Here is a 128,323-nt window from a genome sequence, read left to right as displayed (position 1 = left end):
TCAGGCTTGAAGGGCCGAATGGCCTACTCCTGCTCCTATTTTCTGTGTTTCTATGAGACTGAAAGAGCCCCTAAAGAGTTGCAGTGGTGATCTGCCCAAGCGCAGGGTCTTCTGGACATTTCTCCATGCCTCTCAATCATGCACTTACCTTGCAGTTACATGTAAGAGTCTCCAGTTTTCAACTATTTCAATGAGCAATATGATTAGGGAAAAGAATAGACGAAGGATGGTTTCCTGTTGCCTTCTTCATTTGTACCTACAGGAAACACAAATCCTCTTCCCCAAAAGATCTACCGCCTGTAAGCAGCCGCTGCCCCTCTAGGTTCTCGCTCTTCTGCATCACCACCAAAAATTCGCTGGTTCATGGCTTGTCACCCATGGCTTGTCACCCTGGAATCCTTACCTGGGCCTGAGATGACCACCTTCTGAGATCTCTACCCTACTTAAAGAATTGCAGGGCCCTAATATCTAAAAAGCTTATTCCTTGAATAAATGCAAGTATTAGCTTTCTTCATGAAATCTTAAAATGATTTGGAAACTCTAGAACCGTTGAAAATTAATCTCAACCATGCTTTGAATCTCAGCTCAGCTGCCATACACGTGGTTTTAGTTCCTAGGCCTCATTTATATCTGCAAGATTAGACTCCCACCCAAACTGGACAGGAATCATTGCCTAGCCGGCATGGGGAATAAGACTTTGGGTAGCATAGGTCACCACCAAGGACCTACAGGAATGGTCCCTCACATAAAATAAGCTCATTGGAAAGCTCAACTGGGGGAATCCCCATTAGGGGGATAGGGGTGGGTGGTGCTGGAGACCGGGGGAGGGGGAGAAACTGGCCGAGGTGGCCCAAGGTTTCCTTGTGGGTCCCAGAAACAGCATCCTGCTCCTCCTGGTCCATGAAGAAACCAAGAAAAAAAACAAAAAAAACTTACTTTGTGGGGAACTTCAGGCTCCAGCTGATGAAAAAACAAAAACAGAATTACCTGGAAAAACTCAGCAGGTCTGGCAGCATCGGTGGAGAAGAAAAGAGTTGACGTTTCGAGTCCACATGACCCTTCAACAGAACTGAGTGTAGTTAGGAGAGGGGTGAAATATAAGCTGATTTAAGGTGGGGGGCGGGGGGAGAGAAGTTGAGGGTGGGGTGGTTGTAGGGACAAGCAAGCAGTGATAGGAGCAGATAATCAAAAGATGTCACAGACAAAAGGATCAAAGAGGTGTTGAAGGTGGTGATATTATCTAAGAAAAGTGCTAATTAAGAATGGATGGCAGGACACTCAAGGTACAGCTCTAGTGGAGGTGTCAGCTGTGGCTCAGTTCATAGCACCCTCGCCTTTGAGTCAGAGGGTTGTGGGTTCATGTCCCACTCCCGGGAAAAAAAAAAGTCAAGAACTGTGAATGTACTCGAAAGAGTTACAGCTCTAGTAGGGGTGGGGTGGAAAGACTGACAAGGTATTAGTTGTAGATTTAAAAATAATGGAAATAGGCCCCAGCTGATGATCCTGGCAGGTTTGGCCTTAAAAGGAAGCCAATCCTCCACCATTCAAACTTCAGGTTAAAATGACAGATCAGGCCCCAGTTACATTATTGGTGCCCAACCTGAATATTTAAAGAGGATGATTTGAGGTAACTGCTCTTGCCATCTGCAATTTAAAATCAGAGTCAGCCAGATCAGGATAGGAAAGAAGAGGGTGTGTCCCTCATTTCATTTTAACAGCCCTTACATCCATCTACCTTCCACCAGGTGGGGGGAGTTAAAACCAAGGCAACCTACTCCCCTCTTCTTGCTAATTAAGAAAGTAGCCATGCAGAGGATAGCACAGTAACAGAGACCTCGAAAGTCATGCCCAAAGGAATAACATATTATATTTAATTCTAACTTTTCAGAAAGTGACCAAGCAGGGAGCAAACATCATACTGCAGTCCTGCTTGGAAGCGGAAATGGTGGTGGTCAGAGGCAGTAATTCAAGGCTTAAACCAGGAGAAAATATAACTAAATAGGCTCCAGGGTTGGCTTGCTAATTTCATCTGTTTTGATTGACACAATTCTAATACATCAATTTAATCCGCGTGTTCAGAAGAGTGCTCTCAGTTTTTAAATCATCTGGTTAGGTCAAAGAACATGGTTGTTAATGAGAATGCAATACATTTTACAACTAAAGATGATGACATTGTTTTAAAATTATTTCCTGGAAATTACTTTTTACTAATGTAGTGCTCGGAGCACTTTATGAGCCACATTAAAAGGAACTAGTTATTGACTGATCCTGCCTCTGAGTATTGCCTCCAGCATCCAAAACAGTTTGGGAGCATATCATTCATTATTTATTGCTGGTTTGTCATTCAAATCATATAATACAGTATATTAGCAGCTTACAGCAGACTGCTTTAATGTGCACGTGCCTTATGTACTAAGCCTTGCCTTTCACAATTCAAAACAGATGTTGCCATCACCTTAAATTCTATATTTTACCCATAGGGTTTCATTTCGGGTGCCTGTACAAAACTAATTGGATAAATGTTGTGTTCTTGCCTTGTATATTTTTGCTTCCTGAAAGATGTAATTTGTTGATTTTTACTTTAGATTCATCTCCATGGTAATTATTTGTCTCCTAGAATATCTTTTGGTGACAAGTGCTCTACTGATAGAAAGTGACCTACCTTTTAATTGCAAGGCAGTAGCCTTTCATTGCACTTTAAAATTTAAATTTGTTTTGATTCAAGTAAATTAATGAGGAAAACGTATTTTAGTAACTCATTAACAACAATATGTATTTCTCAAAATTCTTACATTGCTGATTAGAAGTATACTTAAGGAACACAAGGTGACAAAATATGCCATGAAAATCTGAAAACTTATTTACTTGATTAGGATCTTTCGTAAGCTTCAATTGAAGATTGGATTACAAATTATAACCCAAATGATAATAGGACAGAGAATGTAGAGAAAATTCATAAGAAAATCACATGGAAAAACAAATATTTATTCACAAAACAGAAAATGCTGGAAACACTCAGGCAGGTACGTGGAGAGAGAAGCAAATTGAATGGATTGGATTGGGAGGGAAAGAGAGGTCGGGACTGATTCTGAGTCCTGAACCCACCCGCTAGGGAAACACTAACCTGTGATTTTCCCCGGAGGAGCCAATTAACGGCAAGGAAACCAATTAAGGATGGCAGACAGGGTCTTGAAGCTAATCAGAGACCTTCCGGCTTGAAATGAGCAACAGGCTATAATGCAAGGTGAGTAAGAGAGAGGATGTTTCAACATGGAAGTGCCCCCTCCCCAACCTTTTAAATTGAAAAATAGATTCAGCAGCCTGGGCCAGGTAGGGGGTTTCCTCTACAGGGCAGCCTATGGCTATTCCTGCAACCAGGCAAGGAGGGCCTCTAGGCCTGCCTAGAATGATGTACCCCTGGCCTGCTGCCAAGTGCCCACTTCCAGGCACCTAAATTGGCTCCCACCACCTGCACAAACATGAAGGCTGAGTGGAAAATTCCAGTCAGCCTCCTTTAATTGGCCTCAATAAGGCTATTAATGAATCTGGTTGGCTACCTGCCCTGTGCTGATTAGTAGCCCTGCTGCCACCTGTTTCCATCTCTGCAAAAATGGCCAGGAGGCAGTGGAAACTCTTTCGAGTTATCAACAGTCACAGATTGCAACTCTTTCGAGTACAATCACAGTTCTTGGTTTCCGGGAGTGGGACATGAACCCACAACCCTCTGATTCAAAGGCGAGGGTGCTATGAACTGAGCCACAGCTGACACCTCCCAGGAGGCAGTGGAATGAGCCGTCAAACTGGCACATTGGCAATTGTGGCTATTTTTAGCTCTCACCTACCTCCATTTTGGCCCCAGTGGGGCCCAAAAATCCAACCCAATGTTTCAGGTTGATGACAATTTCATCAGAACTGGGAAAGTCTTAAAACTTTTAAGTAAGTACAGAACCAGGTTATGGGTGGGGCAGATCAAGATTTCAGATTTCCAGGCATCCATGCAATTTGAATTCCATCTCACTTAAAATGTAGAATCAATAAGCTTAATTTAGTTGAATGATACAATATCAGTGTATATATGGATCCTTGAACAACCAGATTCCATCTTTCTATTTTAAATACTGACTGGATCATTCCTAAAAAAACAAAGGATGCACTATGTAGCTTAGAATATTCCTGTTTCTTACTTTAAAATGTTTTGGGGAATGTAATTCAAATTTAAAAAATTGTTCCAAATGAAGTACATACTGTTTTCATGTTGTCTGTAAGTCAGCATCAACATTAAGCTATTTCTGCTGAGCAATTTCTGGAAGTGATAGCAATTCTAATCTTGCCGTGCACTACGGGTGCCCTGGGATTTATGCCTGCCCACTGTGACTTTTGGCTACGATGTACAGCCAATTTCCTGCCTGTATAGAAATGCGAGAAAAGCAGATTGTTACAAATATCATCACTGTCTGAATTATGTGATAACAGGAATACTACTCTAACATCTTTTTCAGCTTTAATTTATATACCAGAGATATTTGGGCTATATCCTTGTGTCCCAATATATTTGGAATGCCTTAGCAGTTTTTTCTATAGAATTGTACTTTCAGCAACTTTATTTTTGCTCCCTTAGATGCATGAATGTGCACTTTATTATGATGCAAATTCATTTTGCTGACCCACAATGACAGGTTTTTAAAGGCACGAAATAAGCTGCAGCTTATTAAACATGCATATGTTCTTTGTTATCTGGAACTGGCCATTAAGTACTCATGCAATATATTTTATTTAAAAAAGGGAAATACGTAAATTACTTTAAGTTCTGATTCAGCTTTACTTAACTTTTAGAAAACACGATACATTTAAACATGTAAAAGAACTGTACCCTCATATTATTTGCAAAGATTTGTTTACTTACTTCAGTATATTATAAAAATGTCCCTGGGAAGATCTCAACAAATGTATTTCCAGATCCCTTAACTGGAGAAATACATCACCACTCTCCCCACTAACCTCTTCATCCCACAGAAAACTGTATAGGCTCAAAGTCACTGTGAGCAACAAAACAGGAGGTCTATTTGTATCTTATAAAAGAACCCGGATACAAAGATCAATTATTTATATGCGCAAATGGGAATGGACAATATTGAACTTGATAAAGGTACAGTGCTTATTGGGAGATAAAACAAAGAAAAAGAGGATTGAAATGTTAAAATTCCACTTCAAGCAAAGTACATTTTCAGAGGATAAAGTAATTGGCAATATCAATGCTCTATCTCTTGGGACAGAAGTGATTCAGTAATAACAAGTTAAACTTACTCTCAACATTGTACAGTGATCTTGAGTGACAGACAGCTCTGGAACTCAATTGCTCAACCATCTGGATGGGAACCATTAACTTTAATGGATTCCCTACTAGGCACTGTGTTGTCTCCTAGGCTAAGTGATTAGTTAATTTTCATCATGCCCCTTTAATGTCTTGTACTTGTTCAAAAACCTTTTCAAGGTATGTAAGATAATTCCCATTCCATCCTTCTGAAGCAAAATTCTCTATATTGGGCAATTAACTGATCTCTCCACAGTGGGGCTGATTTTCTACTCTGAAGCTTGTGTGCAAAGATCATACAGACCAACTGGCTAAGAATGATTATTTGTCTGAAATAGAAGAAGGGAACTTTTAAAAGAGAAAGATTTTCTCATGGTGGCTGGTGTTTCCGACAGCAATAAAATCATATAAAAAAACAGTGCAGTATAAACATTCAATGAATTTATAAAATCCCTGCCAGACCTTGTCAAAATTGGCCTCATCATAAAAATTGCTTACCTTTGCAGGTCAACCTGCAGAATCAAGGGGCTGGAAAAGCTTGGACTGAGAATCTCCATCATGCTCGATGCTGATTGCCAGTGCTAACCCTGCTGAAGGAAACCGGGTCGGTGGAATGGTCACTACATTTAAATAGGGGCAATTGGTTTCTACATCATCCAGTACATCTTGGGTATGTACCTTCCACAGGTTACTGCAAAGTGGGTCCTTACTGCTGGGAGCAGGGAACAGGAACAAATGTCCTTCATGTTCAACTAACTACTCAAGGTTAGGGTGGAAAATGACATGGGAGGGGATATGATGCCACTTTGCATTATTTAAAGGTCTGCCTCTTAGAAAACAAACAATTTTAAAGTCTTGCAGAGTTACTTGATACAACTAACATAAAACTGACATGAAGTATGTCATTAAAGCCATCATTCTTGAATAGGTTTGTAGGAAAAGGGATGAATTGCTGGCACACTAGCCTGCACTAGAAAAAAACATGAGGAGTAACCTTTGATAGGAGTTTAGGATAGGTTCTCATGAACTATCCAATCAGGGTGATAAATAAAATATTGTTGGTCTGTGTTGAGATCTAGCAATCTGTTCATTCTATAGATGGAAACTAATATTAGTAGCTACCAGCAATGCAAATTTCCAAGAAATAGATGAGGCTGCATGCAGAAAGTGGTGACTGTGAAAGGGAAATACATTAATTTTGGTAGAGAATAGAATTAAATTCAAATTTCAGAGAAGCCTTTGTAAACCAGTGTGCCAACAAGTGATTAACCAAAGGTCCCTGAATTGAAATGGCCACACTATGAATCCAACTCTGAACATATTCTGAAAGTAACATAATGAACCAGATTTTGCTCTCAGTGGAGGACAGATGGTGTAAGCTGTTGATTACATTTGCACTGGAACCGATTATAAATTAGAGGACCAAAAAGAGTGGACCCTCTACAGGGAATCTGGGACCTGTGTGAACAGGACGAACGACTCTATATCTCCTTAACAAATCAATTTGAAGAATCATGAATGAGCAGCACAGAGTCTGAACCAGGAAGTGTAAGCTAGAATATTTAATTCAATGCTGAATCATGTCTGGGAGTTGAAATAAAGAGAGGGAAATAAAGATGGGATTAAGAGGGAGATAAAAAACAGAGACAGAATAAAAGATTTAAAAAATAAAACTTGTTCCTTTTTAAAGATCTCCAACAATAATTAAAATCTGAAGGATTGGCCAGAATTTTGACCTTGATGGGCGGGCTGGCCCCACCAGCTCGGTGGCGGGCAGGCAGCTGAACTCCGCCGCCGAAACAGGGCCGGCCACCATTTTACGTGGGTGGGCCAATTAAGGCCCGCCCAGTGGCCTGCCTAACAGGAAGCGCTATGCGCTTCCTGTGCGGAGTGGGGGAGGGATTCCCCATCTGTCAAAGTGCGTTCTTTCATGCATGCGTGTGAAAGAGCACACTGCTCCGTGAGACTAAGTGCTGTCTCAGGGAGAGTGCTGAATGTTTAAAAAACTTTAAAAATAGAGAAAGAAAAACATTATTAACGTGTCCCCCACATGTGACACTGTCACACGAGATGGGACATGTTGATAAATATGAGTGAAACTTTAATAAACTTTTTAAAAACTGAGATGAAACCTCATCCCGCCAATGGATGAGGTTTTATCTTTTTTCAGAAGCCCGCTGGGGCTCCTGGCCTGCCTGCCAGCCTTAAGGTTGGATGGGCAGGTCTTTCAATGAGCTTAATGATCTTGTCAATGGCCTCAATTGGGGGTTGGGGGTTCCTCCCGACGTCATCCCGCGTCATTTTCCCGTCAGCGAGCAGGCCCCACCCCCAAATCGCCAACGGGAAAATTCTGGCCATTGAGTCTCCACATTTGCAGATGTTAATTTTCAGAGCCAGAGAGGTTATTGGGCAATAATTAAGACTTCTAATGCAGTAAGAGTATAGAGAGGACAACCCCTAATTTTTTCTGGCAAAGTTAGCAGATACCTATCATGTAAATACAGCAATGCTATGCCTTTCCTTGTGTATCAGTATCGAGTCTTGCAGTAAGATACTGCAATAGTGAAGATTGTGAACGAACAGAGCATTGAGAACATTGATTTCCACATTTAACTGCGCACAAGTTGTCACGAGAGTTGCTGTCCCATTTACACTTCAATAACAGTGGATGCAGTTAGCCTCATTCTATTTCTGTGAGCAATCAAGATGGAATCAGGTAGTCTAAATTAAAAGAGTAAATACAAGAAGCTGCTAGAATTTGAAAATAATAAGAGAAAAACCTGGTGCAGACCATTTCCAACACAAAAGTTGGCCTGCATTTTTCTGTTTTTCAGATGCTGACAGTTCTCCCTGTGTGTTTTTAATTGTAAGGTAGGTGCTTTTCTTAATAATAGAACCAAAAATACCTTAATCACATCTCTCTGACTTGAGCATTATTCAGGGGATGATGCATGTAGTGTACAATCCGGGTCTGAATTCTCCAATCACGGGGCGCAGTGCTGGCACTGAGTCTGAATTCTCCAATCACGGGGCGCAGTGCTGGCACTGAGTCTGAATTCTCCAATCACGGGGCGCAGTGCTGGCACTGAGTCTGAATTCTCCAATCACGGGGCACAGTGCTGACACTGAGTCTGAATTCTCCAATCACGGGGCGCAGTGCTGACACTGAGTCTGAATTCTCACGATGGCAGACTACAAGTCCCAGAATGCACTGGGGGACCGGTAGCGAGCACGTGGTTCAGGTGCTGAAGGGGTTTGTCCTGAATCAACATGGCGGCTGGATCGGGATCCATTGCACTGGCTGAGAAGTTGCAGGGTCTCAATGGGCTCTTTGCTATTCACAAAAAGAAAGGCCCCACTTCAGCAGATGTGCTGAACCTCCTGAAAACGAAGCTTTTAAAAGGTACATGCGTTTTATAACTTTTGTTTGCGTAATGAAGCATCATTGCGAAAGCACAATTAAGAGTCTTGAATAATTTCTGTCATAACTTGTATTTCATATTAGTGTCTAGAAGAAAATTTCCTGGAAGTCCAGCAAGGGGTGAAATCCATATTACGAAGTGGGGAGTGGAACAAATGTGCAATTCATGTTGTTCCATTCTAGGAGTTGGCATGGCTGGGTATTTGCCCTGTTTGTCATCTCCTGGTAAGTCAGTAGTAATTTAAATATTTCCTGCTCCATTTTTTAAAAGCGTGGTTTGCTTTCGTGGGGAGTTTTTTTTGAATAGGCTCAGTTCATATATATTTGAAAACTGTTACAGAACTGGTGTAGGGGATGCTGCAGCTTAGCTTGACTGTGGGGCATTGTTGAGTTTCTGAACTTTTCATTATTTTATCTTTGGTACGCTAGATTTGTAAGCTACTGGTAGTAAATATACGATGTAATACTGTGACGCTGAGCCATGCAAATTGGGAAGATTCCAGATTGGACCCTGGTCAGCTGGTTCACCTGATTCCAAATTAGCAGTAGGTTTCAAACCTTTGGCTAAAATTGGCCAAATTTTTGATCACCACAGTAACCTCGATTTTAATAAAATCTAAATGACAGCATGGCGGCAGATGCAGACAAGTGCAAGGTTTTGTACCTTGCGAGGAAATAAGAGTGTCTTCTATGCAATATGAAGGATTGTGGAGTTGGATCATAAGATCATAACTTAAAAAGAAATAGGAGCAAGATTAGGCCATTCGGCCCCTTGAGCCTGCAATTCAGAGAAGGTTCACTAGACTCATTCCTGGGTCTTATGAAGAAAGCTTGAACAAGTTGGGCCTATACCCATTGTAGTTTAGGAAAATGAGAGGTGACCTTATTGAAATAGGTAAGATCCTGAGGGAGACCCTCTCAGTCTCAATTTCTGGTGATAGACTGTCCACCAATATTCATTACAAGCCTACCGACTCCCACAGCTACCTCGACTACAGCTCCTCACACCCCGCTTCCTGTAAGGACTCCATCCCATTCCCTTAGTTCCTTCGCCTCCATCGCATCTGTTCTGATGATGCCACTTTCAAAAACAGTTCCTCTAACATGTCTTCCTTCTTCCTTAACCGAGATTTTCCACCAGCGGTGGTTGACAGGGCCCTCGACCATGCCCGGCCCATCTCCCGCGCATCCGCCCTCACACCTTCCTCTTCCTCCCAGAACCATGATAGGGTCCCCCTTGTCCTCACTTATCACCTCACCAGCCTCCGCGTTCAAAGGATCATCCTCCGCCATTTCCGCCAACTCCAGCATGATGCCACCACCAAACACATCTTCCCTTAACCCCCCAGCGGCTTTCTGCAGGGATCGTTCCCTCCGGGCTACTCTGGTCCACTCCTTCATCACCCCCTACATCTCAACCCCCTCCCACGGCACCTTCCCATGCAACCGCAGAAGGTGCAACACCTGACCTTTACTTCCCCCCTCCTCACCGTCCAAGGGCCCAAACACTCCTTTCAAGTGAAGTAGTGCTTCACTTGCACTTCCCTCAATTTAGTCTACTGCATTCGCTGCTCCCAATGCGGTCTCCTCTACTTTGGAGAGACCAAACGCAGACTGGGTGACCGCATTGCGGAACACCTTCGGTCTGTTGCAAGCATGACTCAGACCTCCCTGTCGCTTGCCATTTCAACGCACCACCCTGCTCTCATGCCCACATATCCGTCCTTGGCCTGCTGCAGTGTTCCAGTGAAGCTCAACGCAAACTGGAGGAACAGCACCTCATCTTCCGACTAAGTACTTTACAACCTTCCCAACTTAATATCGAGTTCAACAATTTCAGATCATGAACTCTCTCCTCCATCCCCACCCCCTTTCCGATCCCCCTTTTTCCAATAATTTATAATTTTTTTACAACTATATATATATTTTTTTCTTTTCCCTCCTATTTTAAAATTTATTTTGATTGATTGTTTCATCCACCTTTTAGCCCATTTCAATTCCTTCCCCCCACCCCACCTGCACTAGGGCCATCTGCCACTACCTTGCTTCCCTTAATGTCCCCATTAGCACATCCTTTAGGTAATATCACCACCGTCAACACCCCTTTGTCCTTTTGTATATGACATCTTTGGCAATCTCTTCTTGGCCTCCATCTATCACTGGCCCCCTATTGAGCTCTCCTGTCCCACCCCCTTCTACCAGCTTATATTTCATCTCATTTCTATATGTCTTAGTTCTGATGAAGGGTCATACGGACTCGAAACGTCAACTGTATTCCTCTCCGCAGATGCTGTCAGACCTGCTGAGTTTTTCCAGGTATTTTTGTTTTTGTTCAAGACTCTGAGGGGACTTGAGAGGGTGGATACTGGAAGAATGTTTCCCCTTGTGGGAGGAGACTAGAACTAGGGGACACAGTTTAAAAATAAAAGCCTTCCCTTTTAAGACTGAGATGAGAATTTTTTGAGGGTTGGCAGTCTTTGGCATTCTCTTCCCCTGAAAGCAGTGGAGACTGGGTCAATTTATTCAAGGCTGTGTTGGATACATTTTTGAAAGGCAGGGTAGTTGAGGGTTATGGGTGGCAGACAGGAAAGTGGAGTTGAGACCACAACCAGATCAGCCATGATCTTATCGAATGGTGGTGGAACAGGGTCGAAAGGCTAAATGACTTAATCCTGCCCCAAAGTCCTATGTTCCTGCTCCGTCATTCAATAAGATCGTGGCTGATCTAATTGTGGCCTTATCCCTGTTGCATTCCACTAGTTACAATTTTCCAAGTTGAAAATGACCCCTTTCTCCTGACTGTTTCCTGTTAGTTAGCCAATCCTCCATCCACACTAATATATCACCCCCACACCATGAGCTCATATCTTGTGCAGTAACCTTTTATGTGGCACCTTATTGAATGTATTTTGGAAATCCAAATACATTACATCTACTGGTTCCCCTATATCGATTCGCTTGATACATCCTCAAAGAACTGTTAATAAATTTACAATATGCGATTTCCCTTTCACGAAACCATGATGACTCTGCCTGATATTATTTTCTAAATGACCTGCTGCTACCTCAATAACAGATTGCATCATTTTTCCATGATTAGACATAGGTAGGGACAAGGCCAAGGAGGCATTTGAACGCAGATGAGTATTTTAAATTCAAGGCAGTTTATGCTTATTTTGGTTCAGAGCTAACGCTCTGCTTGATTCAGAAAGCGAAGAACTCAGACTTATAATTCTCTTCATGACTAAGAGACATCAAATGTTTCGCAGTCAGTGTAGTACATTTGAAGTGCAGTAAGTGCGCACAGCATAGTCCCACAAAGAGCAATGAACTATATGATTAGGTCATTTTTTAATGATGCAGATTAAACAGATTTGGAAGAAAAGCAGGGGAGCTATGTTCTGGCTAGTTTTTAAAATCCATTTATGGGATGTGGGCATTGCTGGCTAGGCCAGCATTTATTGCCCATCACTAATTGCCCCTGAGAAAGTGGTGGTGTGCTGCCGCCTTGAACTGCTGCATTCTGTTGTGTAGATACACCCACAATGAGGTTAGGGAGTGAGTTCCAGGATTTTGACCCAGTGACAGTGAAGGAACGGCGATATATTTCCAAGTCAGGATGGTGAGTGACTTGGAGGGGAACTTCCAGGTGGTGGTGTTCCCATCTATCTGCTGCCCTTTTCCTTCCAGATGGTAATGGTCGTGGATTTGGAAGGTGCTGCCTAAGGAGCCTTGGTGACTGCTGCCACTCTACATAGGTGGTGGAGGGAGTGAACGTTTGTGGATGTGGTGCCAATCATGCGGGCTGCTTTGTCCTGGATGGTGTCAAGCTTCTTGAGTGTTGTGGGAGCTACGTTCATCTGGGCAAGTGGAGAGTATTCCATCACACTCCTGATTTGTGCCTTGTAGATGATGGACAGGCTTTGGGGAGTCAGGAGGTGAGCTCCTTGCCACAACGGTTCCTAGCCTCTGACCTGCTCTTGTAGCCACAGTCTTAATGGTAACCCCAGGATGTTGATAGTGGGTCATTCAGCGATAGTAATGCCATTGAATGTCAAGGGGCAATGGTTATATTTTCTCTTATGGAAGATGGTGATTGCGTGGCATGAATGTTGCTTGCCATTTGTCAGCCCAAGCCTGGATATTTTCGAGGCCTTGCTGCATTTAGACATGGACTGCTTCAGTATCTGAGGAGTCACGAATGGTGCTGAAGATTGCATAATCTTCAGCGAACATTCCCACTTTTGACCTTATGGTGGAAGGTCATTGAAGCAGCTAAAGATTGTTGGGCCCAGGACACTACCCTGAGGAGCTCCTACAGTGATGTCCTGGAGCTGAGATACTTGACCTCCAACAACCACAACCACCTTCCTTTGTGCTAGGTATGACTCCAAACAGCGGAGAGTTTTCCCCCTGATTCCCATTGACTCCGGTTTTGCTAGGGCTCCTTGATGTCAAGGGCAGACACTCTCACCTCACCTCTAGAATTTGGCTCTTTTGCCATGTTTGAACCAAGGCTGCAATGAGGCCAGGAGCTGAGTGGCCCTGGCAGAACCCAAACTGAGCATCAGTGAACAGGTTATTGCTAAGCAAGTGCTGCTAGATAGCACAGTTGATGACCCCTTCCATTACTTTACTGATGATGGAGAGTAGACTGATGGGTTGGTAATTGGCCAGTTTGAATTTGTCCGCCTTTTGTGAACAGGACATACCCGGGAAGTTTTCCATATTGCTGGGTGGATGCCAGTGTTGTAGCTGTACTAGAACAGTTTGACTAGGGGCATGGCAAGTTCTGGAGCACAAGTTTGCAGTACACTTGTTTCATGGTCGTCATTAGATTTTTAATTCCAGATTTTTATTGAATTCAAAATCCACCATCTGGCCCCCTGAGCATTACACTGGGTCTCTGGATTACCAGTCCAACGACAGTACCATTACACCATCGCCTCCCCAAGCATTTATCTTTCAAGCACCATGACTAAAGACAGGTTATCCTGTCACTTATCTCTGCTAGTCTTGGAACCTCGCTAGATGCAAATAGGTTGCTACATTTCTCTATGTTGTCTCTGTTCATTGGCTGCGAAGTGCTTTGGGACATTGTGAAAGGTGCTAGATAACATACGAACTAGGAGCAGGGGTAGACCACTCAGCCCTTCAAGCCTGCTCCACCATTCAACGAGATCATGGCTGATCTGATTGTAACCTCCCACCTACCCCTGATAACCTTTCACCCTCTTATTAATCAATAATCTATCTAGCTCTGTTTAAAAATATTCAAAAACCCTGCATCCAATGCCTTTTGAGGAAGAGAGGCCCAAAGACACATGACCTTCAAAAAAATTTCTCCTCATCTCTGTCTTAAATGAACACCACCTTATTTTTAAACTGTGACCCCTAGTTCTGGATTCTCCCACAAGAGGAAACATCCTCTCCACATCTACTCCGTCAAGACCCCACAGGATCTTAAAGGTTTCAATCAAGTCACCTCTTACACTTCTAAACTCCAGTGGATACAAGCTTAACCTGTCCAACCTTTCCTCCGAAGACAACCTGCCCATTCCTGCTATTCGCCTAGTAAATTTCCCCTGAACCTGCTAACGTATTTATCTCTTTCCTTAAATAAGGAGACAATACTGTACGCAGTACTCCAGTTGTGGCCTCACCAGTGCCTTGTACAACTGAGGCATTACCTCCCTACTTTTGTATTCAATTCCCCTTGCAATAAATGATAACATCATATTAGCTTTCCGAATTACTTGCTGTGCCTGCATACTAGCCTTTTGTGATTCATGCACTGGAACTCCGAGATCCCTCTGAATCTCAGAGCTGTGCAGTCTCTCACCATTCAGATTAAATGCTTTTTTATTCTTCCTGCCAAAGTGGGCAATTTCACATTTGCCCACATTATACTCCCATTTGCCAGATCTTTGCTCACTCACTTAACCTATCTATGTCACTTTATAGCCTCTTTACATCCTACCTATCTTAGTGCTGTCAGCACCTGTCCCTTCATCCAAGTCATTTATATACATTGTAAAAAGTTGAGGCCCTAGTACTGATCCCTGTGGCACACCACTTGTTACATCCTACCAACCAGAAAAAGACCCTGTTAGCTAGCTAATCTTCTCTCCATGCAAACATATTACCCCCTACACCATCAACTTTTATTTTCTACAGTAACCTTTGATGTGGCACTTTATCAAATGCCTTCTGGAAATCTAAGTACAGTACATTCACCAGTTCTCCTTTATCCACAGCACATGTGACTCCTTCAAAGAAGTCCAATAAATTGGTTAAACATGGTTTCCCTTTCACAAAACCACGTTTAGTCTGCCTGATTGCCTTAAACTTTTCTAAGTGCCCTGCAATGACATCTTTAATAAAAGCTTCTAACATTTTCCCTACGTCAGATGTTAAGCTAACTGGCCCCTAGTTTCCTGTTTTCTGTCTCCCTCCCTTTTTGAATAAAGCAGTTCTATTTGCTATTTTCCAATCTAATGGAACCTTCCCCGAATCTAGGGAATTTTGGAAAATTAAAACCAATACATCAACTATTTCACTAGCCACTTTTCAAGACCCTAGAATGAAGTCCATCAGGACCTGGGGATTTGTCAGCCCGCAGCTTCAACAATATGCTCAATACCACTTCCCTGGTGATTGTAATTTTCCACAGTTCTTCCCTCCCTTCCATTTCCTGGTTTACAGCTATTTCTGGGATGTTACTTGTATCCTCTTTAGTGAAAACCGATGCAAAATACATGATCATATCAACTGCCATCTCCTTACTTTCCATTATTAATTCCCCAGATTTAATTTCTATAGAACCAATACTCACTTTAACTCTTTTCTTATTTAAATCTCTATAGAAACTCTTACTATCCATCTTTATATTTCCAGCTAGCTGTCTCATATACTCTAATTTTTCCCTCTTAATTAATCTTTTTGCCATTCTTTGATGTTCACATTATTCTGCCCAACCTTCTGACCTGCCACCCATCTTTGTGCAATTATGTGTTTTCTTTAAGTTTAACAGTCTTTAACTTTTTTAGTTAACCCTGGATGGTGGGTCCCCCCTTGGAAGTTTTCTTTCTCATTGGAATGTATCTATTCTGTGTATTCTGAAACATCCCTTTAAAAGTCTGCCATTGCATCTCTATGGACCTTTCCCTTAACCTCATTTGCTAGTTGGCTCTGCTTTCATGCCCTCATAATTTCCCTTATTTAAGTTTAAAATACTCGTCCTGGACCCGCTCTTTTCTCCCTCAAACTGAATGTAAAATTCAATCATATTATGTTTGCTGCTACCTAGGGGTGCCTTCACAATGAGGTTATCAATTAATCCCATCTCATTGCACAGTACCAGGTCTGGTATAGCCTGCTCTCTGGTTGGCTCCAACCTTCTATAAACTCCTTATCTCAGCTCCCTTTGCCCATCTGATTTTTTCAATCTATCTGTAGATTAAAATCCCCCATAATTATCACTGTACCTTTCTGACAAGCTTCCATTATCTTTCATATTTATTCGTTCATGGGATGTGGGCGTCACTGGCGAGGCCAGCATTTATTGTCCATTCCTAATTGCCCTTGTTCAGAGGGCATTTAAGAGTCAACCACGTTGCTGTGGGCCTGGAGTCACATGTAGGCCAGACTAGGCAAGGATGACAGATTTCCTTCCCTAAACGACATTAGTGAACCAGGTGGGTTTTCACAACAATCGGCAATAATTTTGTGGTCATCATCAGACTTTTAATTCCAGATTTTTATTGAATTTAAATTTCACCATCAGCCATGGTGGGATTCAAACATGGATTCCCAGAGCATTACCCTGGGTCTCTGGAACACTAGTCCAGTGACATACCACTTTGCCACAGCCTCCCCCTGCCATCATGTCTCTTCCTTTATACTCTGCTCTACCGTGTAGTTACAATTAGGGGGCCTATACACCACTCCCCCAAGTGACTTTTTTGCCTTTATTGTTTCCCATCTCAAGCAAAACTGCTTCTACATTCTGGTTTCTCTAATGCACGAATACCATCATTAACTTATCACCAATAAGTGCACTTTTTTATCTTTAACATACACAAATACCATATAAGCTGGAGGGTAGAAATGCAAAAAAAAGTACATTGCCCTGATGAGATTGTTCCTTGAATATTAAGCTAGCTTTGGTATTCCAAGACAAAATAAACTGTTGTATCATTGGGGGATTATTTCTGGGTTGAATTATGTAGGAATTGGAGAACTTGGAGCTCTTGTTGCTTGAAAGGATGTGATGAAGAGGGGACTGTAAGGAGGATAAAATATTATTTGCCATAGAAAAATTAAATCTGGAGTATTAGAAATAAGTTAAAGCACAGAAACGAGGGAGGTTTGACTGGTGAAAGGACAATTTAGGGCAGATGTCAAGAAGAACTTGGTGATTGACACTTGAAATGTTAAGCTAGTGAAGCTGAAACCCTTAGATTCATTCAATTTTCAGTTAGATGATGTGATAGGAGAGCTACTTGTTTCCTGTATTGATTGAACTATAAAGGGTTGAAAGGCCTCCTATGTCTGTATTTTGTGGAAGTGCATTATGTGGATGTCAGCAAGGCAAGATCAAACTTGGCCCTGATAGACTCTCAATTGGCTTTTTTAACATTAGCATTGCTGCTATTGTATCTAAAGGATTGGAAGCCATAGTGAATGTGAAGCTATTGCTGGGATCATAATTGCAAGAACCTGCTCTCTGATTTCAAAGTTAAATAGTCACATCTTGGTCTGGAAATGGAATGACTCTTCCTATTAAACACAGACTACCCTTAACACTTTAATGTTGGTAAGTGTCATTCCACCTTATTCCAATCCTGACCTTTTCTGGCGCATCTAGTATGGATTGAAGTGATTGTGATTTCATCAGACAATACAATAGAATGTAGGAATGGTATGTAGGTCATGATTGTTTTAAAAAAAAGCTGTTTGTCTGTGTAGTGCTTAAAGGTCTCATGTTTATATTTGGCCTCACTGTTTCTTGGGTAGATGTCATCAAAAGTAATGCATTTACTAAGGACCTTGTAAACTATAGAGTCCCAGCTGCATCTGGAAAAAACAAAAGCTGGCTAAGCACTGATGATCAAGACGAGCAGAATTGACAATCAACAGACAAACTCTGTGCTCAGCACTGAACATAGCGCATCACGTATAAAATAGGAGTACCTTTGGCTGCCAGGGCCACTCAGCTCCTGACCTCATTACAGCCTTGGTTCGAACATGGACAAAAGAACTGAACTCCAGAGGTGAGGTGAGAGTAACTGCCCTTGACAACAAGGCAGTTGTGGTATCAAGGAGCCCTAGCAAAACTGGAGTCAGAGGGAATCAGGGAAAACTTACTGCTGGCTGGAGTCATACTGAGCACAAAGGAAAAGATGGTTGCGGCTGTTGGAACTCAATCATCTCAGTTACAGGACATCATGGCAGGAGCTCCTCCGGGTAGTGTTCTAGGCCCAACCAACTTCAGCTGCTTCGTCAATGACCTTCCTTCCATCATAAGGTCAGAAGTGGGGATGTTCGCTGATGATTGCACAATGTTCAGCACCATTCGCGACTCCTCAGATACAGAAGTAGTCCATGGCCAAATGCAGCAAGACCTGGAAAATATTCCAGCTTGGGTTGGCAAGTAACATTCGTGCCACAAAAGTGCCAGGCAATGACCATCTCCAACAAGAGAGAACCTAACCATCAACATTCAATGGCATTACCATCACTGAACCCCCACTATCAACATTCTGGGGGTTACCACTGACCAAAAACTGAACTGGACTAGCCGTATAAATACTGTGGCTACAAGAGCGGGTCAGAGGCAGGAATCCTGCAGCGGGTAACTCGCCTCCTGACTCCCTAAAGCCTGTCCACCATCTACAAGACACAAGTCAGGAGTGTGTCCTGACTCTCCACTTACCCGGATGAGTGCAGCTCCAACACTCTAAGCTTGACACCATCCAGGCCAAAGCAATCCGTTTGATTGGCACCCTGTCCACCGCCTTCAACATTCACACCCTCCACCACTGATGCAAGACAGCAGCAGTGTGTAACCATCTACAAGATGTGCTGCAGGATCTCGCCAAGGCTCCTTAGGCAGCACCATCCAAACCCACAACCACTACCATCTAGAAGGGCAAGGACAGCAGATAGACGGGAACACCACCACCTGGAAGTTCTCCAAGCCACTCACCATCTTGACTTGGAAATATATTGCCATTCCTTCACTGTTGCTGGGTCAAACTACTGGAACTCCCTGACAGCACTGTGGGTGTACCTACACCACATGGACTGCAGCGGTTCAAGAAGGCAGCTCACCACCACCTTCTCAAGGGCAATTAGTGATGGGCAATGAATGCTGGCCTAGGCAGCGACACCCACATCCCATGAATGAATAATTAAAAAAAAAAAATCCACCTCCGCTTTATAATGTTTACAACACTTCAATTACAAATGTTCAGTTTCCTGGCTTGGTAATTGCAACCGATTCATCTTTGAGTGAGCAAATAATTATAATTGGAAAGGTTAGTACTGTTGTGGAATGGAATTTTTCAAAGCCCAAATTTAATTGCCAGTAATGCCTGCCCTCAATTAAGTTTTTATACTCATTCAGTAATGGAATATTATAGCCTGATTGAGAACAATGACTTGAATTGAATGGCATCTTTTAAATGAAAGACACCCCAAGGAACTTTACAGAGGTGTGATCAGACTGAACTAGGTGTAAAAAGACAAGAGATTTGGTGACTGAAATCTTATTTTTGGGTGGGTTTTAAGAGGGTGACAAGAGAGCTGGTACAGAGGTAGAGCTGGGTATTGTCTGCATACAAATGGAACCTAATCTCATATCTTCAGTTTGTGTGACTAAGAAGCAGCAAGTAGGCAAGGAAGAAGAGGGAGGCCTGGGACAGATTTTTGGGAGATTCTGGAGATCAGTATGTAGGTGCAGGAAGAAGAAGCCATTACTGCTGATGCAATGGCTATGATTGAATAGGTTGAGTGGAATCAAGTGAGGGAACCTTGACTGAGCTGGACAACTGATGCAGGGTGTTGGAGAGAGATCGTGATAGTTGACAGTGTCAAAGGCTCAGAGAGGATAAACAAGTATTCCGCACCAGTGGAGTCATACCTAGCACAAAGGAAGATGGTTGTGGTTGTTGGAGGTTAACATCTCAGCCCCAACGTCGCTGCAGTAGTTTTTCAAGGTAGTGTCCTAGGCCCAACCATCTTCAGCTGCTTCATCAATGACCACCTCTCCAACATATGGTCAGAAGTGGGGATGTTTGCTGATGATTGCACAGTGCAGAGCCATTTGTAATTGCTCAGGTAATGAAGCAGTCCTGGACAACATTCAGGCTTTCGCTGATAAGTGGCAAATAACATTCCCACTACGCAAGCCCCAGGCAATGACCAGCTCCAAGATGCACTGCAGCAACTTGCCAAGGCTCCTTGACAGCACCTTCCAATCCTGTGATTTCTACCACCTAGAAGAACAAGGGCAGCACATGCATGGGAACACCACCACCTGCAAGCCCCTCTCCAAGTCGCACAACACCCTGACTGGAAATATATCACTGTTCCTGCACTGTTGCTTGGTCAAAATTCTGGAACCCTCTCCCTTCCTAAAAGCACTCTAGATGTACCTAGACCCCATGGACCGCAACAGTTCAAGGAGGCCACCACCAGCAATTTCTGAATAGGTCTAGGCAATCACAGATGATAATGTCATTTGTAACTTTGGCCAAGCTCATTTTGGCACTCAGGCTGGAGTGATTCAGACATGGAGTCGAAGGAAAGATGGGCAGATAATGGAGGTAACAACTTGTTCAATCTATTTGGGAAGGAAAAGGAGGTTGGAGATGGGGCAGTAATTTTGCAAAGGCAGGGGGAGTCTAGGGTTTTTTTAGGAAGGGTAGTAATAGTGATGATTTTGAAAGCAAAAGGGTTGTTGTTATCTGTAGAGAGGAATCCATTTATAAAGTCAGCTAACAAGGAAGAAAGGAAGGGGAGCAAAGTGATCTATTTTATGTAAATACAATTATGCAGTGTTTTACAAATCGAGATGAGAGATTTTGAGGGCATATGGGAAGATGGCACAGAAACTAGAGAAAGGCATCGATTCAGTGCTAGATTAGGGAGAGCCTTGGAGGAGGTTTGGCTTGTGGTTGGCAAGGGGGAGGAAAGAATGGGAAGCAGCAGAGGCTGCTGAGTGGGTGATCTCAATTTTAGTGATAAAGAAGTCCATGAACATCTCACAGTTGGTGAGGGTGACTGGGGACATGGGAAAGGGATTTAATGAGATGCTTAGCTATGGAATAAAGAAGCTGGGTGTTATATTTTCTCTCCAGTGTGATTGGCAAGAGAGAACAAGGCCCTGTTCTTGATGTGATCCAGCTAGATCTGATGATAAATGGCTAAACTAGTTGCTGACCAAATAAGCAGGCTGGGGAGAACCCATGCCCTCTCCATCACCAAGACCATTTTTTTTTCAATGCTCATTCTTGGTGTTGAGATGATGATGGTAGACTATCTTCGAACATGCAGTCATGCATTAGTGACACCACGTAAATTCCAACAGGTGGAACAAAGCGCGTTTTAAAAGATTTACAAAAAGCCTTAAAACGCAACTGTATCATGATGTGTAGTCTCTCATTTTAATTGTCCTGCTCAAACAGAGGCTGGCATCAAACAACATCCAATGAAAAGAAAAAAACAAGTTCTGAAGCTGGGACACGGAGGAACCCTTGATAGTGCAGCATCAGGAGTGCTTGGTAAGAAGTGGGGAGAAAAGGTACTTTGTAGCAATGGATAAACATTAGCTGTTTATTTGATTTCTTGGGCGCTGTTTGTTGTCACCCTCCACTGTCTTATTTCTTTTCCATCTTCGTAACAAGACACACATTACAAATTAGGAATTACAGTAATTTGTAGCTAATGTGTGCTTGCTTTGCTCATCAGCATTTTAATTTGGTGAAATGCTGGTGATGGCAGCAGAATGCCAGCTCATTGTACAACCAGATGATGACTCCTGTTGCTGATAGATATGGGGAAATGAAAAGCTGCTGAAGTTTAAAGCATTTTGTTACTTTTGACATTTCAGATATAAAAGTGACTGAGAAAGCCTTTAGGAGCATTGGGTTGAAGTGGGCAGGCAATTATTCATGTGCCACTTGTATGACTGATTTTGAATCTACTGAATAGATAATAGGCTGGACCACTTCAGTAGATGACATTCAACTGAAATTAAGAGAAAATATTCATCCAGTCTCCACCTAACTAGTCATATTTGTACTCATTGTTTTCTATTTCTAAGTTCAAATATTTGGCCTATATTTATTATAAAGACTTGGATAATGTCATCCTCCTTTTTCCTTTATTAAAAAACAAAAGTTCACTCCTGAGACCTTTTTCATGCCGTCGAGCCAATGATCCCCTTTAACTTCAGTTGGCCGTATGCAGCCAGCTTGTTGCATTGCATAGTCCCCTTCAGATTAACACACGTACACACCTTGGAGGGCCTGTTTGTTCCCTGTGTGGTACATTCCCAGTTGCTGCATACCTGAAAGGGAATGCTGCTTCAGCCCTAAATTCCAGAATCATCCTTGTCAAACTTGTTTCAATTCTGACACAGCAACGTCTTTTTAAAGGTTGGTCCCAAAATATAATGCTTAGCTTTACCTCAGAGTTTAAATTTCAGATTTCAGAATTTTCTGTTTCTTGCTTTTTTACCTTGTTGCGAGCATTGGAGCAATAATATATTTCCTTTGATTATTCCCAGAGCTGCACAGAGGAGTCCAGATGAGGTCTGACCAATGAGTTATGTAGCAACAATACAACCTCTTTTGATTATATTTTATCATTCTGTTACAGCAGCTGAGCCCTGTACTGATAGCTTCATAGATTTTCTGCATTATGGCTCTAAGACCTGTTTCTTGATCAATGTGCTGCCCCACACTCCCAATCTTTCTTGTTTTCATTGCTGATTTGCTGTAATTCCTTTTATCTTCACATTTTAAAATAATTACTGTTTTCCTTTGTTCTTTGACTTCAGTGGTTGGCATTGGCAAAGGGACCAAAATGCTCAGTGGAATGTTGTCCTGCTCCAAGGTAAGTGTTATTGTTTAACAAGGAGATTATTCCTAACAGCACTGTGGGCATATCTACACCACGTGGACTGCAGCGTTTCAAGAAGGCGGCTCACCACCAGCTTCTCAAGGGCAGTTCGGGATGGGCAACAAATTCTGGCCTTGCCAGTGACGCCCACATCCTGTCAAAGAATAAAAAATAAAAAACAATTACGTTTTTTACATTTTTGATTAAAATGCTTCTTTAGACAATGGAACTTTGAGTCACAGAAGAAAAAAATGTGAATTTTTTTCAAAATATATTTTGAGTGGTTTAACTCGTTTACCTTTTTATTTTCTTCATCAGCAGATTCTTCTGACTGTTCATTATGGTTGATTTGAATTTCATAAGTCCTTGCTAGTTCCTCAGTTTTCATCGCTTTTCATTTATACCTTATCTGAGATTTGATTTGCTGCTGTTTGATTTGAATCATTCAGCCAAATGTGATGGAAAACTGTTATAAACCGACAGGAAGTGTGGTGTAGATGAAAGATATTTATTGTATTAATTGTTGATCTCCTTTGGCATTGTTAATTGTCCATCTCTATTAACCTTACCAATTGCCTTTGTTTTACTTCTCTTGTACTTTTTTCTTCCTTGGGTGCTGTGGTGATATGGGGAGGAAGCCATCAGTGATGCAAGCCAAATTTTCACAATGGTGTCTACAAGGTGCTAGTCTTGGGAAGGATTCAGTGGGGTGGTAGGTACTGTGTTGGGGGGTTGGAATGCCAATTCTTGTTTATAGGATTGCTTTTGTAGTGAGGGTTGCAGGATGACTTTTAAGCCAAATAATGCATGTGGTCAGATTGTCTTACTGTCATTTCAACCATTGCCTCATTGGAATACTTGCGTGTTCTCTTAATGCTGCCTACCCCTTCGAATCTTGTCAGTTTCCCTCCATGGAACTTTAAATTCATTATGCCCCTCAACTCATCCAGTAATTCTGTGCCCTGTGTTTATCCATTCTCCCACCTGCATCCCCCCACATCCTTGAGTCTTTTTCTATTGTCTGATTAACAATTTGCAGTAGATAACAGCCCTTTACTCCCAATATTTCTTCTCATCATTCTTTTCCCTATTCTCCCCTTTGTCCATTTCTTCATTGTTTGCCATCCTATACATCATGCATACTTAAATTAAGTTCTATTCTCCCCTCCTCCCTCAATCCCTGCTTCGGCCTGTGATATCCTTGCCTTACTCCCCTTTCACTCTCAAACCTTTCCTACATTTCACCTTTTTCACTTCTTTCCATCTGGCTTTCCCCATTCACCCCACTATACCAAACAGAGTAGGTGCATGGTGACACAAAATGCAACAGTGGCATGAGTATGGTAGCAGAGTAGTTAAATTACTGGACTAGTAATCCAGAGACATGAGTTAAAATCCCACCACAGCAGCTGGGGAGTTTGAATTTGTTTAACTAAATAAATCTGGATTTAAAAAGCTAGTGGCAGTAATGATAACCGTGAAGCTACCAGAGGATGCCCCAGGCACCTGCATCATCATTCCTGGCTATATCCTGCTGACAGAACAGACCCACCAAAGGTAAAGGCCCTGACAGTCTTCAACATTGACTCCAAACCCTGCATAGTGTAGTCTTGTTGTATCCCATCAAACATGAGCAAGGAAACTTCCTCTGATTACTGCCTACTGCCTCTTTCAGCTGGTTAATCAGTATTCCACCATGTCGAACACCACTTGGAATAAGCACTGAGAGTGGTAAGGTAATAGAATGTACTCTGGGTAGGAACTTTAATGTCTTATTATCACAAGTGGCTCAATAGCACTACTGTTGACCAAATCAGCCTAATCCCAAAGGACATAGCTGTCAGGCTAGGCCTGTGACAGGTGGTGAGAGAACCAACGTGAAGGACAAACCTCCTTGCCTTTGTCCTCCCCTATCCATCTGTCACAGAAGCATCTGTTAATAATGGTGTAAGAGTGACTACAGCACAGCTGGACTTAATCGCCTTGTCTTCACACCGAGGATACCCCTCCATTATGTTGTGTGGTAATACTATCGTGATTAATGGATAGATTCAGATCTAAATGCTCAAAACTGGGCATCCATGAGGCCCTGTGTGCCATCAGCCAAAGAATTGTATTCGAGCGCAATGTGTAACCTCATGGCCAGCAGGTTCTGCACTCTACCATTACCATCAAGCCAAGGGCCCAAACCTGTTTGAACAAGGAGTGTAGAAGAGCAGCACTCAGCATATCCAAAAATTAGACAGCAACCTAGTGAAGCTAGGACTCCATGTATGTCAAACAGCAAAGGACAGGGGCAATAGGTGCATGGGAGCACCACTGAATTAAACAAAAAAAAAAGGTTCAGGCTGGCAACTAGGAGGTGTAATGCTAGGATCAGTAAACAGTAGGCCCTGGTAGCAAAATGTAAATTAACTCAGTGTCAAGTAGGTATATTTGTATTCTACACCAATGTAATGCTACAGGGGCATAGCACACTGAGCAGCAACATTTTTTAAATGTCTAGGGGCGTTGGCCAGTTTCTGAATATCTTTGATACAGTCATTATAACAAGTCAGAACTCTTATTACTTTAATGTTGGCAAAGTCGTTGTCTCCTGTTGTATTTTGTACAAGACAGAAAACAGCTTACATGCTGGTTAATTGCCAAGGCCATTAGAGTGAATACACTGTTAGCTAGACATTAATGCCAGTGCACCATGATGTTAATCCTTCGAGTGCTGCCAGCAAAACAAATCAATTATGACAGTACCTGCCGTCCTGGGCCATCAATGAATTGTCTCAAACTAGTAAAGTGCCTGACATCCATTGAAACACAAATCATTTTAATAACATAAGTCAATCCTTTTAATGGTGCATGAGTTGTGATGTCTCTGGTTTAGAGGCAGGCTTTTCAACCAGTCGAGTCGCAGAATTTATTGTGTCTCTCCACTCTGGAATGAGAAAATGTATAGAAGTGTTGAAACAATGGACAAGTTTAATCTTTAAGGGAGACTATGCAAATGTTAAAAATTAAAATTAAAATCATGAAAATGGGAAAAGAAAATAGTGAAAAAGAAGAGCGACGGAGTGAAAAAGAGTTTTTAAAATTTGTTTGAAATGTTAATTTTAGCACCGGATGTTTTAGTAGCCTTAATGTAAAATTAGGATTTTTTTTTGAGTGTCACATTGCAAGAGCTAAATTCTCTGCATAAAATTCATAAAAGCAAAATTCTGTGAAGCTATTAATAGCCTTGCCTTTCTTGTGTCCTGCAAGAATAATTTGTTTCATTACGACTACTTGAAAGTGGAGATTTTCATCTCTTTAGCCTTGAATTAATATAAATCCAGCCTCCTGAGGCCAAAGTACAACCTAGTCTACTACACAACCTAGTTATACGTTCCATGCTATCTTTTGTAAATCGACAGAATTGCCTTCAGCATTAGTCACCCCAAAATTGTCTGTCATCAAGCACTTCATTCTTAATGGTGAGGTTGTACTGACATATTTCTTCCCAAAGCACTAAAGAAATAATACCCAACCAGGTTTGTATCAATATAAGTGATAATGCCACACAAAGATCAACTTGCAGTAATTTTGCTTTTCATCAGCTACAGTATAACCATAGCCACTGTACAGTTTACTCTTTACCATATCCATTTTAATTTTGGAAACTCCATACTACAAAAGTATGTTTTTCTCTGAACCTCTTTTGGAACACCCTCTGCTTTAGACCAATGCAACAGTCCTTGCCAATAAATTGTGATATGCTTGTGAGCATTGTGGGTGCTACCATGCTGCTCATCCTCTCGGTCCACCCCACATCTTAACAGTTAAGACCATCTGTATAACTATACTTCCTGCATGGACTTGTGGGTATATGGTGCGGATAGTAGTTTTATTCATAAATATGAAAGCATGGAATTCCTGTACATGAGATGGGAAATTTATGTCACCGTTAAAGTAGGGGTGGTTGTCTTGTATGTAGTTTCAGGTAGTAGCGAACTTTGTACAGAAAGTATCCCTCTGGTAACCTTTTCAGCTATACATGCTTTGAGGCGGGGTGCATAGTGGGGGGGGGATAGGAAACATCCCTGAGGAAACATCATCTTGTCATTGTACCGGGTGTTTGTGGTTCAGGCATGCTGCGGTTGCCTCCTATTCACTGCACTGAGACAGTCAGCAACTGCAACCCTTAAAGCATTGTCTAATCTATCTTATGTGTTTCCTTTTGTTGTAATGCAAGCATACCTGATAGACAAGGAAAGACCTGGAGCAGTCCACCTTGTACAGAATACTCATCCACTAGATTAATAGATATGTATCGTTTCACTGTCTGCAGCAATGGTCCCCCACCCTTTCCACTACACCTGTCTCCTGCTGCACGTTGCAGCATGTGAAATTTAATTTTCCATTGCTGGAAGGAGTGCGGTGATTGATAGGGCAGCTCCCTGGATTGGGGAGGGAGGAAGCTTTGAATCACCTGTTAGGAGAAGCCCTTTCTTCAATCATTGAAAGCTTTGAGGACAGTGGAGGAAAAAAGAAATTGCCATCAGCATTGCAAGAATTGGGCTGAAGGGTTGGGGGAGGGGGGCCATGGGCGGTGTATCTTGTATGAAAATATACGCAGTATCTGTACTCTGAAAATTTCAGCAAAATAACAGTCATTCAGATTACAGCATGCATCAAGATGGCATAATATTGGGAAATATAATCTCTAAGGAATTAATCTTAAATGTATAGTATAGCTGTTAGGTTTTTTTTGATGCATTACAGAAATTCTATACTTGAAGGGTTAACGTGTTTTGTAATTTTTGGATGGTTTTTTAAAAAACTGCTGCAAACCTTTGCTGTAAGGTCAAAACTTGAGACACAAAGACCAACATTTATTCAGCTGCCAGCTACTGTATCTTGGTTTTGTGCTGATATAATCAATGTCATTCCATACTTCATTTTAAATTGAACCCTTGTCTGTAGACGGGGTTAGAGGACAAACGTATCAAACCATTATTAATCTTTGCTGTTGGCATTGCCTGTCCTTAAATCAATCTGATAGTTGTCTCAGCGTTAACCACTGAACCATGATAAAAGACTGCAATTGAGGGAGTGTCCTGTTAAGGAAAGCAATGGGAAAAAGAACATAAATGGGCTTCACTGCCTCAGTATGGGATTTGATGCCTGGTGTGTGTTGATGTTGAGAAATAATGAAGCAGTATTAGAGCCACTACAATGTGTCACAGTGACCTCGAACTTGGCAGGCACAAAGAGAGGAGAACTGGAAAGTGCATATTGTGGATGGCTTTTGAAAGCCATTTTGACCACACCACCACCACCGCCACTGTGCGTTTGAATTTTAATTTCTATGTAAGCTTAGTTTGCGAAAAGGCTAGTAGGTGATGCTGCAGCATACTGGAGGAGAAGATAGACATTTAAACTTAGCTCTCTTAAGAGTATAAGTTGACCAAAAGAAAATAGAATTATCACCGTTAGATGATTATCACTTAAATTTCATACCAAGACCCTGAGAATTTTCTCCCCCTCCCACAAGTTCTGCATTTTCAGTGCTAAAATTTGGTGCTGGTTTTGTTTTTCATATTTAGGCCAACATTTTGAATGATTTATGCAGCTAGACTTCTGATATTTTTCTCCCCTCCCCCCCAAACCCCTTGTCTCAGAATTCAGCTATAAATTGCAAGGAATGCTTTGCAAGAGTTACTCGGGGTAATGCCATAGGTCCAAGCATCTTCAGCTGCTTAAAAATGATCTTCCCTGCAACATAAGGTCAGAAATGGGGTTTTTTGGTGATTACATAATATTCCGTACCATTCACAATGACTATGAAACTGAAGCAGTGCGAGCTCATACGCAGCAGGGCCTAGACAACATTCAGGCTTGGGCAGATAAGTGACAAGTAACATTAGTGCCACACAAGTACCAGGCAATGACCATCTCCAATGTGATAGAATCTAACTGCTTCCCCTTGATGTTCAACAAGTACCATCGCTGAATTTCCCACCATCAACATCCTGGGGGGGTGGGGGTTACCATTGACCAGCAATCTAATTAAACTAGCCATATAAATACTGTGGCTACAAGAGCAGGTCAGAAGCTGGGAATTCTGAGGCAAGTAACTCACCATCCCCCAAATCTTGTCCACTGTCTATAAGGCACAATTCAGGAGTGTAATGAAATATTTTCCACTTGCCTGGTTGAGTGCAGCTCGAACAACATTCATGAAGCTTGAAAAGCTGAATGGCCTGCTCCTAAGTCTTTGTTGAGACTCTTATTTTAGAAAAATACTACTCTTCTGCCCACAGGAAACATAACAGCCAATATGCACACAAGACCTGGAAACCAGCAAATCACGAGTCCTGCTTAAACACTTGTGCTTGATTCAAAGATCGCAAAGCCAGTGAGTACCAGAACAACAACACCCTTGTGTGAGCAATGAAACATGCTATGCAGGTACTGATGGCATGTGTTAAAATAATTTAACAGGATTTTTAAAATTCTATTTAAATGTCCATTGATTTTTTAAAAAAAATCATTGTTCGCACATATACCTTTTAATCACAGAGCGGCATATAGTTGATGTCTTGACCTGCATCACATTGTCTATATGCAGCAAGTGTTTCACAGAATTGCAGGCTCACATCATTTTTAAGACCTACACAATGATAAACCAGAAAGCTGAATTGACTACAGATCTGCAAAGCAATTATTTAGAGACACCAGTAACAATCTTCTTCTAATTTTCACAGAGAGATCCTACTTTCAAAAGAAATTCACATAAGAGAACTTTGTACACAACTGAAAATGATGTGGGTGCAAAGTATGGGATCATCATCTAAGATTGGTGTTAAAATGAATTACTGGGCTTGAAATAACTTTACTACCCATTTAACTACAGCAAGCCTGGTAAGGCCTGTAGCAAACAGTAAGCATCCAGATTGAGCACTGATCATCAATTCCACACTGACAAATTCCAAAATATACTTATGAAGGAATGGAGCTCTAAATATAGAGCATTGAGGTGCACCTGCTAGGAAGATAGTGAGACTATATCATAAGAGTTAAGTGCAAGGCTCAATGGCCTGAATAAAATTCCAAAGCTAATAGGTTTTAATGCATCAGTACTTGAAGTTAAATTAAGCAGTATGTACTTTTGAACACTACTGGTGGTGAACACAAACAAATTCAAATGCATTAAAAATGGTAGCTACCCAAGGATACTGCTTTGATATTGTATTTTTTTTCCATTTCACCTCCTTGTGATGTCTGTTTTGAACTGTATTTGATAGAATTTGGAACTCCAACATTAGGTAACTAAGAATGAATCATTTCCAGGCAGTCATGGATTTTTTTTAAAAAATTACTCGATGTTCAGCAACCTGACAGGCTGGCATCAAGCAATTTTGAAAAACAAATTTCGAACTTTGCAGTGTGTTCACAACATTTTAATAGAAATAAAATTGGTTGTTTAATCTATTATATATATGTATAATATATTTATTATATATTTTATATTTATATATTTTATATTTATTATATATTTTATATTTATTATATATATTTTTATATATATATATATATATATAGTGTGTGTTAACTTCAAAAACAATTTATTGGCTAAAGTACATATTTAGATGTTCTGTGGCCAAGATGAATATTGGAAATCCAAGTTTTCTTTGCCTTTTTCCTAATCTCTGGGAAAGAATTTTTGTGCCTCTAATGATCCAAATGAAGTTAAGAATATACAAATTGACTATGCCTTGGGAATCTGCCATATCCATGGAAACTGATGCTTATATTTCTTTAAAGCAACTTTATTTCTGGTTACCCTGATTGCTCAATGCTGACGCAGGATGTCTGATCTTTGAAAATTTTCATTGTACAATGGAAATACTTTGATATAAAATATAATAAATTATTAAAAATTGTACAGGTGCTGGAAAAAATGACTGCTATTCATTTTAAGGAATTGAAAATGAATTCCTTTAGCTTCACGATAGCATACTTTTTCTCTCAATCTGTTGTGATGTAGTTTTTTGCCTGGCTTTTGAATGATTTCTTGAACCTGCTTAAGCTATATCTTTCAATCTGGACGCCAATATACAGTGCACAAAACCATGTTGTCTCCTTATACAGTAGGTTGAAACTCTTATTTTAGAAAAAAACTACTCTTCTGCCTACCATTCTGATGCATGAATTAGGTATTAAAAGTTGAATTCCAAATGAATATGTTTATTGAAGAAAATTGCAAGTCCTTTCTTTGTGGTGGGGTTATATTTTTGTCATACATTTTTGAGGAAATCATAGGTTTATCATGTAAAACAAGTGCCAGAAGTAAGGGAATTCAGAGTAAAAATACACAGATGTATTTTGTGATAGCTTTGGTTTGTTATATTTTTAAAAAGCTGTATGTTTGAATGGCGTTGTTCTCAGGATGGTCTGCGCTTTGTGTTTGTGGGTTTGTCCTGAGGTTGACTGCTGTGAGGGTTGCAGATAATGGGGAGTGCAGTTAATGTATTGTACAGCTGTCATTGTGTTCCAGGCTTTATGAAAGTGAATGGAGGAGATGCTGCCGTATGTTGAGAAGGTGGAGTGTGAGGGGTGAGAGTGTGTCATCTGACTTTGATTTTTTTAATTGTGACATAATAAATTCAATTCTTTTATTTTAGATTTCTGATCAGTACATTTTAGAAAGCAATTTATGATGAAGGAGATCTGCTTAGCGGTCGGATGAACTAGTTATGAATGAATTGGGTGATGTTTAAGTATTAAGAGGAGATAGAATTAAAGAGGAGGTAGATAGACTTTTGAAATATCGGAGAATTGAGGGCTATGAGGAGCTGGCATGAAGGAAGAGTGGAGGCCTGGGGCAGATCAGCCATGATCTTGTTGAATGAGGGGCCGAATGGCCTACTCCTGTTTCTTATGTTCTTAATTCTTCCCCCTCCACTGCCTTCCTTGCTCAGTGCATTTGTTGAGGGCTATAAATTGCATGGCTCTACTGACTGTAGGTATCAACTTTGAATGCTGAGCCTAATTACAGTTCATTTAAAATTGTATTTCTAATAACTACTGCATCTTGCAGTCAAATTACTGGGAAAATGATCTGTTTAGATAGCATGATGAGTGAACTAAGGGGGAAAAGATATTTATCCGTTTGGAGCGTGACAGGTACGAATATGGCACAGTTGTAGAATTCTGATCCTTGAAGAAATATGGTTGATACAGCTCAAATTTTCAGACTGAGTTTTTCCTTAATTTCAGTTAAAACTTCATGAACTCAATTGTAATTAACTGACTGTTTTTTCAGGTCAAAAACAACCAAGTTTGTAACCACATAACTATGATTTTATCAGCAAAAGATCTTCAGAAAGAACATGTGACAAGCAAATGATTGCTTACACCTGCCTTTACAAAGTATAATGCCAACAGTAGCTCATGTCCATCCTTATATGTATCCTCAGTGCATCCCACAGAACTTGCTCATTTATATATATTGATGAGGTTCGTATTTCAGGATTTTTTAAATAGTTCTTTCTACTTTAGAATTTATTAAAATATTGACAATTGCATATTTGAAAAATTGGCACTGACATCCTATACCAAGCATAGTTTAGGGCATTGGATGGCATGCTTTCTGTTATTACTACAAAAGCAGCTTGGTGTGGCACACTGGTCAGGTACACCAAAACCACACTTAGTGCTGAATTCAGAGTTTACTGCAACTTGATTCTTATCTCAGATTTGCCTCTTTTGTTTTCTTCTATACAGGTTCAGTGTTGTATCTCTACAAGTGGTTTTTTCCTAATGTCATCTGACCCTAGCAAGCTGCTCTCAATATTCTAAAATGACATCACAGTTTAAGTTCTTTTCAGTAAACTGTTTTCTTTTGGGACTATTTGCTCTCACCACTCTTCAGAACTTGTCCAAACTACCTCAACTAAAAATTAATCAGCAGTTCCTGTATCCATGACAAGTGAGAAGGAGCCAGTATCTATCTCACTGTTTGGAAACTTGTTTTTCCAATCCAATGTTCATAATGACATCGAGGTTGTAAAGGTGAGGCATTTTCAAGACTTTGTGATATCAGTAAAGACAGTACAAGTCTTTCAGCTGCAGTGAAGTAGTGGGACCATTGCCTCATGCTTCAAACTTGATCTTGATCTTCGGTTCTTGTTTAGCCACCTATTCACTTCTTCATATCGTCAGAAGCTGAACAGCTTTCCTCCGTTTGGAGGCACTTCTTTATCCAGGATGCATTTGATGGGGTGCTACCCTGTTACCCTGCTAAACTGAAAGGTATTTTGTCCCTACAATAAACAGTGTGAATAGGGTGCTGAATGCAACATTGACATTCGATTTCATTGACAGGGCTGGATGTAGGTGAAGTATTAGCTTATCGAGCTCTAGTAGCCTGTCAAGTAGTGCAGATGTACTAGCAAGAAGTCTAATTTTTTTTTAAGTTCTACGGACGGTAGCGCTCTATAAAAGTACACTACCTATTTTGGAAGTGGCTGGTCTTGGAGTTGAGTAAGTAATAAATTGCTTAAGTGTGCCATAATGATTTGAAATAGCATCATAAATGTTAGAAGTAAATATTATACTTAAAGGAAGCACGTACTATATGCAAGCCATTTGTTAAGAGCTGTGTTATATCAATTGCTTGTGCCAGCAGTGTATTCGTGTAGTTGTACTGCTCTATTTATTTTGTATATAATGATGCCTCAATTATTTTATTGGGTACAATGTGTTGATTTATTCATGTACTGCTTCACAGAATGGTAGGTTCTGGATGTGCTGAGTCACTTCTCTCTCCCAGCAAGTTTCTATACTCTGGGAGAGAGAGGAGGCTGTTGGGAGCAGATGTGCTATTTAACTGTGCATCATTTAGCATTTAACTCACTGGGGCATTAGGAAGGCCCCCTGGGTAAAGATGCCAAACTTGCCCAATTTGTGACGTGACATGAAAGGAATGTTGAACTTAATGCCAAATCAGCTCCAGAAAGAGAAAGAGGGATAAAGATTGAGTTGAGAGAAATAAAACAAAGAAAATAGTTTTTTAGTAAAACCTTTTCTTCAATAATTAAAAACTGCATACGTGTAAAAGTTAATTTTCAGTAGCAGAGGTTGTTAGCCAGTAATTAAAAGGGTATGCACACTGGAATGGACAGACCCTATTTTTTTCTGCCATGTATGGTCTGTTTTTGAGGTAAATATAGGAACTTCATGGCATTCAATTACTTGAATGGCCCTCAGATGGCAAGATGTTTTCGGGAAACTTTTGGTGGAGCAGGCATCTCAGACAGCAATGTCCAGATATCCATGTTTAACTGGGCATGTGTAACCTTTGAAATTGGTGTCCGATTTGTGTACAAGTAATAGCCTCACCATTATTTTTGCTTTAAAATCCAACTCAATAAAACCAGTGAACCTGCTGTGGTATTGTTCATTCTGAGTCTGAGGATACTGTTTCCAGGGGATATGCTGCATTGGAAGTGGGGTGGTCACTTGAGGAGAAATTTTTGAGATGTGCTTACAATGTTGAAGCATAGGTCTTTTGATTTGTTCCTAGAAAATAACCCAGTATTGTTTTCTTCACTGCTGCAGGTAGGTAAATAGATTTATTTCCCTTTCCTTACTAGTTCCATGGATATGCAGATTTATCATGCTGTAGTTGCGTAAGCAATTCCTTACTTTGGTTTCTGTCATTTTATCTCTTGAATAGATATTATTTAACTTTTTCCTCATCACAGTCCTAATAATTGCATTTTCTCATACACTGCCAATCATTTTCTATTTCGAGGGAGGATTGGATAGTGGAGGGATTACATCACACAACCCTGGAATGTTTTGTGAATGGCTAGCTTTTCTGTCAATGTCGGGAGGCAATGACGTAGTGGTATTGTCGCTGGACTAGTAATCCAGAGACCCGGGAATGCTCTGGGAACCCGGGTTCGAATCCATGGCAGATGGTGGAATTTGAATTCGATTAAAAGCCTAATGATGGCCATGAAACCATTGTCGATTGTTGTAAAAACTCATCTGGTTCACTAATGTCCATTTAGGCAAGGAAATCTGTTATCCTTACCTGGTCTGGCCTACATGTGACTTCAGACCCACAGCAATGTGGTTGACTCTTAAATGCCCTCTGAAATGGTTTAGCAAGCCACTAAGTTGTAACAAACTGCAACAAAGTCTCAAAAAAGGAAGGAAACCAGACGGACCACCATAGCACCGAAAACAACGACAGCAAACTCAGCCCTGTTGACCCTGCAAAGACCTCCTGATTAACATCTGGGGGCTAGTGCCAAAATTGGAAGAGCTGTCTCATAGAATAGTCAAGCAACAGTGACATAGTCATTCTCACAGAATCATATTTTGCAGATAATGTTCCAGACACCCATCACCACCCCTGGGTATGTCCTGTCCACCGGCACAGTGGTATACAGTCAGGAGGGAGTTGCCCTGAGAGTCCTCAACTTCGACTCCAGACCCCATGAAGTCTTATGGCATCAGGTCAAACATGGGCAAGGAAGTCTCCTGCTGATTACCACGTACTGCCCTCCCTCAGCTGATGAATCAGTGCTCCTCCACGTTGAACACCTCTTGGAGGAAGCACTGAGGGTGGCAAGGGTGCAGAATGTGCTCTGAGTGGGGGACTTCTATCAGCAAGAGTGCCTGGCCCAGCCAGCGAAGCCCACATCCCCATGAATGAATTAAAAAAAAATAAAAGCCCTGGTATGCAATGCTCCCCACTTCATCTCACTCCAAAATATGGTAGCTTCCATTGTACCCAGCAGGTGTGTAACTTAAAGTTGAATTCTAAAGCAAAAATTCAGTTGCTCAGTCTGCTGCTTACCTGTTCCTCATTGGTACTTGCCAACTGAGTTGCTTTTGCTCTATGTAAGTCTGGTCAGTGCACTGCTTGGTCATTTTAGAGATGAATCCTCATTTTAGCCAATCGTAACTTAGGCTCTATTTTGAATTTTAATCCATTTCACCAACCTGACTAGTTGCTATTCTTGGTTTACCTAAAATTCAGAATGCATTTAATAATGTACAAATCTTACTAGTCTGGGTCTAATCAGGGGTTGAACATAGAATACAGCTGTGATTTTGTAACTGCAGGGTTGCTAGAACATTGCTGCTGGAGGTTTTTTTTATGTCTAGACAACTACACATGTAACTATGAAAGGAAGTTCACATTTATTGACTACTAAAGAGTGCCTTTGCTCCCATTCTCCCTCTGCATCCAACATAGTTGATTTGTTTTGGGCAAGAGTGAATATTTATTGTAGCAATCATATATTACTGTATTAATTCCTCCAGGGAAATTGGATCTTGATTTCTGCACTGGGTTAGGAAGGAATCAGTGACCTGTGGAAATGAGATATGCTGATGTGGCTGAGCAGTAAAAGCCTTTTACAGCTTTGACATATCAACTGTTATCTTTTCATGTTAAGTAAAAAATTATATCATATATACTCTTGTTCATTAACTTCTTTCTTCAAGTCACCTCTAAGTAATAAAAGTGAATTCTTGTTCAGGTTTTCTAATCAAATTCTTTTAATATACAGGCTTGCTGGCTTACGACACCAAATTTCTGCTGAGTTCCAGCAGTCTTATCTGTTTTAAGACAGAGCTCGATTAGAAAATCTCCTATGAGGCAGACTGGTGGCTAATAGAGGCACATTGTCTTTTCCTGTGTGGGACCTAGGTTTAAATCTGGTACCACATTTACATAATGCAATGCAATGTTAAACCTAGGCCATTACATTGTGTTTCTCTAGAGTCAGGCTTCCTAAATTTATGTAGGAAATGTTATTTCTAATAGTAATTGAGGTTAATGAATAAAGCAAGATATGACCAAAATGTTTGTCAAAAATATTTTCAAGATTTTGACTGGTTTTGTGCTATGAACTTCATATATAGGGAGACAACACAATTTCAAAACTTGTGAACTGTGTACAGTTGGAGAACATTTCTGTTTCCCAACTTATAAGTAAATAAATCTGTTCCTCCTTTTTTCCCCTGCTATCTGCATACTGCTGAACACCAATTAAGAAAATTAGGATATTGCACTATATATTTTCTAAGCTGGAAAATATATTACATGAAATAAATATTCAAAGATGGTTTAAACATCTGTGTGCCTTTTGATTAAAATTGCACGTTCTTATTTTGTGCCTGTTCTCCCTTTAATTGTCTGCTTCCCAATACACTCACCCACCACCTGTTCTCTGCATGGATTATGATACGTGACTGGGAGGGCTGCATATTCTGCTAATTTTTGTTTTGGCACAGCCACAGGTGATTAGTGCAATAACGCAGTTAAAATATTTTGTGGTATTTCATCTTGCCTTTCTCCGGTAGCATTGTTAAATTCCTTGTTATTAGTGCTGGGGTGGAATTTCTGTTTGCTAGTCTGCTAAGGCCCTGACTCTTCCCAAATCCTGGGGCCAGTCATTTGTGCAGTTGAGGCTCGGGGGTGGGTGGAGAACAGTGCCTGCTCCATTTACTATGTTATGGAGTTGTCCATGCTGGAAATATTTCCTCACTATACCTTGGCTCTTGTTTTTCTAGCCAAAGGGGTTTAAGAAAATATTTAAAATAGCAAATTTTAGAAATTGCATCTTTCCTAATGGCAATCAAATGCTGTTTGAAAACTGGCATTTTCTGCAAATTGGGCCCCATATCGGACGTGATTTTTTCTTAATGCATAACACTCATATACTTAGTGCGGAGGCCGTCGGAGACAGAATTGGCAAGATTACCTCTTAGGACAATCTTTATGGAGTGGGGTGGCTGCAAGAAGCATCCGTACACACATCAGATAAGGTTTGCCAATAGGCTATTTAATAAAGAGGGAACAAACACCCCTCATAACACGGGCCAGCCCCAAATAGTTTTCTTGCTTTGCCCAGTGGTAGTTCGGAACCCCTGCAGATAATGCTGTTTTGTCTGTTTTCCTGAGTAAATCGGATTTTCAAAATCTGCCACAGTATTGTAAATACACTAACTCACAATTTGATCTTTTTGGATCCCTGACATGCCCGGTGACAACTTTGCATGTTTTTAAGCCTTTTGGGGATTCCAGCAACCACTAAGGTTATTTTGTGGAATGACTATTCTTGTTATCTTTATTACTAGCTCAGATTTCTTGTGCATCTAATATTGAAAAGTGAACTGTAATGACTGTTTGATGGCAGAAGAACTTTTTGCTGATGCCAAATTTGTTTTTTTTTGCAGTAGCCTAATAACTTATCCAGAAATCATCCATGTAAGTGAAACACATTAAGGCTGTTATCCATCTGTTACTCATGCATATAGCCTCAGCGAAAGATAATCAGTAAGCAACTAAATTGAGTAGGAAATGTAAAACTGGCTTATTAGCTTTATTTTCTATTTACAATACCATATAGGTTGATTTACAAATTGCCTAGAAGAAGCTTTGAAAGACCTAAATCCAACATCTTGCATTTAATAGTTTGTACATTTTAGACACATTAAACATGAAGAATTTCTTAGCTACTGTTTTAGATTTGAACTGATTTGATCAATAGATTTTATCTGACCTTTTTTGTTTCGTAAGCTTGACTGGCCCATTGCAGTATGCTATACTGGGTTACAGGAGTTCATAGATGTCTACTAATTTTTTAGCAGATTTGTCCTATTTATAAAACTACTTGTTCAGGAAGTACATTAAGAATTGTTTGTGTTAGCCACCACACCACATAGCATGAATATTCAGTATATATTTTAGCAATTAGAAGTGTGAATAATATAGATGTAAGAAGATTATTTAATCTGAATTGTGATTCAGAACTAGAAAGCACAAGTACAACAATGACTAGATTCAATTGAAATAACGATGAGAAGAGGTTTTTCTTCCTCTCCTCCCCATAGAGTAGGTGAGTATGTTGGAATAAATTAGTTAAAGATATAGATTTAATATTGATTTTATCATACAAGAATTGGATAAACTAACAAGGGTAATTAGGGATGGGCAGTAAATACTGACCTTGCCACAGTCATACCCACAACCCATGAATGAACTAAAAGAACAAATTTAAACACACCGTAAGCTTGAAGATTTATAATGAAGAGCAGGTGCTCTGCAGAACAAAATGGTATAGATTTCCAAATTGCCACCTGGCATACAAATGGCATTGTGGGTCAACCATCCTTCTTTATCATAACTAGCTGATTTCCTATCCCAAGCACTTGGGTGCAGCTGACAGGATAGATGAATCTTGATTGGGATGTGACCAGTCAGAGCTGAATAGTGTGGTTTGTAAAATTGGATTTTATAAAAGAGAGGAAATTATACTTCAGTTGAACCGAGCTTTGGCCAGGTCCCATCTGGAGTACTGCTTTCAGTTCTGGCACTGTACCTCAGGAAGGATATTTTGGCTGCGGAGGGGCTGCAGTGTAGATTCGCCAAGCTTAGAGAACTAAATTAAGAGGACTGATTATATAAATTTGTTTTCCTTTGTGTGCAGAAGATTGAGGGATAATCTGATCAAAGGGCTTAAAATGTTAAAAGGCTACAATGGGTTAGATACAAAGAAACTAGTTCCTCAGTTGGGGTTCGGGGGAGAGAAATCAACTTCGAGGGAACATGATCTTAAAATGAGAAATAAACCTTTCAGGCGAAAAATTAGGACTCACCTTTTTCACGTGTAGAAGTCATTTCGAATCCTCTCTGCAAAAAGGCTGTGGTTGCTGGGACAGCCGGATTGATAATTTCTGTTGGGTAAGGATATTGAGGTATATGGAGAAAAGGAGGGCAAATGGAGTTGAAATATGAAGCCTGATCTAATTGAACGGTAGAACAGGCTCAAGGGGCTGAATTGCCTACTTCTGTTCCTAGATTAACTTTTACTGCACTCCCAATAGCCTATTAGGTTATGACTCTCCCTCTTCCTTTCCTCCCTTGCCATGAGAGGATATATCAACTAAATGGGAGATGCTATAGTTGCTCAATTAAATTATTGCAGAGATTGATCAGGTCTAGTTGCGACCAAGCCTCGACCAGCTGAGAAAACAACTTCAAGGGCTTTTTCCTCAGTTAAACGCGACTGAGCATTTATTTTGATTCAGTGTATTTGGTGATATCCAGAAGTAGAAGATAACGAATGAGTAATATATTTTGGTTCAAACGTTGTTAAAATGGACAAAAAAGTTAACGTAATAAAAATAGCGGATCCAGGAAAAACAGGGCAATCAAAAATTATTTATAAACTGTAGTTTTGCAATAGGGGTAGTAGCTTCTGAAACTTGGGTAGCTTATCGCTATTATGCCTTGTGAATTGTGAAAGAACTTTTTTAATAAAGAATGTGTTACTGGGAGCTAGTAATTTCCCAGAACCTGCTGGCAGTCCAGTTGTTAACACAGATGTTGTCTGATTCAAGTTTCAATTTTAGACACGTTGTCTTTCGCAAGCGATTTAATAGTTTTCTGTCCTATCATGGATTTGACCTAATCTGTGAGGAAAGTGGGTTTAATGAACCCTTAAGCTATTTAGAATATATATTTATATAATAAGAACATAGGATATGGAATAAAGGAATCTGCAGTTAGCTGGAAGTAATATTTCATTTGATACCATGATGACTAAAGTGGTGAACTGAACTTTTTTTCAAGCATTTGTCTAGCACGAAGCTCTTGGCATAGAGTTGTTGGACTAGTTTCCAAGAGTCCAAAACTTCTAGTCATCACCTGCCTATCACGTTATACTATGGGTGGAATCGTCCCAGATTTCCACTAAGTGCGGTAGCGGGCGTGTAAAATGCCATTTTACCTGCTGGCCACGATGAAGGGTTTTCATGCTGCATCATCCGAAACCCGCCACATTGCTTGTGCATTCCCAGGAAACATACCGATTCCATGGCGAGCGGGCTCTCATTCATTCGCCATCCCTTCACCTTGCCGCTTCAGCACACCAGGCACTATATTTAAAGCACAGCCATGCGCACACTTCTCAGTGCTTCCAGCCCAAAACTGTTGCAGGGAAGATGTCCACGAAAGGCGAAAAGACTGCAGCCCCTAGGTTTAGCGATGCATCACTGGAAATGCCTTTTGAATGCCTTGGAGGCCTGCTATGATGTCCTCTACCCCTGCTCTGGCTGCAGAATGGGCAGCGGCGTGACCAACCAATGCAGCTGTGGTCAGCGGCAATGCCCTTCAAAAGACGGCAAGCACCCAGTGCCACATGAGTTTGAATGAACTGGGTTCCGCCAGGGTAAGTCACTCTTCTCTCACTCTCAACTCGCACACACTCAAACCCATCACACATTCACAGGGATCTCACTTGCTGCCATTTCAAGGGGCACGCTCTCATACACACCTTCATTGTCCTCATCCCGCCCATGGGACCACGCACCACCCACAAATGCCAGGCATACTTATCACCTGATAAAAACAAAAAGCTAAAAGCTACTGCGGATGCTGGAAATCCAAAACAAAAACAGAATTACCTGGAAAAACTCAGCAAGTCTGGCAGCATCGGCGGAGAAGAAATCAGTTAACGTTTCGAGCCTTCATGGCCCTTCGGCAGAACTGATGTTCTGTGGTGGGGTCATGGTCCAGGGAGAGGTAGGAGGAAATGTCTGCGAGTTGACGCTCAGCCTCCGCGAGGTAGAGGTCAATGCGCCAGACAACAACAGTACCACCCTTGTCAGCGGGTTTGATGACAATGTTGGGGTTGGACCTGAGAGAACGGAGTGCAGTGAGTTCAGAGAGAGACAGATTAGAATGGGTGAGAGGAGCAGAGAAATTGAGACGGCTAATGTCACGCCGACAGTTCTCAATGAAAAGATCAAGAGAAGGTAAGAATCCAGAGGGAGGGGTCCAAGTGGAGGGAGAATATTGGAGGTGGGTAAAAGGATCCGTTGAACGGGGAGAGGACTCCTGCCCAAAGAAGTGAGCACGGAGACGAAGACGGCGGAAGAAGAGTTCAGCATCATGCCGAGCCCGAAATTCATTGAGATGAGGGCGTAAGGGTATGAAACTAAGTCCTTTGCTGAGCACTGAACGTTCAGCATCAGAGAGGGGAAGGTCAGGGGGTATAGTGAATACGCGGCTGGGGCTGGGATTGGAAGATGGGGTGAGGACGGAGGGACAAGCAGGGGTGGAGGGTCCCAGATGGGTGTTGGAGTCGATGAGTTGTTGGAGCTTGCGTTCCTTACCACTTGAGAGAAAGAGAAAAAGTTTCTTGTTAAGGCGACGGATGAGGCGAAGAATAAAATGAAACTGGGGGCACGCGCAGCTTTGAAAAAGGGTGCGGCGGTGCTGCTGGAGGGAGAGGTCGAGTGTGTTCATATGGCGGCGCATGGCACTGAGTGTGGATCTCAGAATGCGACGGGAACAGCAGTCCGAGAAACGTTTTATGTCCCGGAGATACCTGTAATCCTGGGTGGGTTCGAAACAAGAGGGATGGAATTTCAGTTGAAATCCACGTGGGGTGAGTCGGAGACGGAGACAGTCACTGAGAAAGGAAATATGGCTGTGAAAGCGGGTTTTAGTAAACACCTTGTCAAACACCAGGAGAGAAATGGAAAGCAATGAAGGTGAGCAGGGCAGAAGAGACAGTCGGAAATCCTGTCGGAGGACAGAACCATACTTCTTCAAAGAGGGCATTTTTTGAAGAGAGGTGGCAGTCAATCAAACACAAAGATAAAAACAAAAAGCTAAAAGCTACTGCGGATGCTGGAAATCCAAAACAAAAACAGAATTACCTGGAAAAACTCAGCAAGTCTGGCAGCATCGGCGGAGAAGAAATCAGTTAACGTTTCGAGCCTTCATGGTACTTATCATCTGGTCTGGTAGGTGTCCTGCTTACACTCTCTTATCTCTTTTCATGCAGGACAACTGGCACACAACAACAGGGAGAAGCCGCAAACTGGTGGAGGAATGCCTGAAATCAAGGCCCTCACGGACTTTGAAAATGGAGCCATCCAGCTGGCCGGCGAGGATCTGGACCAGTCCTATGCTGACGGTGAGGTCTGCGGTGCTCTACCAAATGAGGGTCCAGCAGTGCAACACTCATCAGACAACCATTCGGTGTGTGATATGTTCTGTTTTACAGGCCACTGCCATGCACTAATTATCTCCACTTGTTTCCTGACGGAGTCTGCAACCCAGGACCTCCAATCAAGCCCCGAAGAAACCTCTAGAGAGCAACCTAAAGGCGCCCTCTTTGAAGGCCCGTCTCAGCACTCACCCACACCCTCCATCAGCGCAGAGACGTATGCCTCAGCAGAACCTAGCTTTAGAATAGCCTTGGGATCACAATCTGGCGAGCACATTGCACTGTCTGATCCACAGCAGGCAGTGGCAGGGCCAGGTGGTCGACACTCGGAGGACTGCTGGAGGCCAGAAATTTGCTGAGTTCGAGTCAGATGACAAGCCTCTGGACTTCGTCATGTCACGGTTGCTGGAGCTGCAAGGGCAAGCTTGGGAACATCAGGAAGGGATGTCCGCTGCACTCCTCAGATTGCGATGGAGGAGTCCGTCCACCTTCAGTCTGAGGTGATAGCACCGGCATACCAATACACCAAGGTCAACACTGGTAGAATGGCAGCCTCCATAGAGACCTTGGTCCAGGATGTCACTGCTGCGTGGGCTCAACTCCATCGCTGATGCCATCTTTGGCCTCCAACAGTGTGTAGACGAGAGGGGTAGCTTTATTTCACTCCAGCTACCCCTTGTCCTCAAAGAGTCAGCCTGGGGCCACCCATTCGGGTGACTCCGGGAGTGTCCGGCCCATCCAAATTCCCTCTTCCCGTGACCTCAGCAGCTCTAGCTCCACAAGCCGAGGAGGGTTCCACTGCCACACAGCAGGACCCCAAAAGCAGGCCAGGGCCCTCCAGGCCTTGGCCCTCTGGAGGGCGCAAAGGTAATCACAGACAGGGCACATCAGTTAGCAGGCTGCTTCCACCTCTGCTGTAGATGCCCAGGGAGCACCAAGACATAGCGGCAGGGTTAGGAAAGTTAAGAAACATAGAAACTAGGAACAGGAGTAGGCAATTTGGTCCTTTGAGCCTGCTCCGCCATTCATTATGATCATGGCTGATCATCCAACTCAATAGCCTGCTCCCGCTTTCTCCCCATTCCCTTTAGTCCCTTTCGCCCCAAGAGCTATATCTAACTCTTTCTTGAAAACATACAATGTTTTGGTCTCAACTACTTTCTGTGGTAACAAATTCCACAGGCTCATCACTCTCTGGGTGAAGAAGTTTCTCCTTATCTCAGTCCTAAATGGTCACCACATATCCTCAAACTGTGACCCCTGGTTCTGGACTCCCCTCATCGGGAACATCCTTCCTGCATCTACCCTGTCTAGTCCTGTTAGAATTTTATAGGTTTCAATGAGATCCCCCCCAACATTCTTCTGAACTCCAGCGAATATAATCCTAATCGACTCAATCTCTCCTTATATGTCAGTCCCGCCATCCCGGGAATTAGCCGGGTAAACCTTCGCTGCACTCCCTCTACAGCAAGTACATCCTTCCTCAGTTAAGGAGACCAAAATTGCACACAATATTCCAGGTGTGGTCTCACCAAGTCCATGTACAAGTGCAGCAAGACATCCCTGTTCCTGTACTCGAATCCTCTGGCATTGAAGGCCAACATACCATTTGCCTTCTTTACCACCTGCTGCACCTGCATGCTTACCTTCAGCGACTGGTGTATGAGGACGCCCAGGTCTCGTTGCACATTCTCCTATCTCATTTTATAGCCATTCAGATAATAATCTGCCCTCTGGTTTTGCTACCAAAATGAATAACCTCACATTTATCCACATTATACTGCATCTGCTATGCATTTGCCCACTCACTCAGCTTGTCCAAATCACACTGAAGCATCTCTGCATCCTCCTCACAGCTCACCCTCCCACCCAGCTTTGTGTCATCTGCAAATTTGGAGATATTACATTTAGTTCACTCGTCTAAATCATTAATATATATTGTGAATAACTGGGGTCCCAGCACCAATCCCTGCGGTACCCCACTAATCACTGCCTGTCATTTGGAAAAAGACCCGTTTATTCCTATTCTTTGTTTCCTGTCTGCCAACCAGTTTTCTAGCCATCTCAATACACTACCCCCAATCCCATGCGCTTTAATTTTACATGCCAATCTCTTATGTAGGACTTTGTCACAAGCCTTCTGAAAGTCCAAATAAACCACATCCACTGGCTCCCCCTCATCAACTCTACTAGTTACATCCTGGAAACTCTTGAGTCAAAACAATTAAACTAAATTAACAAAATCAGGGACAAAATAAGAGCAGCCCCTTAAAGGGAAACTGCAAGAACAGAAGACAAAATGCAAAGGAAACTTACCAACACCAAATCAAAATGTGATTAAAAGGGCCGACAAAGCACCCCAGTCCCCGCGGTGCCCACTGAGCATGGAAGGCCTTGATAGTGCTGACGGACACCGTGTGCTCCCTCTCCAGGGACACCCGGCCGCGAACATAGCCGCAGAAGAGGGACAGACAGTCGGGTCAAACGACCCCCTCGATTGCCCGCTGTCTGGACCTGTTAATGGCTAACTTGGCCAGGCCTAGGAGCAGGTTCATGAGGAGGTCCTCCTCCCTCCCGGCCCCCCTCTGCACCAGGTGCCCGTAGATCAGGAGCGTGGGACCGAAGTGCAAATGAGACAACAGTAAAAAGTTTTTCAAGAAACTGAAAGGGGGGGTGCAGCCTACAACAATTAACATGTACATGGTCCACGGACTGCACAAGGCCGCAAAAGACGCAGGTATCTCGGGAGTCCGTGAGCTGACACAACTTATGGTTATATGGGATTACTGTGTGCAACACCCTCCACCCCAGGTCCCTGATGGAAAGTAGGAGGACACCCCTGTCAGGGTCCCCTCTGGGGATCTCCACTGCCAGATGGCAACAAGGCACGCCAGGGTGTGTCTGGGTGGCGGGCAAAGAGGTGAAGGGTGCAGCAGCAGCCCATACAGGAAACCCCTCTGCACGATGCAAAAGGCCATGGAGGGCACTTCCGTGAGGCGACTCGGATGGCGGTGCTCTGGCTCCTGAGGGAGGTGTCAGGGCTTGGGGCCAATGTGGAATCCCGTCCGAACAGGGGTATGCTTCGACAGTAGACCACTGTGAACCTGCGCCACCTCAAGACCCAGAATGACATCGAAGCTGAGCACGACCATTTTAAGGTCTTGAATGGCATTGGCTGTGAGCCGGATATCCACGGATGTGCGAAGCGCCAACTCCTGTGGAGGAATTCAGCTCACTCCTCTGTCACCCAGCATGTTCTCGATCCTGGTCACCCCGGCAGCCACAGCCCTCCTCTCCACCAACCACTGAAAAGGGCGGAGGAGCAGATTCCTAAGCATCGGATCTCTGATGACAGCTGCTACTCCTGACGGTGGAGAGCTGGTTCGCAAGGCAACCAAGTTCCAGACTTTGATCAGGTCCTGGTAAAAGATGGGCAACGCCTGCAAGGAGCCATGAAGGCCCCTCCGGTCTACAAACAGGAGCTGCACGTCACAATTCAGGCCGTGCACCTGCGGAAGAAATACGTTGCCAGGGCACACCATCTCAGAGGGGACTTGATGTAAAGGTATCGCTGCAGGGCCTGAAGGCGGAAATTCGCCACCTGGGTGCGTTGGCACACCGGCGCCTGACTGCCCTCCCTAAGCGGGAGACTCAGAACCTCAGCAGTGACCCAGTGCAGCCTTTTGTCCCAGAAGAAGTCGACGAGCATTCTTTGGATTTTTGTGACAAAGTCTGGGGCATAGGGTCCAAGTGATCAGCTGGTACCACAACCTGGCAGCAATCAGCTGGTTTATGACCAGAAGTCATCCCTGGTAAGACAGCACTTGGAGCAGCCCTGCCTAGCACAGCAGGCGAGTGGTGACTTTGGCCTCCAGCTCCTGCCAGTTCGCCGGCTAGGATTCCTCAGCCAGGCAGAGGTGTACCCCCCAGTTAGAATAGGCTGGTCCTTCTCCAGATGAAAGGCCTGAGCTCCTTGGGTAGGGGATCCATCTGCCACTGTCCAACCAGGAGTCCAGAACACTTGTCCCGTTAATCCTGGCAGAAGACGTGACAGAGTAGACCTCCTGGCACTCGCTTATCCTCCACAGGTCAGCCGGGTCGGTGAACATGAGCGTGAGCAAAGTACCCCCCCTCCCCCCCCCCCCCAGGTGCACAGTAAGGAGCAGCAACCGGCCTGGCACTGATTCCTTGACCCCCAAGATCTCCGGCTGAAAATGTGGGGCCGACAAGATAGGCACCCCCCAGAATTGGAGGCTAGGTGACTCATGTAGACCCCTCTCGCCATTCCAGGAGCCACGTAGCTTTGTCACCTGGAACAGAATGGGTTTCCTGCAGGAAGTACAATGCATACTTCCCGTACCTGAGGACTCAGAAGTTTTGGAACCTGTGCTGTGCGTCCCTGCTGCCGTTGATGTTGAGATTAGCTGTGGTACTCTTCATTGTCAGAAGTATGTGCTACCATTACCATGCCTAGTATAAGAAGGAGAGGACTATTTTAATCCTCCCTCTCCTTCAGGAGCCCAACGAGAAACACGTGGACCCTCCTCTTAGCGTTCTGGTCTAGCCCAGGGGCCTTGAGGGCTTCATGGGCAGACCAGAACATGAGGAAAAGAATGCCACTGCTCCAGGGCCAACTGGACCCTGTCTCGGCGACCGCGATTACTTGCTAGAAAATGCTAGAGCTCCTGTAAAGGGATGAGGGGAGAATCGGTAAGGGGCACCATTGGATCCATCACCTCACCCAACAACGACTCTTAAGTTATCCCCGGTGCTCACCAACAAACCCTGTTCTCCTCCAGGTCCACCCTCTTTACTAGGGCCACCGGCTCTTGTGCGCCTCACCTCCACTGGACCTGGGGACCCGAGTGGGGATGACACCAGCCCAAGCTGGTGTTTTCAGGGGTCTGGGGATCAGGGCTGTTCTGGGGGGCCACCTCCATGCCTCCTCATGGCACAGGGCCTACCCCCCCCCCCCCCATCTATTCTGGCCTCCACTGTGTCTCCATGACAGGAGCATTATCTCAGAGGGTATGCACGCTGACATAAGCCAGACTGGAGTCAAACGTTCACAGATACAATGTGAGCATCCATGGGGTGTCCTCACTGCATGCCGTCATCCTCCACAAATCTAACAGTTATGAGGGCCTCCTGAGCGTGCCTGCCTCGTCTGGCCAAAGCGAGGGCCTCATCCCTATCCACTGCATTCGAGGACCTCCTCACCCTCATCTCCATTCGCATCCTCCTCATCCAAGGACATCTCCAGCTCCTCTGCCTCCTCCTCAGCCAGCTCCTCTCCCCATTGCAGTGCCAGGTAAGGGGCGCAGCAGGCGACAACAATGCGTGGCACCCTCTGTGGACTGCATTATAGGACTCCGCCAGACTGGTCCAAGCACCAGAACCTCATTTTCAACATCCTGATGATCTGCTCCACCAAGTTGCAAGTTGCAGCATGAACCTTTCATGATCATTATACCTTTGCTCTGCTGCAGTCCGAGGCCACTGCAAGGGTGTCATCAGCCACGTCCTCTGCTGGTAGCCCTTGTCACCGAGGAGCCAACCTCTGCAGCCTTTCTGGACCCTGGAAGACGACGGTGACTAAGAATGTAGGAGTCATGCACACTCCCTGGAAGCAGTGTGCAGACGTGCAGGAAGAGTTCCTGGTGGTCGCACACCAGCTGCCACTGAACGAATGGAATCCTTGCAGTTGACATTGTTGACCCAATGTTGTGTCGGATGCCTGAGTGCCACGTGAGTGCTGTTGATGGTACCCTGTAACCTGTAGGAAACACGAGATCTGGGCTAATCCAATCGCTCTTTCATCCTGGCTGTCCTGGTCCTGGGCAAAATGCACGAAGTTGTGTGCCCTTGCAAAGATGGCATCCGTGACTTCATGGATGTATTAGTGGGTGGAGGCTTGAGATACCCCACAGAGGTCACATGTGGAGCCCTGAAAGGAGCCACTGGCATAGAAATTGAACACCATCGTCTCTTTCACGGCCACTGGCAGCAGATTTCCTCCATGTCCACATGGCGCCAAATCCTGCAGCAGATGGGAAATGTGACCGACCAATTCCCTAGACATACGCAGTCCAAGGCGACAATGGTTCTCGGTCATCTGCAGGAATTAAAGGCGGTGTTTATAGACCCTGGGTGTTGCTAAGCACCGATCAGTGACAGCTCGCTGTGGCTTTTCGGCGGCGTATGCAGGAGCCCCAGCCACCCCTTCTTGCTGAGGGTGCTGCTCCTCCCTCTGCGTAGTCAGGCACCTCAGTCGCTCTCCCCTCTATTGCCTGCACTGGCATACAACTAGTTCACCAAGCTCCATGATCCTGATGTTGTACTCCTGCAGGATGAAAGGGAAAGACACACAGGTTAGCATGGATGTACTAAGAACCTGTCCTGGTTAAGTGTGAAGGCCCCTTCATGCATCACAGTGTGTGCTGGCTGCCACATGGATGGCCAGAGGTTAGTGCGCTGCATGGTTGCCTGAAACCCCACTCCACCCGACCGGTGGCAGCTTTGCCCATTGCACTGCATGCTGTGCTATCAGCTCGGGTGCAGGCATTCTCCTAACCTGTGCTGCAAGGCAGCAATTTTAGCTTGGAACCATCAGGGAGACTGGTCCAAATTAGGATGCTGACATTGCAAGGGGCTGTGAGCGCCTCCACCAGTGACTGTTCCAAGGCCAGCTTTAGCAACATGCGCGGTTGTCCAACTGTTCTGCAGTCCACTAAAACGCTCATTACTTTGCAGCCTGTGCTTGAGGGGTGAGAAACTCTGCAGAACTTGATAGCACTTGATGCCTCTGCATTGCTTGAGTGGGCAGATAAGCTAGAAGCCCGACTCCAATCATATCAATGCAGCTGCACCTGAACTGCCTCAGTTGCAGAGGAATTATCACTTAATATAAGGTGTCCGTAACGCTGTTTCCTTCGCCCACCCTGTCCCCCACTCCAAATGATTGTGTGCTATTTGAACAGCTCTGTCTGTAGCTTGTTGCTTTTGGTATTTAGTGTGTTGGTAACCCAATTTGTAGCTTCTGTAATTTCAACTCGTGCCTAGTGCATTTCCTGGCATGCCCTTCTATGCTTCATGTTAAACCGGAGCTGGCCCCCTGGCTTGATCATGGAGTGAGAGATGTGTTGGCCCATGTGATTATAGATTATGGTATTTACTTCTACTACTGATGCCTGTAGCTCTTCATGGATGCCCATTTTTTGACTGTCAGATCTGTCTTTACTCTGTCCCAAATAGCACTTGTGCAATAGTACATAATAGAGATAAAAACAAAAAGCTAAAAGCTACTGCGGATGCTGGAAATCCAAATAATAGATAATAGATATTGTCCTCCCTCTAGAGATGTCTTTATCTTCGCAATGACTGTGTAGTGGTATCATCTACCAGCATTATTGTGGAAAGGCATGTTTACAATGGGTAGTTTGGTAAGGACAAGGTCAAGTAGGTTATTTCCTTGCAATGTTTGCTTTGTCACCCGACAGTCAAAGCTTAACACATGTCTTTCAAGTCTTCACAAGCTTGGTCACTCATTAATATACCATATGAGAGGTCTGACATGGTTAAGAATATAAGCAGGAGTAGGTCGTGCAGCCCCTCAAGCTTGCTTAATTATAGAATCATAAAATGTCTGCAGCACTGAAAGATGTCTTTCTGCCCTTTGTGACCATGCCAGTTCCCTGCAGGAGCAACCCGGCTAGTCCCACTCCCCTGTGGTGCTGCGAATTTTTTCTTTTCAGATAATTATCCATTTCCCTGAAAGCTGTGATTGAATCTGCCTCGACCACGCTCTCAAGCATTCCAGATCCTAACCACTCTCTGCATCTAAAAAAAATAAAGTTTTTCCTTAAGTCGCTTTTGGTTCTGTTGCCATTCACCTTATATCGGTGTCCTTTGCTTCTCCACCCTTCCACCAATGGGAGCTATTTCGCTCTATCTACTCTGCCCAGACCTCTCATGAGCTTGAACATCAACAACTTCATAAGCCCTCTCAACCTCCTCTAAGGAGAACAGCCCCAGCTTCTCCAATCTATCCATGTAACTGAAGTCCCTCATCCCTGGAACCATTTTTGTGAATCTTTTCGATGCCCTCTCCAGCGCCTTCACATTCTTCCTAATGTGTGGTACACAGAATTTGGACATACTACTGCAGCGGAGGGTGAACTAGTGTTTTATAAAGGTTCCCCCGGCATCCTTGCTTTTATGCTCTATTCATAAAGCCCAGAATCCCGTATACTTTACTAATCACTTTCTCAACCTGCCCAACTGCCTTCAATAATTTGTGACATATGCTCCCATATACCTCTGCTTCCGCACCCCTTTTAGAACTTGCCCTTTATATTGCCTCCTCTTCTTCCTATCGCTTCACATTTTGCTGCATTAAATTTCATCATTTTTTAAAATAATGCTAAATGGTTCAACAAGGACCTTGGGTGACAATTGAAATACTTCAGCTGGCATTGATATATACAACAGGTATTGTGGCAGCCCAGTGCCATAGAACATTGGAAGTCTGTGCACCACCTAATTCCGGGTGAGTGAGGCTGGTGATAGGATAGGTCACCTGCTCACCATTTGGTTGAGATGACTTTTAAAATTCAAAATGAAACTAGATAGAAAAGCAGGTGAAAAAGAAAGCAGTAGCCTTGGATTTATTTGCCATGTCAAATGTTTTGTTTTTGCTTAAATATTTGGGATTTGAAATGCATTATGAATGTGACCCTAGGCCACATTTTATTGCTGGGCGCTTAACTTCTCAAATTCTATAGGCGCAATAAGGCTCCAAACCAAAAGCACAAGGAGGCAATCAGATATATTTTGCACTGCTGCCGGTCACAATATTGTATTTCTTAAAGCTGAATATTGTATTCTTAGCTGTTGATAACATCCATGACCTCTTTTTCGTAAATAGTGTAGTTTTTATGGCTATCTACCATTAGCAATAAAGTGTAATAAAAGTTTATTGGACCTTTGACATGTACTTATAGTTCTAGTTCCACATCTTAATTTTGACAATTACTGAAGGCTTTAAGTTCTGCTCTGTTATTGTAACATTGTACTTTGAATTATGCTGCAGGATGAGATTAGTGGAGTGATAATTGGCCATAACTGCACAGTGATAATATTATAATTTTCAATTTATTTTTGGGCGTTGTGATTTGAAAACTTTAATTAGACTTTATGATTCATTTCACTTTGCAGACTGATCATTCTTCAGTGTTTGAATTTCATAGTTTTAGTTTGTGTGCCAAGATACTCATAACAGAAGTGTATGAATATAGGTCACTACATTGATTCTGTGGTAGGAGTATTTCAACAAATTATGCCCTGGGAAAGGAAGATATGAGTAAACTGGTAACTTTGTAACAATACAATAGCATTCTGCTTCTAACTTTCATTAGACCTTTGATTTATTAATATAGGATAATGAGCAATTTTTGGTATATCAATTTGACCCTCCATGGGCAATCACTGGCAGAGTGTATTAGTATGCTGTATGACTGCTGGAGCAGTGGTTTGACTCCAGCCTTCACTAACATATGGCCTTGCAGGTGGCTTGCTGCCAGTTGCTTGCCTGTCAGGCACAGCATCTTCCAAGGAGGTAGAAGCCAGGCTAATAGCTGAGAAAATTTACAGGGATTCACCTTGAACCACATTTCAAGCCTTACTAGCTTTGCTGAAAACTAGGGGAAAAAGCTCATGGATGTCCATTTGCCCTCAATTAAGTCCAGGATATAGCGTCCAGGAGGCCATGAAGAAATTAATAATTGCATGTTATTGCTGAAAAAAAGACTTGCTTTCAAAGCTTTGTGTCTTGTACTCATCAGGACAATCGTCACTTAACAAATTGGCAAATTATGTTTTTAAATTTTTTTTTCCTTGTGCACTTTTAATATGGTTATCATTCAGCACACCATAGAAACTGTTAATTTTTTTTTTCATTTTATCATACTATAAATTAAGACCCAGTGTTTGGAATCACTGAATCAGATTCATTCTCATTTCAATTTTGTGTAATTTGTCTTTTTTGGCTATGTTTGAGAAATCAGCTGGTAGTTTAAGCTGGACGAGGCGAGAGATAATCAGTGTCAAATTCAAGCAAGTCACACTCACAATCTAATTCTGTTAATGTTCTCATTCACCATCTCCCTACTAATTGTCTCAGACCACATGTGAGCAACAAATGGTCTTTTTTAAATTAAAGACACACCATAAAGAAGAATGGGTGGTGAAAATGTTTCGGTCTGGAACAATATCTACCAACACCACAATTTCATGGAAATGAAAAAAGTGGTTTACCTTGAACGTGAGCTCTGGGTTATATCTGCAATGCAATCCTGTAGAATTTAGCTGTCCCAATTTATTTTCAGAAATATACAACAGTTGGGGAACTTGGAAAGGCCACAGACACACTTGATGCTTTAGGGATGGTGACAGAAGAACAATCATATGGTAAGAAAGCTTCAGCAATCTAAATTGTTTTAGTAATTATTTTCCAGATGAATTTTCTACTGAATATGATTACCTGTGTTTTTTAAACTTTATAATGTGATAGGTTTGATAAGTAATATATTCGGGGGTGCATTGGCTGCAATGTTTAAAATATTAAATCTTGGCTCAGGGTCAGTGCACTCACTTCTGAGACAGATGGTTGTGGGTTCAAGTTCCACTTCATTTGAGCAGAGCAATTAACCTAGGCTGACACTTTAGTGCTACAAAGTGAGTACTATCTTGCTGTTAAACTGAAGCCCCATTTGCCTGTTCAAGTGAACATAAAAGCTCTCATGCCACTTTTTTTCAAAGAAATAGGAAATTTTCCTCAACTAACACTGCCAAAACAGATTTATTGATCATTCATCTCATTGCTGTTTGTGGGACATTGTTCATTTGTCTACACAAGAAGTAGTGACTGTGAAGATCTGTTTCCAACCACAGGTTACAAAACATTTGTTAGATCTCGGAACATCAAAATTGTTTCATACGCAAGTGTCTCCAGCTGACCTCCAATCCTCACCTACTTCAGAGCAAAGGCAAACACAAGCTGACAACTATAAATAGAAGTGCTAGGCTGATTCTGTTCGGATTGAGCTAGTCAACAATTCCCTGTACTTAAGTTGAACTTCTGCACCACCCCGTTTTGCTGTAGGCATGTTTCCTTGTGTTGGCTCTGCTTTGCAGTGAATTTAGCTGCAATCTCCAGAGAGATCTTTTCCTGAGGAGGGTACAGAGAATGTATGGAATAGAGGAAATAATGTAGTTTTGCACCTGAAATCATTAAATTCTAAGAATACTTAAATTAGTTTGAATACCATTTTTTGATTCATATGTCATCAAAGATCAAGAATCTAATTTGACTAGTCCTGTGCCAGTGTTTTTCTTTCTCTCCTTCCCATCCCTGAAAGTGACAGATTGTATGGCTTTATGGGTTCTGTGGGTGTTGGGTACCCTCTGGTACCTCATACTTTTCATGTGTGAGCTAAATCAAGTGAGTACTGACAGGTAATTCTAACTCGAAGCCTCTCTGTGCCCTCACTTGACTTCATTACAACTGTACATGTATATAAGGAGGATCAACCTTTGTTGTTTGCCCCTGGGCAAGATGGGGGAGGATGATGGGCTTATATGTTGAGGCAAATTGTGAATCTTTATTGCCATCCTGGCTGAAATACAGTAACTTTGTACTGACTCTTATTCGAGATTGCAACCTTCCTGTTTTTGTGTGACTCAGTTCCACATTACTTATTAGGCAGAAATTTCCATGGAGTCTACTCAATTTCCTGTTGTAACTTTGGCAAAAACCTTGAGAAACAATGCTAAATGGTGGCAGAGAGGGGAACCCCTGTGGAAATTCCATCTTGTTTTCTTTAGCAACTGAGTAATTTTGGAAGTTGTCTCAAATCATTTTTAATTGAACCATTTTAAGACAGTATTTTGTGACTGTGGAATTGATTTTTGTTATTTTGGGCATGCAGGATCATTGTTGAGCAACCCTGGACCAGCTAATTTATGTGCCCAAAGCAGACTGATGCTTTTATTGCTGTGCCCCAATAATCATAGAACCGTAGAATAGTACAGGAGGGGGTCATTTGGCCCATCAAGTATGTGCCTTCTCATTTGAAGAGAAATGCAGTTTGTCTCTCTGTACCAAGCGTTCCTCATATCTCTGCAGCTGTTTTCTTCAAGTATTTATCCAATTCCCTTTGTAAAGCCACTATTGAATCTTTAACCACCAGCACCCTATTAGGCAGTGCATTCAAAATCTTCACCACTCAAGTTCAAAAAAAGTTGCTCCTCATCACCTCTGGTTCTTTTGCCAATTACTGTAGATCTGTGCCATCTGGTTATCGACTCTTCAGCCATTGGAAACAGCTGCTCTATTCACTCTACATAAACTCTTCACGATTTTAAACATCTCTATCAAATCTCCTCTTTGGCTTATCTACTTGAAGGACAACAACCTCAGCTTTCCAGTTTATCCACACAACTAATCCCTCGTCCTGGGGCTGAACATTATCATTTCCTGGCTTTTGTACTCCCTCTCTCTAAGAAGCCCAGGATACCAATTGCTTTGTTTGCCTGTCCTGCCACCTTCAGAGTTCTGTGCACGAGCATCCTCAGGCTTGTCTTTTTGAATCCCTTTAAAATGTTACCATTTAGCACGTATTGTCTTTGTCGTTCTTGCCAAAATGTATCATTTCGTACTTTGTTACGTTGGATTTCATCTGTCATGTGTCAACCCATTCCACCAGCTTTTCTATGTCTTCATGAAGTCTACGAAAGGATTTCTCAGTGCCAACTGTGGCTTAGCCAAAACTTTCCCAATGGAATTTTCTCTAGGCTCAGAATAGTCCTCCTTGCTCTTTCAAAGTGAAATTTATGGAATTGTGCCAAGTAGGAACAGAGCCTTATCTACCCAGATTCATTTCAACTAAATAACAGAAGAAAGATAAAAGGTTACTAATCACATCAGTAAAGTGAGATTCCAAGCCAGAGACGAGAGCACAGTATGCTAATCCATTACAACCTACTAAAGATTTGGTGGGTGGTTGGGGGGGTGGGGAATGGCAAGAGATAGGAGAAAAGAAAGGAAGGTTTTTATATATGTTGGAATACAGCATCCAAGGATCATTTGTATTATTCAAAGCATCTTGCAACAGTGATACCATCTTGACTATTTTGAATCAAAACAGTCTTTGAAATAATACTTTTCCCCTCCCTTTTGGCATGAAGGCAAGAGCTTGAGTGTTTTATTTTGCTATTAACTAGATCACATAACAAAGGATGATCTGGAAAGTGCTCTGAAGAAATTTGCTGGAAACATTATGCAGACTCCTCCATTGTAAGTTAATACTTATGCGTTTTTGGCAATATGAAACTGATGGGAGCAATTACTATGGATATTTTGCATTGCTGAACCAGCCACTTGCTACTTTGATAAATTAAAGAAACGTTTACATAAGAAACAGTCTTTAATTGTTCAACTTATTATGAAGTTAAATCCCCTGCTTCAGTCAGAATCATAGGTCTGAATTTTACCTATCCCCAGTGGTGGGAAAGGTGGGAGTGGGTGCTGGTAAAATAGCAGGGAGCCACGTCAGGATGGCTCCCTGATGACCTCACCAACAGGGAAGTTTCCCAGTGGCTGATACGTGCAATGGCTACCTACTTCACAGAGGCAGCAGACAAATCACATGATTAAGGCCTACGCGGGGCCATTACGTAGGGCTGCCAGCATTTGTTGATGGCTGAGCAGCTTCCTGCTGCATGGGCAGGCCATCAGCTTCATAGAGGTGGCCCCCCTGCAGCAGCTTGGGGGTTGTGGGGGGTGGTGATATACCAATTAAGAGACCACCTCCAGTAATATCATCGAGCTAGTCCAGCTGCCTGAAGTGCGGGCACAAGACCTTCATTTGGTCTTGCATCAGGGCCCCAAATCATAGAATAGCCTCATTCTATGCTATAACCTTTTGGCCAGTCATGTCCTTGCCTCCTCTCTGCAGGAGCAGCTCAGCTAGCTCCATTCCCCTGCCCTTTCCCTATAGCCCTGCAAATCTTTTCTCTTCTGGTGCTTATCCATTCCAGTTTTGAAAACCATGTTTGTATTTGCCACCACACACGATCAGTTCATTTCCAGATCATAACCAATCATAAAAGCATAACTAGAGTTCACCCAGCAATCCAATTGGGAATTCAGAAGGAACTTCTTTTCACAAAGAGTGGCAAGAATGTGGAACTCGCTACCAGAGGGAATGGTTGAAGCGAATTGTATAGATGTATTTAACAGAAACCTAGACAAGCATATGAGGGAGTAGAATAGAGGGTTACGGTGATAGATTTAGATGAAAAAAGATGGGAGGAAGCTCGAGTGAACCATAAACACCAGCATGGGCTGGTTGGGCCAAATGGCCTGTTTCATGCTATATTTCGAATGTAGACTTAAAAAAAAGAATTTTCCTCATGCCACCTCTAGTTCTTTTGCCAATCACCTTAAATTAGTGACTCCTGATTTTGCAACAATTCCACCAAGGGGAGCAGTTTCCCTATCTACTCGAGACCCATCATGAACACCTCTATCAAATCTCCTCTCAAGCTACTCTCAGGCAAACAGCTCCTCCAGTCCGTCCATGTAATTGAAGTCCCTTACTCTTGGAACAATTCTCAATAATCTGTATCTTCTCTAAAGCCTTCACATTCTTCCTAAATTGTGATGCTCAGAATTGGATGTAATAAATACTCCAGTTGAGGCTAAACCAGTCTTTTATAAAGGTTCATCATAACTCCCCTGCTTTCATATTCTAAGCTTCTGTTTATAAAGCCCTCGATTCTGTATGCCTTTTTAGTCACTTTCTCAACCTCCCCTGCCACCTTCAATGATTTGTGCACATGAACCCTAAGATCCACCCGCTCACAAACTCCCTTTAGAATTGTACCCTATATTTTATATTGCCTTTCTGTTCTCTCTACCAAAATGTGTCACTTCTCACTTCTTGAATTTTAATCTACGAGATGTCCATCCAAACCACCACCAGTCTGACTACGTCTTCTTGAAGTCTCCATCTACCTCAGTTCACAATACAATACTTGCAAGTTTGATGTAATCTGAAAGTTCTAAAATTGTGTCCTGTATACCCAAGTCTAGGTCATTAATATGTATCAAGAAAAGCAGTGTTTCTAGTACTGACCGTGGGATCAGTGTACTTGTATGCTTTCCTCCGATCTGAAAAGCAAATGTTGCTCAGCCAACTTTGTATCCACACAGCCACTATCCCTTTCATTCCATGGGCTTCAGCTTTGCTGGCAAGCCTGTTAAGGGACACTTTATCAAACACCTTTTAGAAGTCCATGTACACCACGTCACCCGCATTACCCTAACCAACCCTTTCTGTTACCTCGCTGATGGCCTATAGAGTATACCCAGCTGTGTAATGGTACCTCTATTATTTCTTAACTCAAACCAAATAGATTTGGTACTTGACCCCTCCAGGGAATCCATCCTCTCTCTACAGCACTGTAACATTCTTAATCAATGCTGCCACCCCACCTCCTCCCTTTCCTTCCTCTGGCCAACTTTAGTGAGGAGAATTAGGAAAAACATGCTTGTTCCTTACTTTTCCCCACAAATAGTATGTGCACCATTAGGATTATTTTGGAACGCTCAATTATTAGTTAGCACATCACAAAGTTTAAGTGATTAGATTATATTTATTAATTTTTCAGCCTGGACATCACACATCAACAGCATTGATCATATTGACTGATGTCTGACATGAACATGGCTAATACAAAAAAGGTCAAAACATGACCACAAACTCCCACAACATAATTTTTCTTTTGAAAAGCTGATGCATAAAATCGTGACAAGGTAGCTATTTTCTCTTGGAACTATAAGCAACCGCTTGAACTTCTGTCATATTATTGCTGGCTTGTAATCACTCCTGAATGACCATTATTCTTCAACAAAATGCAAAGGCTATGAGCCCTGGCAATATTCCGGCAATAGTATTGAAGACTTGTGCTCCAGAACTTGCCGCGCCCCTAGCCAAGCTGTTCCAGTACAGCTACAACAGTGGCATCTACCCGGCTATGTGGAAAATTGCCCAGGTATGCCCTGTACACAAAAAGCAGGACAGATCCAACCCCCCAGCCAGTTACAGCCCCATCAGTCCATTCTCGATCATCAGAAAGTAATGGAAGGGGTCATCAATAGTGCTGTCAAACAGCACTTGCATAGCAATAACCTGCTCACTGACGCCCAGTTTGGGTTCCGACAGGGCCATTCAGCCCCTGACCTCAATGCAGCCTTGGTTCAAACCAAGCTGAACTCCAGAGATGATGTGAGAGTGACTGCCTTTGACATCAAGGCCTCATTTGACCGAGTGTGGCATTAAGGAGCCCCAGCAAAACTGAAATCATTGGGAATCGGAGGGAAAACTCTCAGCTGGTTGGAGTCTCCCTAGCACAAAGGAAGATGGTTGTGGTTATTGGAGGTCAGTCATCTCAGCTCCAGGACATCACTGCAGGAGTTCCTCAGGGTCATGCCCTCAGCACAACCATTTCAGCTACTTCATCAATGACTTTCCTTCCATCATAAGGTCAGAAGTAGGGATGTTCGCTGATGATTGCACAATGTTCAGCACCATTCACGACGACTCAGATACTGAAGCAGTCCATGTCCAAATGCAGCAAGACCTGGACAATATCCAGGCTTTGGCTGACAAGTGGCAAGTAACATTAATGCCACACAAGGGTCAGGCAATGACCATCTCCAACAAGAGAGAATCCAACCATCATTCTTTGATGCTCAATGGCATTACCATCACTGAATCCCCCACTATCAACATCCTGGGGGTTACCATTGACCAAAAACGGAACTGGACTAGCCATATAAATACTGTGGCTACAAGAGCGGGTCAGAGGCTAGGAATCGTGCGCGGAGTAACTCACCTCCTGACTTCCCAAAGCCTTCTACAAGGCACAAGTCAGGAGTGTGATGGAATACTCTGTACTTGCCTGGATGAGTGCAGCTCCCACAACACTCAAGAAGCTTGACACCGTCCAGGACAAAGCAGCCTGCTTGATTGGCACCACATCCACAAACATTCACTTCCTCCACCACTGATGCACAGTAGCAGCAGTGTGTACCATCAACAAGATGTACTGCAGGAATTCACCAAGGCTCCTTCAACAGCACCTTCCAAACTCACGACCACTGCCATCTAGAAAGGCAAGGGTAGTCGATAGATGTGGAACACCACCACCTGGAAGTTCCCCTCCAAGTAACTGACCATCCTAACTTGTTGGGTCAAAATCCTGGAATTCCCTTCATAACAGCACCATGTGTCTACCTACGCCACATGGACTGCAGCAGTTCAAGAAGGCAGCTCACCACCACCTTCTCAAGGGCAACTAGGGATGGGCAATGAATGCTGGCCCAGCCAGCGAAGCCCACATCCAGTGAATGAATTTTTAAAAAAAAACATAATTTGTGCTAGCTACCAAGTTCTGTAACTTATTTTAAAAAGCTTTTTTCCTCAAATAAGATCAATTAATCTTGCATCATTGGTTATTCTTTGTGTATCTCTAAATTACAAAGCTAAAAGCTGTAATTTAGGCTCTGGATTTTGTAATTGGTATTCGAAATTCTTTAACTAAATTACAACTTTTGCAAATCCAGATTATTTGTACCTAAAGTTTCTTCCACAGATATCTGATATTCATTAAGCAACTGCTATGCAACTGTGGCTTTGTCTTATACCAATTGCATTTAGTTTGACTAAAATAATGTTTCTTTCAAAAAGCAGACTTTCTACATTTAATTATCCTACATTGAAAAAGTGTATAAAGGTAAATGTTCAATCACCTTTTTAAAAGTACTTCCAAATTACTTCAGGAAACTTGCACTTAATAATGATTGGAAATCCGCAGGTAGAGTCCTGCTTGAACGGTGTCTCAAAGCTGTACTTCAGAGACTTTGATTGTCTGGCTGCTGGCTGCATGTCAGTTCTCTTGGCAGTAGAAGCAAGGAAGCTGTGGATCTAACTTGCTGTGAAAGTTGCAGGGTTTTTTTATATACGTTTCTTTTCAACAACTGGCTGTTAATGAATTTTTTTTTTTACAACCTATTGGAATCACAAGGGTACCTTTACATTTGGCCTTTTTTATTACATGAAAATGTTGTTTAATAATTGTTTTAAAATTCTTGCTTTCAGATATTCTGCTTTGAAGCAAAATGGGCAACGGCTTTCCTGTTTGGTGAAGAAAGGAAAAGCTGTAGAAGCTAAACCTGCCAGGCCTGTTGTGGTTTTCAGTCTTTCTGTACAGGATTACAATCCTCCTCTCTTTACTTTAAGTAAGCAAAGTCACTCGTTCTGTTACTTCAAGGAGATGCATTACAAGCTCAGTACTTAGTTCATTATTAAAAAGAAAGTTTCACTAATGGAGATAAAGAGAAGAGGTGAATTCAGTTAAACGTAGAAATTGTAGCTGCTGGTTTACTCGCCTTCAAGAATTGGAAGGCAGCAGGAGTTGTACCTTTTTTTTCAGAAGCGTACCAAGTGCAATGGCAATGAGATTCGAATTTGCATATTATTAGTAGGAATATAAATTTGTAAATGCTGTGGCAGTAGAGACCAGCTGCTTTTTTGTTTCTTAACTGCTTGCTACACTTGCAAATTTTGTGATTTCTGCAAATTTTGAAATTGTGCCCTGTACTCCCCAAGTCCAAGTTATCAATACATATCAGAACCTGCAGTGGTCCTTGTATTAAATCTCAGGTGCTACTGTATACCTTCTGTCAGTCTGAAAAACAGCCATTCACCACAAATTTCTGTTTTCTATCCATTCATCAACTTTGAATCCATGTTGCTTCTGTCCGTTTTATCTCATAGTATTTGATTTTGTTAATAAGCCTAATATGTTACTTTATCAAATGCCTTTGGACGCCTGCACATACATCAGCTGCACCGCTCTCATCCACCTTCTGTTACCTTATCAAAAAAACTCAAATTAAGTTGGTCAAACACAATTAACCCTTAATATATCCACTCTGGCTCTCCTGTATTAGTCCACATTTGTTCAAGTTGTTGTTATTCTACCAGATAATTGTTTCTATGTTTCCCACCACTGAGATTAAATTGACAGCCCTGGAATTGCTATGTCTATCTTTCTCTTTTTCTTTGAACAAGGGGCTAACATTTTCAATCATCCAATCCTTTGGCACCATTCCTGTCTCTAAGGTGGATTGGAAGATCATGGCCAGTACCTCTGCAATTTCTACTCTTGATTCCCTTAGCAACTTAGAGGATGTATCCTATCTGGAGCAAGTGACTTGACCATTTTAAGCACTGCCAACCTTTTTATATTCTTTCCCAGTACCCCACAAACCTTCCAGTTTACCATTGCCATGGCAAAGACCTCTTTCTTGGTAACCACTGATTCACTAAGTATTTATTTAGTACCTTAGCCATTCATTCTGCACCACCAATGGTTCTCCAGTATGGTCCCTACTTGGCCTCACAGGTCATCTAGCAACCATTAGTGTTAATATGTCCAGTGAAGACTTTTGGATTCCCTTTACGTTAGGTGCCAATCTTTTCCTGTACCTTCTCTTTACCTTCCTTTTCTCTCTTCACTACTCCGTACTTTATATTCAGCATGATCTCCCCTTGTATTATCAAGGTGACATTTGTCACACCCCCTTTTTCTGCTTCATCCTACTCTCCAACTCCTTCCTCCAGGGAACCCTGGCTTTGGCTGCCCTCTCTTTTCCCCTTGTAAGCATCTACTGGAACTGTCTCCTCTGTAAGGGCCACCCATTATTTCATTACATTGCCGCCTGCCAGTTTTTGACTCCAGTTTACCTAGGCCAGATCCCCCCTCAATCTACTGAAATGAATCCTCCTCCAATTATTTATTTTTTTTATTTTACTGGTCCTTGTCCTTCTCCATAACTAATCTAAACCTTACGATACTATGATCACTAATCCAGAGATTTCCAACTGTGACCTTCTCCAATTGACCTATTTCATTCCCCAGGGCTGGATCCATCAATGTCTCCATCTTCATTGGCCTGGAAACATACTAATCAAGGAAATTCCTCTGAACAAACTTCAGAAATTCTTCCCCTTCTCTGCCCTTAACATAATCACTTTTCCATTCAATATAGGGGCAGTTGAAGTCTTCAATTATCATAACTCTATCGTTCTTTCACCTCTAAGATTTCTTTGCAAATCTGCTCCTCTAACTCCTTCCACTCTTTTGCTTATAAAATGCACCAAGGATAAAAACTCTTTTTATTGTTTCTGAATTCCAACTAAATAGATTGTCTTTGATCTCTTGATTTTCTTTGCCTTTTCAGTAGTGTAATATTTTTCCTAATCAGAACTGCTGCCCCTCCTTTTTCCTACCCTTTGTTTCCTGATTACCTTGTGCCTGGAAAATTAAGCATTAAATGCTCCCCTTTTTTGAGCCAAGCCTCAGTCATTGACACTACATCCTATTCCTTTCCTATTGCACCTGCAGCTCAACCTTATTCGCCACACTTTGTGCATTTACATATCTGCACTCCATACCTAACTTGGATCTCTTTTGGTATTTTGTGTGATTGCACTGAATTCTGTATTTTTTTTCTGTCATTCATGGTATGTGGCGTCGCTGGCTAGGCCAGCATTTATTGCCCACCCCTAATTGCCGTTGAGAAGGTGGTGGTGAGCTGCCTTCTTGAGAAGCTGCAGTCCATGTGGTGTAGGTACACACATGGTGCTGTTAGGGAGGGAGTTCCAGGACTTCAACCTTGAAGGAACCGATATGTTTGCAGGTCAGGATGGTGAGTGGCTTGGAGGGGAATTTCCAGGTGGTGGTGTTCCCATCTGTCTGCTGTCCTTGTCCCTCTGGATGACAGTGGTCATGGGTTTGGAATGCTGTCTAAGGAGGCTTGGTGAGTTCCTGCAGTGCATCTTGTAGATGGTATAAGCTGCTGTCACTATGTGTCAGTGGTGGGGTGGTAGAGGGAGTTAAGTTTTTGTGGATGGGGTGCCAATCAAGCAAGTTGCTTTGTCCTGAATGGTGTCCAGCTTCTTTAGTGTTGTTGGAGCTGCACTCATCCAGGCAAGTGGGGAGTATTCCATCACACTCCTGACTCGCGCCTTGTAGATGGTGGAAGGTTTTGGGAAGTCAGGAGGTGAGTTACTCCTCACACGATTCCTAGCCTCTGACCTGCTCTTGTAGCAACAGTATTTATAGCAAGCCCAGTTCAGTTTCTGTTCAATGGTAACCCCGAAGATGTTGATAGTGGTGGATTCAGCGGTGGTAATGCCGTTGAATGCCAAGGGGCAATGGTTAGATTCTCTCTTGTTGGGGATGGTCTTTACCCGCCACTTTTGTGACTTGCCACTTGTCAGCCCAAGCCTGGATATTGTCGAGGCCTTGCTGCATTTGGACATGGACTGCTTCAGTATCAGTATCTGAGGAGTCATGCACAGTACTCGATATTGTGCAATCATCACTTCTGACCTTATGATGGAAGGAAGATCATTGATGAAACAGTTCAAGATGGTTGGGCCAAGGACAATACCCTGAGGAACTCCTGTAATGATGTCTTGGAGCTGAGATGACTGACCTCCAACAACCACAACCATCTTCCTTTGTGCTAGGTATGACTCCAGTTTTGCTAGGGCTCCTTGATGCCACACTTGGCCATCACTCTCGTCTCGCCTCTGGAGTTCAGCCCTTTGGCCTGTGTTTGATCCAAGGCTGTAATGAGGTCAGGAGCTGAGTGATTCTAGCAAAACCCAAACTGAGTGTCAGTGAGCAGGTTATTGCTAAGCAAGTGCCGCTTGATAGCACTGTTGATGACCCTTTCCATAACTTTACTGATGATGGAGGGTAGACTGATGGTAATTGGCTGGGTTGGATTTGCCCTGCTTTTTGTGTACAGGGCATACCTGGGAAACGTTCTGCATTGCTGGGCAGATGCCAGTGCTGTAGCTGTACTGGAACAGCTTGGCTAGGGGCTTGGCAAGTTCCGGAGCACAAGTCTTCAGTACTATTGCAGGAATATTGTCAGGGCCCAGAGCCTTTGCAGTATCGAATGTCTTCAGCTGTTTCTTGATATCAGGTGGAGCGAATCGAATCCTTTGAAGACTGGCATCTGTGATTCTGGGTCCTCCGGCGGAGGCCAAGATGGATCATCCACTTGGCACTTATGGCTGGAGATTGTTGCAAATGCTTCAGCCTTATCTTTACCTATTTCAGTGTATCTCTCTCTATTTCTAATGCTAAAGTGTACCTTTTTTCTACTTTTTTAACACCTTCTCCCTTGTTGCCTAAACACCTGCTGAATTAGTCTAAACCCTTTTCCATGGCACTGTTTAAATACTTGGACAGATATTGGTTCTAGTTTTGCTCAAAATTTTGAGATTGAAGGTTGAGGTGCAACCCATCCTTACAGAACTGATTACAATGTCCTAGGAATCTGAAGCCTTCCTTGCTGCTCCATGTCTCTGGCCATGCATTAACCTGCCATATCTTATTTCTACTCTTACTAGCATGTAGCACTCAGAACCTAGAGATTACTACATTTTTAGATTCTGCTTTTTACCTTGCTCCCTAACACCTTTAAACTCTGACTGCAGGACCTCAACCCTCTTCCTCCCCATCATGACCACAACTTTTTCCCCTCCCCCTTTTCATGATATCCCTTACCCTTGTGGCAAAGAGGCAGCATACCATGTGGGTTCTCGTGTTAACGGTGACAGAATTACTCATCTGTCTCCTTGACTATCGAATCCCCAATTACTACTACACATATATACTTTGCTATATTCCCCTGTGGAGTTGGCTTGCCTCATGGTACTAGATGTAGGACTGCACCCTGTTGGATTCTAGAAAGCCAGTTGGTGAAGGATGGAGCTGGAGCCAATCTTTAAACTATTTTATAAGCATTTATTTACAGAGCTACACATTATAAGCATGCAGATCCTAACTCAACAACCACTGTTTCAGTCAATGTCTATTTATAGTGGCACAAATGAATTCCCAGTTAATGCCACCATTTGCACACAATTAAAACAAAATATGCAGTTAACACACACCTGCAATATGTTGCCACTCCCACCGCTATTCAATGCTGAATATTGGTTTGAGTACCATAATCCCAGAGGATTCCTGTACTGCCTTCCTCTTCATAAACCCTTCTGCATGGCCACCCACTTGCCTCTCTGAATTCTATCTGATTGTGGGATGATTCCCCTCCTGGAATCCATGACACAAGAGAAACTCAGCCACCCATATGCCCATATAGTGAATCCAGTTATCTCTCAAGCTCAAAAACCCTCAGCGTGAGTTTAGGTAACTGAAAGCACTTCATGAAAATATAGCCCTCTGGGGCACAGGAAGCAACTTAAAGTTCCCGCATAGTGCACAATTACAGGCTACCGCTTGTGGGTGTCTCTCCGTTCTCGTTAAAACTTGAAACAAAATATAAGATTTATATAATTACTGTTAGCTAGATTTAAACTACGCTGCTCTTTTTCTAGTCACTCTTCAAAGTGAAATACTCAATGACCAAATTATTTACTGAAGCTTAGCGAAAACCACTGAGATACCAAGCACACACAATCTTCTAAGTATTATGCACCAAGATATGTGACTTGATAGTTAGCTTAGAATCCTATGACTGCAGCTTAATTTCTTTTGAATTGCCTATGAAAAACCATCTACCTCCCCTCCCCGAATTCCTGCACCAAATCATCAAATTTTTAGCACCACTCAATTTACAATGCTGCCAGCTCTGTCAACAAGCTTTATGCCAAGAAGATTGAGGAAAAGAAAACTCAAAATCTGGGCTTTTCAACTGTGAAAGCAAGTGACTGAAAGATGATCTTATAGAAGTTAATAAATGGTAGAAAAGTATACCCAGAATACTCATTCAATCTAAATCTTGATGGGACAAGTTCAAAATACGAAAGGAGAAATTCAGGAAACTGTTTTTGCACCGTAAGCAAATACACATGGTTTTTGAGTAGAGCAGTCAAGGCAAAAACCCTGAAAATGTGAGGCATAGATGCTGTGACAGGAGAATTTGGTCATCTTTGTTCCTGATGTTGTAGAATGGCCTTGCTCATTGCACCTAGATGAATTCTAGGAATATATTTTACTAAGCTGCTGAAGTGGATCCATATGGATATTATATATTTGTCCTTCTGTACATTGTGTATTGACTAAATAAAAAACACAAACTCTGGCTTGTAAAATGGTGCTAAAAGAAGGAAAAGGACTGCTTACCTTTTGTGCTCCAAATTAGCTGGTTAAAGTGCTGTTTTTTTTTTTTTGCAGATGTTGAATGTGGAGGTGGCTTTTATGTCCGCAGTTTGGTTAATGACCTTGGCAAAGGTAGGAACCAATAAGCATCTTCTTTCGCAGCAAAATGCTGGAAATCTGCAAAGATTAGTTGTTTTAACAGTTTTTCCCCCCTGTTGGAGCAATATCCATGAAATGCCATGTCATATATTAATGCAACTATTTTATTTTTAAGAGCTTTCTTCATGTGCCCATGTGAAGGAGTTGATCAGAACCAAACAGGGTCCTTTCACATTGGATGAACATGCACTTCAAGAGGAGAATTGGACAATAGATGAAATTGTTAAAGCCGTAGAGTCCTGCACGCAATTAGTTTCATCTGACGCAGCACATAAGAAATTGAAGACAAACTCTCAGGAAATCACTGAACAAGTAGAAGAAGCTGATTGACGTTCAGATGCATTTCTTCATGAAAAAACAAAATAAAGAATACAACGTAATCTGAATTATTCTGCTGTACTCTTCAAATTCGGAAAGTTGAACAAGTCTGAATAACAGCACTTTGAAAGTTCACTTTGAAAATGCCGAACTGTCGAGCCTTTGTGTTGCACAATTAATCTGTAACCAGCTTCACAATCTCAAAGCTGTTGCTCCTCAGATGGACTTTGTCATCAAGGGAGATTCAGTCAACATCTATGAGACTTTGCTCTGTTGAAATGTTCATGTTACATAATTTTCCCTTTATGCAAGATATGAATAACTCTTGAATAATTAGGAAACTTCTGTTACTGTTGTTGAAGCTGTATGTTTGATGATTAATCATTTTTTCATTGCCGTGAATCGGTCATTTATAACCCTGGATGTGAATATTTTGGTATCAGAGCATAAAGAACCTTTTCCTTAAGCATGCAGTGTATCTTGTAATATCCTCCTCCTCATTAACAATGATGGCGTAGTTAATTTACAAATGACCCCTTCACTCCCTTAGACAATTCATTCCTACACCATATATATTTTGTATAAAATGTCTGTTACATCCAGCCAATCAAATTCTATTACAGATACAAAACAACATTTGTTAAAAAGGCAATTGGTCACTGTCCTTGAGTCTGAAATGTACAAGCCATTACAGCTACCCTGCGACAACAGTTTGAATAACTGCAATTATCTGGATTTACTTCAAGAGCTTTAGCCTTAAAAGGACAGGCTAAGTTAGCAGCTCAACATCACAACATGCTCTTGCCCCGAGTCTGCTTTTTTGAGTAATGCTATGGAAGGTCCTTCAGTTACTCAAAATATTGAATGCCTGTGTGATTTTTTTCTGATGTTTTGGAGAATCTCCCAGAAAAGGTTTCAAGTCCTTGCATGTATATCTTTGCAGTTCAGTCTGGCCACCCATATTCAAAATGATTAGAAATAAAGCCAGTCCTGATACAGAGCAGCAACTCAGCCAAACTAGGTTTCTTGCAAGCTTATAAATATCCTCATAGAATCATCATAAAAGAATTACTATTTCAGAACAGTAACTGAAAACTCTTGAGCAATCCTAGCAGATGTCAGCTGATGAGTTTAAACACTTATTACAAGTTATTGTAGCATGTCTTGGATATCAACCCAATTTCTGCAGTAATATACATGCCATTTGTTAACAAAATGGGTTTAGTGCAATATTTCTCCATCGAAGATGTGGGACTTCAGGGATCCAAGTTGCAAATGTGTTTTTTTTTAAAAAGAAAATTGATTCAAAATTGAAGAAATTAAAGAAATGTTTTAAAATTTCTGAGAGACTTACTGTTTGTTTGGATATTGGAGCATTTTGCATGTCACATCTTGGGTGTTGAAATATGTTAAATCTGGTTGTCCAAAAATAGAAAAGCATGTGATAAATTACCTCCAAATACTGAAGTATTCCAAATGGGTTTCTAGTGATCAGACTTAAGGTGCCTTTAATGGATGTGTTAAAAAGACTTTTGGTGGAGTAGTACAGGTACAATGTCTCAAATCTTAGGGAACGAGGCTGTGCCAAATTTTGGGTTTTCCTGGATTTTGGAAAATAAAATTGCAAGCCTGTCCTAGGCCAAATGCAAGGATAAAGACATAAGGCAAATTTGTTTGGGCTGATTTAAGAAGCACTTTGTTGTTCTACAATAGCTCAGCGCATCTAGATGTCTGTCACGAGAAGTTCAGCAACGTGTTTGGCATATATTTACCCCCCAACGTAACATCATGATGTAGCCAATGGACCAAGGAATTTTAAGGTCCATCAAGTCCAAGTATAAAGACAAATTTGAGGTGTATGCTTCATGTTGTGAACCAAAGCCTCGGGAGAGCAGAGTTCTGAAAGAATTTTGTGAAGGATGCCATCCTTCATGCTGCACATGTTTGGAACCAAGTGATTAAAGACACCATGATTAACGCTTGGTAAAACCTGTGGACAGCAATTATGTTTAATGTTGATGAAGATACTCATTTTGAAGGAGTTGTGTGTCTAATGAGAAGAAAATGATTTCAAAACTGTTAAGAGTACACAAGTGCTGTCTTCTCAAGCTGCGCAATCATTGGGTGAACAAAATATTGAACAAGTTATGAACATACGCAATGATGCTCCTGTTGTTCACACATTTACAGATGTTGAAATTGTGGAAATGGTTTTATACCCAGAGGAGAAAGATAGTAACAGTGAGGATGGTGATGATAACATCTTACCCTCTTCATCAAATTTAACTGACTTACAATGAGTGTGAGCCTTGAGAACAAAGTGCTTCTTGAACCAGTCCAAATAAATTTGCCTGGTTATCACTGCTCACTTGTTAGCATAGTAATGAACTGGAAATATTCTTACCTCCTTGAAACATCTTGGACGCTGGCCTTTTCAGCACAACCAAGCACAGTAAGCCTATCTTTTGTGCCTTTTAAACCTGTTGGTGCCTTCTCATCATTCTCATCAACTGTTGCTAAGATTTCCTTGGTATGTAATGCCAAAAAGGGATGTTTCATTGGCGTTATAGATTTGTCCAGCAGAAAGGCTTTCATCAGCAATTGGTGAACTCTGCTGAGGCTTTATCTCCACACACTTTTAATTGCCTTATTTCATGATGCCTTTAAATTTGCTTAACCAACCTGAAGTGTAGTTGCATGAAATTGAAATATTCAGTTCACTGTGGAAAATCTTGGCTTGCTTAATTAACAGTGGTGCCGTCAATGGCATTCTATACCCTCTGCCGGATCACTCTGTCTAAATCATCACTTCTTGGTTTCTGTATAGTTTGTTCATTTACTCATTTATTTCTGAACACCACTTTCAGCATTAAATTTCAAGACCTGGTCTTTGTTTTAAATAGTAAATGGTGGAGGTACCCACCCCATACTCCTCACTTCACTTTTGCACTGATACACCTCTCTCTAATTTCTGCAATAATTCCACTGTCTTGTCTATGGACAAGAAATTACGCTTCCTTTTTCCAGTGCTACGCATCTCACCATTTTGATATGATGCCAAAACTTAATACACTAATAAAAAAGACAATTTAGTGAATAATCTTGTAAAGAAAATGATTTGGTCAGGTCAGGTGGTTCAGGTCAGGCCAAGTGGGGTCAAGAATTGTCGACTGGGAACTAGACTGGTAAATGAAGTGGCAAAGCCATCTTGCTACCGAGAACCAGCGCCTAGCAAAATTGTTCCACTAAGTCAGAATTAAATTTAACCACATGTGAAATGCAACATTTTGGAACATTTTCAAAAATGTCCAGCTTTTGGACAGCTGGATGTTGGACATTGTGTAGCTATGCAAATCAGTTATTGAGGCTGTACTGTTGTTCTACTTTTTAATCTTTTATTTCCTTGCCAAGATGCATGGTGTTGCCAGCAATCACATTTCCATATTTTTTGGGCCATTAATATCCATCTCTTTCAATAAAGTGGAATAGGAATTAGTCCAATAGCCATTTGTTAAATCCCCCTTCAACTTGAAAGGTTGTTGTAATTAGACAATAATTGCAAGTTACCTATCATGTAATGTAGCTGTTTTTAAAATAATTGATGGGTAAAGTATTAAGAAATATTCTGGTAACATTTTTAAAAATTGCCTCCCCCTGCCCCTCCCACAAACCACACCTCATAAAGTGGTCAATTTTGTGCTGCTGGACACTTCTGTTGTTGCCACTGCCCTACAGTGCTTTACTCAAATGGCCATTACTCATAAATGGTGGGCTATTTAACCGTGGGGGCATCATAGATCAGGTTAACCCTGTTTTCCCTTGATAGCCAGACATGTCCATTTCTGCGACTGCAAAAATGAGAACCTGGCTGATTTAACCTTCCATAGCCCACTAAGTTGTGGCAGTGAGGTCAGTTGTAGCACTATCACGACTGCTGTGGATGAAATCAACAAACTCTGCACAGATGGGGGTTATTGATGCAAGGAGCTTACATTCTATCTTTCAGATGCCCGCTGAGACATCAGATGTTTTTCTTTTCTGGGTTAAATATATATTTTTCATCTTGGCTTTTCTTTCTTTCTAGTCATTCACATCATTGAGCATTGGTCAAGTGAGATGTAAAGCAGGTTGTATGTGATGCAAATCTCCAGTAATGGTGCTACAATCTCAAAAGGACCAGTTACTTTTTTGCAATTTTTTTACACTATCCATCTTAACTATTTGGTACGAATTGGGCCAATTTGTTATTTGAACTTAGTTCTGGATTTGAACTTTGTTACCCCATTTTTACTGATGATCAGAGACAAAACTGAATGCAACCCAGTTGAGATGATAAACTACTGAAAGGACATTTTGAGAATGTACCACTGTGGCATAAAGAGGAAGCCGTGATACCTTGTGGTATTTATCTGGTAAACTTTTAATCATGCAAGTATTGTTCTGAAAATCAAAAGGGGTACAACTAACAAATGATATCCTTTGACTGTCATCATCATACTCCGAACTACCTAATTAATAATTTTCAATTAATTGTGCCCCTTGTTGTTTGAACCATTAAGGTAAAATGTGTTTGGATCAATTTCCTTCATTCATGTGAAATCAGCTAGTTGAAAGTAGTAATGCTGAAAAGTTCACTTGGGGAGGGTTTCAGAATAAATTAACTCATGAACTTGGTGGCTACTGATTCCATTATCTCTCTGCCTAACTGTTTGCAACCTTGGTGTCATAGTTGATGAGCTGAGCCTCTGACCACATCTGTGCTATCGCTAAGGCTGCCTGTTTCCACCTCTCTTGTATCACTTGAACTTGCCCTTTCTCAGCTCATCTGTTAAAACCCTCATCCATGCCTTTGTTATCTCTGGACTTGACTATTCCAATGCACTTCTGGCCAGCCTCCCACATTCTATGTTCCCTAAACTTGATGTCATCCAAAACTCTGCTGCTCTGTCCTTACACAAAATCCCGTTCACCCTTTGCTCGTACTTGCTGACTTGAATTAGCTTCCAGTTAAGGAACACAACTTTAAAATTCTCATCCTTGTTTTCAAATCCCTCCATGACTTTCCCCCTTCCTATCTCGGTAATCTTTTCCAGCCCTAAAACCCTCTAAGGTATTTGCATTCCTCTAATTCTGGCATCTTTAGCATCACTGATTTAATCACCCATTGGTGACTGTGCCTTCAGCTGCCTAGGTCCTAAACTCTGGAATTCCTTCCCTCTGCTTATCTACCTCACTTTCCTTCTTTAAGATGTGTTTTAAAATCTACCTCTGATCAATATTTTGGTTGATCCAATCACTTTATGTGGCTCAATGTCAAATTTTGCCTTGAGATGCCTTATTATGTTAAAGGTATAATATAAGTACTTGTCATCATTGTGTTAGTCAGTGCCAGAGAGAGGTGGTTTTGGCCATTTAATTACTTTGTTCAATCCATAATTGTGAAAGTATTATTTAAATGCATGGCTCCAACCAATTTTTTGATTTCTTCATTAACTTTTTTTTTGTTTTCCTTTTAGCTAGAAATATTGTTTTGGCATCCTTTGCTTTGGTGGAATAGCTATTTTTAAGTGCATGGAAATAAAAACTAGTCATTGTTCATGATTCAAAATATCCAGCAGTTCAGATCACCCGAAGATGTGCAAACAGACTCATCTATTACTATTATTCAGTAATATGGTAAAATTACAATTTACAAATATAATTCAGTTGCTTTGTTCTGAAACACACTAACATATTACCCATTGATCATTATTGTGAAAATTACAGGAAAATTATTGCTTTAATATGGCAAGGATTCTCACTGTCTCTTCAGGATGCAAAGTTGGCAATGCATTACCTTGCTGAGTATTTTGTAGCCTGTTTGAAACCAGACTGAACAATACTTCCAATCTTGTAATGATATACAATAGTTCCCAACAAAACCACATCAAGAGTGGGAAAGAGGACTGTAGTGTTATTGTTCCGTACGAATAATACATGATGCCAGCTGTTCAAAAGACCCATGTTAACTTCAGATAATGCTGGCTGACTGAAAAGATACACTCAAGCTTTCTACTTGTTTGCTCACATCAATTACTCTTTCAGCAATGCTCAAATATTTATAGCCGTGGTAAATTCAGAAGTTTCCTTCCCATGTTATGGTGCCTGGAATCTATGAGTGGCATGCAAACCAACTAGTACTGAAGATTATTCAGATCATGTTTTATGTGTTCCTGACTTCTATTTTGAACTGCTTAACAGTTAATTTGCTCTAATATTTTTTTGAATAGCTTATCTTCCTAGTTAAGTCATGTCATCTAACATTTTATGGCATCCTCATGATGATATGCTAGAAAATAACTTCTCGTATACTCCTGATTCAAATGTGTTTCTCTATGTACCTAAAAACTCAGCATGAGTCTCATCTTTTTATGATGCAGAGATCTTTGTCATTTAATCTCTCCCACTCTCTACTCTATCCCAGACTTTCCCTTTTGTTCTTCCTCCCCCTCCCTCCTTGCAAATGCATAAAACCCATTCTGTCTTCATTCAGTTCTGAAAAAGAGTCATATTCAACTTGACATCAATTGTTTCTCTTTCCATAGATGCAGCCAGACCTGCTGAGTATTTCCAACACTTGCTGTTTTTGTTACCATCATACACTGCACTCTGCACTTAAAATCTGTTAGACTCAAGAATGGCTACAGCACAGAAGGAGACTATTCAACCTTTCATGTCCATGATAGCTCTCTACAAGAGCACCTCAGCTGGTCCCACCCCCCTACCCTTTCCCTGCAAACGTTCCCTCTTCACTTTGTTATCCAATTCCTTTTTAAAAGCCAGGATTGAATCTGCCTATCAGGCAGTACATTCCAGATTCTACTTGCTGTGTTTTTTTTTAAATTAAGTTTTTCCTCATGTTGCTGTTGGTTCTTTTGCCAACCACCTTAAATTAGTGTCCCCTGGTTCTTGACTCTTCCACCAATTGGAGCTGTTTCTTTGTATATCTGTTTACACCCTTTGTGATTTTGAACACTTCGATCAAATCTTTCTGAGAACATTTCCAGCTCTTCCAATCTATCCACATAACTGAAGTCCCTAATCGCTAGAACCATTTTCATAGATCTTGTCTGCACCCTTTCCAAAGTCTTCATATCTTTCGTAAAGTGCTGTGCCCAGAATTGGACACAATACTTCTATTGAGGCCAAACCATTGTTTTATCAATATTTAACATAACTTGCTTTTGTAATATAAAGCCCAGGATCATGTACACCTTTTGAAGCACTTTCTGAACCTATTTGCCTTGCCACCTTCAATTATTTGTGCACATACATGCCAAGGTGTCTGTTCCTGCATCATCTTTAGAATTGTACCTTCTTCCAGTCTGAAAACAACGATTCACCAGTGTTCTTATCAATTTGCCACTCAGTAAAATTTGTACCCATGCTGCCACTTTCCCTTTTCTTCCATGGGCTTTAACGATGCTCACAAGTCCATTATATGGCACTTTAAGAAACTTTTGGAAGTCCACATACAATACATCAACTTTTATTAACCCTCTTTCTTATCTCATCAAACAAAAGTTGGTTAAACGCGATTTGCCTTCAAAACGTTTGTGTTGGTTTTCCTGAGTTTATCCACACTTGTCCAAGTGATAATTTTGCCCCAGATTATTGTTTCTGAAGGTTTTCCCGCTCCTAAGGTTAAACTGGCTGACCTGGTTTATCCTTGCACACCCTTTTTTTTTGAACGAGAGTGCAATTCTTTAGACCCCTGACAGCAACCCCACCAACACATTGCAGCCCACCATCCACCTGTTCCTCCCAACAATGTATCTAAGGAGATTTTGCTAACTTTAAGTTCTGATGAAAAGTCATCTCGCCACAGATGCTGCTGTGTTTCCAGCATTTTCTGCTTTTAGTAAAGACTTATACTTTCTGTTGAATCAACTTTCTGTTGATTCCTTTCTAAAGGGTATTATTCGACCTTTGTTTATGTATGGGTAGAATGAGCAAATGCGCACAATTTTGTCTGTTGACCATCCACTTTAATGGAAAATATATTCTTACCTAACTCTGAAACTTTTGAATCAGTGTTTTGAGCAGTTTCATTGTAACAAGAATGAGCATAAAATTCACCTAAATACACCAGCTAAAGGACCAAACTGCCCTTTGTGCATTAGCAGCCTATTGTGCCTGTGCTTGTTCTTTGAAGGAACAATCCAATTAGTCCTACTCATTTGCTTTTTCCCCATAGTTTGGGATTTTTCCCCTTTTTTATGATATTTATCCAATTCCCTTTTGAAAGTTATTATTGAATCTATTTCTGTCACCTTTGCAAGCATTGCATTCCAGATCATCATAAACACTGCATACTTTTTTCCCCCTCAATGCCTCTGGTTCATTTGTGAATTACCTTAAATCTGTGCCTTTGGTTACCGATTCTCCTGCTGGAAACAGTTTCTCCTTATGAATGGTTTTGATAAAAGTAAATGCTTTTGAACATTCAAATGTCAAATTGCACTATCAAATCTCCCTTTAATCCAAAAGCAAAATACTGTGTATGCTGAAAATCTGTAACATAAACAGAAAATTACCTTTTGTTTTGACCTGAAATTTTAACTGTTTCTTTCTCCACAGATGTTGCCTGACCTACTGAATTTTCCAGCATTTTCTATTTCTACTCCCCTTAAGTTTATCTGCTTTAAGCAGAACAACTCCAATCTTAAGTAAGAAACGCAAAACAGTTTAATGCACCAATGAAAATTGAGCACTGTATTGCTAATTTTATCTGCTGATTTTAGTAGCTTCTATTTATTGTAATATATTTTGTAGTTTAACCTGAAATATATGACATCATAGTGTTTTTCCCCATATATGAAGCAGATCAGCATTGTGATCAATTCCATACTATTTCTGATATAACACGATGATAAAGACAGAAATTATTAATTCTGAGGTACAGCACTGCCACTGTAATGGACAAGGTTAAGCTTTGGATGAACAGATTTTGCCTCTTGCAAACAGGATAAGTTGAATGTTCTGACCCCCCCAATTCTGGATAAGTTATGCTCTAATTGCAGTAACATTTTAGAATTTGGGGAAAAAGTTACTCGGTTCCCAGGTAGTTATCTTTAGCCCTGTATGTTCCCGGCATTCTGTGTGCTCTGGCCTTTTACATCCTGGATACATTAAAATTAACTCGTGTCCACTTTTATTGCTAAAATGGATAAGTATCTAAATGTAAACTTTTAATGACGGCTTGAAATAAATAAAACATTATCATTTTCAGAGTAAACTGTATTACTTTTGAAATCCTGCACTGCACTTCATAAGAACAAAAGAACTAAGAGCAGGAGTAGGCAATTCAGCCCCTCGAGCCTGCCCTGCCATTCAATACGATCATGGCTGATCTCATTTCGGCCTCAACTCCAATTTCCTGCCCTCTCCCCATAACCTTTTAACCCGTCACTAATTAAAAATCTGGCTATCTCCTCCTTTAAATTTATTCAGCGTCCCGGCATCCACTGCACTCTGAGGTAGTGAATTCCACAGATTCACGACCCTTTGAGAAAAGAAATTCCTCCTCGTCTCTGATTTAAATCTACCACCCCTTATCCTAAAACTATGGCCTCTCGTTCTAGAATGCCCCACATGGGGAAACATCTGCTCCACACCTACTTTGTCTATCCCCTTTAGCATCTTATATACCTCAATTAGATCTCCTCTCATCCTTCTAAACTCTAGCCAGTATAGGCCTAAACTGCTCAATTTCTCCTCATAAGACAAGCCCTGGATCTCTGGAATCAATCCAGTGAACCTCCTCTGAACCGCCTCCAATGCAACTACGTCCTTCCTCAAGTAAGGGGACCAAAACAGTACTCCAGGTGCGGTCTCACCAATGCCTTGTACAGTTGCAACAACACTTCCCTATTTTTATACTCTATTCCTTTAGCAATAAATGGCCAAACTTCCATTTGCTTTCCTTATTACCTGAAACTAGCTTTCAGCGATTCATGCATGAGGACACCCAGGTCCCTCTGCACTGAGGCATTCTGAAGTTTCTCTCCATTTAAATAATAAGTCGCCTTTTTATTCTTCCAACCAAAATAGATAACCTCACACTTATCCACGTTAAACTCCATCTGCCAAATTTTGGCCCATTCACCTAACCTGTCCATATCCATTTGTAAATTTCTTATTTCTTCATTACAATTTACTTTCCCACCTATTTTGGTATCATCTGCAAATTTAGCTATAGCACCTTCTATCCTTGAATCCAAGTCATTAATATAGATTGTCAATAGTTGGGGCCCAAGGACCAAACACTGTGGCACCCCACTAGTTAAAGCTTGCCATCCAGAAAAAGACTCATTTATCCGGACTCTCTGCTTTCTGTTGGTTAGCCAATCCTCTATGCAAGCTAATATATTACCCCTAACTCTGTGTGATCTTATCTTGTGTATTAATCTTTTGTACAGCACCTTATCAAAGGCCTTCTGGAAGTCCAGATATACTACATCTACAGGATCCCCATTATCCACTTTGCTTGTCACATCTTCAAAGAACTCTAGCAACTTAGTCAAACATGATTTACTCTTCATAAAACCATGCTGACTCTGATGGTTTGCATTTTGACTTTCCAAATGTCTCATTACTACTTCCCTAATAATGGATTCCAACAATTTCCCAATGACAGACATTAAACTAACTGGTCTATAGTTTCCTACTTTCTGCTCACCTCCACCCCCCCCCCCCCCCCCCCCCCCACTTTTTGAATAAGGGCGTTATATTAGCATATTAGCATTTTTCCAATCCATAAGACCATAGGAGCAGAAATTAGGCCATTCGGCCCATCAAGTCTGCTCTGCCATTCAATCATGGCTGATAAGTTTCTCAACCCCATTCTCCCGCCTTCCCCCCGTAACCTTTGATCCCCTTACCAATCAAGAACCTATCTCAGTTTTAAATACACCCAATGACCTGGCCTCCACAGCCTTCTGTGGCAATGATTCACCACTCTCTGGAGTTCTCCAAGGGGTGGGTTATTGGAATGGGTTCAAATTCAGTTGCAAATGAAAAAACTTGAGCTAGAGACAGCAGAAAAAGAAAAGGAAAGAGCATTTCAAAGGGAACAGGCAGAAATGCAGGAGAGAGAAATAAAACAGGAAAGGGAATTAGAAATGACAAGGTTAGAAAAGGAGGAAAGAGAAAAAGTGAGAGAGAGAATTCCAGCTTGAATGCTGGCAATTAAAAAAGAGACACCAGTAGGGGAGGAAGGACTTATTTCCAGATCAGAACCCAATGGGGAGATGTCCAAACTTGTACAAGCTCTGCCAAAGTTTGAGGAAAGGGATGCAGAAGCATTCTTTATTTTGTTTGAAAAGGTGGCTAAGCAAATCCACTGGAACCTTTCCAGAATCCAGGGAATTTTTTGAATATTATAGCCAATGCATGCACTATCTCTGCTGCCACTTCCTTTAAGACCCTGGGATGTAGGCCATCAGGTCCTGGGGACTTGTCACCCTTTAACCCCAATAGTTTGCTCAGTACTTTTTCTCTAGTGATGGTGATTGTTCTAAGTTCCTCCTTCTCTACACCCTCTGCACTACCTGTTACTATTGGAGTGGTACTAGTGTCCTCCACTGTGAAAACTCAGGCAAAATATTGATTAAGCGTCTCTGCCATTTCTGCGTTTCCCCACTATTAACTCCCCAGTCTCATCCTCCAAGGGACCAACATTCATTTTAGCTACTCTCTTTCCTTTTATATACTTGTAGAAGCTTTTGCTATTAGTTTTTACATTTTGCGCTAGTTTTCTTTCATAATTTACCTTTGCTCTTTTTTTTTTAGTAACCCTTTGTTGATCTTTAAAAGTTTCCCAATCTTCCAGCCTGCCACTGACCTTTGCAATTTGGTATGCCTTAGTTTTTGCCTTTGTTATCTTTAACTTCCTTGCTTAACCATGGATGCTTATTCCCCCTCTTACCATCTTTCTTCCTCTTTGGAATATATTTTACTTGGAAGGAATTGAATATCTCCTTAAATATCTTTCACTGTTCATCAACTGTCCTACCTTGTAGTCTTCCTGCCCAGTCCACTAGGGCCAATTCGACCCTCATGCCTATGTAGTTACCTTTGTTTAACTCCAGAACACTAGTGTGGGACTCAAGTTTCTTGCTGTCAAACTGAACTTGAAATTCTAGCATGCTATGATCACTCTTCCCTAGAGGATCCTTTACTATGAGATCATTAATTAATCCCATCTCATTACACAAAACCAAATCCAGAATAGCCTGCTCTCTGGTTGGTTCCACAACATATTGCTCCAAGAAACAATCTCTAATACACTCTACAAACTCTCCCTCGAGGCTACCCTTGCCAATTTGATTAGTCCAGTCTATGTGTATATTAAAATCACCCATGATTATTGCCGTGTCTTTCTTACATGCTCCCAGTATTTCCTGGTTTATACTGTGCCCTACTGCTGAACTACTGTTTGGGGACCTATAGATTACTCCCACCAGGGACTTCTTTCCCTTGCTATTTCTTATTTCTACCCAGACTGACTCTACATCTTGCTCTCCAGTGCCTATATCATTCCTCACTATAGCACTGATCTCTTCCTTTACTAACAAAGCTACACCACCTCCTTTTCCTTCCTGCCTATCCTTCCGAAACACTGAGTACCCTTGGATATTCAACTCCCAAACCTGTTCTCCCTGTAACCATGTCTCATTAATCGCCATCAAATCATACCTATTTATCTCTATCTGCGCTGTTAACTCATTAGTTTTATTCCGAATGCTACGTGCATTCAGATACAGAGCCTTTAAGTTTGCCCTATTGTCAATTTTCCCTACTCTTATATGATTCTTTGGTGCAATATGGCATTCACACACTCTGTCCCTTCCTTTTACTTTTTGGTAACAATCAGCCTTGTCACTAACCTGCACTCTTACCCGCTCCTTAAACTTTGATTTTTTATATTTCCATGCAACTGAACCCCCCCCACTCCCCCACTATTTAGTTCAAAGCTCTATCTACAGCCCTAGTTATGTAATTTGCCAGGACACTGGTCCCAGCAGGATTCAAGTGAAGCCCGTCCGAACGGAATAGCTCCCTCTTTCCCCAGTACAGGTGCCAATGTCCCATGAACTTAAACCCATTTCTCCCACACCAATCTTTGAGCCACGCATTTACCTCTTTAACCTTATTGACCCTGTGCCAGTTAGCTCGTGGCTCAGGTAGTAATCCGGAGATTATTACCTTTTTGGTTCTGTTTTTTAATTTAGCCCCTAGTTGCTCGTATTCCCTCAGCAGAAGCTCTTTCCTCATTCTACCTGTATCATTGGTACCTACGTGGACCACGACAACTGGATCTTTCCCCTCCCACTCCAAGTTCCTCTGCAGCCCAGATGAGATATCCTTAACCCTGGCACCAGGTAGGCAACACAGCCTTCAGGACTCTCGATCCTGGCTACAGAGAACAATATCTATTCCCCTAACTATACCATCCTCGATTACAACTACATTTCTCTTTTCTTCCCTCACTTGAATGGCTCCCTGTACCTTGGTGCTATGGTCAGTTTGCTCATCCTTCCTCGTCCACATAGGGAGCAAGAATCTCGAACCTGTTGGATAAGGGCAAGGGCTGAGGCTCCTGCAGTGTTACTTCCTGGATCCCTCTACCTGCCTCACTCATAGTCACACTGTCCTGTCCCTGACCACTGGCCATATTTAAGGTAGTTAATCTCAGGGATGTGGCTGTCTCCTGAAACAGCATCCAGGTAACTCTCTCCCTCCTAAATGTGTCACAATGTCCGAAGCTCAGACTCCAGCTCATCAACTCTGAGCCGGAGATCCTCGAGCAACCAACATTTGCACAGATGTGGTCACTAGGAACCACAATGGGGTCCACCAGCTCCCACATCATGCAGCTACATCGCCTGGCTCTGCACCTCTATTTTATTTAATTAGTTTTTCAATTTGTTTTTAAATTTCCTACTGGTCTTTAGTTTATCAATCTGTAAAATATTTCTCCTATTTACCTTTAAATCTCAAAGCAAGTTAGAATAGAGATTCAAAATACACTTTTTAAAATCAACTGGAACTCTCTCTATCTGCTGAGTTGTAGCTGAAGTGTTAGGCCTCCGATTCTGGGACCCAGTAGTCACCTTTAATCTGAAATCAACTTAGAATAGGTAGTTCAAACTAGCAGTTACTTACCAACCAATGAACTTATGGTTTTCCTGTGATGTCACTCTTTTTTTCCACTCGGCGACAGTGACTGCAGAGGACACTCTTCCCAGACTGCTTCACAGCGACAGTGACTGCAGAGGACACTCTTCCCAGACTGCTTCACAGCAACGGTGACTGCAGAGGACACTCTTCCCAGTCTGCTTCCCGGCGACAGTGACTGCAGAGGACATTCTTCCCAGACTTCAGATTAGAATGATGCTGATGCCTACACTCGTTCAAGTAAGTTTTTCAGGGACTATAATTATCCTCTATTTCCCTATCACTTGCCTCATTTGTGCTCTTTGTTTCTTATTGTCTGCAGGTTAAGTGCTCCATGGCAAAATCGATGGTAACTGCAGAATAACATTGAATTTTTTTTCATTATTCGTTCGTGGGATGTGGGCAGGGATAGTGTCCGAACACACGCAGCAGGGATAGTCTCCGGACACATGCGGCGGGGACTGTATTAGTGTCCAGACACAGCAGGGTCAGGGTCAGTGTCCGGACACACGCGGCGGGGACAGTGTCACAGTCCGGACACAGCAGGGTCAGTGTCAGTGTCCGGCATTTATTGCCCATCCCTAATTGTCCTTGTTCAGAGGTCAATGTAGTTGACTCTTAAAAATGCCCTCTGAACAAGGACAATTAGGGATGGGCAATAAATGCTGGCCTAGCCAGCAACGCCCACATCCCACGAACGAATTTTAAAAACCAACATGTTATTCTGCAGTTACCATAGATTTTACCATAGAGCACTTAACAATGTGCAGACAATAAGAAACAAAGAGCATAAATGAGGCAAGTGAAAGGGAAATAGAGGATAAAGTCATAGTTCAAGTCCATTGTTTGCACCTGAAATATTCAAAAAATCTAGTTCTTGATATATTTGAAAGCATAGTAAGCAGGAAAATCCAGTGGTCACTTCAGCATCCTGTAAAATAAGTTGGTGTGATGGTTCTTTTCTGAAAACTCAAGAACAGTTATTAATAGATTATTTATCAAAGTCACAAGTAACATCCTATATGACTATGACAGAGGTCAAGCATTAGCAACTGATAAAGCACTGCTTGATACCCTCAAAGCTGCACTTTAAGTGGGACAGCTATAAACATTGGGCACTGGTTGGCATGATTCACTGATCTAGATGCTGATGTCTGATACAAAGGTGGGTAGCTTATTCAAAGGAATGACCCACCTGGCAATAAAGACTACCAGCAGAGTTTAATTAAATGGGGGCCTATATATACAATTTTGCTTGTGAACATGGCACTAGGTGAGGAAGATAAGGCTTAAAGTTCTGCGAAAGGAGTTCAAGAGTTCATGAATCAGGTTGAGAAGCAAGACTCGAGGATTGTTACTCCTCAGTCATGTACTAAAATAAGACAGGGTAGAAAGATTAGAAAGCTCAACACAAAAAAGGTGGTGTCATTAAAAGGCTTCTATTTTATGAAACATTGGCACCAGCTTTGGGAAAAATCGGAGCTATTTTACAGGAAAGGAACAATTGAACTGGCAAAATGGATGCATTAAACCAAGAAGCAAGAGGAGATGGGGAAAATCAAAGAGTAAATAGGGTACAATTAGATGAGGTAAAACAACGAAACAATTTAGCAAAATAGCCTTCAAATGGAGTAAAGGGAGTAGAAGATGAAAACACAAAGCGGGAAAAAGACGATAAAGGAATTAGCTTTCAAAAAATGGAAGTAGCAGCTTTAAATATAAACCAAACAAAAAATGAAGCCATGGGTTGCCATGCTCAGTGTGTGGGAAATAATGTGGGAATAGGTGAAATAGAGCCAATTATGCAACAACAAATACAAATCTAATATCAAGAACTTGGCTGTTAACTGGATAGAGGTGGAAAATAAAATCGTACCCTACTCCTCTTCAGATTCCTTGAGGGGATTTTTTTAATGTCCACATGAAAAGATTTTGCTTTAAGATCTCCTCCAAGGAGAGCACCTCTGATAGAGTAGTAAAGCACACTTTCATCTAGATTTTCTGCTTAAGTCTCTAAAATTGGGCTTCACCCCACGTCTTCCTGATTCAAAGTACTACCACTGAACCAAGACTGACACCCAAGGAGAAAGCGTTGAGGCTAAATACAATGAATATAGTAGCAGCACCAATCTGTAAAGAATAATAAAAGTTCCAGTGACTGATAAAGAAAGTAAAAAGGTGTATTTATATAAAATAAGTACAGAAAATGTTGGAAATATTGAGCAGATAATGGAAGCACTCTGAGTTGAAACTTTAAGGTTAGAACCAGTTAGCTCAGTGATTACTGACTATAAAAGTGAAATTTGTGTAATTTGGTATTTTCAATGTTATCCAGAGTAGAAGCGATTAGATTGTGTTTCAAGGAAATATCTATTCTGTATAGTCTGGTATTTAAGCAAAATAAAACCAGCTTCTTGGTTACCAGTTGGCTCCTTCTCACTCCTACCTCCTGGTAAATATTCTAGTAACGCATGTTTGAGATTATAAAATTCAGTGTATGTATCATGAGTTTCATTATTATGATCCCAAAGACTAACTGGATATTAGTCAGTAAAGACAACCTCCTGATTATAAGAGAATGTCAGTTGCCTTATTAAAGAAACCAATGTCACTGAAGACAATATCTAGTGCAGATCCCAGAGTTATAATCGCTTTTCACATCCGCATGGTGTTCCAAAAGGCTTCATAGATAGACTTACCTTGTTGAAATATAATAAGAGTTTGTAGGAAAACACAGCAGTGAATTTACATCAGCAAGGCTCCACAAATGGTAGTGAAGTGAATAATTGGTTACTTTGTTCATGGCAGGGGTTGAAAATGGAATGTTGGTCAGGATATGGGGAGAACAATTAGATTCTACAATAGGCCATTCTTCTTTCTACTGATCAGCTTCATCTTCACCTTCAGCTGTTTTTTGTCTTTTTCCAGGCTATTTGCTTATTAGGCCCATTTTCTGTGCAAAAACTGTGGCAGGTACAGCAGGAAACAATCTGAGATATTTCCTGGGCTATACTGTAGAGGTTGTCCAAGCAATGGAATGGCTATTTCAGACCAGTGAAGTTTTGCCCCATTTTGACTTCTTCATGTGGATCATACCTACATCTACTGAGCACTCATTCCCTGAGTGCCACACAGGTGTTGTGCAATGCAGCTGAATGCATTTCTGAGAGTTTTCTTGTCTCTTCTTGAAACTTGGCCGCAGAACGGAAGTGTGCTAAGTTCAGTCATTACTTTCTTAGGAAATCAAAGTTGACTCTAGCAGGTTTCTCCAGACAGCTACAGTTAAGAGACTGTAGCCCTGTAGACATGTGTTAATGTGATATCTTGTCTGAATGCGGTCTTAGCTGGCATGTTACTTCTTCCTGCTTTTAGAGAATAGAGAATGCCCATAACTCGGGGACAATGAGCTCACTTAACAACTAAAGCTGTCAAGTCAGTGCCAAAAACAGCAGTTCAGCTTTAAGTTGCTGTTCGAAAACTCAAACAAGATTTGGTAAATTCCTTTATGAAATGAAACCAAAACAGTAGAGCAATAACACAAATTTAGTAAAAGGTACAGGCCTCCCTAGCGGTGCCAGTCATATTGTTGATTCTACTGGTTGATGCTCCCAACACCTGATCACATTACAGGAAGGACTCTTTTAAATAAATTTTCAGACAATAATTAGCCTGACACATGATCTATGCATAAATTCTATGTTGTACTCTGCCACTGTTGTATTATTGGGCACAAAACTCATTGAACATAGAGAAGGCTTTATGCGTCTGCACCAAATAATATTGAACTACAGTGCAGGAATAGCAACTTGCATTTTTATAGTGCATTTAAAACTACCCAAATTGCTTAATAGAAACAATATAAAACAAAAATTTGACAACAGGCCACATTAAATATTAGTCCAGCTGAAGAGATGAGTGTCAAAAAGGAGGAAAGGGGGTGGAAAGGTTTAGAGCTTAGGGTCCAGACAGCTGAACACAGGGCTGCCAATGGTGGAGTGATCAAAATCAGAGATGCTCAGGAGTTTAGAATTGGAGAAGCGCAGAGACCTCAGAATTGTAGGCCATGGAAATATTTGAAATTAAGGATGAGAATTCTAAACTTGAGGCATTGCTGGACTGGGGGCATTGGTGGGCCGGGAGCAATGTGTGTTGAATTAGTCAAGTCTAGAGGTAACAAAGGCAAGGATCAGAATTTCAGCAACACATGAGCTGAGGCAGGGTGGAGACAGGTGATGTTGGAAAGGTGGAAGTGACCGGAAGCTCATCTCAGGGTCAAATGTGACACTAAAGCTGTGAACAGCCTAGTTGTCAGGGAGAGGGATGGAGTCAGTGGTTATGTAATGGTGTTTGCAGCTGGGACTGATGATAATGGCTTCTGTCTTCCCAATATTTAGTTGAAAGAAATTTCTGCTCAGAGTACTGGATGTTGGACAAGTAGTGTGACAAATCAGATAGTTGAAGTCTGAGGAGACGTTTCTGTGAGGTAGAATTGGGTGCCATTGGCATACACGATGTGATTTCAGATGATATCATCGAGGGCAGCATATAGATCCTTGGGAGACTCCAGGCATAACAGTATGGGAACGGGAAGAGAAGCCATTGCTATGGCTGGGTTGATAGGCATGGAACTAGGGTGAGGGCAGTTCCAATCAGCTTGATAATGGAAGAAAGGCATTGGTGGAGAATGCTGTGTTCAAGACTGCAGACAGTTCGAGAAGGATGAGGAGGGAATGTTTACCACAGTCACAATCACATAACATGTCATTTGTGACTTGGACAGGGGCTATGTCAGTACTGTAACAGGAGCAGAAACCTGATTAGAGGGATTCAAAATGACATCCTGGGAAAAATTTGGGAGATGACAACACATTCAAAGGCTTTGCGGTGGAAAGAGAAGTTGGAGATTACTATTGTCAAATTTCCCCAAACAATGGAGGACATAAAAAAACAAGATGGCAGATGAGAGAGGGAGAGGAACAGAGAGACCTTTACGAGAGGGCACACGTTTTCTATTTTATTGTTGCCTGTGAGCAATACCAATAACTAGATCTACTAGTATTAAGTTATTTACATTTGAATAGTCTTTTATGTGGCTATATTCTTGCTTTCATTACAGTTTACTGATTCTTTTTCTATCTAAGTAAATGTTTCTGAAGCAGTCTTGTTTCATTTAACTTTTTATGAAATATGCCTGCTCTTTTTAAATCCTGACTTCTCCACTTCTGCATGGCTTTCAAAGACCGAATGTGAAATACATCCAAATGTGCAATTTGCAAAAGGCATCTTTGTCACTCTTTGAAAAGCTGAAAGCCCCAATCCCTCTTGCCAGAAGTTCTGCTCATTGATTTGCTGTACTAGCTAATGTCCAGACTAAAATAAGTTCACACATTGAAGGACGGCAGAAATTAAATAAAGCAATAAATCAATCCTAGCTACCAATGAAGACTCGAGCATAAATAGGATAATTTCTGCATTGCTGGAAATACTATATAATGGTTAATAGTCATTTAAAGGGAATTGAAGTCTCTGCTGTGTATGCAGCATAAGACTGTGATTCTAGAATAGTTTGACTTGAGTTTATACATAGTGCTTTGAATTTTCAGTAAGCACATGATAAGTTCAATCACTAAACCATCTCACATGAATATAGACGTCAGACATCTGTATTCACGATGTTTGAGTTCATTTTAGATCTTTTCCTTTAAATCTTATTGATTTTCATTTTTTCCTCTGTCCTTCGCCTCTCTGACATTCTTCCACCTTTATATCCCCTGTCTCTCCCCTCTGTTCTTTCTCCATCTCGTCTTCCCTACTCTCCTTTCCTGAATTCCCTATCTTTTCCTCTCCCCATTCTCCCTCGTTTCTCCCATTCCATTCTCTAACCCTGCCCCCTCGTTTCTTCCTCGTCCTGTTTTCCTTACCTCTGTTCCTTTCCCACTTCAATCCTAAGTCCCTTCCCTTTTCCTCGCCCCACCCCATCCCACCCCACCCCCACTCCATTATTCTCCTCTCCCTCATGTTCTCTCCCCTCTTCCAGCTTTCCTTTCCCTTCTCCTGTCTCCTCCTCCTCCTCCACTCTTTTCTCCCCTTCTCCTTTCTTTCCTCTTCCCCCCACCTCCACCCCCACTTTCCACTTTACTGTCTATCCATTCCCTTCCTCACCTTGGTTAAATTATCTTATTTGACCTGAGAAGTCCCCTTGGCCTGTGCTCCTTGTATGCAAGGGCATAGGACATTAATTGATTATATGTTAATTTTGCCACATGAGTCATGAGCTTCATTGAAACTGTCTTCCACGGAAATACCCATTATAGAACCTGTCACATCTGTGGGCAATGGAGTAATGAGTTTCAATTTTAAGAGTGTAACACCTTCATGTCACAGATTCACCCAACCTGAGGCATCACACAGTAACTGTGACATTTTTTAAAGTTTTGTGCATGAGTATATTTGTGCATATAAAGTAATTAATGTACTCCCCAACCCACATTTTGATAAATAAATGTGCCACCCCATTGCAGACATTTATTTATAGAATAGATTCTTTTATGCTATTATTTATAGGGTTTCAGGCTGCGCTGTCCCACCTCTCAATGTCCACCTAGTTCTTGACATTTTCACTTTGAAATATATTCTTCTATACATTTCGGATTGTTTTCTTAGCCTCTGGTTTTCTTGCTCACTCTCCCTCCTGCCTCTTTATCTTCCTATTACACTTGTTTTTGGATGTTATATTTTCTGCCCTTGGTTTGTACACAGTGCCTCTTTCCTCCCCTCCCTCAGCTGCAGACTCCCTGTATTCTTCCATCTGCCATCAGAATCACCAATTTTATATTGAATTTTGATTTTTTTTTTTGCTCTTGAGCCTCGTGAGGGGCAGGTGGATGGGTAGTGTCTTGGGCTGGATTGGGTGGAGAGTGGTTAAGTGTGGTGTGACAGAAGTATAATGAGTGGGTGGGTAGCTTTTTCACTCCTCTGGCTTCCAGGCCTTGAGGCAGATTTTTTTCTGGTGTTTGTCCACTTGCAAAGTTCCCTCCATTGCTCCAGCTGCCATTTGGATTGGAGTTCATGGGTGCATCTAACCCTGCTCTATTCTTCCCCTCCCAACCCCTCAATCTGCCTTACGCCTCCTTGTGTGGATTTGGTTAGTACTAATTTTCAGAAAATATAAATGATCTTGAGTTAGACTTTTGCAATTCCTGGTTTTATATCCAGAAACATAGAATATCAGAGCAAGGAGACCATGTTAAACTTACCCAAGACTTTAATTATGGTGCAGTTGTAGAATTGCTTACATTTTTAGGCACCATTTATAAGGATGTAAAAGCAATGTTTAGAGGTTCATTGGGATGTAACCAGGGTTGAGGAGTTACTGTTGTGAAGAGAGATGTGAGAAGTTGGAGTTTTCTCACCACAGCTGAGAGGGTTAAAGGAACCTTTTGATAAAGCAAGTCGTGAAAGATAGGCTTGATTGAACAATGAAATGGTAACAGGAAAGCACGACCTTAAGATGATCACAAAAACACATTTTACACCAAGAATGGTTAGAATGTGAAAAGTAATATTAAACAATTTGGAGAGTAAGCAGGATAATGGAATTAGGCCAAGTGACCAAATGAAAAAACTTGCACAAATGGGCTGCTTTTGTGCTGTAATATGGGTATTTTATGGGCATTTTATTTCTGAAATGTATTTATTAAAGCAGCCCTCCATTCATTGTTTGAGCCAGGAAGAGAGGAGGAGACAAAATTACAGAAAGTAGATCTATTATATTTGCCCCCTTTTGTCTTCTCATTCCCAAGGCCCCAGTCCTTCCCACTACTATGTGACCCCAAAGAATTAGCAGTAACATAAATCCCATGTTACATGACCTAATTCTGCCAAACTACAGATTTCCTCCCCTTTCCATGATTCTATCTAGCCCCAGAACCACCCCCCAACCCACAGCAATGCTGTTAAACTCCAGGGCCCTCATCCTCGTTCTATGAAACCGTGATGACTATCCCCATTCCTGAAATGCTATTTCCCACCATCCCATGCTGCTAAATAAAGGTGACATTCAAAAATGAGTACAGTGGAAGAAATATATCTCATAATTAAATAATAATTACAGTTTTCATGGATGTGAGGGGAATAAGACCTCACCCTGTATATTTTTAAATAAAATATAGATAGATATCCTCATGGCTATTACAAAGACCTTTTAAAATGGCTGAATCTATGCCTGTCTGTGACCCCTGAACGGAAGGAGCCACCTGGCATTATCAAAGAAACTTGCACCTCGTTATCTCTGAAAAGACACAAATGACCCCCCAACACACCCCCAACTCCCTACCCCCCCCACCCCCACCCCAAACCCCATGCTCTGCACAGACCAAATTCAGAGAGCTACATATAGGCCACCTACGTTTCATAACACAGATTGGTCAACCAGAGTCTACTCGTCTGCTAGGACAAACACCCCTCCTATTGGTAACATGGAAGAATTAACAGAATAGCAGAATTCAATCCCCAAAATACTGGTGATGATCTCATAACCTCAGGCTTTAAAAAGTGCAGTTTGACACATTCAGTTACCATAAATCAATGACTGGGATAATAGTATCTGGCACAAGACCCTTTTATAAAACAGGATATCTTCCAACTCATCCAGAGCAATTGCCATGGGAAATCTGTCAATAGGTCCTGAGTCCAATATGTGTCCTTCACACTCCAGACGTCATACAATCAGATATCATACTGAAAATTGCCACCCTATGTTCCAGATGGAAAGTGATCAGTTAAAAAAAACAAAGAAAACAAGTGAATCATTGTTTTGGATCCTGAAGTGGACAAGCAGTTGCAGTTACCTCTCTGAAAGAACTAAGCATTTGCCTATTTGGAAGAGTGGTCCTGAAGAGATAGGTGAAATCAGTATCTTAACTGTTAAACCCAACCTGCGAGCAGTATTACAGGAGATCTGCTAGTGACTATATATATTATATATATAAATATATATATGATATATATATGTGTGTGTGTGTATATATGTGTGTGTATATATAATATATATATATATATAAAACATATTTTCTATTTAAAAGAAGGAACCACACAGTAAAAAATAATTATGCTCCACATCCATCAGCTCACACAAATCTTTTCTCTAATGGTTAAACAGTCATATGCAGTGCTGGTTCGTCCTGCAATGTGATCTAAATTCATTGTTCAAGGGTATGGATTTTTTTTTAAGTTCACCAATGATTTCAGGTTAATGTTCACATAATTTAGGTGTGCCTCTGTATTGTGACTCCTCAACAGGATCTTTCTGATTAACTTGAGGTCTCATTACCATAAGATGTGTTTTTAGCACTTTGAAGGACGTTAGCACTGGGTTGTCCTGTTCAAGGTGACTTTGTAAGCACAAAACGATCTGTCTTTCCATAAGCAGTCAATCATTCTGAGATGAGTAAATATTAATTAACTCACTGGTGTATCCCTGTTGGAGGACTATTACCTGTTTTGCACTATTAAGCAAAAATTTTTCCTGTCGAGTCTGAAATTCTATATCAACTGTTTTTTTTCCTACACTTTATTTTTAACATCGAACTGATTCTTCCTGTAGCTGCTTATCTTTTGCTGGGAGGGTGAAACATGAAAATGATCAGAAAATCCTTATATTCTTCTATGCTAAGACTGTTTCCTGTTGGGTTGAGAGGAAGTGAGTCAGGTAAATGGTATAATCTATTGCATTAAGGTACAGCATGTGGCACTGCACAATAATAGGGTGTCAAGACTGCCTGATTGCTCTGAGGCTTAAGCCCAAACCAGTTAAGAGAAAGCACTGAACAATATCTTGACACTTCCCTGCAGGAAAATCAGAAAGTGATCTAACCTAATCTATGCCTCCAGGCAAGCCATTGTGGAATATATTCAGGAGTAACATGCAGACCTGCTTGTTTTCCCAGACAGGGAACACTGCACAATGCAGGAGGAGAGGATAACTTGTCTTAATATTCCATATGTAATGTCCTGATAAGTAGGTGAAAAGGCATCATGCATGTTACTAAGAGTCAGCACACAATTCAGACTGGGCGTAGGACCTAGCATTGCCTATGATAGGGGTTGGAGCAGGATATATTGGGGTAAGGTTTTGGCTTTGGGTGCAGTGATTCTGTAACAAATTATACTCAAAACTGTGCCCGTATTGAAAAAGGGGTTTTTCCCCCAAGCTTCCACTCAAAATCATTTGCATATCTGCGAATGCAAAATCTGCCACGAACCAGTGAAATAGCACAGCATTTTAAAATGTAATATTTTTGTTTAAAAAAATTGTGCATCAATAACATTTTTGTTTCATGATTTTAGTGGTAACTTGAAGTTTGATTAAAGCAGCTGAAAATGATCTTATAAACAAAGAATAAGTATCTGAATCACAGGGTAGAATCATCCTAGATTTGCAAGAAGTGCAGTAGCGGGCTGGTAAAACACCCCAAACCCGCTGCATTAATTATGTATTGCCGGGAAACACGCCGTTTCCATGGCGGACGGGCTCTCGTTCGCCCGCCACACCATCACCTCGCCGCCTCATCACACCGGGCGCCACATTTAAAGTGCAGCCGCGTGCTCAACTCTCAGAGCTTCCAGCCCAGGACTGCCTCACGGAAGACAGGATGGCCCTGAAAGGCAAAAAGACTGCAGCCCCCTGCTTCCCTTGAGTGCCTTTTGAACACTGTGGAGGCCCGCCATGATGTCCTCTACCCCTGCTCTGGCTGCAGGAAGGGCAGCTACGTCACCAATCCCGCATGGGAGGCGGTGGCAGGGGTGGTCAGTGCCAATGCCCTGCAAAAAGGACAGCCACCCAGTGCCGCTAAGGATGAATGGTCTCATCCATTCCGCCAGGGTAACTCACTCTTCTCATCACTCTCAACTCTCACACTCACAAACCCATCACACATCCACAGGATCTCACATCTCAACACACACTCTCACATCTCCATCAGGCTCATATCCTCTGGAGCTCGCGTCCTCATCCCATCCATGGCTCCACTCACCACACAAACATTTCATGCAGTGCCGTGTGTCCTGCTCACACTCCCTCCATCTGTTTTCATGCAGGGGAAGACTACTCACATCCACAGGGAGAGGTCCCAACCCGGGGGTGGAGCAACCCACATTGGGCCGCTCACTAACTTTGAGGGACATGCCATCGTGCTAACTGGTGAGGACATGGGCCGTGCCTATGGTGACGGTGAAGTCGGCAGCAAACACCCTCGTGAGCATCCTGCACTACATCATCCCCCTATCAACGCAAATGTGAGTGCTCTCTCTCCTGCTTTTGACTCAGCTAACATGCACTAATTAGTTCTATTTTGGTTCACAAGGAGCTCTACCAAGCAACCGACACCCTTAGCAAGCCAGTCCCTCAGCTCCATCCAGGACCTCACCTCCAGCCAGGAGGACACCTCCTCCATTGAAAAGTTGGAAATAAGCAGCCTGGAAGACCCATCACAACGCTTACCCAGCACCCTCCACCGGTGCAAAGACAGACACCTTGGTGGGACCTAGATCTAGAGCAGGCTCGGGTTCACAATCTGGTGGTCACCACACCACACGTGTCCGCAGCAGGAGGAGGCAGGTTCAGCCGAGCTCCTCTCACTCGCAGGACTGTTGGGGAAGAGACATCTGTGATGTCTGAGTCAGATGATGAGCCACTGGATTTGGCCTTCCAACTCATCCTAGAGAATCAGCAGAAGGCACGGGAACATCTCACAGAGTAGTCGGAAACCCTCAACAGAGTGGCACGTGAGTCAGAGGAGTGTGTCTGCCTGCTATCTGATGAACTGGTGTCCACATATGTGTATGGAGGTCTCCACGGGGAGGATGATGGATGCCATGGAGAATCAGGACCAGCAGAACACGGAGACATATGCAGACCTGTGCTCCATGGCAGTAGCCATAGGTGGGTTCCTGCAGTGACAATGCAACAGGGAAAAGAGGCACCTTGACGTCCCTCCAGGTGCTCCTTCCCCTCAAGGAGTCAGGCTGGGGCCCCCGTGCACCTGAAAGGAGGAGAAGCTGCAGCTGGACACCCCTGAGTCATTCATTCAGGAATCTCGGAGGCTGTCCTCTTCCTCCGCATGCCCTTTCCCAGTGAGCTCCTCAACCTCATCCTCTGTCACCACAGAGGGAGCAGCTGGCCAACGAGTGATTCTGGAGGGAGAAATTTGTGTGTGTGTGGCAGGGCCTTTCAGAGCCTTGTGCAAGCACTCCCACGCACGCGGATCCTTCACATAATCACACTCACCTCAGTGTCCTGAGCATTTTGAATGCTGCCTGATGGTGTTCTCTTTCAGTTGTCCATCTGAGCCGACCTGCATCTCGGCCCACCCAATGATCACACTCCCAAGCAGCATCTGTATTCGACCACCACGACTGTCATTTCACTTTTGATTTAGACAGCATGTTAGTGCTACAGTTTTTCTTGCACTCCCATGTTCTTCCCCTCCCCAGTCACCCATTTCCATTCCCCCTTCATTGTTGACCACCCCCCCAGCATCACTTTCCACCTCCCCTCCGTCACCTACCAGCCACAACCCTTTTCCTTCGGGAATGTTCAGGTAATCATCCACATTCCCTTTCTTCCTGAAAATCCCACCCCCATCCACATTCACCATCCCGACCTCATCCTTCCCACCCCCAGGGTCCGTGTCTTCCCCCATGTCCCCACCAACCACTCTCGCCATCCCTTCTACCGCTACCGTTGAATCCTCACCTTCCCACCCTACCGCCTCACTCTGCCATCAGTCATTCTCGCCATTCCCTCATACCACGCCCACCCTCTGTTCACTCCCCAGGACTCAGGCATGGACTAATCAGATTCACATTCACCTGGCCATCCCCCTCTCCGTGCCTCTTCCGCCCTCTGGACCCCTTCCCCCCCCTTGGAACCCAAGGGAGGACTTGGAACCCCTCCGGCAGGCTGGCCTTATCATAATATGCAGATGTATTACAATGAGATTCCTGACGTCTAATGGCAGGAAACACAGCCCACCATTGACGGACTGAGGGGACGATTGTACACTGGTTTCACAATGTCATGAAAGCAATTTCTGGCCTTCTCACCATATTTGCCTGCTCATGCCGCCGATCATACCCGACGCCAGCAGGCACGGAAAATTCCACCCACAGTATCAATTCACCATCTCTGACTAAACCAGATATTAAATCTACTTCTTAAAAATATATATGGAATGATTTTCTAGTTATATTGGAGTAAATTTCTTAGTAAATTTAAACAAAAATTCATTAACACCTTTTAAAATGTACCTTTCAGCCTCCCTGCACCCGAAAGGATTAACTTAATTTTAAAGCCTCCGTGAACATGCAATTAGCAGAAGCTCCCAATGGTGATGAATTAACTCTAGGAATTGTGGACAGAGCTTGCCTCCAGCACGATATTTTTAAAACTAATGCAATTTGCACTTAAAATCCTGCAATCTTTTGCACCAGTTACACCAATTTCAGCTGAAATGCTCTGGAGAAAAGAGCAACACAACTAAGCAAAAACCACAAAGGCCTGTTGAAGTAGTTAGAAACGGGCCAAGTAATAGTAAAAACTCCACAATTACGTTGACAGAATTTAGTACCAGAAATCCAGAAACAAGCTTCAGGACAATGCAATAATATTTCTGTTACTTCAGTAGTTTGCAAAGTCAATACCCATGTGAGCTCAGCAGTATAGGGAGCCCAACTATTTTGTTAAAAATGGTATGGATGCTGGAAATCTGAAATAAAAACAGAAAATCCTGGAAATATTCAGTTCAAGCAGGTCTGGTGTCACTTGTCGAAAGACAAACAGAGCTGGTGTTTCGGATCAACGACCTGTCGTCAGAACTGTTCTGATGAAAGGCCATCGACCTGAAATATAGGCAGAATTTTCCCAGAATTGCACTAAGTGCGGTAACAGGCAGATAAAATGGAGTGCTACCCACCGACGAAAATGGTGGGTTTTCACGCCGTTTCTTCCCGAGCCCGCCTCATCATATATTCACTCCCGTGAAACACGCCGTTTCCATGGCGGGTGGGCTCTCATTCGCCTGCTCGCCATCAGCCCGCTGTTGCATCACACCAGCCGCCATCTTTAAAAGGCAGCTGCCAGCAAAGTGCTCATTGCCACCAGCTCACCACCGCTGCCTGGGAGACATGGCCAGCAAAGGCTAAAGGAATGCAGCCTCCCGCTTTAACAACAGGTCCGTTGAGCGACTGCTGAATGCCATGGAGGCCGAATGGGATGTGCTGTACCCCCACTTTGGCTGCAGATGGGTAGCAATGTCACCAACCCAGCTTGGGAGGCGGTGGTCAGCATGAAAGCCCCGCAGGGGTGGACAGCCACCAAGTGCCGCAAAAAGATGAATGACCTCCTCCGTTCCACCAGGGTAAGTCACTCTTTTCATCACTCCCAACTCTCTCACTCACAAACCCATCACACATCCACAGGGCCCTCACTCACTGCCAGTGCAAGGGACATCACCATTCACTCTTTCACACACATCGTCATTGTCCTCATCCTGTCCATGGGTCCACTCACCACCCATACAGACCAGGTATACTTATCATCTGGCCCGGCAGGCGTCCTGCTTACACTCTCCCCATCTCTATCCATGCAGGACAAACTGGCTCACAACAGGAGGGAAAGGTCGCAGACAGGTGGAGGGATGCCAGATATCAAAGTTCTGACAGAATTTGAAAACAGAACCATCCAGCTGGCCGGCGATGACCGGGACCGGTCCTGTGCTGATGGTGAGATCGGCGCTGCTCTACCAAGTGAGGATCCAGCAGTGCAACATCCATCAGACAACCATGCCGCGAGTTATGTATCCTGTTTCACAGGCCACTGCCATGCACTAATTATCTCCCCTTGCTTTCGCAGGCACTTCTGCCAAACAGCCGACAGAGTCCAGGGTCTCCAATCAAGCTCTGAAGAAACCTCTTAAGAGGAATCTGAAGGCACCCTCCCTGAAGTCCTGTCACAGTGCTCACCCACACCCTCCACCAGCGCAGAGAGGCATACCTCGGTGGGACCTAGCTTTAGAGTAAACTCTGGATCACAATCTGGTGAGCACATCGCACTTTCTGATCCACAGCACTCGGAAGACTGCTGGAGGCCAGAACGTTCCTGAGTCCGAGTCAGATGACGAGCCTCTGGACTCGGTCATGTCACAGTTGTTGGGGATGCAAAGGCAAGTTCGGGAACATCAGGATGTCTGCTGCACTCCCCAGATTGCAAGGCACGATGGAGGAGTCCGTCCGTCTTCAGGCTGGGGTGATAGTACTGGCATTGCAATGCACCGAGGTCAACACTGGCAGGATGGTGGCCGCCATGGAGACCTTGGCCCAGAACCTCACTCTTGCATTGCTGCATGGGCTTAACTCCATCGCTGATGCCATAGTTGGCCTCCAAAAGTGTGCACACAAGAGGGTGATGGGCAGCTCGATCTCACTCCAACTACCTCTTCTGCTCACGGAGTCAGCCAGGGGCCCTCAGGCACCCATAGGGAGGAGGATCAGCAGGTGCACACTCCGGGGCCATCCACCCAGGTGACTCTGGGAGTGAGCAGCCCATCCAAATCCCTCTTCCTGTGACCTCCGCAGATCCAGCTTCACAGGGCGAGGAGGGTGCCACTGCCACACAGCAGAACCCCGAAAGCAGGCCGGGGTCCTCCAAGTCTTGGCTGTCCAGAGGAAACCTGCCAAAGTCATCACAGACAGGTCATCACAGGCAAGACGGGCTGTAGCAGTCAGCAGGCTGCCTCCACCTCCGCTGTGGATTTCCGGGGAGCACCAAGACGTAGCAGCAGGGTTAGGAAAGTTAGGTAAAAGTGGTTGCACAGCCTGACCACGGATGTTGATCATTTGTACACACTGCTCACTGTTGTCAATAAACTCATAAGAATGTCTCCCTGCCTGTGGCTCCTTGTTCTGATGAACAGTGTTCTTGTCACTCAAGTGCCACTCTGTGGACCCTGGAAGACTGCAGGGATCTGCAAGCGACTCAGGATGTAAGCGTTGTGCACACTGCCCGGAAACCGTGAGCATACCTGCAGGATGCGTTTCTGGTGGTCGCATACCAGCTGCATGTTCAGTGAGTGGAATCCATTGCGGTTGATGAAGTTTACTGAGTGTAGCGATGGGGACCTGAGCACCACATGAGTGCAGTCAATCACACCCTGCACCTGTGGGAATCCCGAGATCAGAGCGAATCTAGTGGCCCTTGCATCCTGGCTGTCCCGGTCCTGGGCGAAATGCACAAAGTTGTGTGCCATGGAGAAGATGGCATCCGTGACCCCATGGGTGCATTTGTGGGTGGCGGATTATGAAATCCCACAGAGGCCACCTGTGGAACCCTGAAAGGAGCCACTGACATAGGAATTGAGCGCCATGGTCACTTTCACAGCCACTGGCAGTGGATGCCCTCCATGTCCCCTTGGTGCCAAGTCCTGCAGTAAGTGGCAGATGAGAGCCACCAGGTCCCTAGACATGCGCAGTTGTTGGCGACACTGGTTCTCAGTCAATTGCAGGAATGGCAGACGGCATCTGTAGACCCTGGGTGTCGCTAGGCGCCGACCAGCCACATGTTCGGAAGCCCCAGCTGCCCCTTCTGCATGAGGTTGCTGCTCCTGCCTTTGAGTGGCCAGGTGCCTCAGTCACTCTCTCCTCTGTCTTCTATGGTCTCTGTAGCCATCAGGCTAGGTCACCAGGATCCATGATCCTGATGTGGTCCTCCTGCAGCATGAAAGAGAGAGAGACGTGGTTATCATGGCTGCACCTAGCCCCTTTCCTGGCCCTGTGTGACCGCCCCTTAATGCTTCCCAGAGAGTGCTGGTCACCCCTCGGATGGCCAGAGATGAGTGCACTGCATGGCTGCCCCGTCAACCTGCGACATGGGGGAGACTGGTCCAAACCCGAGTGCTGAGATTGCAAAGGGCTGTGAGCACCTCCAGCAGTGACTGCTATATGGCCAGTGTTGGCGAGGAGATTGTACAACGTGTGCAGCCAACTGCTCCCCGGTCCAATAAAGTGGTGGCGGACTTGAAGTCTGTGCAAGGGGGAGGGGCGGAAGGGGGGGCGGGATAAGGTGTGGAGTGCTTGGTGGCCTTTTGGTCCTCTGCGTCGCTTGTATGGGGGGAACAGATAGGAACCTGACCCCATTCATATCACTGTGGCTGCGCCTGATCTGTTTTAGTTGTAGAGGTATGGTCAGTTTATACAGGTGTCCCTAATGCGTGGCCACTCCCCTCGCTTACTCTGTCCCCCACCTCGATTGCCTGTGCGCGGGATGCCGCGCCAGGGCAGAACTTGGCCCCCACGCACCCCCCACGCCCACCCCCAACCCCCTCAGCAGTCGCCTCCGAGGCTGGCCAGCACTTGACCCAGACACCCCCCACCCCTCAGCAGTCGCCTGCGGGACCAGACATCAGTTGCCCCCGCCCCCCTGCGCCTCTGAGGCCTGAAAACAACAGGTGAGCTGTGGAGAAGCTGCTGTTCCCTCACCTCAGTTCCCCCAAAGTGAAAGCCGCCAAGAGCACGTCACCTGTGTGCTGTTGTGAAGCACGTCAGCGTGCTTCTCTGCCAACGTGGATGGACGATATGCCAAGAGCCTGGCGGGATGACCTTTTAATTATATGCTAATGTATTACAATTAGTTCTCGAACTTAATCTGAAATTTAGTTGTACGATCACTTTTTCACAGGGGTTGTTTTACTTTTTGTTTTACTATTTGTTTTACTAATTAACCCTGCTTCATCTAAACCATACTAGATCTGACAAAGCTTTATCCTTAGTTGCTTCCACAACCTATTGCTCAGGAATCTATTGGAAATGCATGTCACAAATTCATACGAACTGGGATCAGGAGTAGGCCACTCTGCCCTTCGAGCCTGGCCTGCCATTCAATAAGATCATGGATGATCAGATTGTAGCCTCCCACCTACTCCCAATAACCTTTCACCCGCTTGTTAATCAAGAATCTATCTAGCTCTGCCTTAAAAATATTCAAAGACCCTGATTCCTTTTGAGGAAGAGATTTCCAAAGACTCACAACCCTCTGAGAGAAAAATTTCTCCTCATCTCTGTCTTAAATGTGCAACGCCTTACTTTTAGTGGAGAATTTTCTCCCCATCGGGGGGGTTGTGCGGGGGTGGGCTTGGGCGGGCGTGCAGCTGATCAGTGCCCCTGATTGGCTGGGCACCGCCATTTTACGTGGGTGGGCCTGAATTGACGAGATGCTCCCTGTGCAGACGGTGGGAGCTGGGGGATGCCTGAGTCAGGGAGTGCGTTCTTTCGCACATCTGAACTGAAAATCTAAATGACACGCAGTGAAGTCGGGATGCATGCCAGACATCACCACGTGTTATTTTATGCCTCAGCAAGCAGGCCCCACCCCCGCTCACTGAGCCAAAGATTCTACCCTTAAACTGTGACCCCTAGTTCTAGATTTTCCCACAACATAAAACACCCTCTCCACATCCACTCTGTCAAGCCCCCTCAGGATCTTAAAGGTTTCGATCAAGTCACCTCTCATTCTTCTAAACTCCAGTGGATACAAACCTAGCCTGTCCAACCTTTCTTCATAAGACAGCCCATTCCTGGTATTGGCCTAGTAAACCTTCGCTGAACTGTTTTTACATCTTTTACTTAAGTAAGGAGACCAATACTGTACACAGTACCCCAAATGTGGTCACACCAATGCCCTGTACAACTGAAGCATAACCTCCCTACTGTTGCATTCTATTCCCCTTGCAATAAACGGTAACATTTTTTGCTTTCCTTATTACTTGCTGTACCTGCATACTAGCCTTTTGTGACTCATACACTAGAACACCAAGATCCCTCTGAAACTCAGAGCTCTGCAATCTCTCACCATTTAGATAATATGCTTTTTTATTCTTCCAGAAAAATCTACCAGACTAAAGTGAATGCTAAATACTGCAGCAGTTGCTGGAAATCTGAAATAAAAACAGAAAATACTTGAAAAACTCAGCAGTTCTGGCAGCATCTGTGGAGAGAGAAACAAAGTTAACGTTTCGAGTCCGTATGACTCTTCTTTGGAACTCCGGTTCTGAAGCTCATTTCCAAAGAAGAGTCACACTGGACTCTGTACATTAACTCTGTTTCTCTTTCCACAGATGCTGCCAGAGCTGCTGAGTTTTTCAAGCATTTTCTGTTTTTTTTCATCTACCAGACTACCTTTTCTAATTTGATTTGGCCAGTCCATATGAAGGTTAAAGTCCCCCACAATTATTACCTTTATTGCCTTTATTACAAGCTCCAATTGCTTCTTGCTTAATGCTGAGTCCAACAGTATAACAACTGTTAGCAGGTCTATAAATTACTCCCACCAACATTTTCTGACTGTTGTTATTCCTAATCTCTACTCATACTGATTCCACTTCCCGATCATCTGAGCCAAGATTCTTTCTCACTACCGTCCTTATGTCATCATTTATTCTCAGGACTACTCGTCCTCCTTTTCCATTCTGTTTGCCTGTTGCAAATTTTGTGTATGCTGGAATATTTAATTTCTACCCTTGGTCATCTTGTAACCATGGGGTGAATTTTACAGAGGGTGGGGGTATATTGATAACCACCATCCTGCACCCCCCACCGCCAGTAGAAAAGTCGATCTTGAGCCAATTGACTTCAAAAAAGGCTGTCCCAGGAACGGCCTTAATGAACAGAGAATGAGAACTCTGTCATGGCCGCTGCCGGGACTACAAACAGTCTGAAGGAGAAGATCCAAGGATGCCGGACTTACAGGTGAGTATGGGGTTTTTGGTCGGAGAGGAATTGAGGACCCTTGAGGAGTAGGGGCATAGAGCAAGGAGGGGTTTGGGGATTGGGTTCTGGAGGCTATGGGGGGAGACACAGAGAGGTAGTAACATCTTTGGCGGGGGGGGTGGGGGGGGGTCCAAAATGGGCGCAGGGTACACCCCCAAAGGAGGCACCTCCCTCTTCCTTCTGGCCTTTTAAGTCAAGGTCGTGAAAGACTGGGCTGGCCTCCTTCATTCTGTCTTCCCCAGCCACACATTTTATTGTGGTGGAGGTGGAAACAGCCGCTTGACAGGCCATTAACTGGCCAATTAAGTGGCTCAATAGGCCTAAGGTGGGCAGGCTGGCTGACGCCTTATCTGACCTTTGTATTATGCGTGATAGCTTGGGGGTGGACTGGAAGGCACAGGGCTAGACACTTGTTCAATTTTACGTGACCCCTCCCTGCCTGCAAATACACCAGCAGGGGGCTATAAAATTCCCCCGCCTCCCTGACTCTGTAATGCGATTAGATCAATACCATTTACCTTTATTTGTTTCGCTAGTTCATCTATCATATTGTGACTGCTTTCTGCATTCAGATAACAAACCTTTCATTTGGTTCCTTTTGCCACTATTCTTTGCATAGACCTTATTCACTGTTATTGTTAAACTCCCTTCCTATCATACTCTGCTTGCCTTTACCCAAAATGTTATACTGCGTTGTTGTCTTGACTTTCCTCTTTAGATTACTAAATTTCCACTCCCATTGAGTATAAAGCCCTATCCACAGTTGATTTGCCAGGACCCTGATCCCAGCCCGGTTTAAGTCGAGCCCAACCCAATGGCATAGTTCCCTCTTTCTCACATACTGGTGCCAGTGCTTATAAATCAAAACGCTTTCTCCCCACCCAACACTTCAAGTCATGCATTTAATTCTCTAATCTGGTTGACACCATGCCAATTTGCACATGGTTCAGGTAGTAATTCTTGAGGTTCTGCTTATTATTTAAAAACCCAGTCCCTCAAACTTCCCCACAGGACATCATTACTCATTCTACCTATGCTGTTGGTTCCTACATGGACCACAACAACTGGACCCTCCCCCTCCCGTTCCAAGTTCTTCTCCAGCTGTGAAGACCCAAACCCTGGCAATGGGTAGGCAACACAGCTTTTTTTTTGGATTTCCAGCATCCGCAGTAGCTTTTTACAGCTTTCAGAACTCCTGGTTCAGGGTGTCGCTGACTATACTGTCTCCTATAACTACCATGTTCCTTTTCACACCCCCTTATCCCATCCCAATTGAATGGGCTCCTGCATGATGCTATGTTTGAGTTTGAGAACAAGGACTGTAGCGTGGATGAACGTTCGTGTAGGCAACAAGTACTCCATACCTGTTGGGTAAAGACAAGGGCCAAAGCTTCTCCATCACTACGCATACCTGGTTGACCCACAGTCACGCCTTCCTGTCCCTGACCATTGACCAACTCTAAAGTTCTGCCTAACTTAAGGAGCGCGACTGCCTCCCAGAACAAAGTGTTCAAGTAAATTTCCCCTTTCCTGATGCCCCACAATGTCTGCAGTGCAGACTTCCGCCCAACAAGTCTGAGCCAAAGTTCCTCAAGCTGCACACACTTACTGTAGATCTGGCTGTCCTGTAGTGCAATGCAGCCTAAAAACTCCCAACTACCCGCAGCTACCGTACATCACCTGCCCCACCATGTCTATCTAAACTGTTCACTTATTTAATTAGTTAAAATTATTGTTCAATCAATTATTTGTTTATCTTGCTTTATTAATTTAATATAGCAATAGAAATGTACAGATTGTTAGCTCTGAGTTTAACACAGCTCCCTGTCTTGAGAATGAGTAAAACTGCAATACTCACTAACCAATTACCGACCTGCTGCCCTGTGATATTTCTCCTTGATTTTTCCTTTGTTGATTTTTGAAACTCTGACTCCTGACTTGCTGTCCCTCTCACTCTCTCTCACGCAGCTCCATTCTCGGGCCTGGTTTTATCCTGGGTCGCTCCTCTCATGAATCTGGTTTTAGCCTAGGCCTCTTCTCCAACAGGCCCACTGTCGCCACCTTCAACACCTCTTTGTTCCTTTGTCTGTGACATCTTTTGATTATCTGCTCCTATCACTGCTTGCTTGTCCCTACAACCACCCCCCCCTGCAACTTCTCTCCCCCCAACCCGCCCCCCCCACCCCCCATCTTAAACCAGCTTATATTTCACCCCTCTCCTAATGTTACTCAGTTCTGTTGAAGGGTCATGAGGACTCGAAACGTCAACTCTTTTCTTCTCAGCTGATGCTGCCAGATCTGCTGAGTTTTTCCAGGTAATTCTGTCTTTGTTTTGGATTTCCAGCATCCGCAGTTTTTTATTTTTATCTCTAGGTTTTAGGTTACCCTGGATCCCTCTTTTCATTCAAGACAAACTGCCAAGGCAAATATACATTCAACAATGGGATTATCATCAGCAACATTTTAAGAACAAAGAAAAGAGATACATTGCAACCAAAGAGCAAGTGTTGTTTCCAACAGATAGATGAAAGATAATTATTAACATGTTTGAGTTCCAGTCAAATTGATACTAATTAATAAAAGTGTTCAAAATTATGAAAGGGAGAAACTGTTTCCATTGGCAGGAGGGTCAGTAACCAAAGGACACAGATTTAAGATACTTGACAATGTTGGGGGTTTTTGGGGGGTGTGGTTGGTGGTGGGAGATGAGAATTTTTTTTACCCTGCGCATTGTTATAACAATTCCAGTTTTAATACACCTGGAATGTATTGTCTGGAAGGATAGTGGAAGCAGATTCAATATTCATCGCTAAAAGAAAATCATGTATAAACATAAAAATGTAATGATATGGGAAAAGAGAAGGCTAATGGGATTAACTGGTAGTTCTTTTACAGACATGATTGGCTGAATGGGCTCCTTCTATGCTGAATGATTCTATGATTTTAAGTGCTAATGTGCAACATCTTGTGAAGCCAAGTGTTGGAATCATTATCCCAGATATTTATATTTATCCCAGAAGATAATTCACATAAACAAGATAATGCTTCAAATATTCCCTAATGCTGATTTCTATTTTTAATTTCATAGTTCAAGAACTAATATTGTGAAAAATTTGTGTATTTCACACTGAAGCAGGCCTGAAACATGAACATGTTTTCTGTTTATTTCAGGCTCTGATATGTCAGAATCAACTGCTTTTGTAGCTTGCCTCCCCTCGATAAAGATAATCTTATCCAAAAGTCTACTGTTTGTATCTTAATCTGCACCAAGTCCCACTTCACCCATCACCCTCTGCTCACTGACATACATTAGCTCTTGATTTGCCAACGTCTCAAATTTGAAATGGTCATCCTTGTGTTCAAGTCCCTTCATGGGCTTGCCCTTCCCGATCTTGGCAACCCTCTCCAGCCCTGCAAGTCTCAAAGATCTCCGTGTTCCTTCAATTCTGGCCTCTTGTGCATCCCATATTTCCTTTGCCCCATTATTGTTAGCTGTGCCTCCAGCTGCCTAGGCCCTAAGCTCTTGAATTCCCTCCCTAAACCTTTCTGCCTCTCTTCTTCTCTTCCCTCCTTTTTGCTGTTCCTCAAAACCTAATTCCTCACTGAACCTAATATCTTCTCAGTGCCAAATTTTGTCTGATTGCGCTCTTGTGATGTGACTTGGGATGTTTTACTACAATAAAGGCCTCATATAAATGCATGTTGTCCATGGAAAAAAAAGATTCAAAATAGTTTATTTTATGCAATAGATATGCTGGTTTGTTATAGCTAGGGAAGCTTTATCTGAGCTTCTGTACAAATGAATTAACTTTACTGTGCACTTTCCACAGCAGGTGTCCTTCAGAGAACATAGGCAGAAATGTTTCCTGGCCTTTATTTGCATTCAGATGGAAATGAGCACATGCCTTTTGTTGGTGATGGTAATTAATAAATTCAACATTCTAGGTTAGAGACAGCTGGTTATTTAAAGCAGCAAAGTTTTGTGTCAAGCCAAGTCGAGATAACAATGCCACTTAGCAATTCACTATAAATGGAGGTTGAAATTATCTGAGTGTATGCCTATTACATGCTGCTTATGCGATCTGTTATTCTATATTTTATAGCTATGTAAATTCTCTTCTTAATTTTTAATAAATATGCTCAATTAATGTATTTCTTATGTTGTGATGTAACATGTCAAAACTTTATACCTGTAAATTTTAGTTTTCATACATTTTTCATATAATGCTATAGCTGACCAATGGTTTTTCAACCTGATTTGTCACAGTTGACAACTTTAGATTTCTATAAGTTCTATATCTGGCAAGTGATAGAATATTTTAGCTACAAAGAAAATATGGGATTTCAATTCCTATTTTTCTGCAATGAACAACAACTTGCATTTATATGAGGCCTTTATTGTTGTAAAACATCCCAAGTCACATCACAAGAGTGCAATCAGACAAAATTTGACACGAGGGAGATACTAGGTTCAGTGAGGAAGTAGGTTTTAAGAGCATCAAAAAGGAGGAGAGAGAAGAGGAGAGGCAGAAAGGCTTAGGGAGGGAATTCCAGAGCCTAGGTAGCTGGAGAGACAGCTGACAATGATGGGGCAAAGGAAATCTGGGAAGCACGAGAGTCCAGAATTGGAGGAACATGGAGATCTTTGAGACTTGAAGGGCTGGAGAAGGCAAGAAGATCAGGAAGGGCAAGCCCAAGAAGGGACTTGACACAAGGATGAACATTTCAAATTTGAGACATTGGCGAATCGAGCTAATGTAAGCCAGTGAGCAGAGGGTGATGGGTGGAGTGGGACTTGGTACAGATTGAAATACAAACAGTAGACTTTTGGATAAGATTATCTTCATCGAGGGGAGGCAAGCTAAAGAGATGTTGAGAAGATGTTTCCACTAGTGGGGGAATCTCGAACTAGGGGACATAGTTACAGAATAAAGGGACACTCATTTAAAACTGAGATGTGAGGTAATTTCTTCCTTCAGAGAGTAGTGAATATCTGGAATTCTCTACCCCAGGGAGTTGTGGAGGCTAGATTACTGAGAGTATTTAAAGAGGAGGTAGATACATTTTTGAAATATCAGGGAGTTGAGGGTTATGAGGAGCTGACACGAAAGAGGAGTTGAGGCCTGGGGCAGATCAGCCATGATCTTATTGAATGGAGGGGCAGGCTTGAGGGACCAAATGGCCTCCTCCTGCTCCTATTTCTTATGTTCTTATGTTCTTATGTTCTTATTTGAATAGTTGAGTCTGACTTATCAAAGCATGGATGAGGGTTTCAGCAGTAGAAGTGCTGAGGCAACTACAGCAATGGTGGTGTTATAGGGCTGCAAGCATTCAGTCCTTGTGATGGAGAGGATGGAAACTAAATCGATAATTAAAGTTGCCAACTCTAGTTGGACATATTCCCAGAGGTTTCAACACATGACCTCCTGCCTCCAAGTGCCCCATCTCCACATTCCCTCCATTGGTTGCCTGATATGTCCACCCATGTATCACTCCACCCGATTGGAAAATGAATACTTTGTCACCCTATTGGCTAATTTTTGACTGTCAATGGTGAGGTAATTCAGAGGCCACCCGCCAGCAAGACGGTGTGGTCCCTGTGGCAGTATAATTAATGATGCGGAAAGCGGACGATACGGTGGGAAAATCCTCCATTGCAGCTTGTAAAATTTTTTTTACGCCCACTACCGCACTTAGTACAATTCTGGGACGATTTCGCCCTTAATCTCCCCCTGAGACGCCTGTCTGGATTTGCCAAACCTCCCCCTGTATCTAGAGGAAGTTTGTGTGTAAATATCATTTGAGAATGGAATTCCAGTGGGTGTTTTCCAATCATCAGTGTGTATTACAGCAACCCAACTTATTTATTTATTAAAGAAGAAAGGAAATAGAAAATGGATGGCTGGGGTCTGACTAGAATCCTAATTGTCCCCTAAATCCAGATTGTGGTTCAATTTATTTAAATTAAAATACTAAAGGGACTAGACAGATATGATGGTTAATGGAATTCAGGCAGCTGGTTCATTAATTCAAACACCATTAACCTAAGATTTGGAAAATGCAAATAAACAAGCTTGACTGCTGAAAATCCAATTTTCCTTCTGGCAATAAAACACACAGTTTTCAAATATAAATGTTATTGCTTTAACCCAAGGCTGACTTACCTCCTTAAACTCTTCTAAGGTGGCGTATCGTTGGAACTACATGCTTCCTCATTATTAATCATGACCATTTTCCATGCAATGATTTTTTTCTCCCTGGTACATTCATTATTTTAAATAATCATTTGTTTTTGCTTTTCATATAGGTGTTAAATTTTGAATGGCCCTTTGTGCAGCATCCAAAGAACAAAAGGACCAGATACAAAGAACACTAAGGTGAGCAGACTGTTAAGTTCACAATTATGTATGAAACACAAGGAGCTTTCTTTGTTGGTGTTTCAATAATGGATTCGAAGGGAGTTGAAACAAGCATCTATAGTGTACATCTGTCAAATAAGTGATAAATGGCTTTGTTTGCAAGGGACAACATTCATCACTTTTCCTCTGGGAAGTAAATAAATCTGGGGCTATCATCATTCCTTTAAATATAGGTGTCACAGATGACACCCATGTGATAAACAGTGATCTTCATATCAACCCCATGGCCTATATGAGCAGCAAAGGTTTGCCTGAAATAACCACAGGCCATATAATAACAGATAAGGAAAATTTTTCATTTTGATTCATTCAAAGAGTACATAATGAAGTATCCAATTCATTCTTAAATGATTCATCTGATCATAGAAATATATTTCTGCATATCAATGTCCACCCAGTTATGGTACATTGTCAAAGTGGGTGTAAAATGGCAATGGCTGAATCTATTTCTTTAAATGGTAATACTATCAACTTTTTATGGTACACAAAGGTGCAAAATTAAAAGTTTTAGAATATTTGTTAAGCATTCAAGTAACTGTGCAATGCAGAAAAAAGATCGCAGTTGTATCACAGATTTCCTGCAGAAAATATTGACACATTTGCTCTCTCTCTAAATTTAAAAGGCCTGTGGTTTATTTTCTAGAGTGTAATTTGAAACCTGATGTTTACCCTAGATAAGTCTGAAGCTGAGAGCCTACCATAGAATGAGTTTGTAGGACAAATGATGAGTAGTAATACGTAGCATAAAATAATAATATTTTCTGTTCTAAGCTAACTGAATTAGTTAAATAATATTTCTAAATTTTATGAAAGTTACCAATAAAGGAAATGGAACATGATTATTTCAAACATCCCATTTGCAATTTTCAGCCTGTCTTTAGCAGTCAGGCACAATATCAGCAGCCGCGATAATGAAGTGAAAATTCCACGATGAAAACCTTTTTTAAAGTGGAAAACCAAAGCTGAATGAATGCATCATTTCACCCATGTTGCCACTTTCAAGTATCAGTTTTGTCTTTCATTGAAACACACCATTTTGTTTTACATCTTAAAGTTGGAGCCACCACTTTAAGCACCAGCACTATTAAAGGCAGAGACAGAAATGACTGTCCAATTTCACCCCCTGTCCTTTTCTTTTAGAATATGTTGAAAAAAAATATGTTGGAAAAAAAAATGTTGAAAAAATAAAAAGGAAATTTCACGTGCAGGTATATTCTCTTTCATCTGTTCTGATGGGCATTTTTAAAAGTGAGATACACCTGCTGCTACGCAGTGCGAGCTAAGTCGCCACATTTAGGGAGGCCACTGGCGGAGGCCTGAAATACCGAACACAAACCACACACCCCAGCCTACCAACACTGTGCATGCGCTGGAAACCCCTAATTTTACTACAGTACATGTGCTTGTTCATTTGGTTTGCATTAAGACATCTAATAAAGCCTTGGGCTTTATTGCAAAAAGTAAATAAGAGAAAAGATAGAGGTATCTTCAAAAGCAACTCCAAGGAATTTGAAATAATCCTGTAGACCAAATACCTGAACAGCAAATATGAATCATTTGTAGATTTTCTCCTACAATCTTTTTTTAAAGAATAAAAGCACTTTTTAAAGCAAAGGCCACAGAACAATATGTGACATGAGATTCTTTTTCTTGAGTGATACTTTTATTTTCATCACAATGACGTGCATACATGAGGTGAATGATGACCCAATGTATACTTTAAAATAATCATTCATCTTTCCTTCAGTAAAGGAATTATGATGAGTATAGGCCGCATACTCATGCTATTTGAAGGAATAGGTCGTTTTTGAAACACATCAGGCATTTTTCTAGTGAAGGTATTGTCGTATTTTGATAAATTTAATACAATTGTAATTCTATTTTTTCTGCTTTGTATCTGAATATTAAAGGAATATGGAGAGAAAGTAACTTTTAAAACAGATCCTAAGCTAAACTGATTATCAGGTTTGCAAACTATAAGTTTAAATATCACATCTAGATCAAGTTATGGCTCTAGCACAATTGAAGTGTCAGTTCTTTGTATTTTCCAGCATTTTAACAATATCACCATTGCATAAACTTGAAACAAAACTGATATAATTAAGTTACCTTGCTTCACAAGGTCAGTTAACTAGAGTCACCCTGAACTGGGATCACACTGGTTTTGTTTGTTTGATTATTGACAATTCTTCACCAAATGGATTTCATTGCAATACTAAAAACAAATGCCTTTCTACATATAGCGACCAATTACTGTTCCCTAGTTACATAAACCCTAACTTAAAAAGTCTCTGATACAGAGGCCGTGACTTTCCATGCCCGCTGGCGTGTTTGGTTGCGTGAGTGGACAATATGGCGCGATTGGTTTCAAGACAGCATGAAACCAGTTTCCAATTGTCCGCTCAGCCCACCGATGGCAGGCTGCGATTCCCGTCATCGGACGTCGAGAACCTCAGTGTAATACACCTGCATATCATTATTAGGCCAGCCCACCAGAATTGCCCCCTCTCTCACCCCCACTGGATTGTCCGCCCACTTCGGTGGGAAAACACACCAATGTGTTTCACAACAGCATATCTAAGGTGTGCACTTGGCGGGCTGCAATTCACTCGGGACTTCAATGTTTGTTTGCCTACATGCTTCAATCAGCACTCTCAGTCATCAGCGCCAGACTTCACAGACGGCACCACATCACTTTTAGGGGGCCTCTACCTACCAGATCAGCCATACGTGGTTGGCTTCTGAATGGCTGCAGGGCTAGGGCTTGTTTGGTGAAAGGGGAGAAGTGGCCTCAGGTAAGGGAAGAGGCTACAGGAGGAGGGCTATACTGGGGAAGGAGGGTAACCCAGGGTGTGTGTGCGGGCACATGTTGATCTGTGCAAGTGGTCTCAAGATGGTGAAGGCTGAGGAGACAGTATCCAGAGAAGATGAGGCCAGATGGATATGTGAGGGTGTGTGTGAGAATGGGCAGTGATGTCCCTTGAGCTGGCAGTGAGTGAGATGCCAGTGGATGTGTGATGGGCTTGAGTGTGAGAGTTTAGAGTGATGAGGTGGTTGCCTTACCCTGGCTGCATGGATGAGATCGTTCATTCTCTATCTGCATTGGATAGCCAACCTCTTCTGTGCAGCATTGGCACTGATCACCACTGCCATCACTTACCAAGCCAGAAGGCTAATGTAGCTGCGCCTCCTGTGGCCAGAGTGGAAAGAGAGGTCATCACAGAGGGCCTCCAAGGCATCCAAAAGGTGTTCGAGGGCTTCAGTCTTCTGTCTTTCGTGGCCATGTCTTCTTTGCAGAAGTCCGGGGCTGGAAACATTGAGTGCGGTTGTACTTTAAATGCGGTGCCTGGCGTGATGAAGTGGCAGGCAAATCGGAGCCCGCCCACCTTCGAAACAGCGTGTATCCTGGGAATACATAATTAATGTGGCGCAGTTGGGACAAAACGGTGTGAAATGCTGCCATTGTGGCCGCTGGGTAAAACATTGTTTTTCCCGCCCATACCACACTTAGTGCAAATTTGGGACGATTCCACCCTCCGTGTCATGAAAACAGATCCAGCAGCAGAGTAAATGTATGCAAATGCAAATGCTTCTCATTTACCGCAGGGCTGATCTCGTGACCTCTGAGCTCTGAGGACAGTTAAATTTCCTCTGTACACTTACATCCGAAAATACATGGGCAGAATATTTGGGAACATCCTGACGTCATAGGGCGTCATTTTGATATTTCGTTTGGCGGGTGCGCGCTGGAGGCGGCTGTGCGCCCGCCAAACTGTCAACGGCCCATTAAGGCTATTAAAAAAGTAATTTTCCTTATTAACAACGCTGCCCTTCCAACCTTAAGGTTGGCGACAGGCGAAGAGCCCCAGCGGCCTTCGCGTTTTTCAGGAAACCTCATCCACGGGCAGGATGAGGTTTCCTGAAGGTTTTATAAAATCAATAAATAAATTTTGCTAAATTCACAAACATGTCCCAGCTCATGTGACACTGTCACATGAGAGGACATGTTTAAATAATTTTTTACTTTATTTATAAAAAAGTTTCATTATCAACTTAATCTCCCTGAGGCAGCTCCATGACTCAGGAAGATTGCTGTGGTCTTTCGTGCGCATGCGTGAAAGAGCGCAGGCCCCGACTCTCCCTCCTCCCCCCGCCCGCACAGGTAGCGCTGAGCGCTACTGGCTGCGTGTTACACTGGGTGGGCCTCAATTGGCCTGCCTGCGTAAAATGGCAGCGTGCAGCTGATCGTGGGTGGCGATCAGCTCTGCGCTCGCTCCCAAACACCCCGCCCGCCAGAGGAAAGATTCTACCCTATGTGTCTTATCTTTTTATCGTTTAACAAAAAAAGTATTCTATCTTTTAACAAAAAAAACTTTCAAGATTGGCATCACAAGCATTTTGGAATTATGTTCAAAGAGAGGCTCTCTCCTATCCACTTTGCTGCAAATCCTGCATTGCAGTTGTAATCGAGCAAAGTATGTAACAAACCTACTTTTAAGAATAGCACTAAATATGAAGAAGTCATAAAGAAGAATTGGCCTAGCATATTTATTTTTAAGTGCCTAATTTTTGATTGTTTGGTTATGAAGTATTTGAAAAGCAATCAATCGCAATGATGATCAAATTTAAAAAATTAAATTAAAAACAGAAAATGTGTAAATGCTCACAGTCAGCATTTGTGGAGAGACAAACTGAGTTAACACTTCAGTTTGATGATTTTTCATCAGAACTGGAATAGGAACATAAAATAATTACAACGCCGAAGGAGGCCATTCAGCCCATCAAGTCCAGGCCGGCTCTTTGCAAGGTCAATTTAGCTGATCCCACCCCGCTGCCCTTATTCTATTGCCCTGCAACTTTTTTCCCTTCAGGTGCTTATCCAATTCCCTTTTGAAAACCATGACTCAGGCCAAATCAGTGGTCAGGATTTTTCCTATGGTGGGTGAGTTCGGCAGGAGTGGATGGGGGCGGGCGCGAAGTGTTACCTGTGCGGGCAGGGGGAGGAGGAAGAGTCGGGGCCTGTGCTCTTTCACGCATGCAGGCAAAAGAGTGCAGAAATCTTCCTGACGCATGGAGCAGCCTTGGAGATTGAATGGATATTAAAATAATTAAAGAAATGAGTTAAAAATCTATTTAAACATGCCCCCTCATGTGACTGTTTTTATAAATATATATGAAAATTTATTTATTTATTTAATAAAAGCATCAGGAAACCTCATCCCGCTTGTGGATGACGTTTCCTGAAAAATGCGAAGGCTGCTTGGGCTCTTCACCTGCCCCCCAACCTTAAGGTTGGAAGGGCAGCATTCACAAGGGGTTCAATTAATTTCTTAATGGCCTTAATAGGCCGTTTGCGTTTCGGCAGATGCGCAGCCGACTCTGGCGCATGCCCGCTAAACGAAATATCACGATGGTGTGCAATGACTTCAGGGTGCACACCCAATGTCATTGTGCATCATTTTACGCGTCGGCGTGTCAGGCCCACCCCCACACGCCAACCGGGAAATTCTGCTCAGTGTTTTATAAAAATTCATCATAAATTCCATGCTTTTGTACTCTATGGGCAGAATCGTCCCAGATTTGCTCTAAGTGCAGTAGTGGGCAGGGAAAATGATAATGGCAGCTTCTCACGCTGTATTGCCCCAAACCTGCTGCATTAATTATGCATTCCCGGGAAACACACCGTTTCAATGGTGGGCTCTCATTCGCCTGCCACGCCATCACCTCGCTGCTTCATCACACCGAGCGCCACATTTAAAGTGCAGCCACGTGCACACCTCTCAGCGCTCCCAGCCCAGGACTGCCACACGGAATTCACGATGGCGCCGAAAGGCAAAAAGACTGCAGCCCCCCGGCTTAGTGATGCGTCACTCAAGCACCTTTTGGACACCATGGAGGCCCGCTGTGATGTCCTCTACCCCCGCTCTGGCCACAGGAGGGGCAGCGGCATCACAAATCCAGCATGGGAGGGGGTGGCAGTGGCGGTCAGTGCCAATGCCCTGAAAAAGAGGACAGCCTCCCAATGCCACTACTGGATGAATGATGTCATCCATTCTGCCAAGGTAGCTTACGCTTCTCATCATTCTCAACTCACACACTCACAAACCCATCATACATTCACAGGGATCTCACACCTCAAGGAACAACACCATTAATTCTCACACACACCCTCACATCTCCATCAGGCTCATATCCTCTGGAGCTCACATCCTCATCCCGTCCATGGCTCCGCTCACCAGACAAACATTCCATGCAGTGCCATGTGTCCTGCTCACACTCTCTTCATCTGTTTTCATGCAGGAAAAGCTGGCTCACAACAGCAAGGGGAGGTCTTAGACCAGGGGTGGAGTGGTCCGCATTAGGCTCCTCATTCGCTTTGAGGAGGGTGCCATCACGCTGACTGGTGAAGACATGTGCCTGCGGTGATCGTTGCATGGATACCTGTCCACAGCAGGAGGAGGCAGATTCAGCCGAGCTCCCTGGAACTCTGAGGACTGCGAGGGACTAGGCATCTCTGAGGTCCTGGAGAGTCGGCAGAAGGCGTGGGAACATCACACACAGCTGTTGGAAGCCCTCAACAGAGTGGCTTGCGAGTCGGTGGAGTTCATCCACATGCTCTCTGATGAAGTGGTGCCCACATGTGCGTGTATGGGGGTCTCCATGGGGAGGATGGCGGACGCCATGGAGACCCTGGTATAGCAGAATGTGGAGATGTGCGCAGGTCTGCACTTCATCGTGGGAGCCATGGGTGAGTTCCTTCAGTGGCAACGCGAGAGGAAACAGGGCACCTCGATGTCCTCCAGGTGCTCCTTCCTCTCAAAGAGTCAGACCGGGGGCCCCAGGCACCCGATGGGAGGAGGAGCAGCAGCTGGACACCCCCGGGTCATCCACTCAGGAATCTGAGGCTGTCCCCTCCCTCTGAGTCCCCTTTGCCTGTGAGCCCATCAACCTCATCCTCTGTCACCTCAGAGGAAGCAACTAGCCACAAGTGACTCTGGAGGGAGAAGTGTGTTTGTGGCAGGGCTTTTTGGAGCCTCCTACGAGCACTCTCCCATGCACACGGATCCTTCACGTATCACACTTACCTCAATGTCCTGGGCATTTTCAAAGCTGCCTGCTGGGATTCGCTTTCAGTTGTCCATCTGAGCCGACCTGCATCTCCGCCCACCCACTGATCACACTCCCATTCAGCACCTGATCTCGCCCACCATAACTCTCGTTTCACTTTTGATTTAGACAGCATGGTGATGATTCAGTTTTGCATTCACTTGCCTGTCCTTTCCCCTCCCCCAGTCACCCACTTCCTTTCCCCCATCACTGTTGACCCCCCTGGCATCACCTTCCACCTCCTCTATGTGACCTACCAGCCACAACACTTTTCCTTCGTGGTTGTCCAGGTGAACGTGCATGTTCCCTTCCTTCCCAAAAATCCCCATCCTCATTAACCTGCCCAACCCCCTCCTTCCCAACCCCAGGGCCTGTCTGCCTCCAAGTCACTACCAGCTGCCCTCACCTTCTACCACTACCGCCGAACCCTCACCCTCCTGCCCTACTGCCTCACTCTGCCCTCAGTCATCCTCACCATCCCCTCATTCCACACCCACCCTCAGTTCACTCCCCAAGAGGCAGTCATGGACTCATCAGAGCCCTCCTTTGCATGTTCACGTGGACACCACCCCTTCCCCCCACCTCCAGACTCCTTCCCCCCACCTCTTGGAACCCATAAGACCATAAGACGTAGGAGCAGAAGTAGGCCATTAGGCCCATTGATGAGATCACCACCATTCAATGCGATCATGGCTGATCTGATAATCCTCAACCCCACTTTCCTGCCTTTTCCCCACTAACCCTTGATTCCCTTACTGATTAAAAATCTGTCTATCTCCACCTTGAATATACTGAATGACCCAGCTCTACAGCCCTCTGTGCTAAAGAATTCCACAGATTCCACTACCCTCTGAGAGAAGAAATTCCTCCTCATCTCTGTCTTAAATGGGTGCCCCCTTAGTCTGACATTATGCCCTCTGGTCCTTGACTCTCCCACAGGAAGAAACAATCTCTCAGCATTTATCCCGACAAGCCCCCTAAGAATCTTATATATTTCAATAAGGTCGCCTCTCATTCTTCTAAACTCCAATGAGTACAGGCCCAACCTACTCAACCTCTCCTCATAAGAAAATCCCTCCATATCCGATATCAACCTAATGAACCTTCTCTGAACTGCCTCCAATGCCAGATATCTTTCCTTAGGTAAGGGGACCAAAACTGTTCACAGTATTCTAGGTGTGGTCTAACTAGTGACTTGACTAGTCTCTGAACCCCTTCCCCCTTGGAACCCCTTCCACCCCATCCCCTCTTGGAACCCTTTACCCACCTTGGAAACCCTCCTCCCTGGCTCCCTCCCCCCACACTTACTCTTTCCCCCTCCCTCACTCCTTCCTCCACACTTACTTCTTCCTCCAACCTTACATCTTTCTCCAGCCTTAGTCCCTCCCCTCTCCACACTCCTTCCCCCCTCTGAACTCCTTCCCTTACACCTTCCATCCCCCTTACACCTACCTCCTCAGTTGCCACCTTCTCCCCCATTACCCCCTCCTCCCCTGTTCTCCCTCCCTTCCTCCCATCCTCACCCCCGACACCTCCATCCCTCCCCTCCCAACCTCAGCCCACCCCCCCGACACCTCTTCCTCTCCCAGTCAATCCTAGACCTTCCTATCCCAACCCCTCAACCTTCATCCATTGTGAGCATCAATGGTGATTTTCCAACTTCCGTGAGCTGCTTCACAGCACAGCCATGTCCATGAGAATCCACCCAGCATGCCACGGACACTCCTCCAAGATCCCATTGCTGTCAGGCTGCAGCACCTTCTGCTCCTTGGATGTCAGTGATGTGAACAATGGCCTGGTGGTAAGTCCCAACTTCTGCACGCCATAGTTGTCAAGACGTGTTCTGCATCTGTGTGTTTCCCACAGATGTGGGCAAATGATCCAGTGGGGTGGGATGATTCTGGCAGGCTGGTAATGATATGGTGATGTATTACAATGAGTTTCTGGACGTCCAATAGTGGGAAAGGCGGCCTGCCATCAATGGGCTGAGGAGACAATCGTAAACTGGTTTCACTATGACGTGAGACCAATTTCTGGCCTTCATGCCATATTGTCTGCTCACACCACCAAGCACCCCAATAGCAGCGGGCACAGAAAATTCTGCCCTATGACTATATTTATAAAGCCCAGGATCTTACGTGCCTTTTCCCACTTTCTGTACCTGCCCCGTCACCTTCAACAATTTGTGCGCCTACACTTCCAGGTCTTTCAACTCCTGCACCCACTTTAGAATTGTATGCTTTATTGTGCCTTTCCTTGTTCTCCCTACCAAAATACCAAAAGTCTATCACTATCCTCCTCACAGTTCACTTACAAGTTTAGTGTTGCCTGCAAATTTTGAAATTATGCCCTGTACATCCAAGTCAGGCCATTAATATAGATTAAAGAAAGGGTTGTCCTATTCTGACCACCACTATATACCTTCCTCTGACCTGAAACACAGCTGCTCACCAGCTCTGTTTCCAGTAACTCAGCCAACTTCTGTATCCACACTGCCATTGTTCCTGGGCTTCAGCTTTGCTGGCAACTGATTATGTGATACTTTATCAAATATCTTTTGGAAGACCCACATCAATCACCTTACCCTCACCAACCCTTTCTGTTGCCTCATCAAAAAAGCTCAATCAAGTTAGTTAAACATGATACATGCCTTTAACAAATCTATGTTGGTTTTCCTGAATTAATCTATATTTGTTTGATCGAATGTTAATTTTGTCCTGAATTATCATTTCTAAATGTTCTCCCAATACCGAAATTGGAGACATAACAGGTTTTAAGCAAGTATATAGTTCAGGAAACAAGGGGAGCAGCGAGAGAAAGAACTAAAGGGAAGACCTGTAGTAGAGGGGAGCCAGGAGAGATTAAATGACAAAAGGGATGACATTGTTAGACAAACGTGGATGGCGTTAAAAAACAAAATATAGGCCTAGAGGACCTGAAAATTACAAACTGAATCATTACCAGCAACGACTGGATGGAAAAATGGAAGCAGTGATTATGATTTGAAACTGTTAAACTCAATGTTGAGTCCAGAAGGTGTAAGGAAAGGTGTCGCTATTCCTTGTGAGCTTATGTTACGTTTCATTGGAATGCTGGAGACCAAGGGCGGAGAGATTAGAGTGGGGACAGAAAGTTAAAATTATAGCTCAGGGTCATGCTTGCAGACAGAACAGAGATGTTGCTCAAAACAGTATCCGAATCTGCATTAAGTTTCCTAATGTATAAGAAACTGCATTGTGAACAATTGAACATGGCATACTAAATCGAAAGAAGTATGAATAAATCGCTGATTCACCTGGAATGAGTGTTTGGGGCCTTGGACTGTGAGAAGTGAGGAGGTAAAACGGCAGATGTTGTACCTCCTGCGATTGCTGTGGGAAGGGGAGGGGGTTTTGGGGTGACTGAGGAGTGGACCAGGGTATGGTGGAAGTGGCAGTCCCTTCAGAAGATGAAAGGGGAGGGGAAAATGTGTTTGGTAGTGGCATCATGTTAGAGGTGGCGGAAATGGTGGATGATTATCTGTTGAATGTGGAGTGTAGTGGGGTGGCAGCTGAGGACAAGGGGACCCCTATTGTGGTTCTGGGAGGGAGGGGAGGAGGTGAGAACAGAAGTACAGAAAATGGAATGGATACAGTTGAGGGCGCTGTCAACCACCGTGAAATGGAATCCTTAGTTGAGGAAAAAGAAATATATCGGACACACACGCATGGAAAGTGGCATCATCAGAACAGATGTGCCTGAAATGGAAAAACTGGGGAAATGGAATCGAGACCTTACAGGACCTGAGGTGGGAGGGATTAAAGTCAAGGTAGCTTTGGGAGTCAGTGGGCTTGTAGTGAATATGGATGATATCCCTTTAAATACTGGAGTTCAAATCAGGTCATGCAGATCATCATCACACTCGTTGATGCTAATTGGTCAGAAAACCTCGAACTGGTACAGTAATGCAGCAGTTGTGTTAAAAGGTCACTGACAGATGTGTTGCATTTCATTCTGGACTTCTGTACACTGTCAGACTGCCCCTGCTCCGAGCGTGTGTCATGCACTTAGAATCCAGCCCACTGTGTGCAACATTTGCAGATGTTTTACACAATAAGACTCAATCTAAATACAAGCAGCATTGCCATTTATTAAGAGCTTGCATTTATATGGGACCTTTCATGACCTCAGGACCTATCAACATGCTTTAAAGTCAATGAACTACCTTTGAAGTATAATTTCTGTTATAATGTATGAGGCATGGCAGCTAATTTGCACAGCAATGAATTAATGTTTTAGTGATAAAAACAAAAAACTACTGCGGATGCTGGAAATCCAAAACAAAAACAGAATTACCTGGAAAAACTCAGCAGGTCTGGCAGCATCGGTGAAGAAGATCGATGCTGCCAGACCTGCTGAGTTTTTCCAGGTAATTCTGTTTTTGTAATGTTTTAGTGATTTTGATTGAGAATGTCCAGAGGGCTCTCCTGTCCTCCTTTAAATAGTGCCATGGGATATTTTATGTCCACCTGAGAGAACAGAGGCCCTGGGTTAATCATCTCAAAAAAGACAACTCAAACAGTGCAGTGCTCCATCACTATTGCCCGAGATTATGTGCTTTGGAGTGGAACTGAAATCCACAGCTTTCAGATTCAAAGGCAAGGGTGCTATCACTGAAACCATGGCTGACATCTTGATACAATTGTATAATATATTGTTAAGAAATAGTCAATTGTTGTCTGGATCCCACTCATAAATAGGTATTACATAGAGTTTACAGCACAGAATCAGGCCATGCAGCCCAACAGCTCCATGCCAGTCTTCATATCCCACTCAAGCCTCCTCACACCCTTTTTAATCTAACCCCATCAATATATCCTTCTACTCTTTACTCCCTCATGTGCTTATCTACCTTTCCCTTATTTGCACTTATGCTAGTCACCTCAACTACTTCTTGTGGAGACGAGTTCCATATTCTAACCAACCTCTGATTAAAGAAGCTTCTCCTGAATTCCCTATTGGATATATGAGTGAAAATGTTAGATTTTGTTGGATAATAACTTTGGGTAAATGCAGGAAACAAGGATGATGGTTTAGAATAGAAATGGATGAGGGTGCTACCTCTCAGTTTGATTCTGACAATACAGTTCTCCCCCACCGCCCTTGAAGATGTGCCAGAACGAGGGCAGGTCCAGCCAACTATTGTGGCATCGGGTGAGGTAGAATCAGTTGGAGGGCCATCTCGTGACCGCACACAATGAAATGTAGGGTGATCTCAATCTCAAGAAACGCATATCTCCCAGAACTGCCAGAAAGCCACTCAGGAACCTCTTAGGATCCATTTATCCTCTTCTGCCACATTCAAGAAACTCGGGGAAAGTGGAGCATTTTCACAATTTTGTTTGCAACAACTTAAATTCTGGAACATTGCTCTGTTTATAGATTCTTGCATGAACGTCATGTGGTCAGACAATTAAGTCTATTTTTAAAAAAAAATATTTAACATAGTGATTCCATAAGTGTCTTATGGTTTTATGCTTTCATTCTTAAATTGGCTTGTGTGAGGTTTATGAAACAGAAATTAAAATGGGCAAAATAATAATGAGATGGGTTATTTTTACAGCAAATAGCAAAGATATTGATTGTAACACTTGTGAAATAAAAACATGATTTCAACAGAATTTTTGACTGTACTTTTGACTTTGGATATTTGGTACCAATGTTCTGTTGAACATTGGCAGAAATGTCATTTAATCCTTTTGTGATATCAAACACTGAAACTAATTGAATCTGAGCTGTCTTAATCCAAGTTGCTGTGGAAACAGTAATTCATGCTCGGTAACACATGAGTCTAGCTTCTGTGGCTGCTGATATATATCAGTAGGAGAATGCATTTCAAAAATATGTTGAGCATACTCCTGCTGTAAAGGTGAAAGAAATTACAGGAAAGATATCAGCTTCTTTGGTGTAGGTTGCTTTGGAAACTCAAAGTAATTCACGTTATTATAACGAACAATTACGCTACCTCAAGCAGCTACTCCTTTTCTTCAATGTTAATGTCCGTTACTTCATTATACATAGACACATTTCTTTAAATTTTATTCTTTGTTTGTGCCTACTTTTAATAGTGCCTTTAGTGCTCTACAATAAACAAGAGGCTATTGTTTTTCTGAATAAAGGGGAAGAATTTCCTTGCCACTTCAGTGCATAAGCACTAACATCTCAGAATATTTTCTGAGTCATGAGAATTAGGTGAAATTTGGTTTCATCCATTGCACACCTTAAAAAGTCTTCCCTTAATTTGCTTTTTTTTTTTATTCTTTCACGGGATGTGAGCATTGTTGGCAAGCCCAGCATTTTGTTGCATATCTCTGATTACTCTTGAGTGATGAGCCACCTTTGTGAGTCACTAAAGTTCATCTGGGCCAGAATCTTCGGGTCGGCGTGAGGGGGTGGGCCCCACTCGCCGATGCGTAAAATGACACGCGGTGATGTTGGGCGTGCGTCCCGACATCACCGCACGTCATTCAGATCTTCAGTTCGGCGGGCGCGCACCAGAGTCGGCTGCTCACCCACCGAACTGTCAAAGACCTATTAAGGCAATTTAAATATCAATTTAAATAATTAACTGAGCTGCCTGTCCAATCTTAAGGTTGGAGGGCAGGCGGAGAGCCCAGGCGGCCTTCACATTTATCATGAAACCTCATCCACAGGCGAGATGAGGTTTCATGAAGGTTTTTAAACGTCAATAAAACTTTTAAATAAAATTCATAGACATGTCCCAGCTCATGTGACACTGTCACATGAGGGGAAATGTCTTAAAAAAATTTTTTCTTTCTTCTTTTAAATTTTTAAAAATCAAACTAATCTCCCTGAGGCTCAGGGAGATTTCTGCACACATACGCATGCACGAAAGAGCGCAGGCACCGACTCAGCCTACTCCCCCCGCCCGCACAGTGCGTGTCACGCTGGGCAGGCCTTAATTGGCCCGCCTACGTAAAGTGGCAGCGTGCAGCCGATTGCGGGCAATTGGCTGCCCGCCCGCGCCCGCTCCCAGGCAGCCCCCCTGACGGGGAGAAAATTCACCCCCTGGTGTAGGTACACCCATGCTAGTTTTAGGATGGGAATTCCAGGATTCAGGCCCACCGACAGTGAACGAACAGCATTACAGTTCCAAGTCAGGGCGGTGTGTGGTTTGGGGGGGAACTTGCAGGTGGAGGTGTTCCTATGCGTCTGCTGTCCTTGTCCTTCTAAGTAGTAGAGGTCACAGGTTTGGAAGGTGCTGTCAAAGGAGGCTTGGCAAGTTGTTTCAGGCATCTTTTAAATACTACAAACTGCTGCAACTCTGCGTCAGTGGTGGAGGGAGTGAATGGTTAAGGTGGTGGATGAGGTGCCAACAAATGGGCTGCTTTGCCCCAGGTGGTGTCAAGCTTCTTAAGTGTTGTTGGAGCCACAGCCATCTAGGCAAGTGGAGAGTATTCCATCACACTCCCGACTTGTGCCTTGTAGATGGTGGACAGGCTTTAGGGAGTCGCGAGATGAATTACTCGCTGCAGGAATCCCAGCTTCCAACCTGCTCTTGTAGCCACATTATTTATATGGCTTGTCCAAATTTAGTTTCTGGTCAATGGTAACCTCTGGGTTATTGATGGTGGGGGTTCAACAATGGTAATGCCATTGAATGTCAAGGGGAGGCAGTTACATTCTCTATTGTTGGAGATGATCATTGCCTGGGACTTGTGTGGCGCGAATGTTACTTGCCACGTTTCTGACCTTAGGATGGAGGAAAAGTCATCGATGAAGCAGCTGAAGATGGTTGGGCCTCCTGCAACAATGTCCTGGGACTGGCAGGATTGACCTTCGACAACCACAACCACCATCCTTTGTGCTAGGCATGACTCCAACCAGTCAAGCGTTTTTGACCCAGCAACAGTAAAGGAATGGCGATATATTTCCAAGTGACTTGGAGCGGAACTTGCAAGCGGTGGTGTTCCCATTTATCTGCTGCCCTTGTCCATCTAGGTGGTGGAGGTCACGGGTTTGGAAGGTGCTGTCGAAGGAGCCTTGGTGAATTCCTGCAGTGTATCTTGTAGATGGTACACACTGCTGCCACTGTGCATCAGTGGTGGAAGGAGTGAATGTTTGTGGATGTGGTGCCAATCAAGAGGGCTGCTTTGTCCTGGGCGGTGTGAAGCTTCTTGAGTGTTGCGGGAGCTGCACTCATCCAGGCAAGTGAGGAGTATTCCATCACACTCCTGATTTTGCTGATGATTGAGAGAGACTAATAAGGTGGTAATTGGCTGGGTTGCATTTGTCCTGCATTTTGTGGACTGGACATACCTGGACAATTTTCCACATTGTCAGGTAGATAGAGTCAGAAGCTTGGCCCAGGGTTGTATAGAACACCAAGATTTCAAACAGTCTGGTTCAGCTTGATACAGCGTGACGCATGCCCGGTAGCGCTCAGCGCTACCTGTGCGGATGGGGGGAGGACGGAGAGTCGGGGCCTGCGCTCTTTTGTGCATGCACCTCAGGGAGATTATATTCAATTTGAAACATCAAAATAAAGAAAGTTAAAAGTAATTTACACATGTTCAAAAAATATTTATTAATTTAATACATCCTTCATGAAACCTCATCCCGCCCATGGATGAGGTTTCATGAAAAATGCAAAGGCCGCCTGGGCTCTTCACCTGCCTGCCAACCTAAAGGTTGGATGGACAGCCCTGGCAATTAGGTTAACTAGTTTATTAATGGCCTTAACAGGCCTTTGACAGTTCGGCACTTGCGCAGCCGACTCCGGCGCGCGCCCACCGAACGAAAGATCAGAATGATGCGTGGTGATGTCGGGACGATCACCGGGCATCAATTTATGCGTTGGCGTGCGGGGCCCGCACCTGCACGGCAAACAGAAAATTCTAGCCAATGTTTCTTCCAAGGCTGAGTGTTGGACAAAGAGTCTGATAGGAAGCGGAGGGATTGAGGGGTGTTGCAGAGGTATAGTTAGGTGTATTCAGCGTATATGTGAAAACTAACCCTATTTCTGTAGCCTACATTACCAAGGAACAGCATGTAGATGACAAAGAGGATTCTGCACCTGTTGCTAGAGATGCTGTAGTTATTGGATAGGTAAAAGTCCAGTTGAGCAAGGGTAGTCCAACTAAGCTGAGCAACAGACAAGGGATAGTATATAAACTTATTGACCAGATTTGTAACCTCCTCAAAGAAATCCAGTAACTTAGTCAGACTTGAAGGGGAAATATTAACCTCCCACAATGGGTAGGATTGAGGTGGAAATGGGAAATCTGCCTCCAATGTACCCAATTTGGATTTTAACAGCATGGGGGCTGGGAGGGTGGGGTGCGAGGTGTATGACTAACCTGCTCTCCAGTGGCAGGCCCATCATTTAAATAATTTAATGAGGCTGCATGCCTCGAATTTTAAGACAGTTTCAAATGTGACAGCTGTGAATAGAGTTTTCCAGGCTTCTGGAAAACAGGCAGCTTGAAGGGAGGTGAGAACAGATCCAGCAGAAAAAGTGCTTTTCCAGCATTGTCTGTGCTTCAGAATTGCATCCCCTCAGCCGACCAAGCTAACCTGCTTCCCGTGATCAGACACTGCCCCCCCACCCCCCCCCCCCCCCCCCCACTCCCCCAGGCCCCATTGTCATGATCACACACCTCCTGTTATCAAGGTGAGATCGCCCAATCTCCTTTCCACCCCACTGGCCCCAATGTCCCCTTCCCCAATTTGGCTTTTCATGATCTCTGCCTCTCTTCTCTCTGTTCCCTGGCTGCAGCCTGGCGCTGTAGGCCTTACCAGCCTGCAGCCAGCCTCTTTACCTGGCTGGCTGCTGGTCAGGGCCTGGAGTCAAAAAAATTAAAATGAGACTCTACCAATAAGTTCAGGAGTACCTCTGAGAAACCTGCTTTCCTGACATGTCTGAACTCACACTGGCTCTCTTTAATCAGATCTTTTCCTTGCAGATGATTCCTTAAGCTTTTCTTCATCAAGTTCTTGAACATTTTCTCAGACTCGGGATAAAGCTCACCAGTGTGGAATTTCACGGTTCAAAGTCGCCAGTTATGGTCGCTCCTTTACAACCCATTGGATCGTCACGCAATCCCATTCTACTTTCAAAAATACTGAAGAAGTTGTTGATCCCGAAGCCTTGTTTACTTTAAGTTCCTGAACCTTTTTAATGTGGCTTCCTTTGTGATACTTGGGGTTTCCAGTCTGCTCGTTTCCTTGTACTCCTCTTTCAACAAGCAACTTTTCTCTCCCTTTCAACGGTAGGAACACGATATAATGATTCAATGTCCTTAAACACCCTTTTCCAACTGCCAAAGAAAAATGTTCCAGTGTCCTTCTGTACCTTCCTTTTGCTCCACATAGTTAAAGAACATTTTTTTATTGTCCTTTATATTTTCCCTCCTATTCTTCATGCTCTTCCTTTTTGTCATTTGTCAATGTCTTGACCTTCCTCTGCTTCATTTTATCGTACTCACTGTCATGTATCCCTTTGTTTTATTTTACGTTGTTTGCTGACGTATTCCTGCTGCTAACATTTCCCTCCTTCCATCTTCCAGCTCCACTCAAAATGACCCTTGCTGGTTATTTTCTCAAGGATTCATCCAATTTGCCACCAAAAGATCAGCGGTCGATCGGTGGAAATTCTGAATAGACTTTATGGGGAACCCTTGAGTATCCTGGACAGAGGCATAACTGGAAACTATCAGTTACTAACCACAAATGTAGAATTGTTATGATGATGATGTGAATTGAAATTGTGAAATTGTTGTTTTTAAATATTTTTACAGTATTAATAAATGAAGGAACCATAATAAATTTTGCCAGACCCTCCGCACCCTCATGTTTGAAGTGTTGCTTTCGTCTTGAAATTATACCTAGGAAACACAGAGTTATAGCTGGAATGCTCTGAAGCCCCATATTTTAATCTTTGTTTACAGTGCAAAATACATTCATTATATATTACAATGCACAGCACATGAATAACAAATTTCACAGTCTTATTTGTTCACGCTTTACCCCCAATACCGAAAGAGGTTAAGGAGAAATATTGAAAAGCTGAGATTGGTGAGTTAATGGGAATACAGTAATTTATAACTTGGGCTTAATGTAAAATGTTTCAAACTATAATAAAACCTCTGTCACTATTTATGTATAATATAAATAATATAATGTTGTCTTCACAGAATCACACAGTGCAGAAGAGGCCCTTCAGTCCATCGAGTCTGCACCGACACGTGAGAAACACCTGACCTACCTACCTAATCCCATTTACCAGCACTTGACCCATAGCCTTGAATGTTATGACGTGCCAAGTGCTCATCCAAGTACTTTTTAAAGGATGTGAGGCAACCCGCCTCCACCACCCTCCCAGGCAGCGCATTCCAGACCGTCACCACCCTCCGGGTAAAAAAGTTTTTCCTCACATCCCCCCTAAACCTCCTGCCCCTCACCTTGAACTTATGCCCCCTTGTGACTGACCCTTCAACTCAGGGGAACAGCTGCTCCCTATCCATCCTGTCCATGCTCCTCATAATCTTGTCGTCTTGATTTTATTGGTTACTTTTTTTAACTTTGGCTTCAATTTTTTCTGAAATATAATACTACAGGTATTAGATCCACTATTTTCACAGAACCAAAAACGTTTCTTTTTTCCCTGAAGTTCAATATTGAATTGAGTTGCAAATGTTTAATCAAGTTAAGCATATAGTTTAAACTAACAGGAGGAAAATGTGCCAGGATCCTGGTAAACTGAAGTTTGCATAATGGGAATGCTGATAAGGAAATATTATTTGGTGCATTTGTCTGCAATAAGTTTACACTATATTCATAGAATCACAGTGCAGAAGGACCCTTCGACCATCGAGTCTGCACCGACACGTGAGAAACACCTGACCTACCTACCTAATCCCACTTACCAGCACTTGGCCCATAGCCTTGAATGTTATGACGTGCCAAGTGCTCATCCAGGTACTTTTTAAAGGATGTGAGGCAACCTGCCTCCACCACCCTCCCAAGCAGTGCATTCCAGACCGTCACCACCCTCTGGGTAAAAAAGTTTTCCCTCACTTCCCCCCTAAACCTTCTGCCCCTCACCTTGAACTTATGCCCCCTTGTGACTGACCCTTCAACTAAGGGGAACAGATGCTCCCTATCCACCCTGTCCATGCTCCTCATAATCTTGTACACCTCGATCAGGTTGCTCCTCAGTTTTCTTTGCTCCAACAAAAACAACCCAAGTCTATCCAACCTCTCTTCATAACTTAAATGTTTCATCCCAGGCATCAACCTGGTGATCTCCTCTGCACCCCCTCCAGTGCAATCACATCCTTCCTATAATGTGGTGACCAGAACTGCACACAGTTCTCCAGCTGTGGCCTCACTAAGGTTCTATACAACTCCAACATGACCTCCCTACTTTTGTAATCTATGCCTCGATTGATAAAGGCAAGTGTCCCATATGCCTTCTTCACCACCCCACTAACATGCCCCTCGCCTTCAGAGGTCTATGGACGCCAAGATCACACGCCAAGGTCCCTTTGTTCCCCAGAACTTCCTAGTGCCATGCCGTTCATTGAATACTTCCTTGTCAAAATACTTCTTCCAAAGTGTAGCACCTCACACTTTTCAGGGTTAAATTCCATCTGCCACTTATCTGCCCATTTGACCATCCCGTCTATATCTTCCTGTAGCCCAAGACACTCAAACTCACTGTTAACGGCCTGGCCAACCTTTGTGTCATCCACAAACTTACTAATCCTACCCCCCACATAGTCATCTATGTTGTTTATATAAATGACAAATAATAGGGGACCGAGCACAGATCCCTGCGACACTGGCTTCCAGTGACTAAAGCATCCTTCTGTCATCACCCTCTGCCTCCTACAATTAAGCCATATTGAGCTTACATATTCAATACATTGTCATTACTTGATCAGTAACATGGCAGCACTTGAAATAATTAATTTTTAGGTTTTGGTATGTATTTTCAGCAGTAATTTGGCTGTATAAATCAGCATTTGTTTTAAATCTAAAATTGTCACTTAATGTCTTGACACTAATTCTCTCAGAACTGCTAAGCTACTGTGCATTTTTCATCTATTCAACAGCAAAG

At 42.9% G+C, this 128,323-nt stretch overlaps 1 protein-coding gene across 2 annotated transcripts; it reads left to right on the top strand.

Annotated features, from left to right (window-relative positions):
- Window positions 1-8,531: 8,531 nt before the first annotated feature.
- Window positions 8,532-68,978, top strand: trub1 (TruB pseudouridine (psi) synthase family member 1). 2 transcript variants are annotated; one of them, XM_078564663.1, is made up of 8 exons: window positions 8,532-8,714; window positions 21,425-21,520; window positions 22,801-22,856; window positions 53,272-53,353; window positions 56,168-56,240; window positions 61,111-61,250; window positions 67,235-67,291; window positions 67,434-68,978. In XM_078564663.1, the coding sequence occupies exons 1-8, from the start codon at window positions 8,582-8,584 to the stop codon at window positions 67,646-67,648; spliced, it is 852 nt and encodes a 283-aa protein (XP_078420789.1). In that variant the 5' UTR covers window positions 8,532-8,581; the 3' UTR covers window positions 67,649-68,978. The 2 variants fall into 2 exon arrangements, with proteins under 2 accessions (XP_078420789.1, XP_078420791.1); XM_078564665.1 differs by lacking the exon at window positions 21,425-21,520.
- Window positions 68,979-128,323: the final 59,345 nt, after the last annotated feature.

Source organism: Cetorhinus maximus, chromosome 20 (genome assembly GCF_964194155.1).
Source record: "Cetorhinus maximus chromosome 20, sCetMax3.hap1.1, whole genome shotgun sequence".
Classification (NCBI taxonomy): Eukaryota; Metazoa; Chordata; class Chondrichthyes; order Lamniformes; family Cetorhinidae; genus Cetorhinus; species Cetorhinus maximus.
The sequence above is the reverse complement of the archived record's forward strand: the minus strand, read 5'-3'. Positions and strand labels throughout refer to the sequence as shown.

Bases quoted from the DNA above. Each gene is read 5' to 3' on its own strand.
- trub1 (XM_078564663.1), top strand. From the start codon at position 8,582: ATGGCGGCTGGATCGGGATCCATTGCACTGGCTGAGAAGTTGCAGGGT. The intron at 61,251-67,234 runs GTAAGCAAAGTC...TTTTTTTTGCAG, and splicing joins TCCTCCTCTCTTTACTTTAA to ATGTTGAATGTGGAGGTGGC. The intron at 67,292-67,433 runs GTAGGAACCAAT...TTTATTTTTAAG, and splicing joins GGTTAATGACCTTGGCAAAG to AGCTTTCTTCATGTGCCCAT.